Source organism: Desmodus rotundus, chromosome 1 (genome assembly GCF_022682495.2).
Source record: "Desmodus rotundus isolate HL8 chromosome 1, HLdesRot8A.1, whole genome shotgun sequence".
NCBI classification, from domain to species: Eukaryota; Metazoa; Chordata; class Mammalia; order Chiroptera; family Phyllostomidae; genus Desmodus; species Desmodus rotundus.
The window spans coordinates 128,302,593-128,446,771 of record NC_071387.1 but is presented as its reverse complement, the minus strand read 5'-3'; the positions used below and the strand labels follow the sequence as shown (position 1 = coordinate 128,446,771).

The following is a 144,179-nucleotide window of genomic DNA, read 5'->3' as shown; positions in this document are numbered from 1 at the left end:
CCAGCCAGCAGTTCACTCATCTGCTTCCCAGGCTCCAGGCTATCATTCAGAGGAGCTAACCCCCAGCTCACTTAAAAGGTCCATTTTGGGGGAAATTCACTAAAAACTCCTGTGCTAAGTCAGCCCTTGTCCCAGAACCTCCACAAGCCCAGTCGTTTCCTGCCCACAGGATCCAGTCAGCCCCATGTAGTTTCAGACAAGGTGGGGCGCGTTCAGGATGCTGTGGCTGTAGAGCCCCATGTAATTACAAAGGTGGTGTCATATTACTTAGAGCTGCTGGGATCCAGTGGGGGCGAGGCACACTCCGGTAGTATGGATATGGTAGGGGCAGCAGGTATAATACAGCTCCTGCAACACACATCTTACTACATAACAAAGGACATGCCGATGAGCACAGGGAGGAGTACATCACTCATTCTGACTTGTGGGGATCAGAGAAGGCTTCAAGGAGAACAGGGCATTTGAATTAGGTCTGTAACTTATGGGAGATTTTGGTGGGCAAAGCAGGGTGGGATGGGCACTGCAAACTTTGGGATGGGTGCTGGAATAGTTGGGGGAAATGAAGAATTTATGGGTCAGGACATGATGTAATTCTTTCTCATATAGAGCCTATTTCATTTACTTCAAAAAGCCTTGCCTCTGTATGTGGGAGGCAGGATTGGGACATATCCCACATAGGGTGAGGAGCCAGCCATTTTCCTTCTTCCTGCAGCTCCTGCTGCCCCTCTGTTCCATCTGGGAGGCACCCCGCCCCGGGAGCTCAGCCATGACAACCCAGGCATGCTCACAACCTGAACTGCAGCGGCGCTAGGTGAACAAAGGCTCCTGGGATTACTTGGAAATTCAAGTCATCCAGCCGTCCCTGCCATTCTACATCACAGTCAGAGGACCAAAAACAAGGCATTCTCACACACTGTTAAACGCGTGTGATCATTTTCTCCCATCCTAGGAGTCAATGAAAAGGCCTCTGGGGGATTCTGTCTGCCAGGTTTTGGGCGGTGGCATTGGCAGGGAAAGATGCCCATGTGAGTCTCAGAGTTTGGAGGGCTCTGGCACTTCAGTGGGTGACTTAGTCCAGAGAGCACAGAAGTCATAAAGCCGAGACAGTTTTTCTTACTCAAAGAGATACAGTTCAGACATGGATGTGTCTAGCCTGATACTGGATGCTTCCCTTTCTTGAGCCTCCCCTACCACAGGTTATCCCCCTTTTACTCTGCACAGTGATTGGCCACACACTCAGGAGGCACCTGCCTGTTCTCCCACTGCACTTTGCCATAATCATCACGGAAAAGAATGGCCTCAACCAAGGGTCATCTTTCCGGAAGAGGAAGGATCTGCTTTGCTCCAAATTCCTATTAAGTTACATCCTACAATTTCCTCTGCCCGTGGTGAGCACAACAATCATAGATACATGTTTTCACCAAAAGTAAGCTATTATCTCTCTCTTTTTCTAAAGAAAAAGGCAAATGATGCCTCAGTCCAAAGGATTTCATAACTTTGCATACAAAGCCAGCCAAGTTTGAAAGAAAACATTTCAGCTACATAAAGTGAGACGTCTAACATGTGAGCAGCCAAGTTCAGAAAGGACTCACTCTTTATGTGGGTGAGTTACTCGAGGTTCTCCCTGAGTTTGCTGGAAGTCTGCAGTCTTCAATATGACTCACAATTCCTTTTTAATGTGGTCACTTATTACAACCAAGTATGTCCTGCTTCTATAATGTGGTAACAGCACATTGGGATTACATTTATAAAAAACTGGATAGTGTTATTATAAATGAAATTCTTCTGGAAGCCTGATAAGCTGTGTACTGTGATTTCATCTTTCTGCCTACAAAATGGAAACAGTTTCAAAGACTTTGTGACATTCAGTGATGCGTCGCACAGAAATTGCTTGGAAATTATCTGGTTAAGAATAAGCAGCATGTAGAGATTTCTTACTATTATTGCTATGATTTTTATTGTAATTATTCTGGCCGAACTTGTTTCTTTAATCCATAAGTTAAAATCCAGATGGGAAGTTCTCCGTCAGTGAATGTGCATTTCAGACCCATTACCCCAGATTTAAACCACCAATAAGGTTTTTCTTCTTTTGAAAAAATAAATGGGTATGTATTATTTCATCCAGGACAGCAGTCACAGAAATGGGTCTCTCATCATTTTTATATTATTAACTTTTACTTGTTAACTTTGTAACTGAGTAACAGTCTCTGGCCGATGAGTAGTAAAACCCATCCATGTAAGTTACTCGAACCGTCAAGCATCTGCACTAGAGGAGTGAAAGAAAAAAGCTAAGATGAATCTTCGTTGAAAAAGTAAATTTCCTTCCTCGTCAATGTTGCACACTTACTATAGGAAAGTATTAGGACAAAGCAGCCCTAGTTCACTCACCCAAAGAGCAACAGGTTACAATGTCAGTAAGTACATGTCTGCTCTCTTCTCTATTTCATGGTAACTGGTTGTGAAAGTTTACAGTCACCCTGTACTTCAAATTTTACCTTATGATTTAACATTACATGACAACTTTCTGTGCCTTTATCAATTCTTTGTACATCTTATTTAAAGGCACACTATTGTATTAAGCAAATAATACAATTATTTACTTAAAGGCATTAGATCGTTTCCTCTTTTAAAAATGACACTGGACATCTTTGTGCAGAAAGCCTTCTCCATCTTTAGGATTAATTTGCATTGGAAAAAATTTTCAGAAGTGAGAGTAAAATACTGGTGTGTTTTTTCATCTTTATTTACAAGACTGTTTAAAGTCCATAATTATTTTTCTTAAGTGGAATCTTTTCCCTGCCATAGGGAGCACTGACTCATTTGCCATAAGAGAAAAAATGATCTCCAGGTTGCAATGTATAACTTCATAGTTGCAGAGGATTCTTTCTTCACAATGTCCCTACTTTTAGGGAAGTCACATATTAATATGATTGCAGTGTCCTGTTTCAAATTCGGGATTCCAATGTTCTGTTTTAGAAATATCTACAGCCTGATTCAGTTTCTAGTGTAAAGGAGGGAACTCATTAAAGACTGGGAGGGGGGAAAAGAAGAGAGACAGCTTCTCTTGGCGGTATTAGGGTATTATTTATGTGGCGGGACCAGAGTGACTTTACTTTGTTTTCACACCACTATGTTATACAGCTCCCTGGAAGGGTGTGACACCGGGGTATGGGAATGTCTGCGCGCACACATCTCACATCTGCTTGGCCATGTGAACAGAACTGCGCCAGCGGCCCGGGACGGCGTTGGCTGCAGAAAGCACGCTGTCGAGGTTTAGTTCCTGAGCAACTGTAACCCAGATTCCAGAGGGACAAATTCAAGAACAACTTAGAAATTATAGACCAGATCACACAACTGTCATAAAGCTATCATCAGTTAATAAAAACGGGTTTTCTTTTCAATAAAAAAAAGTTGGCTTTTTTTCCCCTCTCTAAAAAAATATTGATGTTGGAGGCCTTTGGAACTTTGTCTGATCATCTTTCTGCTGACTTTTTCATTTCCCGTTTCTTTCCTTCCTTCTTCTTCTTTTTTGTTTTTGCAAATAGTGGAGATTTCTAAAAGAAGCTCCCAATGTGTTAAAGACAAATATACATTCCCTAAAAATAGCTGAGCTCCAGTGTCCTCCCCACCAGGGCCCTGCCTCTGTGAACAAAATGAAGTTGCCCTCCTCTTTCTTCCCTTGCCCCCGCTCTTGCTCCCACAGAAACTAGGCAGTGGAGATATTTGTAGGAAGAAGTCCAAGAATTTACATGAGAATATTCTGAATGAAAGGCAAATCTGTAGTAAGGATGAATACAACAGCGTCTGTAAAATGCTTCATAGATGAGCTTGGTTTAAATGCAAATCCTTATTTATAGCTCCATGGGTGGGGGTGAGGGGTGAGGACCAGGACACAGATAAGCCAGAATAGAAAATCTGTCCGTCTGTCTCTCTCTCTCACACACACACTCCAGCTTTTCTGTGCGCCACGCCACCTAGTATAAGATGGCACTCCGGGGCCTTACCTGAGGCACTGAGAAAGTGCTATTAAGTAGCCAGGCCCCACGCCACCCACCATCAGCACCGCCAGCGCTCTTAAGGAACTTTCAGACATCAAACGAGCACACAACACGGTGCTCTGTGCTTGACAGGCGAGGTACAGGTGCTGCTGTGAGACCCCAGAACAAGATCACACCTTGTCAGAGCCAGGGCAGCCTCCCAAGGCATGTATATTTTTAACCCAGACCCGGACCTTGCGAGCAGTGAGCCAGACGGGGAGCGGGTAGAAGAAGAGCAGTCCAGGCCCAGGACCAGTGTATCTGAAGACTCCAGGCCTGGTTCACTGGGGCAGGGAGGCCTGTGCAGGGTGTCTGAGACCGAGGGAGAAGAGTATGACAGGAGCTGCAGAGGTCGGCAGGGATGCTGTCAGGCAAAGGTCCCTGAGACCATGAGAGACATCTGAACTTGATCGGGACACAATTAGGTCCAGGGCACAAGCGGGTTTGCCCACAGAGCCTGAGCAGATGTTGAGGTAGTAGTTTGGTTTTTTTCTTCCTAGCATTTTCTTCTCTATCTCTTAATTTCCCAAACAGGTATCTGACGGTGCTTTCCATGATTTTAGGGGAGCCGTGTTACCTGCAGGGCAGTAAGAAGATACACTCTGAAAGAATTTCTGGTTTGTATTCACAGAAGCTTAAACACTTAGGAGAACTTGGAGATTTGTGAAGAAAGTAAAAAGAGGTTGTGGGGAGAAGGAGGATAGAGATAATGGCTTCCCTCCAGGTTAGAAAAATAGATACCTTTGGCGATGGGGAAGAGAAGAAGTGTTAGTAAGCCCTGGAAGGGTGGGTATATGGGGACAGAGTTCCAGCAGCGAGACCCTGGAGAGTTCCTACAAGAGAAATAGAGATGTGGGCAATGGCCAACCCAGAGAAGGTCTGTTCTCCAAAACCTTGACCACACAAGACCCTGGAAGCTTGGCAATTCCAGGAAGTCCTAAAAATCTCGAGAATACTTGAGGATAAAGTTTCTATCAGCCTGGAAAGAAAGACCCTCAAAAACCAAGAGAAAGGTGATCCGGGAGAAACAAAGTGCTGTGATGTTTCTCGCACTGCTGGTGCTGTGGGCCATGACCCATACCGTGGGTACATATTGAAAGGCTTAGTCTGGCTCCCGTGTGGAAAACGGATGGGAGGAAGGCTGGTGAAAGATAACAGTTGTCTGTACCGGAGTGATAGGAGCGAGAATGAAAAGAAGTGGACAGATCTGCAAAATATTTAGAAAATAGAAGAGCAAGTACTTGGTGATGGATCAGACGTGGGGGTGAGTGAGATGGAGCATTCAGGGATGACATCCAGGTTTCAGGCCTGAACCACTGGGTGGGTGGGAGGTGGTATAACATGTGAGTCCATTTCCTGGAGTGTCTAACTGTGCAGTGGTGCCGAAGAAGCGCACTTGGAGATCTTCCCTGGAGGCTGGGTGGCAGTCATACAGAGGGGACGGAACATTTTACCAATAGCATATGAACAAACAGGTACTAAATGCTCCCACAGGCAGATACTGTAGTTATTAATTAATGATAGATAATCTCAGATGTCAACACCTTGCTCGAGGTATCACCAATCAAAGTCCTTTCTGTCTGCTATCTCAAACGCAGGACTGAAATATCAGTGTTGAAAGAGGCCTCAGGAATCCTATGGCTGGAAGAGTTCTCTAAAGCAGGAATCTTCTCTCAGAGGGATGTGGCATCAGCTTCTGCTTTTGCATGCCCAGCACCCCAGCACTTGTGATCTTTAAAACGAGGCTACATGTGGGATTCATTCCTAATGGTAAGAAAGTTCTCCTTACCTTACATGGAAGCTGCCTCCTGCACGCGCTGCTCCCAGTTTTGCCCTCTGGAAAAGAGCCACGCAGAACAAGTCCAAGTCCTCTTTCACATTAAGTCAGAGAGCTTTTACATGTTTTCTCTAAGCTTCTTTACCCAGGCTAAAACTCTTCATTCCCTTCATCTATTCTTTTCAACAGACAAGTAGCAACAGAAACAGCAACTGGTACGTACTGGGTGTTGCGAGTGCCGTCATCGTGTCTGCCTTCTGCCTGCTGAATGAAGAGGATGCTGAAGACCAAGCGGTGGGTGGAGGCAAAAAAGACACTTGGAGCCTGGGCCCCTGAACAGGGACGGCCACCCCACTACTACACTTGCATTAGACTGTGATGTGAGTAAGAAATAACTTTCTTGTCTTAAGTCATTGAGAATTGGAAGTTTACCTGTTACAGCAACCTGTGTTGCCTTCACTATTACAGAAATTAGTGGTAGAAGTCAGATGCGGCCACAACGAAAACCTAAAATATGTGGCAAGTGTTTAGCAGCCAGTTCTGGGAGTTCGAGAAGTGGTAGGAGGGGTCAGAGTGATGCTACATGGTGGTGAGTAGCTGGCTTTAGCAAGGTATGACAAGGAAGAGATGAGCTCAGGAAAGAGCTGGGCAATTGTCAAGCAAGGTTGAAAGGCTGGAGGAATGGCAAAAGGTTGGAGGGGTTGGAGAAAGTCAAGGGAACTCTTCATTCCCAAGGGTATTACAAAGTTGGAAAGGTTAATTGCCCCTTGACCACAAACAGCAAGAGATGAAATCGAATGCTTTGGTGATAATGGTCCAATAAGACTTCCCAGTTGAAAAAGGAGATTCAGTCCTAGAGCAAAATCCAGATTATCAAGACCTGAGCAAAGCTGCCATTTAATTGGGAGAGAGGGATGGAGAAAAGAAAGCAAAAAAGGTGAAGGCTGGAGAATATCTAAGAAAGAACTCAGTGTGGTTACTAGCACAAGTACCTGACTAGGGCAAATAGTTTAGGTGCCTCCTAGATTTCTGAGAACATTCTATTGACAAAGAAACCCCGAGTCTGGACCAAGAAACAAAAACTCTTTTGACTCTTTAAACTTTAAAACATCCTGCACGCTCCTGAACTTATACTATCAGGAAGTGAAAGAGCCAGCAAAGGAGAGACTCCTCAATGCCGCATTTACGTGAGTTCGTCAAGGATAATGGACAAGGAAAGTTTCTCAGAAGGTGGGGCCAGCGTGCTCAGGTGGAAAACGACTGACAGAGGGCTTCTCATCGAGAGGAACACCATGAGGAGCCTCTTCTGGACCTGGTAGAAAGGCTTATATATCACCCAGAGGTCCTGGGCTTCGAGCCAGGTGCAGTAACTGGATGGACTCGGAGTCACCTCCTTGGGAAGGAGGTGAGTGTGGAGGAAGAAGGAAGTGGGTAAACTGGTGATCGGAATGCTGGATGGTGGCAGAGACTGCTGCATGTTCTCTAAAACTTGTTTCCTTTCCTCCTGTGCACAGAGTGTATTTCCCAGAATCCTTGCATTTAGGCATAGCCGCAGGATTGAATTCTTGACAATGGAATGTGAGTGGAAATGATTTATGCCACTTCCTTACTAAAGAGGTTAAGAAGAAAGTAGTCTCCCTCTTCATCTTCAGGTACAGCCATAAGACAGAAGGATCCTGGGGCCCCGAATGACTTTCCAGAAGGCCATCTGATGGCAGTACCTACAGGCAAGATAGAAAATTTAATTGCATCAGGTCCCTGAGAAATTAGTAGGTCTTCCCCCAGTAAACCTCCTTGAACAGCAAACAGATCCTACTTAACAAACACAATGCATGATCTCACATAATATCCATTTTATAGATAAGGGAATTAGTGAAAGTAAATAGCTTGTTCAGGGTGACTCATTAAGTATGAGGGACATCTAATGCTAGAAGCTAGGTCTAGCTGGTTCCAAAGCCTGTGCCTTTAATCAATGTGCTATTGTTCCCCAGAAGAGCTGGCTTCTAGATGCTGCACCTCCTGGCTCACCCTCCTCAGGATGTTCTTAGTCTGTCCACATGTTTTTCAGAACTGAGCACAAGAATTTATGTAATAATTTAGGGGGTGATGTGACCTGAATTACTCCTCCCTCTGAAACCATCCGCTATGAAAGCAGCCCAGTTACAATAGCGGCCAAGCCTCATCCAGGACCATTGACTTCAATCAATCAGTACTTCCAGGCCTTCTCACCATAGCAAAGCTCCTTCCACTAACTGCCACTTGAATAATTACTTTTAGTCTGAGGGCAGATTTTACAATTGGGCCTATTTAATTTCCTCCTCGGTAATTTCAGCCAAGTGTTCTAGCCTGTCCACATTTTTCCTGAATCCTCCCATGACCACCCCGTCTGGGACTATCCCACGCTGGGATGGGGTCAGCCTGGTGGGAGAAGCTTCTTTGGATTCTTGTGATGACCTGTCGCTGTGCTAAGGACTTCATTGCTCTCTCCATTTAAGCTTTTCCTCAGGCCCCCTTTACAGATGAGGAAAGTCGGCTTTAGGGAGGTTAGGACTGCAGCTAGTGAGTGGGGCCCATCATCAACCCTAATCACTGACTGATCTGAACGGCAGTTAATATAATATGACCACTTTTTTCCCTTAGAGTAGAACTAATATTTAGTAAGCACATACTTTGTGCAAGGTGCTTTACTCACCCCATTTCACCTTACCCTCAAAACCACCCACTGGCATGATGGAACTTGGAGGGAATAATGTTAAGAGATTTTAAACATGAAATAGTATTATTTCGGGTGGGTGTCTATGTAACAAATAGTGGAAGCAGAAGGAAGTGATTAATGAGATACCTTGGGCCCAAACTAGGTAGACTGGGAGTCTATAAAAGCAAAGAGCCTTTCCCCTATGGACTCTACCTGGGACAGAGTAAGTGTTTAATACTCCTTGTTAAATTGAGTAAAGGAATGTAGACCTTAGTGAGCAGATACACAATTTTATGTGAGACAAAAGCTTTACCGATACCGATATTTATCAGGTGGCTACCATATATGAGACACTTTGGGGGGGGGGTGGCATGGCTTAGAGAAAGGATAAATAATTCAAACAAACACACATACCAGCAGCACATAGGTTGACTGTCCCTCTAATTTCTGTGGGCGTTGTGGAGCTGAGATATCCCTGGGCCAGCAGCATCATGAAGTAGATGTACAGATTACAGTTCTAGAAGCCCTGCATCTAAACCTAGTACAAATATCCAGACTTAGCACAGTGATGGGTATCGATCCTCTTAAATCAACATTGGCAGGGGTTCCATTGGACTGGAGTGATTTCAGCATAACTATACTGGGGGATGGGGAGTGGGGTAGAAAGGTAATTCAGTCAGCCTTCCTCAATTCCATGGAATCTGGGGGCTTTCCAGTGTTCCCCTGAAATAGGCACTAGGTAATGGATGCCACAGACACCAGGTACAGGTGATGGATGCCACGTATCCTGTTGACTTTCTTAAGGGGCAGCCCTTGTCCATACAGGTTTTCCTCATTGCTGTTCCTATCAAAGTCCTTTTCTGTTCCTCCCCAGTCACCTCCCTCCTCTGTCTCCTGCTTTCGTCTATTTCCTTCTTTCTAAGTCTCTCTTTCTCCTTCCTACCTCGCTCCTTTCCTCCTTCCTTTTGTATATCTTCTTTTCAGTCTCTATTCTGTCATGCTACTTTTTATTAGTCTCTCTCTAGAAGACAGTGGAATTTAGAGGCTCCAAAGAGGAGTTAAGTACCTCCTAGTCTTTACTTTGGAGGCTGAGATTAAAGCTGGCAGGGAACAATTAGAATGCAATTTTCGGAGCAGCCATTCATAGCCTACACATATTTCCTGCTCACAAATCTACCAGCTGAGCTATTCACATGCTGTCATTTCAGGCAAAATTGTTTATACATCACATAATGCTAGTCTATGTTGTGTCTGTTAGAGCCCTGGCGAGGACTCCGTCCTGGATTGGACAGTTGGACCCATGCACATGGTCAACACAAAACACAAGAGATCCATATTTGGGCATGAGTATGCCTTAAACACTAATGGGGTTTGGCACAATTGTGGCTCTGGAAATCCAGCCCACAGATCAAGTCACACATCAGGGAAAATCAAAACAGAATTAAGTTGGCCACTTTCTCTTTGCATAGACACAGGAGGCATTTTGAGCTAAGTCTGTGAAACCTTGTTTTTCGTGTTCACATCAGCATTTGGGCATGGCCAAATGTTATCAGTGCTCTGTTTTACACAACTTTTTCCCATGCTCAGATGGAGGCCCATGTACAAACCCAAGCATGGGAGCGCATGACCAAATGATGCTTTTTTTTCCTTGAGAACTTTGAGATCACTGGATAAACACCCATCTGCCTAGGACAGTTTGCATATGTTCCCGCTCTGTGGATGGGGAATAAACAGGGTCGGGCCTATGATCCTCAGAAGCAAAAGGACAAAGCACTGAGTCTCAGGAGAGAATGCAGATTACTGGCTTCCCATTACCCTTGGCCTGACCTTCTCTGGACCCCCAAACTTGAACCTTCTCAGATGCACCACCCTCCATATTTCTTTTTATGAAGTCAACATCTCAATCACCTTGGTTAACCCTTTGTTCACCTAATTCTCTTTCCTTCTGGTCTTAGCTAGTGTGACCCTTTCTCTTTCACTTTCAGCATTTCCAAACTGTAACCATCCTTCAACTTCTGGGTTGCATGCTACTTCGAAATGGAATCCCTCAATCTTTGTAGCACCTTATGCCTCCTTAAAGATGCTTGTCATCTTTCCTGTGTGTCTACCTGTAACCTAAGAAAATTCTGGTATCACTAGAGGGAGTGCTACACAAAAAGAATGGCAAGTTTCCAGACCTGCTGGTGACTCTGATTCCAGAGATAAAGAGTTTGTGTTTCTTGGTGCTCCTGATGCTCCCTCCCCACTACAGCATCTACCCTGCACCACCTCTTTCTAAAACATCTACTTTTTTTTGAAAGGTAGAGGGGAGAGATACTGATCTGAACTGGAAAAAAAAAGGAGAAACCAGGAATAAAGCTGCAAATTTTCTCCCTGCCATCCACTCAGCCTAAGGGCTTGCCTAGTGGCCAATTTAGGAAATTAAATGATCAAGGCCACCCAGAAGGGGAGAGAGTAGAGATCTCAGGTGAGACCAGCACTGAGCCTTTGCACTCCAGGCAACCTAAAAACCTGGGACCTTGGCTACCCAACCATGAGCTGTAGTAAATACATCAGAGGTCTTGAATGAGAACCCTGGATGGGATGACCCCTCACCCCTTTCCCTCCGCAGGGATGGGGAATAACGCTGATGGACACAAAGTTTGAGATCTCTGGCTTCCCATGTACTTCAAAGACTTGCTACCTACCTATACTTACACATACATCCTGTCTGTTAAACTCACTTCTTTATCTAGTGCTAAAATATACTTAGGAGGGGAGGGCCTGGTGAAGGGAAGGAATGGTACTTAAGCAGGCCCAAGGTCATAAGGAATTTGGCTGGCCTTTGTCTCTGGTTCCTGGGAGTGAGGCTCTAAATCCTTGGAATTTCCCGAGTGACAGGAGTGTCTTTGTTATTCATGGTGGGGTCCCCCAGAACACACCCAAGTGTATGCCAATGAGATGACTCCTGAAAGACCAATCATGTAGTTAAAGGCTTGGGGCTTTGAGCCATGTGATATCAGCCCCATCGATGAGGACAGGGACTAGAAATTGAGCCATGTGGGTAATGATTTATTTACTCAGTCATGCCTGCATAATGCAACACCAGTAAAAGCTCTAGACATGGAAGCTGGGGTGAGCTTTCCTGGTGTCATACCTCCATGTACCAGTGGGTGAGGCTCACTGAGAACACAGCAGAGTCTGGTGTCATACCTCCATGTACCAGTGGGTGAGGCTCACTGAGAACACAGCAGAGTCTGGTGTCATACCTCCACGTACCAGTGGGTGAGGCTCACTGAGAACACAGCAGATTTGCATTGGGGAACCTCCCAGACCTCACCCTGTGCATCTTTCCATTTGGCTGGTTCTGATTTATACCCTTGTACTCTCTAAACCTGTAACATAAGTAAAGCACTTTCCCAAAATGATCCTATCTGAGGGGGTAGTGGGAACCCTCTAACTTGTAGGCAGTTGATCAGAAGTGCAGGTGACTGGGGGACCCCTGTATTAGCAGTGTCTAAAGTGAGGGTGGTCTCCCAGAGGCCTGCGCCCTCAGCTGTGAAGTCTAACTCCAGGGAGTCGGTGTCAGAAGTCATTGCAGCAGGACAGTAGATATACACAGGACAAGATCCGGAGTAGAATGAAACTATTCCTAAATTGAGAGACCTGAGTTTCCCATCAAACAGTCAGGACCCAAATAACAACGCCATGCTGCTATCTGCTAGAGGCAGAGCTGTGTCCGAAACAGCGTTATGGCTCCCTATCTAACCGCTGGACAGTCTGAAACTCTGTTGAATAAAGTAAAGAAGTCATATTACTGTCACTAATTTTAATGTAATCAAAGTTTTGTAAAATGCCATATGCCTTCTAAGCCTAAGTAAAAAGAAAGAGTGAAAATATATGCATCAAAATATTAATAGTAATTGACTTCCGGCCAAGATGGAGGCATAGGTAGACACACTGTACCTCCTCGCATAACCAAAAGAAGGACAACAGCAACTTAAAAACAAAAAACAACCAGAACTGACAGAAAATCAAACTGTATGGAAGTCTTACAACCAAGGAGTTAAAGAAGACACATTCATCCAGACCAGTAGGAGGGGTGGAGACAGGCAGCCAGGAGGAGAGGACTCAAGGTGGTGGCTGGAGGACTAGGGTGGGCAAGACCATGGCTGGTGGACTCGGTGACAGACCATGCAACCCAGGGCTCCAGGATGGGAAAATAAAGCCTGAAACCACTGATTGAAAACACCTGTGGGGGTTGAGGCAGCAGGAGAAACTCCCAGCCTCACAGGCGAGCTCATTGGAGAGACCCACAGTGTTCTAGAACACACACAAACCCACCCACCTGGGAATCAGCACCAGAAGGGCCCCATTTGCTTGTGGGTAGCGGGGGGAAGTGACTGAAATCTGGCAGAGACCAGAGCAAGTGCCAACGTTCCCTCTCGGCCCCTCCCCCACGTAGAGCGTCACAGCGCAGCGACCAGGGTTACCCCACCCTGGTGAACACCTAAGGCTCCGCCCCTTACTACAAAACAGGCGCGTCAAGACAAAAAAAAAAAAAAAAAACGGCCCAAATGAAAGAACAGATCAAAGCTCCAGAAAAAATACAACTAAGCAATGATGAGATAGCCAACCTATCAGATGCACAGTTCAAAACACTGATAATCAGGAAGCTCACAGAATTGGTTGAATTTGGTCGCAAATTAGATGAAAAAATGAAAGCTATGCTAAGTGAAATAAAGGAAAATGTACAGGGAACCAATAGTGATGGGAAGGAAACTGGAACTCAGATCAATGGTGTGGGCCAGAAGGAAGAAAGAAACATCCAACCAGAAAAGAATGAAGAAACAAGAATTCGGGAAAATGAGGAGAGGCTTAGGAACATCTAGGACATCTTTAAACATTCCCACATCCGAATTATAGGGGTACCAGAAGGAGAAGAGGAAGAGCAAAAAATTGAAAACTTATTTGAACAAATAATGAAGGAGAACTTCCCCAATCTAGCAAAGGAAATAGACTTCCAGGAAGTCCAAGAAGCTCAGAGAGTCCCAAAGAAGTTGAACCCAAGGAGGAACACACCAACGCACATCATAATTACATTACCCAAGATTAAAAATAAGGAGAGAATCTTAGAAGCAGCAAGAGGAAAGGAGACAGTTAACCTACAAAGGAGTTCCCATAACACTGTCGGCTGATTTCTCAAAAGAGACCTTACAGGCAAGAAGGGGCTGGAAAGAAGTATTCCAAGTCATGAAAGGCAAGGACCTACATCCAAGATTACTCTATCCAGCAAAGCTTTCATTTAGAGTGGAAGGTCAGATAAAGTGCTTCCCAGATAAGGCCAAATTAAAGGAGTTCATCATCACCAAGCTCTTATTATATGAAATGTTAAAGGGATTTATCTAAGAAAAAGAAGATAAAAAATATGAACAGTAAAAATGACAGCAAACTCACAGTTATTAACAACCAAACCTAAAACAAAAACAAATGCAAACTAAAACAACTAGAACAGGAACAGAACCACAGGAATGGAGATCACATGGAGGGTTATCAACAGGGGAGTAGGAAGGGGAGAGAGGGGGAAAAGGTACAGAGAATAAGTAGCATAAATGGTAGGTAGAAAATAGACAGGGGAAGAGTAAGAATAGTTTAGGAAATGTAGAAGCCAAAGAACTTATATGTATGACTCATGGACATGAACTAAAGGGGGGGAATGTGGGTGGGAGGGTGTGTGCAGGGTGGAGGGGAGTGAAGGGGGGAAAATGGGACAACTGTAATAGCATCATCAATAAAATATATTTGAAAAATAAAAATAAAAGCAAATACTTTTACTAATATAAAAAAATTAACAGTAATTATTTCTAAGAGTTGGAATTTTCCAAAGGACATATTACTTTTTGGTTGCTGGTGTGTTTACATTGTTTTGCTTTAATTACCTATCAAATAAGGTTAGTTGTGGCAGGGGGTGGGGAGTAGTGGCAAATGTCTGGGAATAGAAGGATGTTTTCCAAAGGCTACATAAGGCACTGAGCTCTTTCTAACACTTCTTATGCATAACGTACATAATAACCATTTTCTCCTTTTGGTGTCATTTTGGCTCTGTGATCTTGGACAAGTCATTTCACCTCAATTTCACCATATGTTAAATTGGAGCTTAACCAAGACGACTACTAATATTTCCTTCCACTCTAAAATTCTAGGTGCATAGCTAAAGACTTAGGTTTATGTGTCCATATCTCCCAAACATCCACAGATGTTGGAGGTGATGCAGAGGAGTTCTTAAATAGGTGAGCCCCTGTAGGGGAATATTTGCATAAAGCTGATTTAGCAGGTGAAAAATGGACTGTGACAGATTAATGCTGGGAGACTTGATCTGCTCAGTATCTGGCCCACACAGCCTGGTCTGATCAGATCTTCAAAGTCATATGGTCCCTATTTGGTTTTACAATAAATAACTCAGACTTATGAGTTAGACATCAATTAATGAAATCATCTAGCCCAGGGGAGAGCAAGCCTTCTGGGCAGTCATTTTGGAAGCACAGACCATCCACTAGGTTTGCCAAACCTGGGGCTTGTATGGCCCTGCCGGTGATAGAAGTGGCAGGATTCCTCCCAATCCCAGATAACCTTTGCTCTGCAATATACCAACAGTTGCCGTGGAGGTCAGGGAGGCATTGGCTCCCAGACTTTACTGATAATAACAGGCCATTCTGACACTAGTCAGAGGTTGGACTCAGTACTGGGAAGTATTGTATGGGGTCCATAGGTAAAGGACAAGAAACTGCTGGTAAAACTAGGCTTACTTAATTTGTTGTTCAGATCCATCTTGGAAGGATATAGGAAGGACTCCAGGTAGAATAGTTTTGGAAACATTAAAGAGCATCTTGAAGCATCATGTTTCTGGTTGAGAAGGAAAATATTGACGTGTTCAGATATATTGAGAACCAAACCCACCACGAGTCCTCAATAAATATCAAGCAATCAATCAATTCTCCAGCCACAGAGAAGCTTCCTGTTCCAAACATGTAGTCATGGAAGGAAGCTTGGCCCAAGACCTATCTCTCTTTTCCAAATGATGTGACTCCAAACTCCAGGAAAAGTTCTGGGCAGTTTTTTCCTGCATCCCACAAGAACTGACAGTACAGTCCTTGGCAGCCGAGGTGGCAGTGTCTCCAGATGGAGACACCACAGCCGTGACGTTCTGCTGTGCGCTGGTCACCTGCATGGCTCGTGCACAGAGGGCCTCAAATCATCACCGGGAGCTGACTGGAAGTGGCTGTGCTTGTTTTCAGAGATGCTCTCAGTAAAAATTGATGTGATTTTGAAAGTGGAAATCTATTGTATGGAACTCTTTAGCAGTGAAACTACTTGCTAGAAGATAGCCATCAACTGCATTTATCTGAGTTGATTTTACATCATTCAGGATGCTTCAAAAGCGACATTCTGCATTTTTTTCTTCAGTGATACATATATTGTACATTTCACCTCTAAGTGTTGGGAAAGAGAACATAAAAAATCCACCATAATGGTTGACAAGCTACCGACAATTTTCAAACACGGCTATTGCAAAAATGACTACCACTGAAGCTTGAACATTTGGAGTTACCCACTTTTCAACTTATAATACTGAGGTTCCACCAAATGTGGAATCACTTCTGAGGGTTCCACTTTTTACACTGCCCTTTAAAATGATGCATGTTTTAATGGTACCTTGGGCACATGATTTGCAAGACTGTTTCAGTTGTAACTTTATAGACCTTTTGATGGACCATTCATCTTTGGCTTTTGGAAAAGGGAACTAAAGTTATGTGATCATATATGTTTTCTATTTAATAGCCATGTATCAAATCTCTATACACTTCTTAGCGTGGTGGGTAATAATTTGATATATTAACTATGTGAGTTTTTTTTCCCCCTTTGCATTCTGTAGCCCTGTGATCCCGTGAGCATCTCCCATTAGGACCATTAGCCATATGGCCTCCACTGGAGGGCAATTTTAGAGGAGACGGGTGAACAGAGGGGCAACTTATGAGTTTAATTTCAAAAGCTACTTATGTTTGACTGTGACAGAAGAAGTGATGGCAATCAAACTGAACGAATCTCTCTAGGGTTCTATCCCTCTCCCCAACCTAAAACAGTGCTTCTAGAGCTGGTGAGGGAGAGAGCTGAGAGGTTCGTGAGTGGCCATAAGGTGGGGCTAGATACTTTGCCAGGCTGGAGGATGAGTAATCAGGTATAGAGAATTGGGCCTATTTTCCATTGTAGGTACTGAGAGGTGGCCAACCCCCACAGCATTCTTTTCGTCACCATGCGTCTGGAAAGCAAGCTCGAAGGGATGCAGCAGTCGGTGGGGTGGGATAGAGAGAGGGAAAGGAAAGCGATTGTTCAGGAAGTCTTGAGACCAGGGCAAGCAGACACTGCAGCAAGAGCTATTTCCTGGGCCCTGGCCGGGTAGCTCAGTTGATTGAAGTGTCATCCCGATCAGCCAAGGTTTTGGGTCTGATCCCCGGTCAGGGCACATGCAAGCATCAGCAAATGAATGCACGAATAAGTGAAACAACAGATCAATGCCCCTCTCTCCCTCTCTCTCTCAAATCAATTGAGAAAAAAAAGAAAATGTAGGTCCTAGGGTTTCCACAGGTCTGACGACGCATAGTTCATTGTAGTAGATGCCGACTTGAAGGGGTGAAGACAAGCCAACACCCAAAATACATGGCATATCTTAGCAGGAGCCAGAAAATATATATAAAAAGAGGCCCAAGCACTTCCCATCTCCTCAATATTTCATCCCCTAAACCCACCCCAGAAACCATGCTAAGGAAGACTCTCAAATCAACCCAAATGCGTACCGCTAAGAAAACTCCCCTCAAGCCACCCCAGATACCTTGTTGCTAAAAAACTCCCCCATCCCCCGAGTCCATAAGCCTCACAGGAAAAGTGGGTAGTGGGTATCCTCAAATTTGTAGTCAGTTGGTCAGAAATGCAAGTGGCCTGGGGACCCAAGTTTGCAGCTGGTCTAACCTTAAAGTTACTGACCAAATGTTAGAATCGACTAGATTGTGTTTTGGCCGTCACATAAAGACAGAAATAAAATCTAGGGAATCGAGCCAAGATTCTTACAAATTTGTAGCCTGATTAACATACCTCCTCTACCAGTGTAGCGTGAAACAAATATTTTCCTTATTGTCTACACAAATATAAACACCATAGTGAGCAAAAAAAAGAGACAAAGTAAACCTTGACTTAGTTAAGGTCAAAAGTTAAAGGTTTTCCCGGTGAGCAGAAAGTCACTAGCAGGCTGGGGCTCCAGTCCCAGGCCCACCATTCACTGGCCATGTAAACTTAGGTGAGTCGCCTGGGTTTTCTGAGACTTTGGTTTCTAAAGCAAAGTAAAGTGGGGGTAATGCTACTCGACTTCACAGTGATTTGCACAGGGTCATAGTGAAGGTCAAATAAGAAAAAGTATTTGGATGTTCCTCTTGGATGTTTTAACTTTTCTTTCTTTCTTTTTTTCTTTCTTTCTTTGAGCAACAGAAATATGGAGACGTCAGTTCCAAGAGCCAACAAGAATACTGGGTGGCAAGTACCTTGGTCATTCAAACCGTCTGTCCTCAAGATTTAAGATGCAAAAGCTCACCCAAGATTTCAAATAATTCTTCTTAACTGGTGTATTAGGAGAACAATTGGTAGTCTATTTTCAGCATTATGATTTTAATCACTCCTAAATCCAGTAAGTGTGGAAGGCATGTCTCCCCACCCCACCTTCCTCCAAAATGTAGGGGAAAGCCCCTCAAAATTGGTATTAATCTAGTTGTAATTTTGTGCAAATGTGTTCATTTTTATTTCACAAGGCTGATTTTCAGTCTTTTTCTCCTTTTTTCAACTAATCCTTCATGTCAGAAGAATGTATTAAAAAATGATGACTAACCTAAATAAAGGATGTCAATCCTCTAACTTTCATCCCACAGAAAATAAATTAGAGGCCAAGAAGCAACAAGATACAGCAAAGAAATAGCAACATAAGAACTAGGACTGGTGATGGATAAACAAACTCTGGGCGGGGTGGTAGGTGAAGACGGAATTACTCAGGACTGGCTGCAAGGCCGGTGTGGCCCCTGCAGAGGCGTGCCTGGGACAGGAAACCGCTTAGATTCAGACAGAGTCCATCGTTCTGTAAACTTGGAGACATTATAAAATTGTTTCTTGCATATGTAATCTTTATAATATATTGTGTTTCACTATACGACAAAATTTTGACACATACATAGTACTATACTTTATATGCATGACAAGGGGTTCTCAAAGATGATTGGACCGCATACACTTCCTGTCCTAAATAGTGACTTTGGAATCAAATCTCCATATTAAATGGAATTTCATTACATATCTTAATTGTCAATTCTTGCTAAGTTGAGCAAAATTTAAATATAAAAGAACCATGCTACTCTCTAAGGCAGAGTCATCTTATCCATGCTGATCTACCTTTGGAGAGGTATACGGTTCCAAACGTATTTGGAAGTGGGTATCCATACTAGATTCATAGACCTTTTGATGATATTTATACCCCTTTGCTAACCTGTTTATTTCATTTACAGGTAATCCAATTCCAGGGCTAACAATGTATTTTCAAAATCCCCAGGAACTTGGCTTCCGGAGGTGCTGGCTTCGCAAATGGAACAGAAGGTAAAGTGAGTAAGGCATCACACACACAACCAAGGCCTGACATGGGACGCAGGTATCTGATTTGAAACCAATTCGTTTTAATCACATCCCAAATTAGGAAGTTAGACACCCACGCCATCCTCAGCAAGGACTAACACATGTAGGAAGTCAAAAGATAATCTTAAATGTCTTCTTTGGTTTTGCTAATAGTCTCTGGAGACCCAAATTAAATTTTGATGAGAATAATTTTGCAAGCACACTGAAAAAATTATTAACATTTTCAATATGCAAAATTGTGATGAGATCCATTTTTCTGATACCTTTCAGACCGCTAACTCCTCAATAGCAAATTCTGGAATACAGAGTGGCTGTAACAGGTATTCCCAGCCCAGGAGAGAATTGAGGAAATGGAATCTTCACATTTTTCGTTCTATTGGGGTGTTGGTGCACAGGGTAACTTTCCTATTAGAAGGGAGGCAAGTAGAAAATGATGGCAACTGGTAGCATTTAATTTTGTTCCTAAAGTCATCATTCACGGCAAAACCAAGCCCAGAGCCCCATCACTAAAAATACTGAGACTATAATTGTCACCAGTTATGTCCCCTTCGAAACAAGTTTATTGAGGATACCTGGTCCAATGCATCCATACCGGTTAGGTTTTAAAAATAGTTACTTCAGCCCTGCCCAGTGTGGCTCAGTTGTTTGGGTGCCATCCTATAGAGGAAGAGTTGCCAGTTCGATTCCCAGTCAGGGCACATGCAAGAGGGAACTGATAGATGTATTTCTCTTACACATGGATGTTTCCCCCTCTCTCTTTCTCCCTACCTTCCTCTCTCTCTAAAAATAAATTTTAAAAATCTTTTTAAAATCTAGTTACTTAAAACACTAATTTTCACACTCTTTTCTATGGAGCCACGTGTGTTTCAAGGGGCACAGAGGAGGCCAATGGGTCCCTCTCTACCAAAACATTCCACTTTTATCTGTTTTATATAGTGTAATTTTTGTTTAAGATTTCATGTTTCAAAAGTTCCACCATTTTAAGAAGTTTGAAAATTACTGATCTAAACTGCAGTCCTGTTAATTGTTTTTAACTTAGGCCTAAATAATACCCCAGGCGATGAGTTTCAGAGGTTGATGATGCCTAAACTTAGAGTGTGTCCTTGAGTCAATTTTCAGTGGAAGCCTTTCCACTTAATTGAATGCTGTCTGGGCCTTGAATGATGTGAGAATAAACCAGAAACACCTGTGTGACCAGGCATTCCTTCAATGTCTGTCATTTCTCCCCTTCCACGTCTCATTCTGTCCAAATACTAAAAACCGGTGACTTCCAATTGGACTTCTGCAACCTTTTCCTATCTTTATGTTTGAGTTCCCTTCTAATAAGATAAGTCTTGGTAAAATGAAAAGTTAGCCTCCTTCTGCTTTTCAGTCCAAGAACCTCTAGCCTTCCCTTCTTGCTGGTCAGCCTTGCTGACTGGAAACTTCTTTTGCAGCCCATTTCGGGTGCTGAATTAGAGATATGAGAGCAATCATCACAATTTTTCTAGCCCAGCGTAAAATTAAAATGTCCCTCTGAGTCAGAGTAAAGCTCCGTGGTTTTACATTGTCCCTGCAGCAGAGAACGATGAGGGCCTTCTGTGCACGAACTCATCACTGTGATAGCTGGGTGGCAGGGCCCATCCATTACTGGCCAGTGTTTACGTCTTTTGGCCTTCAGCTTCTAACACATAGCTTGGGCACATGAGGAGTCGTGTTCAATGTTAAGACTTACTGTTCCACTGAGTGACCCCGTCAGAAGCAGAAAACATGTACTGGTTTTCAGAGAAGAGCTTATTTGGAGGAGACCAGTTCTCATTAAGGAAAAGCTCTCTGGCTTTAGTGAGGGGCATCTGCATTGATCCTGGAGCTAAGTCACTTGCAGGACCCACACACCAGTCTCACTAAAGAATGCCCCGTTCCAGCTACCCGGCACCTGGGAATAGAGGCGGGCATATGTGACTTTCACAGCAGGTCATTCCGAAGAGGGAAATGCGGTCAGGCAGAGAAGGAGGAGTGCTGTCTTATCACAAAGGCTCCTTTGATAGAATCAAGCACACTTGACTGGCTGATGAACCCCAGACCTCCCAGGGCCACCCTCAGCACAAACAGGCACTGATTCCTGCTCTCTGAGGAGCGCTGTCTGAGAAAGCCTTACAGAGCTGGAACTTAACAACATCCCAACAGGGCATTCCTCGAGGACGCCACCAGCTACAGCATTGCTGAGGGCCCCAGGCTCTGCAAGGGCCACGGAAGACGAGCCTCTACTATAGTGAAGCCCACAAGACCCGGGCTCCTGACCCTGGTAGAGATGGAGCTGACCACGCTGTTTCCATCCACCACACCAAACCCGGAAAAAGTGCTTGGCTGGACATGGTATTGAGTTTTTCTGTTGGCCTCTCAGGTTGACCCACTGACCAAATACGATACCCCACCACTGCTTGGGATTTTGCAAGTTTATAATCCATACAGAAGAAACATTGTTATATAAACCTTGCCAAGACTATAGGCCTTTTAAATTCCCAACTAAGAAGCCGAAGAAATTTATGGCTGTGTTGCTAGATGGGGAGGCCAAGTAAACTCACAATGTTGATCTTAGGTCTGTTTAAGTTTCTCTTGCCTTCTGGCACTTTAAGCAGTAGTGGAAAGAAATCATTTACTCATAGGTGCATTAAGCATTTGGAAACACAAGGGTACCAGGGAAGAGCATTAGAAACATGATTGATGGGACACGTGTGGTCCTGGCCTGTGGAGGGCGGGATTTCACGCCAGCACTGCAGCCACTCCTGTCACGGGTGGCACGGAAACCTAACAGTAACTCTGAGCAATAAATAGAGTGAATTATATGAAGGCTCAGTTTTCCTACCAGGGAAGTCTTGGTAACTAACCAGCCCTCCCCCCGCACCCCCATAGAAGGACACACAGCTTGGAAATGGAGCTAGTCATCACATAAGGGAGATCCAGTTAGCCCCAAAGTGCAAGGACATGGCTTCTTAATGCAGGTTCTCTCTGCTCCTCTGTAATTAGTTCTGGGTGTCCTGCGTTCGTGTCTGCAACGACTGCAGGATTAGCAACAGGAGTCACTCAAGTTCAGATCCGTTCAGGACTGTGGCTGTTCAACAATCAGTATTTAGCATATGATTCGGCCTTCATTTGCTCGTTGCATGTCTTTGGGAGAATCTGAGATTCACCCAACAAGGAATACTTTCTGCGAAGGGTTGCAGTTGTCTGGGCTTCCTGGAGGAGTGTGAGGCAAAATGCTGTGGGAATCTCCACTCTTGCCCAGAGTTAGAAGTGACATGAAGGAGCCTATTTTTACACGCCAGATTACCTTGATTTAATACAAGATGAAATGCAATCTGATATGAGAACTGGTAATGGACTAACAAATGACTCAAGTAAAAAGTCATTTTAATGTAAAGTCCTGGACATGATGTATAACCTTCCTGGGAAGGCTGCTAATTGCGCGCCCCTAAGGTTCATGGCTATAGGAATTTTCTGGATGTGACGCAGAACCCTTATCTACCCTCCTCCAGCCGTCTCCATGTTAGTGCTCACTTGTGTGTAATCTGAGCATTTTACATAAGAAAAACTTGCTGGAGTTGAGACGGGAGAAAAATATGCCTTAATAGAACTTATAATTTAACAACTGAGTACATCAGACTAGAATTTATTGGAATAACATCTCCTAAGAATCTTCCATATCCCAACTACCACAGCGCCTGAGATCTTTGAAAGAAAAGGATGCCTTAGAAATTTTCTCAAGCTGAAGAAAGCTGAACTTATTTAAAGTGTATAGAGTTTTTAAAGATATAAGGAATAGTGGGAGGGAGGGAGGGAAAGAAAGAGAAAGAGAGAAATGAAGGCCTTGGTTTCTAATTTCCCTGTAGCAGAAATGACTTTCTTCTGCTTTCTATTCCTTTAGTCTCCACCCTACTCCCATTAAGTTTCTTGGATTTGTGTATCTTTAAATACAGACACTTTCTTCACTCAGGAAGTTATTCTACTCACGCCTTGTGAGGTCTTGGAACAGAAATTAGTTGAGAAAGAAACAACCGCTGCTTCTTTGCCCAGAAAAAAAAAAAAATCACATTGCATCATGTAACTCAAAAAAATTTTGTTTGGGGGTGGAGATAGTGTTGTGGGGGGGGGGAGTTGAGGGGGGAGGAAGGCAGAGGGGAGGAGAATCTCATTTCCTACATGTGTAATTTTTACATGAGCCAACAGTCACTGTCTGCAAAAGTTGTTTGTAGGGAACAAAATGAACACAGCATTTGACGGGTCCAACCTCATAAGTCAGGATGGTGTTTGTGCCTGTGAGGATTTGAGTCTCGATTTTTTAAATTTCTTCATATTATCCCTCATTCTCAGTCCCAGTAACCCCCACCCTCACCCAAAATACTAACTAAGGCTTGTCTCAATAGTCCACACAAAACATTTTTACAAAAAGTAGCTTCTACTCTCAGAAAGTTCACCACTTGCTCCACTGAAGGCAAGGAAACGTGGTTTGGCAAGGCCCTGTTTATTGGTCTATAAATCATGGTCACTGTGTCTGACCCAGCCGCTGGGGTTCCTGGGGTCAAGGGACCCTTTCTGAGCTTAGAGGCTCTGAAGCTTCTCTCTTTGCTGGGTTCTTAATCAACCCTCCAAAGGCAGAAAGAACATCAAACAACTAAGATGTCGGAGAAAGATGGGTGGCTTAAATGACACTGCCTCTGCTTGAGAGAAAGAATTTCTTAAGAGATTCTGCTCTATAGCAAGTGATTTTTCTAATTACTTGGAGGCAGAGGAGGGACTGACAAGGGAGAAAGATCATTCCAAATAATACAAATGATTTAAAACCAAGAGCAAAGACATACCGGTAAATAACAACTCTTCTGAGTTCTCTCCTCTTAAAAACAAAGGCAGTAATGACTGCTCCCTGGGGTCCTGGAGGACTCAGGGGCAGCAGCCTAGCATGCTGTAGGGTGCTCCGTCTCCCGGCCAGCCTGCCCAGTCAGATCCTGGCTCTTTGTGCTTCAATATTGCTCATAGTAAAATGGCCATTACAGAGAAAACACATGCAATGTGTTTTCAATAGCCAGGTATGTACTGAGCGCTTGGGAAAAGTTAGCTCTTATTATAACACATGTCAAGTGGCTAGTATGATACCTAGGCACTCAATGAAGGCTGGCTTCCCTACCCACAATTCTGAATCTGAAACAAAGCAGCATGAAATGATTATAAGAATATGACTTTGGATGCTAATCCGGTCTGGGTTCAAATGAATTCTAGCTTCTCCACTCACTAGCTATATGGTTTTGGAGGAATTATTTTCTGTATGCCTTGGTTTTCTTATCTCTAAGCAAGATAATTCCTATCTCACAAGGTAGCTATGAGGACAAAATCAGCAACTCCACAGGAAAATGTTGCCTTGGAAGGTGATGTCTGGCTTAGAAGCTGTCAGAAACCAAAGATACAAGCTCAGTGTTCATTGGTCTTATAAAAATAACATGAACTGACCTCCCACTGCAGGCAGGTGCTCCAGTGCTAGGTCCTGGATGTACAAGGGGGAATACCGCACAGGACTGCCTCAAGGAATTTCAGATCGAGGGAAGGAGACTTACAGGAAACATCATTTTAATTCTCTGTGGTTCCTGGTATTGTCAAAGCATATTCAGAAGACCAGAAAAGACTTGAAAACATACTGTTCTCTTGCCTGATACATCCTTCTCCACATCGTCACCAAAGTAACTCCTATTGTCCATCAGCTTTCAGACTAGACTTCACTTGGTCAAGGAAGGTTCTCTGAATTCCACCTCTTACACACTATGAAAGCACCACATGTTTCCCACTTCCTAGCACTCATCAATATTTAATGGCCTGTTCACTACCCTCCCTCCTACCTCAGCCCACTAGCATTTTAGGGATGTGTTAACCCATTCACTTGGCAAGTACAGTGTAAATCTTTTATACAGGAAGGACTATCATGCCCCCCAAAGCTGCTCATGGGTAAATGAACTGATTGTGAGGTGACTCAAGAATTCTAGGCATCCCAGGGGCCTCAGTGTGTAGCCTCTGGTCTGAAGGAGCAGGAGGCAATTCTGTGATCACCAACTCAAATTAACGAGCCAAGAATTACTTTAAGAGCCCAGAAATAAACATTCCCATATAAAATCAAGTGATTTTCAGCAAAGGAACTATGAGCATCAATGGAAAATGGGCAGTTTTTTCAACAAACGGAGCTGGGGAAACTGGAGAGCCACATGCAAAAGAGTGAACTTGAACCCTTATAGCCATAGGGAAACATTAACTCAAAATGGATCAAAGACCTAAACATAAGAACTGAAACTATAAAACTCTTAGAAGAAAACATAAGAAAAAGCTTCATGATTGGATTTGGCAATGATTTCTTGGATATGACACCAAAGGCACAGGCAACAAAAGGAAAAAATAGGTAAATTAGACTTCATGAAAATTTTAAAGTTTGTGCATCAGAGGCTACCATCAATAGAATGAAGAGGCAAGCCAAGGAATGGGAGAAAATATTTGCAAGTCATGCATCTGATAAAGGATTAATATTGAGAATATATCATACTCTTATAACTCAACAACAAAGCAACTAACCTGATTTGAAAATGGGAAAAGGACTTAAACAGACATGTCTCCAAAGAAGATATAAGAAATGGCTGATAAGCGCATGCAAAGGTACTGGACACCACTGATCGTCAGGGACGTAAACGCAGGTCAGAATCACAGTGAGATCCCACTTCGCACCATTCAGATGACTACTTAAAAAAAAACCCCAGAAAATAGTAAGTTTCAGAAAAGATGTGAAAAATTGTAACCTTTATGTGCTGCCAGTGAGAGTGTAAAAGGATGCAGCCACTATGGAAAACAGCATGATCATTTTCCTCGAAAAATTAAAAATAGAATTGTATTATCTGGCAATTCTGCTTCTAGGTATCTCAAAGGGATGTTTGTATACCTACATTCATATCAGCACTCTTCACCAGAGTCAAAAGGCAGAAGCAACCCAAGTGTCCATCAGTGTGTGAATGGTGAAGAAAGTGTAGTATGTACACACAATGGAATATTATTCAGCCTTAAAGAGGAAAAAAATTCTGACACATGCGACAACATGAATGAGATTGGAAGGTATTATGCTGAGTGAAATAAGCCAGTCACAAAGGACCAATGCCGTATGATTCCAGTCATTTGAGTAGTCAAATTCTTAGAGACGGAAAGTTGAATGGTCATTGCTGGGGATTAGGGGGAGGGGAGTGAGGAATTATGGGTTAATGGGTGCAGAGTTTCTGTCTGAGAAGATAGAAAGAGTTCTAGAGACGGAAGGTAGTGATGGTTGCACAAGAATGTGAATCTAGTTAATGCTGGACACTCAAAATTCATTAAAATGGTAAATATTACATTATGTCTATGTTGCCACAATTTAACAAATAAAATTAAAGATCGGCTCTGAACTGAAAGCATTTTGGTAATGAAAAGAGTCTGAGGATCCCACCCAGGTTTGAAGTGTGAGGTTATCCCAGATGGGTTAAGTCAGGCTCCTTTGAAGGCTGAATGTCAGTGTAAGTGTGAGTAGGCAGGTGAGGAGGGAAGGCAGGATACAGCTTGATGGTGTTTGGAATGAGGCTGGAGTTTGGCAAACCCAAAGACATTGGTCTGCAAGAGTTTGGCTTCCTGCTTCTTGTCTTTTTCAGGGAAATGCACTCCATCTGGACTGAGTCAATATCACTTTTTGAAATACTGCTTTGAAGATCTTGTCGATGTGCAAGAAAACTTTAGCCTATTCTTATCTCCTTTGTGATTGTCCAGGAGACTGCAAAGCCAGTAAGACTCAAATTCACATCCAAAGCTCAGGCCTGTGGAGTTTGAACACTTTCAATTCTTGGTCCAAAGGTAAGAGCTGTAAGGAAATGCTGCTGAATGAAAGTCTCAGAACTCTGGGTACTGGAAAAGCAAGCTGTGATGAGCTCTAACTCCTTAAGGCTGCTCCTACCAAAAGCAGGGGGATGGCAGGAGGCCAGGATCCAAGCCTTGCCTCTTGGTTGCCTGGCTTGTGTTCACAGAGACACAGCCTATGGAAGAGTAAGGTGCCCTACTGGGCTAGTGCACAGCATGCACATGGAAATGACTCACTCCAGGAAAGCATCTTAAAGGAAAACAAGGTACAAAGTGGGAGAAAGACCAGGATGGTGGATGGATGATCTTAACTGTAGGAAATGGACTTTTACTCACAAACACAGTTTGGTGGCTACCAGAGGGGAGGGGGATGGGAGAGTAGTAAAGGATAAAGGGAACCAAATGTATGGTGATTGGAGATGACTTTATTATGGGTGGTGGGCACACAATGCAATATACAGATCATGTATCATAGAAACATACACGGGCGTTGCTGTCAATGACCCAAGAAACTTCGCAGAATTCTCGACACTTTCAAAGTTTTAGCTGACTTCCAAGTTCTCTTTGTTCTGATCCTCGGCTATTTGTATTTTGAAAAGCCCAGGATACATCTCTGTCAATTGCTCAAAGGTTAAAACAGTAGACCTTTAGGAAAAAAAGAAAAGAACCTGGGATTGAGTGATTTAGACACACACACTGCAGAGGAATGTTTCTGCTGTTCTTGGGCCATTACTGGAATTCTATCAAGCAGTCTGTGGTGGTTTAAAAACATGGCTGGCCCCCAAATTCTTTGACATTCCTTCCACTGAGAAGTCAAGGGTCCATGTCCTCTCCCTTGAATCTGGGCAGGTTTGTAACAACTTCAATTTACAGAATATGGTGGAAGTGATGCTATGTAACTTCCAAGGCTGGTCCTTTTGGGATGTTCACTCTGGGGGAAGCCAGCCACCATGTAATAATGTCAAACTCCCCTAAGACTGCCATGCTAGAGAGGCCATGTCCAGGCATTCTAGTCAACAGCCCCAGCTGAACTCACAGGTGACAGCCAGCACTCACTGCCAGCCACCCCAAGAGCCACCTTGAATGTGCAGCCCAGTCACGCCTCAGATGATCCAGCCCCATCCAAGGGCTGCCTGCAACTTCTTCAGAGAGAGCAAACAAGAACCGTATAGCTGAGCCCTTCCCAAATCCCTTATCCACAAAATTGTGAGCAAAGTAAAAAGGTCGTTTTAAGCCACTAAGTTTTGGGGTAATTGGTTGTGGAGAAACAGTAGCCTGGCGGTGGTCCCTTGGTAGTTTGGTGATTTCAGCAGAAAAGGTGAGGAGACGACTCTGTTTATATACATGTCGCAAATTTGCAATGTAAGGTTGGTGATTATGGTTTTTAAGAAAAATCCAATTCCGTTCTTTATAAACATTATACTCTTAAAAGTTACATGTGCACAATTAAAATTACATATAGTCAGTTAACAAAGTATAATTCTTCTTTACATTTGTACGTTAATATTTACAGTAAATCTGTATTTCATCTTTGTTATTCATATATTTTTACTTGCTAGATGGCAAATATTCACCAAGCACTTCTTATATGGCACATACTGCTTCAAGTGAAGACATTTAATCTTCAGACTGATCCCAAGAGGTAGGTATTATTATTACTATCCCCATCCTAGAAATGAGGAAACCGAGTCACAGAGAGATTAAATATATAGCTCATGGTCACATAATTCTTAAGTGCTGGATGTGAAATTTGAACCCAGGGAATCTGGCTTGAATCCATGAACTTTTTGACCTTCTGCTCTCCCTCAAACACGCATCATTTTATTCCCACTTGACACATGCGCGCACCCACACATACTCCGGTGTAGCACACTGAAGTACAAAAGAAGTAATACAAATATACAATGTGGGATAACATCGTGCATGTTAATGATCACCACAATGTAACTACCAATATAAAGTATGTCCTATATGGGCTGGGATGAGTCAGACCTGAGTATGCGATATCTGAAAATTAGATTGTATAAGACCATCCGTCCATTTATCCCTTGTCTCTAGTCATGAAACATTATTTTACAAAACTTTATCATGTAGGGTTATGAAGCAACTCAAGCCTTACCCTTATTTTTAAACTCAGCGCAACAACCTTCCTGGGAAGCCAACAAAGGTTTTCTAGAACAACTGCAAAATAATACTTTCCATTAAGAAATTGCCAACTGTGCTAAGGCATAGGAGAGACCAAACGGACAGAGACATCATTTAAAGTGCCACTCTCTACAGTAAAACAAGTCACACTATTGCCAATGAGCCAGCTATGGAAAGCCAGCTATGTATACTAGTCGATATCATGTTTGGCAAGAAAGCAGAACAAGCTATTGGCGAAGGTCCCTTTGCAAACGGCACTATGGGGGTCACAGGCTAACAATGACACAAAGTGTGGAGAAACAATTACTACCATGTGTAGTGATTAAAAACATGGCCTCTAGAGCCAGGAGGCTTAAATCTATGTCCCAACTTTGCTACTTGCTAGCAGGGTGACATTGGGAATGGTATCAACCCTCCCCGTGCCTCACTTTCCTCACAAACAAAACAGCGATAATAGCACCGCTCAGAACTGCTAAGAGGATTAAGTAAATCAGTAACCTGAAGCACTTAGGACAGCGCCTGGCACAGGGCACCTGCTATATAAATGGGTGTCAAGTAAGTAAATTAAAATGTGTGCTAACAGGTATTTCACCCTGCAGTTGGCGAAAATCTCCGGTGTACAATGCAATATATGTATGCACACATACATGGGAGAAATGTGTGATGATTTTTGTTCTAATTAACACTGAAAGTTAATACTGCAGAAGAACAGACATTTTTGGTTAATAATTATTTGATGAGCGAAGACAGAAATAGAAAAGGCAAGTTGTGTGAGTGTTGATGAGGAGCTAAACTATGTGTGCATCAAGAATACAAGAGTAACATAACTGTCAGTTAGTCAGTGAGTGTCAATCCACAACCCAGCATTATTCACCAAGAACAGCAGTGGCCAAAAATATGCCTCCAAATCTTAATTAAATGTTGAAGGAAATAATGAAAGTTATAAATACTCATATAATTGACTCACAGCCCCTGAATGTCTTTTTGGTGCACGGAGTGAAAAGGCAGTGAAATTAGCAGCATTCCAGTTCTACCCTGAGCTATCTATCCACCCAGTTATTCCACGTAACAAAGAATTGTGAAAATCTCTGTGGCACGCGACAACGCTCGTGCTGCTCGTGGAGGGGAATCACGTGGGGATTAGCTTGGCAGCACTGCGCAAGTTGGCCGAGCTCACGCACACACCTTGGCGTTGGCTGGCTGTCAGCTAAAGCTACTGGGGCAACTTGGCTCAGTTCCGAGTGTCTCTCACCCTCCCCAGGCCCATTCTCCTGGCAATGAAAGAGGGACAAGACAGCGAGCAGAAACACACAAAACCTCTGGACGGCTGAGCTCAGAACTGGCACGGTCACTTGACACACTCTGTTGACCAGCAAGTTCAATGCCAACCTATATTTGAGGTGTGGAGAAAACAGACTCCACGTCTTGTGGCCAAAACGACAGGCTTACATGGCCGAGAGAATGAAAACAAAAAGAAGTAAAGTAAAACACTATTTAATCATTCAAAATGTTCCCCCCAATATTTATTCTCTGAGGAATGCCTTTTTTTCAATGTACCTAAAACTGGTGGGCTGTATTTTTATGAACTGTTCATAGTGCACTCTGATTCTACAATACGCCCTACAATATCATGAATTGTAGGTTAAAACCATAATTTCTTAATAAGACAAAGCTGGAATGCACATGTTTAACTGCCAAGAGCTTTTCTGATCCTTGAATATTTTTGTCATTTGTTGGAGGAAAAAAACAATGATGTAATATTGGACAAATTTTAAAGCCATAAACAAATACTACAGCAGAACAGGAAAAAATACCTTTCACAGCCACAAGCAATCAGAGTGGATTAGGAAACCAGCCTTTAACTCTCAAGCTGAAATTTCAAATTTCCAATTTTAAAACAGTATATGTTTTTTAGTTTAGATTTTGACAAAATGTCCAAGGAAATTTTCAGTGAAAAAATTCACAATTGCTGGATTTGGGTCTAACCTGAACACTGAAGACTCTGACAAAGCCATCCGCTATGTGCTGCCATTGCCAATGACTTACAATTGGAAGTTAAGTGTTTCTAAATCAAAAGAAATCGTGAAAACGGAAAGAAACTGATGAGATGTGGAAACAGACCTATGACTCGAGCTATTCATCGTGGAGCCAAATGACGAGATCACCTTTCAGGAGAATAATTTGGGGAAAGATTATAGACACTATCATTCCTATAGTTTACATGAAAATAATTATGGTGAATTCTTTAATGTTCTACTTATTATTTAAAACTTATGACAACTCTTTTAAAATATACCTAAAATTGGCAGGCTGCACATATGCTCCTTGCCATTATATTGTCTGCATACAATGAAAGTTGGAAAAACAAGTAATAGCTAGCAAATGTCTGAAGAGGAGCTCGCCAGCCCTGAGAGTCAGCAGAACACAGATTTTGTACAGTCCAGGCATGTAACTGACTCCAGAACAGTTACTAGGAATATAGTCACTTTGCATTGCAAAAGCCACATACGAAGCCTTATTAACCAATGAGGCTAAGAGCAAATGAAATGATCTCAGTGGGGAGAATTTCCCCAAAGTAAATTTCATTGTCCACTCACTGTTTGCAAGATGCTGGGTCACAACCTACGTGGTGTGTTAGTTTCCTACAACTGCTGTCACAAATTACCACAAACTCGGTGTCTTCAAACAATAGAAATTTCTTACTTCCCAGATCTGGAGGCTCCAACATTGTGAAGTCAAGGTGTCAGCAGCTGGGCCATGCTCCCTCCAAAGGCTCTGGGGGAGAATCTTTCTTGCTTCTTTTAGTTGCCGGTGGCTGCAATTCTTTGGCTTGGGGCTACAGCCCTCCGATCCCTGCCTCTGTCTTCAGATGGCCATCTCCCTGTGTGTCTTACCCTCTTCTGTCTAAGGACACGTCATTGGATTTGGAAGCTACCTGGATAATCCAGGATGACCTTGAGAGCCTTAATTATATCCGCAAAGACCCTCTTCCAAAATAAGGTCACATTCACCGGTTCTGGGTGAACACATTTTTGGGGGGTACCATTCAACCCATTACAAAGGGGAAAGAGGATGGGAAAACCTCAGAAGAGAATACAAACGGAAGCTTGAAATTTTAAAATTAAGTATATCAAAGATAAAACAGATTATCTCGTGTAAAATGTGTGTGTGCCCGTGTGCGCATGGGTACTGACCACCTGAAGGCAGACAGGAAAGGCCTTATAAGAGCAGCCCCCCTCCCCCAGTACGTGGTGAGTTGGTGACTAAAAGTTCTGTTTTACTTGCTCTGATAGATACTAAATAATTGATTTTGGTTGTGCCTGGGACCCCAAATAATTAGTGTTCCCTTTCATGTGCATGCATGTTGTTCATAAACTCTATACATACACATCTGCTTTTAATCTGGGGGTGGGGAAAAGGGTTAATCTGGAATAACAGGTGGAAAACATTGTTGCCTGGCTGCGTTGCCCTTTTAAATGATGACAAAAATCACCTCTCTAACTTGTTGATTTGGCCTGGCCTTCTTTCTAGATCTCTGTGGGCCTCATACTGAGTCATAAACAGGAAGAGAAGCACCTGTTACCCACCATGTCCCACTCACTTTTGTATATAAGCATCTTAGCACGTAGACTTTTAAAAGTATTTGCTATGAGTGGATAAACAATGAACACGAGTTGTAGTCGCACTAGAGCTACTTAGAACTGTCCCAACCATGAGGCTGAAAACCAGAACAACCCCCTTGCCAGGCCCTGCCCTCTCCCCACCAAGAGGCCCTGAACTGAGCCTGCATTCCGACCAGAGAAACTAGTGACACAGGCAACCGGTGCCATGCGTATTCCCGGAGCACCCTTTCCTTAAAGAATCTGCAGAATGAGACTCGTACGTCCCACGGCTGCAGAGTCCCACTAATTTTGAAGGCAGATCCTCGCTTCTGATGTAATCTTTCCTCAAGAAACATTTGCACGTCACTCCTGGGCAATGAGTGACCCATGTGGTGCGCTGAGGAGGCAGGATAACATTCAGCTCCTTGCTCTCAGACTGGGGCTGGCTGCTGAGCCCGGCCACGCTGGGGAGCCAGCGTCCTCGTCAGATAGCTGCCACGGTGCAGTCATTTTCTCATGTGTTACCCTGGATTGACCCTGATGTTTACAGAAAGGATGAGCAACCTAAAAATGGAGTATAAACCTCCAAATCGAAAAATTCCATCTCTACCTGCGAAAGCTGAAAAAACCTTGGAGTCTTGACCCCTCTCTTTGTCTAAATTCCACAGCAAATTCATCAGTGAACCCTGTCTCTCTTCAAAATACACCCACTTCCTGCCTCCCACACCACTACCATCCTGGCAGAAGACACGATCATCCCCCACCGGTATGGAGATGCCCTCCTAACCATCTTCCATCTTCAGCCCACATTTCCCTACAGTCTATTCTGAACAAAACAGCTAGAATGATCCTTTTCAGTCAGAGCAAGCCCCACCTCTGCTCAAGCCAATTTTTCCTACCTCACTCAGAGGAAACAGCCAAGTTCTCACAGTGGCCTTCAAGGCTCTAATGGCCCAGCCCGCTTAACCTCTCTGACCTTACTTCCTACAACTTCCCCTGTCTCATCCACTCCACCCTCAGGGTCCTTCCTGCTATTCCTCCAAGCTCAAATACTTTTTCTCAGCGTAAAGTGGAATGCTGTTTTCTACAGAACAAGAGATCAATCCAACAGCTGACTTTGGCTTTCTGACTGAGAGTCGTATGGCCCTGAACATTCAGAAGGATCACAGACCCAGGCCACTTTTAGAGCAAGAGCTATCTGCTCTCCTCCAAGTGCTACGGGGGCCAGAGATCAAATATCAAGTCCACCCTGCCACAGAACTGTGACTGGGCCTGTGCATGTAAGTGTCCTTGAGAATGGACGCGAGTCAGCTGAGCAAATGAGCACGCAAGCACGCCAATGAGGAAGAAAGTGGTTGCAAACATACCTGAATAAACCATGGGACTGAATGTTAACAATTACTCTGTTAGCTGGTGCTACAAGCATTCTGTTTTCCAAGCTGTGCTTTCTCAGGAAGAGTTTGTTGACATCCTACTACCTAAGCTGCAAACTGGAATCAAGCAGTTGAAAAAGCAACCAACATGGGACTGAAAAGACAGATAACCATCAGCAGATCAAGTCAGCACAGGAATGTTTTATTAATCAAATATATTTACATTTCTGGGTCAATTATCTCTAAAAGTGTGCCTGTTTTTCATTTAAACATAATGTAATCCCAGTCGATTCTATCATAAGAGTACAGCTGCATGCATGATCTCATTGGTCCTTTGTAGTTTTTTTTTTAAAGATGTGCATTCAATAAAGCTAAAAAACATAAGCAAATTGTTTACCGTTCTAACTGCAGGATAATCATTCTTGTTGTATCAGGGGCCCTTACAGCCAATGCTCCTCTCCACCCACAGGGAGCTTCTCCTCATTCTCTTGACTGGCTGGTTTAAACTTTCCAAACCTCAAAAAACGGAAATTGAGCACTAACCCTAACCATTTTAATTGGCAGGAAGATAGAGAAAGACATTTTTCTATTCCAATGGGGATCATTTAAATTTAAAATTAGCCTATTAAGGAAATTTACACAATGCCTTGATAGCATCTAAATATCGTATTTCTATTAGCATACCATTACAAAGCTAGATGCCTTCCCCTTAATATAACAAAATAAATCAACTCGGTGACATCAGGTTTACAGTCATTTGCTTGTCTGAGCCCAAGTTTTCCTTAGTGTCTGAGTCACCACCTTGGCCTTTGCATTTGTATTATGAGGAGGAAGCCTCTTTCATAGAGTACTTACGCCTTCCCAGGAAAAGAATTATGCCTCCAGTTTTGCTATTTCATCCTCTCCGAGTTGGGAGAAACTTGAGCATGTGTACGAGACTGTTCAGAGAAAGTAAGTCTACAGAGGCTACATTTTCACATTAGATAATGCTTGAAAGAGGACCAAGAGGGACGATGAGTCGGCGGACATTTGGTCTGAAATTGCTGCTCTCACCGACATGTGGTGATCACCTGCTGTGACAGGATTTTTTTTTTTTTTAACTCCAAAGAGTTCTGCTGTGGAAATAGATCTCCAACTTGTTGAAGTTTATAGAGAGATTGTTTTCAGTTGGGAGTGATGTGCCAAGCTTTGGGAGAGGAAGGCAGCAGCGGGGATGTTTCTCAAGGCAGGAAACAGGAAATACCAACCGGAGCCTACCATGTTTGACTGACGGGGAAGGCGTGTTCACCATTTTCGTAAAGAAATGTGCCTGTTAGGGTCTGAATTGGGGAGAAAGTAGCATAGATTGCGGTTTGCATACCATGGTAAAGCACTGCCTTGTAATAAAGTCAGTTCGTTAGGAAATTTTGTAAACTGACTTTGTAAACACAGCTTCTAAATAGTCTCATCCAGATTGTGCCTGAGACCTTGAACTGGTTCGTGGAAAGGCAGTGTTTGTGCCTTTGACAAACCTAACCTGACTCCAGCCTTCCTAGCTCACTGCTTTAAACCAACGGGCTAACCACGTAAGCTCATATTCTTAATGGACACAACTGCATGATTACTCCACTGGTGCCCGAAACGTAACTCCCTCAGCATTCGGTGAGAACGAAGAAAGCAAGCTGGATTTCGCATAGGAGGGGTTTCATTTGTCAGTGGTGTTCGAGATGAGTTCTTCATTTTCGGCCGCTGCCCAACGTCACCTGCCTTCCTGCCCAGTCCCATTCGTCCTAACGTGCGCCACATACTTGAGCAGGTTTTTTTCTTAGAATGTGGAATTTTAGTTGCATATTTAAAAAAATAAAAACAATGGGGTATTTGAAACTCTCCCGTCCAGCAGCACAGATTCAGGGGTTACAAGGTCAGCAACTACGATGACGTATATCTTAAGAGTATTTTAGCATTAATGATGGCATTGTTTCCACAAACACATTTCATAAATAAATTATACTTGTGTTTGTTTTCAAAAGCTCTTGTTCTCAGAAAAAAAAAAAATCTTGGAATAAGGAAGTATTTTCCCTTTAAAAAAAGTGACTGCCATGTGGTTTTGGAGGAGGAAAAAGTAAAGCAGCAGCGAAGACCAAGCACATGTGAGACAGGGATAATAGTGCCTCTGTCGCAGAGTAGCCGAGGGTGGAATAATCCACGCGACACAGCTGAAACAGTGCCGGACAGTAACTGCACAGCGTAAGTTGCTGCCATTGTCACCATTCCCATCTGCACCTCAGGGAATCAGCTCAGACTGTAGTTTCCCACTAAAATCTACTCAACAGTCTCTTTCATAATTCCAAATACAATAGTAGCTTCTCAATATATTGGGAAGACAGTCCAATAGTTTTATGTCTTTGCTCTGTTTTCTGACATTTTTAATCATTCTTCATATTAGTCTGATGAAACAGCTGATATTCATTACTTAAAAGACAAAACAAAATAAATATTTTAAATGTTAAACACATTCGTGGAGTACGAGCTAAACATCTGTGGCAAAGCTTCCACAGATAAAGCAAAATTTTCAGTTCGGCCCCCTGTGCTCAGTTGTACTTGACAGCCGATCGCTAGCTTTGTAGAATTTCATCTTTGTGAAGGTCTGAAACGCACGACCCTTCCCAGGCCTCCACCTGGTGTTCGTGGCAGTTCAGGTAAGTGCCAGTGGCGGGCAAACTGCAGACTCGTGGGTGGGGAAGTACCCAAACATCCAATCACTTCGTAAAATGCCTCCAAACCTCTTCACCTTGAAAGGATCCTGACAAACGACTTTTCTGGACCCTACTGGTATCACTGAAAGAAGCCTGTCTCTCAGTATCTTTCCAGCTTGGTGTCAGGAATTAGTAAAGACTGTGGGAAATGAAATGAAATGTACAGGAAGAAAAGAAAGTAGAAACTACCTTTTCTGAAAACGTGCTTCTTCGGTTTGTTATTCCTGGCCCGGTTTCGGCAGGCACACGCAGTCCTGCTGCGAGAACGATGGATCTGCTGCTCCTAACACCAGGCTGCCGGGCCGGCTCGGGGCAACCCACTGACCACCCCCGGCTGCTCCCTGCTTTGTGCCATGCTCCCCATTTTAAACAATGAAACAGACACTTGCATTTCAGTTTTTAAATTCATGCACAACAAATATAGTAATAAAGCTACTTCTAACATGAAAAGCAATTAAATATCAGTTTTTTACATGAGCAACTCTTATAACCAGTGACCAGCAATTAGCTTTGCAAGGATGTACCAGAGACCTGGTGCCTCGGAGGGTGATGTTCCTTCCACGAGCAGCTCTAGCCCTGTCCCCATTTGTTGCCTTATCACTGGAAGAGGGTCATAAACCCTCGCAGCCCTGGCGGAGATCCCTGATTCTGGGATCTTGATATTGTTGCTAAGAACCAAAAGCCCAGTGGGTCAACCAAAAACAATCAAGTTGTGCGTATTCATTTGTTCTGAAATATGCTCCCTTCTGGTCCTCAGCTGAGTTTACAGCCCTCTGCTCATCCCCAATATGGCAATCTCTGTAACTTCACTAAGACGATGGTCTTAGGACTAAAATACCCATGCTACTAGCCTGCCCCTGGTGAGGAGAATATTATTTTCTCACCAATAGCCATGTAAGTAATGCTGCCTCATAGCAAACACCCACAGTGGGATCTTACACACGCAAGAGTTCAACAAATGCTTCTTGAGTAAATTATTAGACAATGAACCAACTGATGAAAAAAATGGGATGAGTTGGTACATGTTTGTAAATCTTTGCATGTCTGGACTAGATTGAAATTTTTCCAAGTTATAATCCAATCAATTGTAAGGCCCGTAAGGACAGGAGTGGTATCCCAATCTTTTTATGTGATTAAAAAAAGTCTCCCCATATAAGGCTACACGTGAATGGACATTCAGTAAATATTTACTAATTGGATCAAATTATATAAATTACACAAGATTCAGTTTTACAGCTTCAATTACCCACAGTAACTCTATAAAAGCATAGGTATCCCCCCCCCCAAAAAAAAGTCATTTTCAACAATAAAGACAATCAAAACGAAAAGCTTAAGAAATCATGTGCATTTCCTGGGGAAAGTCTTCAGGTCTGCATAAAGTACTGAGCTAGTTTAGAAATGTGATGTCTGCCGCCCGAACCCTAATCCTCTGCACCTCGACTTCTAAGTGGCATTAGCCTTTGGTTTAGACTCACAGCCAGCCCAACAAACGTGTACTGGGATGGTTAGTCTTATTCTGGGGGGGAAATCTGCCTCCATTGACAGAAGGGCAGAGAGAGATGGCTTCACAAGCCAAACGCTGACTCAGCTCTGACAGTCTCCCTGCCTCATCTTGGCTCTCTTCTGTCCTCTGCTCAATGATTCAGAGCTTTCACTCTCTTTAATTATGATTCCTTGGAAGTTGCTAGTAAGGGAAACTGTTAAATCTTTAGAACAGCAGTTTCTACAACCACTTACAGTGTTCCAAGAGAATACCTGTTGATTTTACACAGTGAGGGCAAAAGCAATTTGGGGGAGGTTTTAAAGAAAACCCCCTCCCTGGCACATACTTCAAGTAAAAGGGTTTGGGACTCAAATGATCTCAGCGCCTGCTTCAAGGCTCCAAGTCAGTTTGCAAGTGTAGGCCTGTCTTGTGGGCAGATGGCCTAGGCTGGGCTGCTAGAATCTGGCAATAGCTCAGCAATGTGAAAATCGTGCATGTACCCAATTTTCTATTTGTTAAGGAGAAAATATTTTTTAACCAAATTTGGTGAATAATCCATGCCAAAAATTTCTCTCTCTAATAAAGGAGAGAAAGAAACTTAAATGGACCAGATGTTAAAAGAATCTTTTGGTACAAAGGTTACTGCCCTATTAAGCGGAAGATTGGGGTCAGCTGGCAAAGCCATGAGAGCGGCAGAGACCTTCGTTATGAAACCTCCCCCATGCCAGATACCAAGAGCAGAGTGAAGGCTTCCCTTTCTTGCACGTGGCGAAACTAGTGAAAACTGAGTGGGGTGCACTGTATTCAATTATGAAGTGAGGCAAATGACGGAAGTAGTTTTTCTTACAGAAAACAATGTATTAGAAACATGCAGGTAAGTCCCTTTTTATTTTAAAAAAGTACAACCAAGTGTTTCAGCCTTAGTAAATGGAACATCTTGCTCCTCTGTGTAGCCGATCTGTCACTGTCTTGCAGGTTTGGGGTTGATGTGGCTACATATTCTTTCCACTCTTCCCACTGCCACACATTGTTGGCAAATGTCTCTATTACCTGCGGCAAGGAGTGGTAACATCAGAACGCATCCCTGTCTACCAGAAAGAATACTTTCAATCAGCAACATTAAACAGCAGTATAAATAGCTTACTACTTGCATGACAAGCAGCCAACAAGAATTGGGAGAAAGTTCTAGGTGAATGACTTGAGATTGGACACTGGACATCAGAATTAGCCAAGCTCCTCTTTGGGGCCTATAGTCACATATAGAGATATAAATTACAAACACAATTAGTGAAGCCCTGTTTCACTCCATTTTGAATGTGGCAGTGATGGGGATGAGGAAGTAAGGGATGAGGAAGCAAAATTAAAAGCTGGGCAGGAAGATTTTCTGAGAACCAAACACATGATCCATTAAACTGAACCAGGCAGTCTCCTTCCTTTCCGTGGTTAGTTCAGTGAAGCATCTCATAGTTTTGTTGAGGGAAGACCAGGGGAGGGCTAAAGGATAAGGAGCTCCTTAAAAGGCAATGCTCGGTAACCAGGTGACCACAAGAATCTACAGAGAGAGATTTGCTGCTGTTAAGCAGGCATTCTAGATAAAAGTTTTATCTACACTGGCCATCAAGGTAGACTCAGTCTCTGATGTGCTGCTGTGAGCTAAGGGACAAGAGTGCAGAAGCCGCTGTTTCTTCCTGAAGTTGAACCATTTCATGTACTGTGACCCACTTTCATTGAGCATCATTGCTGAATGACCAAAAGGCTCATGAAGTTAAACTCACTTTCCTAGCAGTCGATCAACAGACAGCGCAATTGTGTACATAATTCTTCCTTTCAATGGGTCAGGACTGAGAGAAGAATATTATCAAAGGCCACAGGAGACGAAAAGGGAATTCCTATTGATCAAATTAGCTGTTCCTGGGCAGCCTGTTCTACCCACAACCCTCTCCATGGTCCGCTTCTCCATGTTTCCTTGTCTGGGTTACTTTCACCCATTTCTGCAGAAATGCTCCTGCATACTCAGGAGGGCCTCCCAGGCTTCACCTAGATGAAGGAGGAGAATGAAACTGCTTAAAAGGAACCTGACAGTGGGACTGGGCACTATTTTTGCTCACATAGTCAACACTTTCACAGACACATCAAAAACAAAATTACTTGAAGCTTAATACCTTATATTTAGCCTCATACCGAAGAACTTTTATTTTGGGGGGGGGGAGGGGATTAAGCTAAAATGTTATTGAAAACAAAATTTTCTCAACTAGCTGCTTCGGAACAATATACTGTATTATGAAGCTCCGTACATTGTAAATGTTTTTGAAACAGGACAAAGTCAGTCCCCCATTTTTTTCCTTGAATTTTGCAACTGAAACCATTGTCTTCCACTTCCATGCTCTTCTGCATCACGACCAGGTTGGACGGAAGGAGCCACGTGAAAAGTACACAAGGAGTGAGTGTGGAAAACAGAAATGGAATGCCCGTGGGGCTGAGGACGGCACCGGCTGAGCGAAGGCTCTCGCTTCTGCTTCCGCGGTCCCGCCGGGGCAGCCCACGCCAGGCCAGGCCGAACCGAAACAGCAGGAGGAAGGGCTGTACAATGGGTCCCCTTGAATCATGCTACTCAAAAAAAGGTGCGATGAGAAACAAGTCCCTGTGCATTCTTGGTCACAGCTGTGGGCAGAAGAACCCATATGATTCCTCCCTTTGGTATTAAATAACCGTTTTAAAAAAGCTTTTTAGAAACAAAGCAAATACATGGTGGTACTGGAAATGTTGGCCATCCCAGGTTAGGTGTCCAGTGAAATAAGTCTAATCCCTAGTCATAAATAAATAATCTTTTTCCTGGTCTGACTTCCATGCCAGGATCAATATCTCTTAACATCTTACTTATTTTATTACTGCTTTTGGTTTTCTGGGACTGATTGAAAGTTGCTCAGAGGAAATCTTTGGTTTTGCTTAAGTGTCCGTGACATTTAATCATGACTTTCCTTGCAGTTTAATTCCAACCAGTCAATCAGTTAATCCACTTCGATTGATTCTGGGCTCTCGGTTATTGGCTTGCACTCATTGGGCATCCGCTGGTGTCGGCTCAGCTGGGTGGCCTGCGTGAAGCTCCTCTCACACCTCTCGCACCTGGTGGAGGCAAGAGAGAAAATTGAGACCAGGGAGAGGGGCCTGCAGGGTGATGGGCGTCCTCTCATCCTGCCTAATCAGAATAGACACTCCAAAGCGGCTTCAGATTTTCCCGGCTCAAGTGGTTTAATTGGTGGCTCCTTCCAAGGCCTGCATGCCTGTGATGGGACAAAGCCCGTCTGATGCAGAACAGAGGGATCTGTCAATAGGCAGGGGGAAGGTGATTTCTCCAGAGAGCCCTGTCCTGCTGCAGCTCTGATCACTGTCAGTTCAAATAGATAAAGAACAAAAAGAGATTTTTAGGAGTGAGCCATCAAAGCAGCAGCTTGTCTGCAGTTTTCTGCTCCCTAACCCGAAAGAGAAATTGATGACAAATAGAATTTCACCTGCTGCTAATTTAAAATCAGGAATCCTGCTCCCCTCAAAACAGCAGCCAAGGAGCGATCAGCTCGGAATTTGGAAACCAGAGGAAGCAATACATTAGTTTGCGGTGACTATGCAGGGTGGGTGCGGGTAGTTGCTTTTATGCAAAAGTTTCGTTATGGCATCGCAGCCCAACCGAACTCAGGATTGAAACAATGTTTGTGGTTGGGTAGGCGGTCAAAAAATCTGAAAGAAACCAATGTTTGTGTGGTTCAGGAAGTGCACCCTTTCAGAAAGTACAGTGAAAAACCGTCCTTGTGGGCCATAATTAACGGACAGTGTCTGAGGAGGACAAAACTCGTTTCACACTTTAAGACGGTCTCCTCTCCTTAACTTTAAAAAAAAAAAAAGATTGTAATCTAGAAACACTGGCAGACCTATCTCCCAAGCAACACACATTTACTAACTTGGTGGCTACTCAGTGTACCCCCCCCCCCCCACACACACACACACAGAGGGCAGCAAGCGCCGTGGGGCTTCCCCGTCACCACCCTGCAGTCTGGGCTGCCCGCAGCACTGGCCAAGCACCGTGAGGGCGCTGTGACCACTGCAGCCATCCCCTTAACGTCCTCTCTGCAAACCTTTGGAGGGAAAGATATCAGGAGAGCTGCAGACCAGAGTCTGTTTTAAATAACACGACCTTTGGTCCCGGGTCCCCGCACTAGTGGGCGTGTAGCAAAAATCGTCATGAGAAATCCCATACTGCCTTATCATGTGCTCGTGTCCTGTTATCTAGTGAGCAGTCCTCTCCTTTTTAGTAAATTACACAAAGTCCCTTGCACAGAAATAATTACCTATCAAAATAGAACACACCCACTCACTCTGAAGATCCGTGCACATTTCTGAATGTTGGGAGGCCGATGCGTGACTACCGGCCTTGGATTTCTCAGGGCTCTGTGCCAGCTGAGCGTGTCAGGGTGAAGAAGTTGTGTTTCTTTGATTGTCTTTCAGGGAATATTTTTAGCAGCCTGTTCCACTGTTAAAAACTGCACTGTGATCTTGACAAATGTATAATGTCAGCTTTAATGTATCAGACCTATCAGCTCAATGAAAATAACTCAGAAGTATTGATCAGCTAATGATTTTTGGTGTATTCATTAACGTCCATGGGCAGCTCATCCCCTCTCCAGAGCTCCTGAGGTGCTGATGACATGTTAGTGAATTGCTGATTGTTTATTCGAAAACTGATTAGTTACTGGATTAGTGTGTCAAAATATACTACCTTTCACTGCTTGACAAACTTTCAAATTATTATATTCCCCCCCCTTTTTTTTTTTTATTTTGAAGCCCTGGAATCAATTTCAATGAAAGCAGAACAGTTGGAATACTTATGAGGAATGACAATTTACCTGGAAAATGCAGGTCACATTTTTGCACTTCTAACCTGTGACTTAGAATATAAAGAATTCGAAAGTAGGAAGTTTCGTGCTTCATTGAAGGCAACATGTATGTGTATATGTAATATTTAAACATCCAGATTGCACAGAGACATTAAAAAGAGGGTTACATTTCTTTTCAAGTGTTCGCCTAAATGCCTCACAGCTATTTACTCATGGAAAAATTTGTTGTAATCGTTAGAAATTACTAAGTCAGATCTAACCATGGCATGAGATCATTACTGAAAGCTCATCTTTAGTGCCATCTGCCCACAAGTGTGAGTAAAACCACATGCAGAACGAGGCTACTAGAAACATCTACGTGGTCTGGGAATTAGAAGAACACAATCTGTATTAATGAGGAAGTAAAGAGAGCTAGATATAAAAACACTTTTTAAATAAAGAAAGGACCTCAGTTTTATGTATATCATCTTTAATTGTAGAAAAATTTCCTTCACAAGTTATTTCCACAGCTTAATAACACTCATCAGAAGGACAGACTCAATGCGAATACCTAGGTGCTAGCAGGTTGGGTCTGGACGTCAGCTGGGTTGGCATTTAACCCTGAACTATGATCCCAGATGAAGGACTGTGCATGGGCACCGCTAAGCTTGGACTTCACGCAGGGGAGCAGAATGAGGAGGAGAGAGAGATGCAGGTAATGAGCCGGGAGCAAAGAAATGCTCTCCCACACAGGGTCCTCTTCCTGGTGATCACGTCACAGCCTTGAAGGGAACATTGCAGGAACAGTGAAGTGGAAAGTCGGAGAAATATTTCAGCAAAGAGGAAGTCCCCAACTTTCTACCAGTATGGGTGTTTTAATGAGACTTGATTTCCTTTTAGATTTGAGATCATTCTTTACTTACTGTGATGGTTGACTGGATTATAGGACAGGGAGTTTAACAATTACCATCTGAAATTGACAGAGATGCAAAATAAGGTCAAGTTCTGTTACTTTCTGTGCCTCTACAAGCTGTCAAAAAACACTGGGATTGAACTACACTGCATAGGGCTTCACTGCATGAACATTTCCTGATGTGCATTTTTAATTTACTTTGACTTTGCCTAGATCTTATTACAGTTTAGGTGTTCTCTGGAATACCCTTTGATTTTTCTTTATACTGAGCCAAACTGGCTTTACTTAATGTAAAACACAATGATGAGCATTCTCCCTGCCTCTAACAGATGCCGAGAGCCTCTGCGGTGGCAAGTCCTGCTCTCCCCACGCACAGGAGCCAGGCATGAAGCAGCACAAACGGGTCCTCCCAGGCAGAGCACCCGCCCTGAAAATCTTCAAAGATTCCATTTAGTAATAGAGGGGAAAGGATTTCTCATTGCAAAGAATACGTTTTAGACTGCCAATTTCATTCTTTATTTCCTTCCCTTCCTCCTTCCCTCACTCCTGTCCTTCCTTCCTTCCTTCCTTCTCTTAATAAAGTGCTTGGCAATTGCTGTTACATGAAATGGCGTCTTGTTTTTGTTCCATGACATCCAGCCTCACAGTACAACTGAAAGCCGAGACCTTAAGTACGATCCTTGATGTGCATTTTTCCTACGTGCTCCTTTACCTTGCAAACACTATGTCTACAGCCAAGTTAGTTACTGACAGGCCCAGGATCTACCTAAAGCTCGGGGGATGGAGCTATTCAGTGGGAATTCAGCCCATCAGACTATAAGGCAAAGCCTAGAATGTAACTGATCTCTTAATGCCAAATCTTCTCCAGCCTTCTCTGGATGGGAACAATCTTGGTCTGCCTTGAAAAACCGTGTCTCAGCAGAAGGTTTCAGAGGCCGGAAAGATGTGGCAGGCTCAGCCTCGATGGGCGCATGAGAACTTGAGGACTGAACCAGTTGGGGCATCTATTTGGAAGTGGCCCAAGGCTGATAGTTTAGGGCTGTACATCTTTTACAAGATTCTTTTCCTTCTTTGCGACATTGTTTAAGCCAATAGCCATTAGTTGAAGCAGTAAAGTTAACTGTTGTGGTGAAACCCATTTTACTGACTAATCTGCAACAAAAGTTTTTTTGAATGTTTGTCTTATAATCTTGTAAAAGGGTATCTTCATAATATTTACAAATGTCCACGGGATGTAAATATATCCATGAGCTACGGTTGGAAGATGCCCAAACTCCCTTGGGACAGTTCAGTCCTGACCACTCTGTTTGTATACACTGAAGGTTTGGCTTTCCGTCTCCTAGAAGATGGTAAAATCTTGCACTTACAAAAAAAAGCGTACACTCAGTTCTACCCCAGGAATATATATATATTTGATACGTTAAAAACAAATCCCGACAGCATGTGGCTAGCCTTAACAAAAGTGGGCCCAGAAGGAACTAAGACATGCACAGAGCATCTAATCCAAGCAACTCTGGTTGTTTGCTCATTTCCTCCCCACGCGTAATTAGATTATGGTCACAAAAGCATCCTTGTACAAAGGAGAAAGATAAAATTGCTGAAGCCCTTCAAAATAGTAATCTGATGAATTAAAAGTAAGTTAAACTGGCAACTCTATTGGAAACATGACAAAAACAGGGTGTTAAAGAAAAAAAACTGAGTGGAGTCAACGAGGTTACACATAAGTAACACCTTAACATTAATAGAAATCTATTTCCCATTTTGACCCTGAAACCTCTTCAATTAATTACTAAAATCTATTTACACAGCAACAAGGTAAAAATCAATCGGATCCCTGGCACTGTGTCTGGCTGGCTGCCCTCTCTAATACAAGGGCCAAAGGACTGTCAGTCTGCACCTCTGTAAGAAGCGCTCTTGCTCACACGCTCCCAGGAAAGGTGCCACTGTCGGCCTCCACACCAGAGTGGTGTTCACACCTGCGAACCCCCTGAGAATCAGGCCTGAGGGCAAGGACGGAGGGCACCTTGCAGGACACAAACAGCTGCGATAGGGAACTCTGGGGCTGTGCTAACCCATCTGGCCCGTAGGGTGAGTTAAAAACAGTGCCCCTTTGGGCTATCTCAGACCCAGAGGTCACAGCTGGCCGGTGTTAGCACAGGCTCAATTTTAGAACCCACCTGGTCCCCTTAGCCAGATGGCTTTATGCAGTGAACAAGCTGCATGCATGTACAAAGACGAAAATGAAAACTATTTTTATTATTTGCATCATAAATTAAATCACAATGAAAAGCAGTTATGAAAAATGAATAAAGGTAACTAACTCATTGGGAGATGAGTGAAGAAGACAGACTTCCATAAGCTCCCTGCTCTGTTGGAAGAACAGAGGTGGCAGGACCCAGACCAGCAGGACTCAGCTACCCCAGGCTGAGCCTGGCTCAGCCTGAGCACTGCGGCACCAGCCACGCCTGGAGGTCCGAAGGGAAACTCATGGGTAATGAGAGTCTGGGAAGACTCGGCGTATATTGAGCAAGGGGATTTGTCTCCTACGGCCTGAATCATTTCCTTTCTTGCTTGATCCCGCCCTATAGAAGGTACGGCAAACAGGCTATGTATCTATGCCCTTTTTATTTTCCTTCTGAACTAGGAGGAAGCCAGTACGGTAATGAGTGAAGAGAGATGTAAGAGGCCTGAGCAGAAAAGAGCCCATTTCACAGACAGAAAAAAACAGTTTTGAGATGACTGTCACACACACTACTTCACATACGCTGCCTGGGCTACCAGAATGGTCTCCTTTCTTTGTATGCCTGGAAAACTCCTGCTTATCCTTGAAAACACATCTCAGAAACAAAATATAACAAAACAGAAACAGACTCGTAGACAAAGAGAACAAACTGATGGCTGTCAGAGGGGATGGGTTGGGGAGCTGGGTAAAAATGGTGAAGGGATTAGGAAGTGCACATTGGTAGTTACATAGTAGTCATGGGGATGTAAAGTACAGCATAGGGAATAGAGTTAATAATATTGTAACAACTATGTATGATGCCAGGTGGGTACTAGAAATAAAGCGATGAAACATTTTGTAAAGTATGTGACTATCTAACCACTATGCTGTACACCTGAAACTAAAACAAAATCATACTGAATATAAACTGTAATTGAAAAAAATATAGAGAAAAAAAAAACCCACAGACATCATCTGCCCCAGATGGCACTGATTACTCCACGTCTGTGATACTCTGAGACACTGTACATACATGTCTTATTGTGTTTTACCTTTCACCCTATGTGGCAATACTTGTTTATCAATTGGGCTTCCCCATAAACTATGAGGCCTTCAAAGACTAGGGGGCATAGTACAAAAGAAGGTGCTCAGTAAATATGTGCTGAATGAATGGAGACACACATGAACAAATGACTGAATGAGTGAGTGAATAGGCCATCCTGCATGGTTCAGATGTCCAATCTTTTCACGATTATGCTATATCTAGAAACGTTCTCTCTCGCTCAGCCAAAGCCCTCGGAATTCAGTTCCACCTCTTCCCACATTCTCTGAATCTTCAACAACTTAGACAAGCCCTGTGTTTGTTTTGTTATTTTTTCACCAACCTGGTAATTCTGAGATTCAAAAGGCACACAGAAAGGTTGCAAGTTGGCTGCTGTAATAGATTCAAACCTCTTTAATACACACGAAAGAAAAAGGAAACAGTTCACCAGAATCCTCCAGGGTTCAAGTTCCTCAAGAGATGTCCTAAGCTGTGGCCATCCTACTGCTGGTCATAAGATGGTACTCTGAGACTGAGCTCCTAGCTCCAATTCTAGAAGCACAGATCCTTAGGAACTAGAAAGAATCTTAAAATGATTTACTCCTACTTTATTTTACTGATGCGTAAACAGACCCAGAAAGATTGTCTCATGTCCAAGGTTGAAGAGCTCAAGAGATAATCAATGTATAGGTTTCCTGCCCTCACTTTCCAAATGCCAGCCACTAAACAAGCAGGTCCTTTTACAGCCTGGACATCGACCTTCCTAGCTGAGCTGGGCAGCACCAATCTGCCCCGTCTGCAGGCTCGTGGAAAAAGCTAGGAGAAAGACGGGGTGAAAGGTTAGCCACTACTTACTTGAAGGGCTTTTCTCCAGTGTGCGTTCGGATGTGGTTGTTGAGAGTGGTGGCCCCAGCAAAGGCACGGCCACAGTAGCCGCACTTGAAAGGCCGGTCACTGGAGTGAGTGACCACGTGGTTCCTCAGTTCTGAAGGTTGGGAAAAGGACTGGGAGCAGTGACCGCATTGGTAGGGTCTGAAACAAACAAGGAGACTGCCTGGTTAGTCAGTGGAAGTCAGCATTGTGAGGCAAAGGTCACCACTTTTTGTTGACATTTTCTGTGTTGCATAGTATTTCGGCCACTGGGTTCCCATTATCTTACTTCTTGCCACAGGAACAAAATTCACATAACTGCTGAGACATTAATTCCCAAACAATTATTTTTTCCTGGTATTAACTTTAGCATTTTAAGAGCTCCTGCTTTCTTGTTTCTGTTGCCGCCCCCAGGCAAGTATTTATGTATTTGGGGGAACGTGGAGAGTACAGACTTGACTACCTAGAATGTCACAAGTCAATATACAATTAACTCTTATAATTCCATAGCACTTTTAACTTTTCAAAGGAGCTTAAAATCACTTATCTAGTGTAATCATTACAAAAATCCTCTGGGGCAGGCAAAGCAGTCCTTATTATTTATGTTATTTCAGAAAACTGAGGATAAACTTTCCTCGCAGGAAATAAGTTCTTGATGCCAGGGTGGGGGCGGCCAACCTGCAGCCTGCAGGCCGCATGTGACCCAGGATGGCTATGAATGCGGCCCAACACAAAACTGCAAATTTACTTAAAACATTATGAGATTTTTATTTCTGTTAGTGTTTGTGTATTTAACGTGTGGCCCAAGGCAACTCTTCTTCTTCCAGTGTGGCCCAGAGACACCAAAAGATTGGACACCCCTGCACATCTGGATCTTCTTCTAGGTGCCAGGTAAACAGGCAGAGGGGACAGCACGCTGCATGTGTGTATCAGTAAACACTAAACTCTCTCGGGACCTGTCTATAGCACAGCCTCCACTTGGAGTTGTCGGATATTGCACAGATGAACACGGGTATGCACCAGATTTATTTCTTGTAAAATATATCCTGACTTCTATTTACTCCCCCCACCGAATAATATGTATCCATTGGATAAATTGGGCCTTCTTCCTGAACTTCAGCTCCGTGGAATCCGGCAGAAAGCAGTGACTTACAGCAGTACAGAAATGACGGGATGCCGTGCGCTAGCAGAAGGGGGACTGCGATGCAAAAACAAGTGGAAGGAAGTTGTGACAAATACCTGGTAATTAGCAAGATTATCAGAGAACATTCTTCTCATCGCATGAGAATTAAATCAATTTTCAGTTTTCATAAAATAGATTAAAACTCTACCTCCTCTCCAGAAGTTCTTCAGCTTACTTATGCAGAGTCTGCTGAGGGACAGAAAACCTGGGAGCTTTCCCTATTGGAAACTATTTCAGGGAGAACCAAGATGGCGGCGTAGGTAGACACACTGCGCCTCCTCGCACAACCAGAACTGACAGAGAATTGAACAGCAAGGGGGACCAACACCAAGGAAATAGAAAATAAACATTCATCCAGACTGGTAGGAGGGGCGGAGACAGGCACCGGGGTGGAGAGGACTCGCGTGGCTGTGGCGGGACTGAGACTGGCAGAGTGTGGGACAAATGGCGCAGGCAGTCCGAGCACTAGCAGACCCTGCAGTCCCACATTTGCACAGATAAACCTAGAGGGCCGGACTCAGAGTGGCGGAGAACGGGGCAGGCAGAGCAGCCGGTAGCACCCCGCGGCACCACATTCGCCCACAGATAAACTGGACGAAGGGCGGGGAGCGAAGCAGACCGCGTAACCCAGGGCTCCAGCTCAGGGAAATAAAGCTTCAAACCTCTGATTGAAAACTCCCGTGGGGGTTGGGGCGGCAGCAGGAGAGACTCCCAGCCTCACAGGAGAGGTTGTTGGAGAGACCCACAGGGGCCTAGAGTGTGCACAGGCCCACTTACTCGGGAACCAGCACCAGAGTGGCCCAGTTTGATTGTGGGTAGCGGAGTGAAAGATTGAAAGCCGGAGGACAGTGAGGCCGGCGCCATTGCTCCCGCTCGGCCCCTCCCCCACGTACAGCGTCACAGCGCTGCGACCAGCATTACCCCGCCCTGGTGAACACCTAAGGCTCCGCCCCTTAAAGTAACAGAGGCACCAAGACAAAAAAAAAAAAAAATGGCCCAAATGACAGAACACTTCAAAGCTCCAGAAAAAATACAACTAAGCGACGAAGAGATAGCCAACCTATCAGATGCACAGTTCAAAGCACTGGTTATCAATATGCTCACAGACTTGGTTGAATCTATCCGAAAAACAGATGAAAAAATGAAGCCTATGCTAAGAGAAACAAAGGAAAATGTACAGGGAACCAATAGTGATGAGAAGGAAACTGGGACTCAAATCAATGGTGTGGACCAGAAGGAAGAAACAAACATCCAACCAGAAAAGAATGAAGAAACAAGAACTTGGAAAAATGAGGAGAGGCTTAGGAACCTCCCGGACGCCTTGAAACGTTCCAACATCCGAATTATAGGGGTGCCAGAAGGAGAAGAGGAAGAACAAAAAATTGAAAACTTATTTGAACAAATAATGAAGGAGAACTTCCCTAATCTGGCAAAGGAAATAGACTTCCGGGAAGTCCAGGAAGCTCAGAGAGTCCCAAAGAAGCTGGACCCAAGGAGGAACACGCCAAGGCACATCATAATTACATTACCCAAGATTAAACGCAAGGACCTACATCCAAGATCACTGTATCCAGCAAAGCTATCACTTAGAATGGAAGGGAAGATAAAGTGCTTCTCAGATAAGGTCAAGTTAAAGAAGCTCATCATCACCAAGCCCTTATTATATGAAATGTTAAAGGGAGTTACCTAAGAAAAAGAAGATCAAAAATAGGAACAGTAAAAATGACAGCAAACTCACAGTTATTAATGGCCACACATAAAACAAAAACGAGAGCAAACTAGGCAAACAACTAGAACATGAGGGTTGTCATTAAGGGAGTGGGAGGGGGAGAGGGGGGGAAAGGTACAGAGAATAAGTAGCATAGATGATAGGTGGAAAATAGACAGGGGGAGGGTAAAAATAGTGTAGGAAATGTAGAAGCCAAAGAACTTATAAGTATGACCTATGGACATGAACTATAGGGGGGGAATGTGGGAGGGAGGGGGGTGGGCAGGATGGAGTGGAGTGGGGGGGGAAATGGGATAACTGTAATAGCATAATCAAAAAAAAAAAAAGAGTAGTTTTGTCTTAAAGTAAAATGAATAAAAATGTATAAAAAATGTAAAAAAAAAAAAAATCAAATTTGCAAACCTTTAAGAAAAAAAAAAAAAAAAAAAAACTATTTCATATCTTTCCTTGACAGGGCTCTAATTTGTTTATCAAAATTTTTGTTAGGAAATTTGAGAATCTGTCATGAGGGATATTAACAGCACTCACGAAGCCCTGGTTTGTGGCCCAGATGTTTCTGGCTGCATTTAGAAAGCCAACAGTGAACGCAGACTTAATTGTTCTCCCTTCAACAAATACATAAGCTCCAATGACCAGAAACCAAACTGTAGGGCTAGGAGACAATGGTGACCGAGCATGCACAACAATTCAATTAAGTACAAAATAAAGTGGACCCTCTCATTTGTCAAGTGAAGTGCTTAATTGTGGCTACTTGCCTCACTGAACACAAATACTATTATTTTACCAGACTTCAGCACACTGAGCACTGATTGTAGAATTTTTTAGCTTGATTAATAGTCCAGGATTGATCAATAACTCAATACTATACAATTTTAATTACTTACATTTAGAAATCTATTTAACTGCCCTCAAACAGGTTTCAAAGAAATATATAAGAGTCCTTGATAAGGAGTTTATCAGTCTTGACAAATTACACATGCATTTTATTATAATTATAAAATAATGCTTTGAAAGTCATTAAAATTATATGTAGATGAAGGAAAATGTCCTCCTGCCAAATCTGTTCTTTGTTATAACCATTAACCTTAAAGAGTTTCTCAAGAAATCACTCTCCTAGGTGTGAATTTTTTAAATGTTATTGAAGATTATAAATAAAATAATACATTAGTACATGCTATGTCCACTGACAATAGATTTTTCTAATAGTGAAGGGACCATTAACATTTATTAGCCTCTGGTTATCTATTTTTAATACCTATCACAATAAACAATAAGCCACTAAATAAAACCAATTAATCTTTTCTTTTTTTTTCTAACTCTGCTGTCAAAAGTTGGAGTGATTTATTTCCCATAGTCAGAAGCCAACCCATCCTTTTTATGCTCACAGTCACAAAGATTTACACACAGAAGAGCAGAAATGACCACAGAGAAGCTCAGGTTGAATTCTTATATTAAAATAATACCAATGAAAGGCAAATCGGATTGTAATACATCACCCTTACCCCACACTGGCCTGAGAGGTGTTTGCTAAGTATCCAGTGACCCATTATGGCACAGCTTTTAAACATTGCAGAATTTAGCTTAACTGAATGAAAAGGTCTAGGACAGGGAAAACAGGAGAGGTGAGTCCTACTTCAGCCTCTGACCCCACTCGGCTGTGGGACTTGGACAAGTCACTCAACTTCACCGAGTCTACTCTTTCACCTCTCATCTCTCTGCTAAGGGGTATGGCCTGAACTAAATGCTCTGTTGCATCCTGTCATGCTCTGTTCCTGCTTTCAACTGTGTGCTGCCTGAGATCTGTCCAAGACACGGCCTTACAAGAAAGAGCACCAATAATATAATACATTATTTCCACCTTCCGTCACATGTGCTAGCCAGCACATAGAGCTTTCTATGGTTGTGTGAGTGTGGGAAATACTTAAACTCATTAGGCACACAGTTGTGAATCAGAGCAGCAAGAAAACCTAGTACCAAAATGTAGGACCAAATCTTATCATGGTTGATCTCAAAAAATAAAGTGGTAGCCCTTTCTTCTTAGGTACCTTGAAGAATAAGATTTTAGACCATAAGGTCACATTCATCTTTAAAGAAGCTGACTTTATGTAGAATTTAGAACTAAAATGTGCCCTCCACTTGCCACTATAAAACAGATTGTGTTTCTCAGCCTAGAAATTTATAGAAATTAGCCCTAAAAAACCACAGAAGTTACACAGTGAGTAGACAAGATTCCTTCTTTTCCTGGATTGTCAATATTCCTTCAAGAATGAATAGAAGCAAATGATCAAAAAGCCTTTTTAGCCCTGACCAGTATGGCTCAGTTGGTTGGGCATTGTCCTGCAAACAGAAGGTCTCTGGTTCAATCCCAGGTCAGGGCACATGCCTAGGTTGTGGGTTCGATCCCCCGTCAGGGCATGTACAAGAGGCAATGGATTGATGTTTCTCTCCCTCTTTTTTTTCCTCCCTCTCTCTAAAAATAAGTAAATAAAATCTTTTTTTAAGTAATTTTAACATTGATTATGTCCTAGAGTTTCTTCTAAGGATACAGGAATGCATTCAAAACAGAATGAAATCCTCAAGCCCAGGAGCAAGGCCTAGAAAACATCATCACTACTTTGGAATCTCAAACATCACAACTTCTTTTGGGACCACTGGCCACAGGAGTTAAGACCCTGTATGCGTGTTGAATTAGTATACCCTGACACCTCACCTCTTGGTTTACTGCTCGGGGGTTGCTGGGGACACAGGACTAATTGCCATTACTCACTTATTCTGATGACTAACATTCTCACTAACTTTTCAAAGGTCTAGCCAAAAGGTAAGACTTTTGGATACCATCGAGTTGACCTCCAAAGTCCTGTCTCCCATTGGCCAGCCATACCAGAAGAAGCAGGGGAGGACTGACTGACATCGCCAAGTGCTGTGTTCAGCTTCACTCCTTCCAGGGCCTTGTGTCAGTGAATAACTAAATGGGAATCGCCTTCCTAATGCATTTTGATTCTCCCCAAGCCGTCATACACAGACAGCACTTTATTATTCTCAAAACAAATCCAATGAGTGTTCCCCACAAAGGGATCCCATCTCACAACCAGAGGGAGCGCGTGGCTCTTTTACTACTTGAGATGTCTGGCAGTGTTGTCCAATGGTGTAAATGGTCTGTATCTATGTTGTCCAATATGGAAGCCACTTGCCACTCGAAATGTGTCTAGGGTGACTGAGAAACTAAAGTCCTTATTTTACTTAATTTTGATTAATTTTAATTTAAACAGCCTCACGTGGCTTAGTTCCCACATAAACATCAGGCTTCATGGAAAACTACAAGCTGCTCCATACTCAATACTGAAATAACTAAACCCTGGGTGAGAGACAAAGCCTGGTATATTTAGTTAGCGCACATCCACGCGGTAAGATTTTAAGCAGAAAGCAGTGAGACAATTTTGTACATGTCCTGGCAATTTCTGTAACTGGCAGCTCCTCTGCCAAGGATTAGTCCAGTAAAATGTGTGATTCATTTACTTTGAGTCTGTATTTGGTTTGGTGTACACAGAGGGTAAGAATGAAACATTTAACAAAATTATTAACAAAATTAAGTGGGGTTTGATGTAAAATATTATTAATACATCTTTGATTTTTCTCATGGCATGAAAGCCTCCAGGACAAAAGTTGATGAGTTGGGGCCACATTCTCTCCTTAGGTCACTGTTGGCTGTGTGGAGCGAGGAGTGACCTTAGTTCTATGTAAGGAGAAAAAGATTTCACAAACGCAGCAAAAGTGCAGAGCCAAAGGACCTGGAAAACCTGGAATGCTAGGAAGAAGATAACCTTCACACTTGGGGCAGGGAGGGGAAGTGGGCCACAGGAGCACTGACACATTCCAAAGAAACTATTATGGTGATGGATTATCTCCAGGCTCCTCCCGCCAAACAGCACCTTCCAAAATCATCTTCCCCTCCGGCACCAATGCACCCACATACAAACAACGATGCTCAAAACACAGATGAGAGCAGCTGAGGTGCATCCAGCAGGCCAAAGGCAACCTGCCCCACGTGGCACAACCAACCAAAACAGAGAAAAGAAAAGGAAAAGGATGCAAGATGAAGATAATAAGCATTATAAAGACACTTTCCACAAAAAATAAAAGAGAAGGAATTCATTAGGAAATAATTCACTGTGATTGAAGGCTTTGCTTACAGTTTTCTGGAGGCCCTCCCCCCCACCCCCTCAAGGGACTGTTGAGAGTTTCTGCAGCAGAAAAACAGAAGACAAAAAGGATTTCTAACTCCTGGTTCAAGCAATAGTGAGTCAAGCTGCCTGGGTTAGTTAGGTCATAAGCTTATGCAAAACCCCAAATGTTTATGAAGTTCCTAAATAAAATCTTGGTTGATCTAGATTCCAACAGCTTCTTCCCTTTGAATTCACTTAGGGGGAAAAAAAGTCAGTTGACTGGGGAAAAGGAAGAAGAGATTTGGGGGTTTGTTTGTTTAATAAAACATAACAAAATCAAGAAATAGCAATTCTGTGGCTCTTTGGACCCTTGTGGGTGTATTTTTATCTTCCACATTAACTCCTACCTTACTAGGTCGAGTGGAATCGTTTTTCTGTGTTCATTGTAAACAACCTGATAGTTTTGGGTTTTTTTAAGGTGATGCTGGCAACCCTGGATTCCCTTGGATCTCTTTTCTTTATATCAAGGCTTAGAGTTTTTGATGGTCCCTCACACAAAAAAGCTCACAAATGTAGACACACAAAGTCTCTTTGATGAAGGTTCAAATGTCTTAGGTTTCATGGCCAAATATTCAGTCTGTTGAGTGAAAAATCTTTTGGACCCAAGATTCAGGGGGCTGTTTCAAATTTGGATCTGTTTGAAACTCTAATCTGTTTACCTTCTGACTTTGTCTTCTGTGTCTCCCTTTCTTGCCTCTGGTTCTAGCAAGATTTTCCTATCAAAATAAAAGTGTTTGAGTTTTTCACAATCAAAGGGAAATGGTTTCGGACTGTGAGTTCTAAGCTCGTTCACTGTATGTGCCTGAATAGGCTCAAACTGCCAGAGACTGAAAGCCACGCGATTTACGCTCCCTCATAAAGAAAACACGTACATTCAGCGGTTGTGATTCTCATATGGGTAAGAAAAGGCTCCAAATTTCGCAACCATCATGCACAAATTTGATGTTCCATTTTAGTTTGTATATTTCTCTTATTTAGCACCCGCATGGTTAAGAATTATGGAGAGGATCTTTTACTTCCAAACTTGCTGGTACAAAGAGAACATTCTAGGTTCTGGAACTGAAAAGAATTATTCCAGTCCTATATGCTAAAGCAAACCACGTCTCTAGAATGAAGCAGGTGGGTCAAAGTGACTGGGCATCTCCTGTTTTCCCTTCGTCTCCACTAATCATCTCCGAAGGAATGGAGTAATTCAAGCATCTCCTCATCATTACTAAGAAACACTGTACTTTTTCACTTGGCCTGTAAAGGTACTAATTTTTTCGGAGTCTTATTTTTAACTTACTTACGAGTGACAATGACCACCTCTCATGTCACCAACAAAGCACAGGAAACGGAGAAGCAGTAACCCACGCTTGAGTAATTGGATCCCTCTCTGACTTGTCTGCATAGAAGTCAAGCCCCGACTATTCCCTCACCCGGAAAGGGAGGCCTGGCCACACTGGACTTGGACCTCTGAGGAGAAGCCCATCAGCATCTGGCACAGGACAGGAGTCTCACACCACTTGGATTTTTGCCAAGAACTCTACATTACCTTGGAATGAGCATGGGCCTACCAGTCCCTCGTGCAAGTGTATTTTGTGCACAGAAGTTTCCTAGTTTGTCACGTACTTCTCTGACAGTTTATGTAGATGGGTTACAAGTTAGGACACTATTATGATACACGTATGGTTTTCTAAGTGTGACTGGGGTCAGTCTGATCAGTCTGTTTGGGTATCTTCCTCTTTGCCATGATGTATTTTCATTGCTTTATGTGACATTCAGCGTGGAATTATACTCAAAGCTAAGCTTTGAAATCCAGAAACTTTCAACTATCATTTCATTTTACCTTGCCCGTTCAGTTACTATGACAACAACAAATCTGTGCAAGTAACAAATCTATCCACTTGAACTCACTCAATTTAAAAAGTAAGTTTATAATAACAGGATTTAGTACATCTTGTTACTGCTAAACTACTAAAATGCTTTGCAAACCTTGAATAAATATATCTTGTGGCTACATGTATACTTGCAAGGACGGCAAACTTTCAGGAAAAAGTCCTTTCTGTGTGAAGGAAGTATCTTCAGAACTTTTGTGGCCCCTCTAAGGCCAGCAGTACTGATTTTCACTGGGGTGTGGGTGGGGGCTCTCCTACTGAAAGTAAAAGATTGTAAAGACACAGCTGCCTTAGCAGCCCTAAAGCCAATGTTTACACATTAATTAGTTACAGCAATGCTCCTCGAATGGCACAAACACAGACACGTACACAGGTAAACGTGCACATGGTCCCTAAAATAGGTTATTATTATTTTAGGAAACATCCATCCACGCCCTGTCTACCACACCCCCACTCCCCGTGCTGGGTTCCTAGCATACTATCGCAGCCTGCACAGCTGGGAGGGCAGACATTACAAAGGCAAGGGCAACCAATTGGCTTAAGGTAAATCCAGTGGCCAAATTAAGAAAATAATTCAGGTCTTGCTTCCTACTCTTTTTTCCTGCTTCTGAAAAGTATTTTCTGCTTTTCTATTCAAAGTGCATTTTCAATGCTATTCTTAGATATTTGGGGTTTAATCAAATTTTCACACGCTGTGAAGAAGAGATAAAACACAACCCTTTCTTTTTGAATTAATTTGATTTTTGTCTTTGGCGCTCCCAGCTATCAAGACTGTCCAATAAACCAGTTTTGATTCATAAATAATAGTTCCATTATATCTACTATGGCACTCGTCAGAGTACCTGAAATTTTAATTCACTTGTTCAGCTAAATTTCATCCTCAGTTCACGGCCATAAAATTCTTTATTGACAAACTTTCAAACCAACTTTGACTCTGAGGTATCTAGTCAACATTTTTCTTCTGTGTGGATATTAGTTTATTGAATAAGTGGCATCTGTTTTCCTCCACATCACTAGCAGAGTAGGTATTTCCTTTTGACAGCTTTGCAGGATTTATGGGTTCGCATGCTCTGAAGAAAAATAGTACTAAGCAAAAAATTCCAATTCATTACCTCTTAGTACTTAATTAAGTTCATCCCACGGCACACCGGAGGTGAACCCTGGAACGACTGTGACAGCAGCAGAGCAGCCGGCTATATTATCTTCGGAAGACAGAGAGGATTCTAATGATCCTGACCTCATTTTCTCATCTATGAGATTCACAACTATTCCTTCTACTTGCTCCCCGTTCGGCTTGGACAGAACTGTCTGGAAAGCAAGAGCAGATCCCTCTTGATAACCACTGTTCGTGCAGCCCTTCTAAACAAGAAAGGCACGACTACGACCTTCCAGAATGCAGACACCTCTGATCACAGGGCGTGCCGCAGGGGGTGGCTGGAGGAGGTGATGGAACCTGTCGGGAAGGCAACAGTGGGTCTCACTAAGCAAACATACCGCGAGCAGGAAGAGCTGGGGTTACCTGTCGGGGTTCTGTGTGCACACGTGCATCTGTAACAGGATCCTCTGCGTGAAAGTCTTAAAGCACTGCCCGCATTTCCAAAGATGCCAGTCACTGAACTCCGAGTGCAGCTGGCTCGTGGAAGTCGGGCTCGCAAGGACTCGCTGGTTTTTCACGCTGATTTGGTTATATCCCGATTCCATGGGCCCAGATTTATCCAGCAGAGAGAAGTTCCTGCTGCACGGAGTCTGTGGGAAAACGACGGAGCGCTGCTGAGTGGCTGGGGAGAGTTTGCTGCTCTTGCTGAAGGGCTGCAGGGCGTCCTGTCTACACATGGCTTCCATTACCGTGGAGGGGACATTTACTGGGAGAACAACAGAGTTTCAGAAGATCAGTTTTATTGGCCCTTAAAATAAACACAATAACATGCACATTAAAAAAATTTCTTCTAAATCAACATTTTGAAACTTTGTTTTTCTGGACTCAGAATGAACATAATAGCAGACAATTTGATTTGAGGGGGAAGCACTGTTATTACAACTTACAACTACTAAATGCTCAGGATTGCTCATACATGGTCTTGGCCCTCACAGAGTTCCCTTTTGACTTGAGACATTAGGACTCCGTAAGGAGGCTGCACCCTGGGTTTGGAGGGAGTTCAGATGGGAGGCACAGCAAGAGACGGGAAGGGAACACAGGGTCTGCCCAGAGAGGGTGGCCTTGAGCAGTGCAGGGAAGATAGATTCAGGCCTTCCACCAGACCTTGCCAGCACAGCACAGGTATTTGAGAAAAACTGGCTGAAAAGATGAAGGAAACTAAAGAAGACATCTGCAGACAGAAGTCTGGCACGCTGGTGAGAGTGAGCGAGACAGGCCGGCCGAGCAGGGCCACGGGTTCTCGACACTGTGGGAATAAGGCAGGGGGTGGGGAGGGCAAGACCTCGAAGGACCTTTAAAGTCCAAAGGAATAAATAAACAAAAGACTTCAGGCCTAGCGAATAGATGCAGACTGTTTCTGAGCAGAAATAGCAAGAAAAAAAAATCAATGTTCAGGGAAGGCTTGAGTGAGGCATGACTTAGACAGGGTGCCATGGATAGAGTCAGAATGGGAGGCAATGAGCTAAGGTGCTTAGAACTTGGACTTTGCAATCGGAAAGACCTAGGTTCAAATCCCAACTCTGCCTTTTATTAACTGGGTGATCTCAGGCAAGTTAGTTAGTCTCTCTGTGCCTTACTTTCCCCATCTGTAAAATGAAGACAGGGATAGTAATAATCCTAAAAGTAATAGCATCATGGTGTTTTGGTTGAATTGGCCTAGGTTTTAACTCCACTATTTGCTGGCTGTGTAACTGTGCACAAGTATAGAACACTGACATCTACATTTAGTCCTTGGTAAAATGTAAAACAGTCACCCAAAAGGTTGAGTGAGATAATGCATAGGGAATATTTAGTAAATGCCATGGTTACCACTCATAAATGTTGAGCTCTGTGAGCCCTGGCTTCCTAGACTCCCTTTTATGAGGTTCAAATGAGATGATGAAAATATTCTTCACAGGGCCTATGATTAACAATAGCCAAATCTTATTATTATAGAAGGAACCAAATATACTTGAAATTCATTTTTCTTTTTTTATATGTTACTATGTTGTTCCTATGTTAATAATACATATCATGTATTCACTGATCAATCCACAGGTTCAGAAGTGATGAGAACCTAATATTCTTAAAAACTATTATTCTCATTTTTACAGTACCTACTGTGTCAATAAGTATGTTTATTGGTTATTTCAGGGATCAAAAAGATTAAAGACTTTATGGTGGTCAAAAGGAGGAAATTAGAGACCCAAAAATTTGAAAACATTGATTGGCAAAGAGATTGGTGATGGGAAGTAACCCATGGCTGTTGGCCGTTATTAGTTCAAGGCCACATGGAAGGAAACACATGAACTGGGGGCTCTTATCCTTTTCAGCCACAGACAACTGCTGAGGTCCCTACACAGCATGAAGACTCAACATGGTCAACTAGGAGAGAGAATGGTAGAGGCCCATGACTGCGAGGAGGCTCTGTGCCTGAGCGGACAAGGAGACACCAAGTGTGGGGACACAGAGGGGTGATGTGCTGCCACTGAGGACTCTTCAACTCAGAGCATTCTGTCCATCACATGTAAGCAGACAAACCCAACCAAAGAAATAGCTCAGTCTATAATATACTCTGTGGGCATGTTCCATCTCATCCTGAGAAGAAAAAATAAATCAAGAGACTCAGAGGCCTGGAAAGAGCCTAGAGTTTTCCTGTTGGCAGTTCTTGACCCTGACTGCACCTGAGACTCACAAGAGAGATTTTTAAAAAATTATATCAGGCCCTGGCCAGGTGGCTCAGTTGGTTGGAGCACTGTCCCATGCACCAGAAGTTGCAGTTCAATTCCAGGTCAGGGCACACACCTGAGTTGCGGGTTCAATCCACAGTCAGGGCGTAAAAGGGAGGCAACCAATCGATATTTCTCTCACATCGATGTTTCTCACTCTTTCTCCCTCCCCCTTTCTCTTTCTCTCTAAAATAAATGAACATGTTCTCAGGTGAGGATTAAAAAAATTTAATCAGAATCACTTGGTAGATTCTAGGCATCCTCATTTCTTTAAAGTTCCCCAAGTGCTTCTAATGTATAATTGGGGTTGAGAATCAGTGATATAATCCTACTCTCTCTTATTATTATAAATAAAAACAACTTAAGCCTAAGAAGGTCCAATTACTTGCCAAGGGTCACGCATTCAGTTAAGGGCACACACTGCCGAGCTAGAAGCTTCAGCTTTTTGACTCCCAGAGATTCTTTCCTGACCACACTCATAGATGGTCTCGGCTCACAGCTGCATTTCAAACACTAAAAGGACATTTTACAGCTAGTACATCTCACATGAACATATATATCATATATACATATATACACTGATACACATACATATATACAGGTTTATGTACATATGTATTTTTATATATAAATATTTATATATAATTTCAATTTCTGGGGCAAAAGTATAGAATGAAGATGAAATTTGTCTACACATTTTAGACTTTCAAACTCAGCACACTTCCATGGAACTCCAGGTCTGCAAAATATCATTTTTCCAAAAAAATCTTTGATTTCACACAGACTATTTATTGAAAGATAAGGAGGAATGTCTTATTATATTTTGGCACTTTTTTAATAAAAAATAAAAATGGTAGGATTGTCAGAGATCAGGGTGAAACTCATCTTGTTTAGCCCATTCATAACTAATCCGGAACAGACAAAGCACAGGGAAACCCGCAAGTTTTCAGGCAACGCTAAGCTCGTGCAGACAGGGAAATGCCGCATTAGCAGGAAGGCAGGCACGGGGGAGGACCGTGGACTGAAGATGTCATCAACATGCATGAGAGCAGGAAATCCAGCCAGAAGCTCCACTGTGGGGAAGAGGGCTAGGATGCTTCTTGGGGCGGGGGGGGGGGGGGGGGGGGGGAATAATACTCTAAGTATAGATTATAAATTCTGGCATCTTACTTATGCTCCTGGAAAGTGACCTAATAAGTTAATTCTCAAAAATTTTATGGCCACGAAACCTTTATATTAAACTAAAGAATTTGTGGGCCAGTGAATTTTTGTTAGGTTTAATAATTAATGTCAAAATGGTAATAAAGAAAAACTGAGGCCACTTTTTATAATAATCTAGGATATGTGGGAGCTGAGTTAGTGGTAGTAACGGTAGTATTTAGGCAGTAAGAGTTGGGACGGTTGGAATGAGATTATTTTCTGTCTTACTACTTCTTCTCTGGGACACCTCAATACTAACGTAACTTTTATTTTTTGAGATACAGGTAGCAAGGCCTGCTCTCTGCATTCTACTCTGGCATGATTCTTTATTATAGTTGTAAATAAATTCAATCCCACTGAATAAAATGAGCATATAATTTACAGAGAAAAAAAAGGATAGGAATAAGTAATTTTTTTGCTCTCTAAACTGTCCTGCAGAGCTCCAGCACACTTCCATGAAACTCCAGAGGTCTACAAAGTATAATTTTTTAAAGCAGGACCTAAAGGATTCAGAAGATTATTCTTTCTAAATACCAGCCTGAGTTATAACAACGATCAAAAGCATTACCAAAATACAGGGAATTATCAGAAAGAAAATAGGAACTCAATTCAGAAAACACAATCTCATCCCAATTCAAGACAGTCCAGATAACTCAAAGGCCCAGAGATGACTAAATGATCAAAGAGATGAAGTGGTTTCTACCTGAAGACATACTGAGCTAGTAAAATCTCTTCAGTCTACAAAACAAAGATTAAGGGAAGTGGGCAAGCTCTTAAAGCCCTAAAAGATACAGTAAGGATGAACATAAACTCATCAAATCCTGGGAAATTAAAACATGGAGAGGCAAACTCAGGATCTACAAAACAAAGTTCTGCTCCACTCCCCTGTCCCTTCATTCAACCCACAAGTAGTTTCTGAGCGCCCCTTACGTGCCTGCCGTCTGCAGGGCCGCGGGTGCAGAGGGAACAAGAAAGCCACGGCCCTGCCCTTGTGCCCCTTAAACTCTAGTGAGAGAGGCGGACAGCAAACAACGGTTTTTACAAGTCAATATTTACTCGGCTTCATCAACTCTAAAATTCCAGTAATGGCAAGTCGTATCATTAATTGTAAGTCACCATTCATGGTAAGGTTTCTTCCAGGATCAGAAAGTGTGAATGTAGAAAATATATGAATTTTAGATTGACAACCCAACAGTTGATACAAGTGCGAAATGTGCCATGAGCGAGAAGGGGTGCAGGGACACATGTGTCCAGGATAGCTAAACGAGGGTGTGAGGGATGGCTTCCCTCAGGCAGCGGCCTTGAGTGTGAGTCCTGAAGGGTACACGGGTCAGACAGGGGTGTGGAGAGAGGAGAAGGCAATGCAAGGAGAGGAAACACTGGCAGCTATGCTGTAGAGTCTGTGAGTCGTGCTGAGGTGAGGAGGTGCTCAGAGCTCTGAAGAAGCCGAGAGGAAGCTACTGTGGTCAGAAAAAGAAGGGGAGAGGGGCTGCAGCCGGAGCTGGAAAAGAAGGCAGCACCATCGCCAGTGCCTATGGGAGCAGGGCAGACAACAGAAATAGGGGGTGGGAGGCAAGTCCCTAAAATAGAGCATGTATGTGCAGACACATACAGTCTGCGGCAAATAGAACAGGGCACGGGCAGTTGAATGCTGTTTGGTTCCGATTTTGTAAAACATTATTTGAGCCTTGCAAAATATTTCTAAAGACTGTATGTGGCCCAAAGGCTATCATATTAAAGAACTGGAGATTTATTATGAGAGTAATTGCAAGCCAGAAAAAGAATTTAAGCTAAGGTGTGAGAAGAGTCATGTTTTAAATGTAGCATCATTCTCTATTGTTAAATGAAAAAGCCAGGTGCAAAACAATGCATATAGTACGCTGCTATTTGTATAACACGGGGAGGAGATGCCGTGGGAGCTAGAGAAAGAATGGGAGAATACGCTTGGTGCTTAAATGGTCAAAAAAATATGTCTGAAGGACGTCTAAGAATCTGTCAGCTGACTACCTCTTGGAAGGAGAATTATGTAACTCAGTAGTCCTTTCTGGGCTTTGATCTGTGGAACCAAACTACCTATTAACAAAACAAGTGAGTAAGCTGAAACAACAAAAGTAGCAAATCAATGAAACTGCACTTGGCTGCTCTGATGCTAACGGAGGGAAAATGTGACATTCAGGAGGCTACTGCAGAGGTCCGGGCCGAGCTGTGGCAATGCTGACCAGGCCGGTAGGAGCAGATGTGGGAAAAAAATGCATTTAAGAATATACACCCAGCAGGACTTGATCACTGATGGGGCAGAAGGGTGGGGAAGAGCAAGGTGCCGTGGTTTCTAGAAAAAGCAGCTGGATGAATGGGAGTGAGAGTTACTGAACTGGGGGAGAGGCTGGCGGTGCGAGTGCGCAGAATGGTTTCAGTTTTACACGTTTGAGACGCCTGTAACACATGCAAGTGAAGATGTGTAGACAGATGGATAGGAGTCTGGGGCTCAGTGGAGAGGCCTGGACTGGAAATAGAAGCCTGAGAGCGCCCCTTTTAAGTCAGGGTCCCTAGGAAGCCGACTCTGAAATGGAGATCGGGAGTTTTGTGTGTAGGAGGTTTGCTGGGAAGTGCTCCTGAATCCACACCTGGGGAGTGAGGCGAGAGGATCAGTTGAGAAGGAGATTAATAGGTCTGGGGCTGAGAAGGTCCTCCAGAGCTGCCCTGCTCTGGGGCAAGGGAGCCAGTCCGCAACACCTGCTACACTGACCATCAGTAGACACAGGCTCCAGGGGAAGAGCGCATGAGCAAGTTAAAGAGGCTCTTAAGCTAAAGGTAATTTCTGGAGACAATCTCACCTGAGAGCTGTCAACACCTACACTACCAGGAACTTGGAACCGTGTGCCAAGGTTGAGACCTAGGCAGCACAACGCAGAACCCAGAGGTCAAATCTCTCATGACAGCAGTGTCCCTGTGTCTTTGTCCTTTCTCTCTGCGAACACATTATCAGTGAGTGAGCTTCTGTTGGAGTCCCACACAGACCCAGAGAGACCCCAATGGGTGATTTCTCCTTTGCTTCTTCCAGGATCTTACAGGTTCCTCCACTTCTGGACCAATTTTTATATTAGTTCCCAGGCCCAGGGTTTCCATACCTGGTAGGTAGAACAAAATCAAGCCCACACCATTCCATAGAGAGGGCTGCTTCATAGAGTGTAACATTCTGTTTTCATCGAATGGCTCAAGCAGGACAGTTCCTTCTTGAGGTTAGCATTTTCCTAGTTCTCATTCAGGGACAAAATGTAACTTCCAGTTCCTGGATTCATGTAAGGAGTCCAATCCCAGCATCCCAGTGTACACAGGGGCTTGGAACCCTGACTGCTGCTGACTGCATCGATCCTCAGCTTCACAGCCTCGCCCCAGCTCAGGCTCACTGCTAGGGCATTGCACCTGGCACAGGCACGGGGTGCTGCATTGTAGTTGTGGGCTTATGTGCCTTCTCCTAGGCTGAGTTCCTGGAGGACAGGGCCTGTGTGTCTGTACCTCATCGCAATGCTTCCCATAGAGCCCTGCACGCAGATGTTCTTGTTGGAATGTACATGTAATCCCCTCAATGTTCATGGATATAAGGCTCAAGTAGGGCCTTCTTTACCCCTGGGCTGAGTTTTTCATTACTGAATGGATAGTGCACTACACAGAGGTGCCCCTTTTTACTTTCTGCTCTTTAAAATCAAAAGAAAAAGGCAGGCCTCCCGGAGGCAGAGGTCACTCCCGCTCAGAAACTCCTGCTCGGCCCTCAAGTTTCACATTCTGCTACCTCAGCTTCACAGGCCAAGGCAGAACACGCAGCAGGAAGACTTGTTTGACATTTACTCCCAGGTTTTTTAAAAACATTTCCTCTGAAATGAATATGAATACACCATGGTCTTTACACTCTGCAGGAGCTAATCCCCCACTGAAGCTTTGGGGAGCCTGCTCCTTCTTGGGGATGCAATCTGTTGACAAGGGGAACCCTTTGGCTCTTCTGAAAGGCCCACAGTGGATGGAGTGGCTCTCTCTTTGGAGCTCTATTACAGTGAAAATGATGGCTTTTTAAAAGAAAATAGGAATTCAGGAATTGGTTCCAGAACCCAAATGCCTGTGTGAAACGCTGCCTTCTCTTTGAGGCCAGGCAGCTTCCAGTGGCGTGTCCAGCAGGGCAGAGCGGGCACAGTGTGTGCCCCAAGGCTCTTCGGCCACTGCCAGAGGGGGGCGGTCACTGGAGCCTGAACCCACCGCACACACTCAACAGGAAATGTGTACTTCTGATGTTGCAAGAATCATGGGAAGAAAATGATATTTGTATAAATGAAAGTGTTTAATAAGTAAAATCATTCACTGAGTAAAATATTCACTAAGTAAAATCATGTTTTCCTTTAACATCTTTGGCCAAGTATCAATTTCATCAACAAAGAAAAATCTGGCTAAAACCCCCCAATATTTAATGGCAATAAGATTCTCAATATTTATCCAGCGAGCATTTATTAATTGTTTACTGTGTGCACTGAACTATACAGAGGCTCTGTGGAGGCATTTTGTCAAGTAAATCTTTGATCTCAAGAAGCTTTTTTTTACGGTTCCTAATTTATTTTGTGGCTAGCTCAGTAGGATAAAAATTGTCTTAGAATTGCTAATCCAGTTGAGATGATTTAAATTACTCAAGCCTGTGGAAGGTTTTCTGTTAAATTATCTGTCCATGCCCTTTCACACATTTGTGCTTTTAAACCACACAGAGTATTTTCTCAGTACAAAATAAGGGATCCTCATTATAAGCATCCCCAGGTCTCTCCGTGAATCACACAGAATGAGAATGCATCTCAGAGTTAGAGTCAAAGTCATATATCTATTTCCCCCACACTATCTGATGAAGCTTTCTGCTGGTTTCTTGGGTGGCCAGTCACATGACAGATATATGACTTTGAGACAGGAACTGAAATAAAATTCCCATAATACCCTTAGAGGGGAGGCAGATTGTCACTGTTGAGCATTTTAGTCAGTAACTTAATTCTTTTAAACTTCCCTCCATCCTCAGAACTCTGAACTCAACCCAAAAGGGCTGCTTAGTTTACCTACCGAATCCACAATACTTTAAGATGCTGTGGCTTTGTGAATTTTCTTCCAAGGATTTCAGGTGCTAAATGATATAACATATACCCCAGTAGAGTTCATTCAATACTCTAATCAGCTACACTTTATGTGGGCTGGACTCTACGAGAAGGACTGAAAAGCAAAGCATATGGTGTATCCAAAAAGCACACTTTTTGATGGCATTCTGGCACTGAATTTGAAGACCAGGTGGTACACTCTTAGACATCCACTTTCAGGTGGCTGTGAACAGCACCCAGGAATCCCCCAGCCCAGCCCTACATCCTTGTCACCCTGTAACAATGCCATGAAGCAGAATGCCATAGATGTGTGACTCTGCCCCAAAGATCCGTGTCAACAGTGAGAGCTGCATTCTCTAAGTTGTCATTTCACGGCAGTTTCTCTTTCTGACTCATAACTCAGTAAACAGCCATTGCATCCTTCCAGTCGCTCAGACCAAAGGCGTGGAGATACCTTTGACTCCCTTCTCTGTCACTCAGCATCCAGTGTGTCAGCAAGTGCTGTTGACTTTACTTAGAAAATATACCCAGAATCCAACCACTTCTCACCACCTCTACCACATCTACACTGGTCCAAACTATCATCATCTCTCTCCTGGATTCCTGCAAGAGCCTCTACCTGGGTTCCCTGCTCTACCCTCACCCCTTACTGTCTCTGCTCAGGAGCCAGCGCCATCCTGCTACAACTATAGCCAGATCATGTCACTCTTCTGCTCAAAACTCAACACTAGCCCCCTTGTACCCAGCCCACACAGAGTAAAAGACAGGGTCCTGACAGCGGCCTCCTGGGCCCTATAAGACCCTCCCCGCCCCCATATCTAAGTTAATGTCTTCCCATCTCACTCATTCCCAAACACCTGTGCCAGGCTCTGTGATGCGCTTCCAAAGAGCCAGGAACATTCCTTTCTCAGGACCTCTGCACTTCTAGACAGCCTGCCTGGAACATTCTTCTCCCAAATAACTTTCTCCTCTTTACATCTTATCCCAAAGGTCACACATCTAGTAGCAACTACCCTGATCACTCTCTAAAACTGTGATTCCCAGCTCCTGGCATGCCTTACGTCTTCTCTGTTTTGTTATCTCTGCAACTTACCACCACCTGACAAGCTATTTATTTACTCACGTATTTGTTGATAATCTGTATCCCTCCACAGGAAGGTAAGCTCCATGAAGCAAAAAATTTTTGTCTGTTTTGTTCTCTGCTGTATTTGTAGCACCTAGGAAAACCACTGGCGTGTAGTAGGTGTTCAATATATATCTGAGCAGTGAATAAATGAATGAGCGAATGAATGAGCGAATGAATGGCTTGTTGGACTCTGTGCTATGTACTTCAGAACTCTAGGCTTTGCTATGTTTATTCCCTGATAATCCTCAACACACACACTGTAACGACATCTTCAGAGTTTGTAGCAGCTTTTATTAAAAGACTTCCGGCATCCTTTTGGATGGAGTTCCGTATTTCAGAAGGTGAGCTTATGTCAAGGTTCTATGGACAGACAGGCCCATGTCAGCAGATTGGGGGTGGGGTGCGGGCTGATAGTGTGATGTTTTTCCATCCGTGGACCTAGAGCTAGTTTTAGGGAAGCTGGGGCATGGAGCATTCGGGGAAGAGAGAGCACACTGCCCCATGTCCGCATCTGCCTCTAAAAACTTTCTGATGGAAACTTGGGAAGTCAGAGGAATGTGCAGTATGTCCAAAGATTCATGTTTTGATTTGAGATTGGTTTGGGGTTAGAGTAAAGTAAAAAAGGAAAGTCGATAGTAACAGGTCTTTTGAGGATTCTATTTTTCACGAAGAAAATAAAAGCAATGTGGAAAACAAATACCTGATCATCAGCATTTTGTTCAGTAGTAATATGAACATTTTTTATTGGAGTTTGTGTGTGTGACAGAGAAATTTAAGTAGAGAAGGATAAAGTAACATAAAACCTTTTTTTTTCAAAATAAGGTTTCTTAAATAGATCTGTTCCCTCAGCTTCCTTTTCTGGAGCATAATCCCAAATGGTCAGTTCACAGAGTAGTCAACTTTATGACAAGAAAAAACGGCACCGTTGAAACCAGTGTCTCTCACCGAAGCACATCAGAATTACCTAATTCTCTTCCAAATACTGAAAATCCCCTGAAAATACTCTCCGAAGAACTGATAGAACAAAAGTATAAAGTTTAAGTGAAAACTGCTGCAAGTCTGCGTTTGCCTAGATGTTAGATTATTTTTTAGAAGACACTGGCTGCCCTGGTAAGAGAGACAGATTAAAATTACAGGATTTATTCAGGCTAAGAAATTTAGAGAGACACGAGTTCCTCAGTGACACGTCCACTGTTTTTACTACCGTTTCTCGGGGCAGCGGCTACTTGGGAGGAAGCAGGCCCTGTGGACTGCAGGGGTTGCTCCCAATGAAAGGGCACTGTTTTCTCACCCTCTCACTTCTGCACGTAGTAGGGCTGCAGTGGAAGTGCACGGCCCTTCAGAGCAGAAGTCCTATCTTACACTGCCCTCGCACCCTTGTAAGGTGGCAAGCACAGAACCAGACACACAACAGCCACACAGTAAACACCAGCTGCCTTAACGTTGCCGCTGGTGATTATTTAAAACTCTGATAGAGGTTTTGGCACTGTCAACAGGTGAGGAAGGATTGCCCCGTACAAGTCAAGATACCCTGTGAAAAAGTAAAGGACATACAGGGAAAATAAAATGATGGAACAGACTTGAGCGCATGTGTGTTATATGGCAGAGGGAACGCATTTCAGGAGGTTCAAACAACATGCTTAAAAAAGTGAGCTTTAAAATAGGGCTTTTGAGATATAAATGCAGAGCTAAAATAAATTCTTACAGTTTTCATCCTGGGCAATGCATTGTAAGGGGATCCCAAAGAAAGACGTATAGCTGTCATTGTACCACACCAGAAGCTCGGTGCCCCTGGGAATATCTATACAGGCTCGGTAGAATATATTCGACCTATTCAAAACAAAAGAAAACCCAGCTTAGTAACACGTAGGACTCAAGCGCCCCATCCACATTTTTATTGCCCCCCAAAAGTTCTGCCCAGCTCCGCCTATACAATTTCTGTTTGTAATAAAATCGACACCCACCTTATCGTTCCCAGAAACCCATTACAGCCTGGGACCCAGCAGGATAAAGAGTTCACAGTTTATTTCCACAGTGTCCCTTCCTAGCGTGTCTTGGCTGCAGAGAGAGATATTTGGCCCAGGAGACAGCAGAACGGAAGAGTTCATTAAAAAAAAAAAATCCCACCTCACACTGATGAGAAAATTCTCCCTCTTGGCAAACTGCAGACACTGATGCCTCATCCTTGTATATAAATTAATACTATGGATTTCTCACTTGAAGGAAAAGTATTACGTATCTTCTTGCACCTTGGCATTGGGAATTCTCAAATTTGTAATAAAATTAAACAGCTCTGTGATATAAGAATTGAGAACAATAAAAATCTTCCCCATTGTCTTCCTTCTAAAGTTTGGTACAGGAGAAGGGAAACCCCTCATGTGAACTGGATGGCAATTCGGTTAACTACAAGAGGAACACTTGACTGTGGCTAAAAGATTACACTCTGCGATGACAGAGCGAAAGTACCCAGAAATAAACCTTCTTTCATAACAGCTTTGGTACTGTAAAGAAAAATCTACAGATTAAAAAAAAATGAGACCGCAACTAGTTTTCTCAATGAAGAATGGCTACAAATATTAGCCTCAAGTCCAAGATAAAAGTGTTTAGGGTTGGTGGGCCTTAAATTTCGCCTTTCTGTAAGGAACTGGCTGTAGCAAGGCAATTTGTTCCTCCTACAACACTGCAGACAGGAGGCGAATCCTTCACCACATTTTTCATGGCAGTGAGACATGCACTTGTCAACATATTTTGTCACCACAAAGTGGCTCTTGGCAATAGGATCATAAAGATCAATAAAAAAGTGCAGATTCTCAATATTTTACTTGCAGCTGCAAAAATTTCATTTATCTTGTTATTTTCCTTACTTGCTGCCATTCTGTCTCACGAGGGCACTGCTAGCTAAGCAGAATGTTTTTTCCCAACATTCTATGAATATCTGACAAAAACTCCAGCCAGTCGTCCGGACCCCACTACCCTTCCTCCCTCTGCATCCCTGAGAGCTGCGCATTTTATTAATTCTTTCCACTGCTACATAAAAAAAAAAAATCAAAATTGGAGTCGAGCTATAAATCACTGGCATCTCCTAACTTGAGAAAAATTGAGTCTACTTTGTACTTCACCCTTGTAACATTTCATCTCTCGGTTTGGCTTCCCTTAATATAAACACAGCGCCCGGCAAATGAATGTGCTAAAACCAAATGACACACTTTGCCGCTGAAAGAGCAGAACTGTTTTCAAGCAATGGGTGGTCTTCTGAGGCACGGAGTAGGCCGAAAGGGGGAAAAAAAAAGTGTAAGCGTACACCGTTCCTTACAAGCGGGCAGAGCTTCCAAAACTCGCAGAAATCTCTGCATGTTGAAGCACATCAAAGGGATTTTTCCCTTTTCAGATAATATTTCCTTTGCTGACATGTATTTAGTATTGTGGTTGGATGACTCATAAAGATAGCTTCATGGCGTCCCAACACAGTTGAAGCAGAGCACATGCCAACAAACATTATTGTCAGCCTCAAAATAAAAACAAAACGTTCAGCTAAGGGTCAATCAATCAAGGGCGCTTTGAAGAAAATTCCATTTAGATATTACAAATCATAACAGAATGAATCTAAACCAGCTGACTTTTTGTGAAGAGGACATTCATGTACAATAAAAATTAGGCTGGCTCTTCAGGGTCCAACTTTTCTATTTTCTTACTCTTGGACGTAGTCACTGGTGATGGATGCCAGTTTTTTAAATTGTGTTTTCGTAGTTCATTTTATAAAGATCTGAACTAATCAAAAACAGATCGGCAGAGAGAACTTGAAGTTTAAGCCCCATCATGAAAGGAGAGCTATAAAATTCACTTAATATTGACAGATAGGTAAGGGCTTACTCGTGCCCACCTTCCTCTTAGGGGTTTCTCGTTTGCCCAGATTCAGACTTGGCCTCAAGAGCTCCCTGGGTGCCAGAACCAGCCCAACTGTCTCTTGCTGAATGCACAAGCACAATCTTTACTAATTCTCTAGCTCCAAGTTTCATAAAAAACTTATTGGCGGACACGCGGCTGCAATAAAGGTGAGTACAGGCCTGTACACAGCAGTGTAACCAAACACCGTCGTGCACACGTTCATTTGAACCTTGATTTCATGACATATAACTGCATCGGAAACCAAGGCAGTGAAGCCCCATGCTGCCCAAGTAAGTTCCTCTGGAGCTGGAGACCTTCAGAGAGCAAGCCAGATTTGTGCAGCCTTTAACCTATAAGGGGAATAAAGCTCATTCTCTTTTTTTGTAAGGCTTCGTTTAAAAAAAAAAAAAAAAAAGAGGAAAGGAAAATAAATAGCCACAGGCAGGACTCCAAGTTGCCGAGCACAGGGCCTCCTGCTTTGATGTGTCAATGGTGCCTAATAAAGCTAAACAGTTGCTTCTGATTCTAAAGGGAGCATGGCTGTTTATAACTGAGGTCATATATTTATATGGCACATGTTTTCGAGGGATTTTTGAGAAAAGAAGGCTTAGTGGTAGGGCTTTTCTCCCTATGTGATCTGTTTCTGCCCTCTTGCCTCCACTCCAGCCTTCTTTAGCACTAAATGGAAAAGCTTGACCAACAGGTGCACTGAGCAGATGTGGCCGAGCACCTGCTTCTCAGCCCCCAGAGGCCTCCCTATGGGACTCTGAGAAATGGGGGTGGCTCCACCTTGTCTTTGGGCTTTGCTCCAGCCTCTCAGGAAACCGGAGGCTTCCCCAGGCTCTGGAACCACCTCATCTCCTGAATCATTCTGAATCGTCCAAGGACCAAAGCCCAGTGCGCTGGCACCTTTCTAGGGATCATGAGAGGTTACTCTGGCTCAGATCTTGCTGCGGAGCATAACGGTTTTGGAAAAGTAGCCCTGAGAAGGCTGAGAGTCTTTGGTTTCCCAGGCCTTTGTGCAAAGGAGCTGTTCCTCCTGGGAGAAGGCCTGGATGGCCTGGGCTGAATCTGGGGTGTGCACACTTCTGCCGGGGCACTCGGCCCAAGACAGTGGGCTTGCTGGGCTCATTCTGGTGAGGATGTAGAAATAACTTTACCGTATGCACTGAGGGAAAGAGGCCTTCTACTAGGGTCTTTATTGCTGAATTCTCATGAAATTATGGTTGCAAGAACGAAGGAGATTTCAGAAACCTAGCAAAACAATTTCTGCCAGTCCTTGCAGAGCTCCTGCAAAAATTCCTCAGAACTGTTTCAAAGCTAGCAGAAAGCTGGAATTGGCGCACGCAGGCCCAAGGGCTTCAGCTTCGTAAATGGTAAATTGAGATATACTTTACCTGTACTGAACTACTGTTAGATTCTGTTCTCCGCAGTGCCTTGCACATCGGATATACCTCATCCAGCTTGACTTACTAGGTTCCCCACCATCAATAAAGTGCTGTAGTGTCCCATCTTGGTCATATATCTAGAGAAGAGGTCAGAAGGTCAAGTAGTTAGAATGAATCATCAGCAATCATTTTCCCTGCTTCCCTTGGTGTCTCTATGTGTCGGCTGCAAAAATTTATTGTCCTTAGGTTTTCTAGCGCTCATTGATGCTTGTGGAAACTCAACCAGAATAACAGGAAAATATTTTTTGGTGACGCAAGTCAATCACACTTTTCTTATCAAGCCAATCTTCCCTGTATTAAACATATTTGTGGTATCTCAAGGATGTGAGTGATCATGTTTCCCAAAGAATATTTAACCTACTTTGACAAGCTACTCTTAAGTAATGAGCTGCTGGATAAACAAAGCAAGCTGAAAGGAGAGGCCACGCTGACATGGCTGCATATCCACATTAAAGGCCCCCAGGCTTGAACACGTAACTGTCTGAAGGCATTCGGAGGCCGTAACCGTCTGTTCAACGGGCTGGGCGACACCTGGCAGAAGGCAGTTGGAGAGTTATGGAGCTGTAGAGAACCGGTAAAAGAGACTGTGATTTGGATGAAATAAATGGACTCTCACCTCGCCAAAGATGTAGGACTTCCGCTGTCCGGACCTGAAACTATTAGGAGAGGAGTCATCAAAAAAGACAGACCCTCAAAAAACAAAAGAAAAAAAAATGTTTTCTATGGATTTAAATGGCTTAACTGAGGTTGGTCTGTTAACTACTGCCTTGGGTCATCTCAAACAGATTTTCTTTCAAGCTGGCATTCAAAGAAGTGAAATCTGCTTCAAACCAGGCAATAAGCATGGGACAAAGTGTCATGGAAAACAACTAGCCAGCTGGGCACAAGTGGAGGCTGTGCCAACAGCAGAGGCAATCAGCTCCCACTTCTACAAACCAGGTCAGCCCTGGGCCCCTGGGGGGTGTGGTGCCCAGAGGAGGGGGAGGTCAGGGGTCACACATGTACAGCAATTCTAGGACATTCCCTGTCCAAGGGGCATCCAAGAAGCAAGTGGTACAGTTCTCAGAAGGACCACTGACATTGGACCTTTGCAAATAAAATCAGCATTGGGACCTGACACCTGCTGAGGTGTTTCCGAGAGCATCCTGAGAAATCATGTCTTACTGTTGCTAGTCAGCGTTTCCACTTCTTTATAAACAGTCACGGAGAATAACTCTTACAGAGAGTCTCATTGGTTACATTTGGAACCTAAAGTTAGTGTGGCCATTCACATTAATTTAGCTCAGTATTTCTTCTGCCTGGAGGGCCAAAGGACTTGGCGATGACAATCTCTCTCTCTCTTTCTTTTTTCTTTATCACCATTTACAACAGCTGATTTTTTTTTTGTTTTTTTGCTTTTCTTGAGCTCATTTGTCTCCACCCCAAACCTGTCCACTAACCCACACAAATAAAAGATAGGCATCAATCTAATAAGTACAACTGTTTGGGAAGCTATGGCTGTAGAGCATGCCACAGTGTTCACAGCTGATAATCGATGTAGCCTGAGAAGAATGAATACATTCCTAAATTACATTATATTTCAGGTTAGTGACTTCTTTAAATTCCCAGCGTGGGGATAATGGCAGAGAATGGAAACACTTCACGTGATCGGTACATCTGCTACATGAGCAATCTAATGACAGACTTGGTATTTAGGTTAGATTACACTGCAGTTATTTTATTGTTGTTTTTGTTTTTGTTTTAAGAAGCTGTTTCAAAGATGGAAGGTCTCAACCCTGAGCCTGCGTTGACAGCCCATGCAACAGTGAACAAGGCCACCCGTTCCTTAAATGCCACTGTTTATCTATAATGGAGCCAAAAATGTTGATGGTCCAGCCCTCTGCCCTGTCCTCTCCCCATGTACAAACAAACCTTCCATGAGGACTGCTGGTGAAAAGCATTATGAAGCATTTTGAGAAGTTCAATTCGCCTTTGTGCTTCTAGCCAATGTCACCAACAGCCAGGAAAACTCTAACATTTATATGGAGTGGGTGCTACCTTCAGTGTTAGCTCATTTGAACACCAGACACTAGCCAGTCAGTCTTGCAAATTAGTAGAGTATAAAAAGTGTTTCCTCCTACACTGTTGTTTCAGCAATAATTTCCTTAAACTAAGCATATTGTGCCTACAGGGATCCTGGGATTTTTACCTAACTAATGAAACTGCTCCGTGCCTTAAAGAAAAGTAGATGGCTGTCAGTTTTTTTCCAAATATCACACAATGTAGAACATGGCATGAGGCTGAGTCTCCCTGGCTTCAGCTAATACTGATATTAAACTATTTCATGTGAAGCCGTGATGAAAACCCCTTGCCCATAATGGTGCACCGATCAGAACTGAGGAAACCCATTCAGTCATGACCAATCCCCTTCTTTCCCTCAGGCCCTGGAGCCCAGCTATCACCAAATCCAGTTGAATTCTCCTCCCAAAGTTTTCACGTGCGTCCATCTCTCCTTCTCCAGTTACTTTCCTAGCCCAAATCAGCCTCCTTTCTCACTGGAAGTATTGCAATGGTCTCTTAACTGATCTCCAACAGCTTTTCCAGGCCTCCTCCAACCAATTCTCTAAATGTAGCCAGAGTGATCTTCCAAAACACAATCTGATTACCTCCACATCACCCAACTCTCCCCCAATAGAAAGCTTCATGTGTGCCATGGAATGTCAAGTCATAACAACATATGTACACAGCATGTAGAGAGATCACCGTGCTCGGATGGCCAGGGAGGCCAGACGCGAGTGCCTTTGCATTTGGCGCAAGATAAAGCTGGGCCCTTTCTGTTAAGAGCTCACATTTAAACTCAGTGTTTCTTAAAAGAGAAGTGATGGAACAGCAGGCACTGATAACTATTTCTGTTCATTCCTCTAGTATTAGAAAAGGATGAAACTGGGAAAACACCCAAATGTGAGTGCTAAATAGAAATTAAGGATGACTTCTCAAAAAGGCTCTGGGTAACTGGGGCCCTGTCGTGACTGCCTGTCAGTAGCTCGACTTTGTTTCCATTTAAGAGCTCAGTTTAAAAAAAGCAAGGGGGTCAAACTTCACATGTAACTACGCCATACAAGGACACCGGGCCTGTCTGCATCCACCGACTGTACCAGAAAGGGGCTGATGTTCTGCCTTCTAGGTGAGAGGGAACTACAAGTGGAACTGTTTCAACAGGTTTCAGTCTAGGGTAGCAGCAACAATTTCAAGTTCAGGAAGTTGTCCCTGGAGACTGCTTTTACAATCTATATTTGTGTGGCACTAGAGGTAAATTTTAAGTTAAATTCTAAGAGGTCTAAAAAATTTAAGGAATTTAAGGAGACAAGTCGATGCCAAGAGCAAATGTTATTTTGTTTTCTTTACCTTTCAAAAGATTTAAAATAAGCAGAAAAATATTGAAAATCTTGCACAAAGTGGCTAGACAGTCTCCTCAGAATCTATGAAAATGTTGAAAAGGTGAGAAATTTTATTTAGTCAAATAGTAGGAATAAAGACAAGAGAGTCAAATTTAGGTTAGGGAAAGATTCGTTTGAAAGAACACTTGATAACAGCACAGTTTTCCTGAAAATTGTGGGATTTTGTCCTAAATGAACGTGAAACAACCTAAGTTTTAATATTTGTTCTGTTCTTTCTAAGGAAGCCAAGAAACTGACCCTCTGCAGGTAAACAAACACAAAGGACAGTTGGTGGGAAAAGGGTTAAGTTCTGAGATGGAAAACCCTCAAAACTGTACAGAGTATATTTGGCATGTTTGTGTTAGAAAGCTAGTTCCATCATTGCTGAAAGGGAATAAAAAATGTCACAGTCACAGTGGAGAACAGTTAGGCAATATGAAATAAAGGTGACAATGCATACCCTGTAACTCAACAGTTGTATGTCTAGGAAGTTACTCCAATGAAACTCTGATACACGTGCCTAAGGAAACAAGTTCAAGGGCATTCCTTGTGGCATTGTTCATAATAATTAGAATCATTAGATGAATAAACAAGTCATGGTTTGTTTATTCAATAGAATAGTATAAAGCACTTAAAATGACTGAACTGGTTCTGTTTGTATTAAGATCCAGTTCACATAAATATGAAATATATATGTTGACTGAGAAAATTAGGTTGCAGATTGATGCATAGGATACCATTTGTTAACATTTCAAAACCTATAAAATAACACTCTTAATGGTCTATTTTATAATAGTGTATATTGTGATATACATATAGCAATCTATCTATCTATATACATCGTAAAATCCTGAAAGGCCACAGTGGAAGGATTCCTGGAAACTTCCTCATAGTACTGGCCTTGGGAAAGAAGAGAATGGAAGAAAACGAAGGGAACAGCTCTGGCTGGGGAGCTCAGTTAATTAGAACTGGTTAAAGCATTGTCCTGATACATCAAGGTTGTGGGTTCAATCCCTGGTCAGGGCACATACAAGAATCAACCAATGAATGCATAAATAAGTGGGACAACAAATCAGTGTCTCTTTCTACTCCCCCCTTTCCTCTCTCTCTCAAAAATCAATAAATATGAATTTTTTAAAAAGAGAGAGGGCTTTAACCAGAGTGGCTCAGTGAAAGTTTGCCAGTTTGATTCCAGGTCAGGGCACATGCCTGGGTTGTGGGTTCGGTCCCCAGGCGGGGCGCCTATGACAGGCAACTGATTGATATTTCTCTCCCTCTTCCTCCCTCCCTTCCTCGTCCTCTCTCCAAAAATAAATAAATAAATACATAATTAAATTAAAAAGGGGGGATTAACACTTTATCTGGAATGCTTGATTTTTTTCTAAAAAAATTCTGAAGCAAATATGGCATAGTGTTCACACTTACTTTTTTTGGTAGCCTGTACATTGGCATTTATATATTATACAATACTTGATGCTTTTCTGACTTTTTCCCAAAAGAATCAAAGAGAAAAAAATAAATAAAAAGAAAACCTAGCCATTCTTTCTTTGTAGTTTAGTTTTCGCATGCGTGATTGAAATAATGAAGCTGACCATTTCACCCAAGGTTAGAAACTACACCTGCGTCAGCCTCCTAGGGACAACAGTTGTAATATGTACCACTGCGTTATCGACCACTGATTCTGTTTGCGATTGCTGCTGCTGCTATTTCAAAACCACTGTTTTAGAGCTGTACTTTCTCTTTCATAACAATAGGAGCAGAGACATAAGTAAGGGGAAGAGCTCATTTTTTATGGGATTTTTTACAGTTTTCAACCCAGTAACACTTGTTGGGATGCAACATATGTGATCAAAACAATAATCACAAATTCTGCTTCCTTATAATCCATGCATGTCAATACCTGAAACCACCATGCCAAGGGCAGGTTTTATTGCAATCCTGGATGTTAGGAAGCATCGCTCACTCTCATTATCTTATTTTCCTAGAACAAGAATCTACTTTAAGTGAGAACAGCGTGAGGAAAGATGCACCAGCATCATATGTTATAAACCCTGGCCATGAGTGGCTTGTCTACAGCTTTGTCATTCACGAATGCTGCCAACGTACATTAACAATAATAATAATCAGAGAAATAATGTTCGCCAGAGCCTGACTTGCGCCCGTTTTAACCAAACACAAGCAAACCATATTGGTGGTTCAGAGCAACCTGTTTCCCTAAAGTCGGATTTCAGACTAGTGGCTCTCAGGCTGAATTCAGGCAACTGACCGACATTGTTTTTCCTCCACAGTGCTTTTAAAATTTGAAAATTTTACTTATTTTCTCATTTTTCTTGAAAAAAATCAAACTAGAGGTCCCCATTCTCTAGCACTCATCCACTGAGGCTGAGAAATAGAAGGCGGCCCCTCTAGATCGGCCATGTGCTTTCCTATTGGGTCGGCCAAAAAGTCGATGTGGTTTTTTCCATAAAATAAAAGACACATATTTCATTTTCACCAATAACTTTATTGATTTGGATATTTTAAGTATGTTGGCTATCTCCTGCGTGGCAGAACACTAACTGTTGTCAACTAATGTCTCAATTTGATCGCTATCAACTTCAGCTGGTGTGCCCGGCCACGGAGCATTGTCCAGAGAGAAATCTCTAGCACAAACGTTCACAAACCACTTCTGACATGTTTGATCAGTCACAGCACCTTCTGCATAAACTGCACAAACCTTTTTTGTGTGTGTTTCAGTGGTGTTTTTACCTTTCTTGAAATGACAAAAGTATAATATGCTGAAAATGTTGCATATTTTCTTCCATCTTCAGTATTAAAATGGCTACCCCAAAATTCACCAATTCTGATAAGTTTTTTTTTAAATGCACATTGATATGACAGCTGTCACAAATCAATCTAACAAAAATGTTTCAAATAAAGTTAAAGACAACTAAGTGCTACTACAGCCATCTTATGGAAAAAACCAAATGAACTTTATGGCCAACCCAATAGTTCTCCATAGTTGCTACCACTCCCTATTGTCTTACAGGCTTCTTCACTAATTTACCTACCTGCCTGGCCTCTTTAGGCATCTACGCGTGTAATCCCAACTGTAAAGGAATTACTGCTATTCCTTTACAACATGAGGCTGTTACAGTTGGGGCCACTTTCAAGGAATCCCGTTTGAACGGATAGCCTGGAAACACTGCAAACATTCATCTCTCCTGTGCTGCCCAGAATCGTCATCTGACTGAGAGCCCAGCTTCTGTGCTGTAGTTTTCCAGGGCATGGCGGAGCAGAGAAAAGCATTCATTTCTTTCATTTTTACCAACAGAGGCTTTAAATGATCTTTCTAAGCAAGGATTCCCCTTCAAAGAAATCTTAAATGTAATAGACAGATACTATAAAAACAGATAAAAACTTGTCCCCACCCACTATAACAACCAGATGAAAAGAAAGTTTCATGGTCCACTATAAAAATGGATAAAAAGTCCATCAGGAACACCCCACCAGCTCAACAAGCCTCACCTTGCTCTCCTAGGCGGTTCCTGGGATGTCACCAAGGGCCTGCAGTGAACCAAGGGACCCTGTTTGAAAAACCACAGGCGGTGCACTGCCTGTAGTGGGTAGACCGCCATGAAAAGGTCAGTCACCAATTCGTCTGCTAGAACACGGAGTACCCTAGCCCAGGAATTTAGAGGCTAGGAAAATCAGATTTGGAAGGGACCTCAGGCACCATCTGTTCCAGTCTGATTGGTTTATACAAAAGGAAATGAGGCCTCCAAAAGTTGGTGACTTAGACAACGTAAGATGACTACTAGTCAGTAGCAGAAGGAAGCCTTGTCTCCAGGAATTCTCACACTGCACCCCCCACGGCCCCCATCCCTCCACCTTCCTATGAGAAGTGTGCTGAGGTCTCCCCGGTCTCATTTAATCCTGCAAATACCCAGAAGAGAGTCAATCATCTTAACAACTGAGCAGCTGACATGAGGGAGCACATTTTATGCCCAAACATCTAAAACAGGGCCCAGCCTGTAAGTGGAACTCAAAACACACTGGAGTAAATTGAACTGAATTTTCGCAATAATTCTTCAGCTTCTTAAGAGATCTGAGATTTTATTCAAAGCTTGAGAAGGAACCCCACTAAATGCAATTAAAACTTAATTCTAATCCCTAACAGCTAGGGCTTTTTAAGGAAAATATGACATCCTCCTTGGACCTGACTTCTTTCAATTCTATGACATGCAAGGATGAATTTCATAGGATGATTGAAATGTATTAAACAATTACCACCATAACAGGCTGAGGAGAGAGAAGTCTTTGGGAGTTTCTGATTTAGACCTCAGATCCTGGCACTGTTTCAGTTCCTCGCACAGCACGTGGAGGACCCAGGGATGAACGAACGGCTACAAAGATGGCTTCTTAGATCTCCTCCAGCTTATCTCCACCCAGTGTAAAATACAGAAAATTTGGGTTTCAATAACCAAGTGTATTAGTAATTTGAGAAACTCAAATTAAAAAAACACACTACCTGCCAAGATGGATAAAAATGTTTTACTGTGATATTCCTCTGTGCCAGGAGGTGGAGGTGCAATATTTTGTAGACCGTGGATAGCTAGAGGCTACAGCATTGTTTTGACTATGTAAAGTTAAAACCAGAATACCTCTGTTGCTAAATAAAAGATTTTACTCTTAATAGCGTGGTTGTTAGTGGAGACGTTCTTAAGTATTACCAGTGAAAACATGCAATGGAAATGAATGGAGAGGACCGAGTGCAGAAGTTAAGAGCATGTACATGGGTATCAGCCCCAACACCTGTCAGTTATACCTGTGGCTCCACCTCAGGGGGCCACGTGACTTTGAGCAGTTTTGTAACTTCTTGAGGAAGCTGAGACTGTCTTTGAAAAAAGTGGTGCTAATGATGGGCCCTGTGTCAAAGGACCGATAGGAACATCAAATGAGCTACAGTGTATGTAAAGGACTCAAATGGGGACTGGGCACACAGTAAGAGTCCAAAGAGTATTAGCTGTCCTCTGGGCCAACACTGTAATTGTATGGGGAGTGCCAGCCCAGGCATAATCACTAGCCTGTGCAGGACACTGGCCATGAGATAACACAAGCAGCACACGCAAACTCATCACTGCCAAAGCCAGCAGACCATAAGCTCGGTGAGGGCAGTAATGCTTTCCAAACATTTTTTTAATTTACCCATAGCTTCCTTATACCAGGCTTTGTACATACCAGGAAATCAACTTCTGTTGAGAGAAGGAGAGGGAGAAGGAAAGAGAGAGGAAAAAAACTCGGGATGACATAAGGGAAGTGTAAAAGTAAACCAGTCATTCCAATTTATGTTTTTATTTCCCAGATGGGTCTATCAAAAAATAAATAAAACAAAATATTTAAAATGCTGGATGAATGTGAATACTACCTAGAAAATAATAAAGAAGCATTTCTTCAGTCCTATATTCTCCGTTTCCTAAATTTAATCAGTCATCAGTTTAATTCAGTGTTGTAAAAATGTCATCAGAAAGACACACCCACCGCACCTTGAAAAGAATTCCTGGAGCATATCTGTAACTAACAGGTAGTTATTACAAGTGTTTCAATTAATTATGGCTTGAGGACCCCAACAGACCTCTCCCTGAACATCACCTATCATGTAGGAATGCTTGACCTCTGTGGCCACCGACATTTCCGGCCAGAGGAGGGCCCAACTTACAGTGCCTCATTTCCACGTGAACGATGGACATGCTCAAGGCAGGTGAGCTCTCCACCTCATCCAAAGAGCATGGGTGAGAAGCAGGGGACACTTGTGCATGGCAGCCTGGAGCATCAGGCCGACAGAGATCCCTGTTTGCCAGGGTTTCTGGGCACTGCTGCCCAAGCCAGAGAGGAAGACAGCGCGAACACCACTGGGGTCTCCCAACCTCTTTAAACTTTCCCGTCAAGCTAAGTCAAGGCTTCAGAAGACAGACGCCCAAAACAATGTTTTAACAACGAGTGAATCCGTTTGTCTCCACCCTGACACAAAGAAAGAAGAGCAGGTCATACACATCTGTAAGGATTTTAGTTTATATATTACTTCCACAAGCTTATTTGAGCCTTCTAACTGGCCTCGAAGGTAGGCTGGAACATTGCTCTGTTTTATAGGCAAGAAACTTTAGGCTGCTGAGGTTAAATGCCTTGCCCACAGTTAGGCAGTTGGTGAGTGTGACAAGGATGAAACCCTCCTGAATCACAGGCTGTCTTATTGCTTTTTGCTTCACATCCCATTTGTCCTATCGAAATAGTAGACCTTTTTCTTTAAAAGCATCTGAAATTTTCCAAATGAGAGCCATGAAAATGTTCACGATGATTAATAATGTCATTTATAAAACAAATCCCTATTTTCAGAATAAATGTCAACTCAGTGAGAACTATTTAATCTGTTAGTAAAATTTACACAAAGCAACCACGTAATGGATACAGACAACTCCCCAACACTGCATTAAACCACTCTCCCTCGCTGGCAATGTGCCATAATGACTGGGAACACCAACAACCGGGTGAGGCATATGTTTGTGGGTGAAGAGGCGTATTTTACAATGAAAGCTTCTTCATTAAAGCAAATATTAGCTACTGTGGCCATATTTGTTTGTGTTCAGTTTTTCAACTTTTTTCTCAAGTATATAATACCATAGGTTTTTCTTCTTCATTTCAATCATTTCTTCCTCTTCCCTTCATTAGAATTAACTATTTTTTGTTGTTATTTCTCTTACAAAAACTTTTCCTCTCACTTTGGTTTGCAATATTTTGAAATGTTTGGAATGGCAAGATTCTGAGACGAGGCTTCAAAGGCCAAGTAATAAACGCCCCATAAAATAAATGAGTAATGGTTATATACACCATTGCTGTATTTTCAGTAATGCTGATATAAAGCTATATACTGTACTTTGTCAATTCACATTCATCAAGTCTCAGAAATATTAGAAAATCATTAGAGGTTTATGTTGAGCTTGCAGATAATACTAACATATAAGTCAAGGCTGAAATATGGTAATCAGAAAAACCGTTGAAAAGCGTCAATAAACTGTAAAGCACCCGTGGCGGGGTCTCGGGTGAAGCCTCCGCCAGAGAGCCGGCCGTGTGAAGAAATGGAAATGGGTATTTTGGTCACACTGTGGGCCAGCTGCTACTGTTGTTTGTCAGGCTAGCAGGAGAGACTGGGTAGCTCAGAATCCAGCACAGGGATCCGGGAGCTCCTGAGAGCCTCCCGAGCGTTTGGAGAGTCCCTCGCACTTATCTCCCAGGACGCCAGCGGCCATCAATACGAAGCCTGCCATCCATCAATCCGGAGTCCTCTTCAGACATCCTCTGTCTGTTGATCAGAGGAAGACTTTGGGGAATTAGGCCTCCATTATCAGGATTTTGTCTGTGATCTGAACAAGCCACTGAACCTTTAACTTTTCACTTGGCAGACGCATATATGCTGGAAAAGTCCTGACAGTTCATTCATTTTACTGCGTCCTGGAGCCGGTTGGTGTCTGACTGGTGAGACCCGCCCTCTTTGATGTTGTACTCTTTTGAGAGTGCCCTGCTGTGAAAAAAATTTTATCCATCCAAATTAAAGAGAAATATTTCTGCATCCAGCTGTTAGCTGTGACATGCTTGCCATTTTTCAGGGCACTGGCTCGGTGCCATCCACAGGCTCTGCTGCGAACCTGTCCTCCCTGTCCTCCGCTGCAGCAATAACATCCACAGTGCACGGCCGTCTCCAGGGGCCACACAACATCAACACTAAAAAGGAAAATACTGCTAATCCCGACTGCTTAGAACAGCCTCAGAAATATTTTCATGTGGCCGTTTCTTTTTTTCATTTTTCGTTCTTTTTTTAGTATCTTCATTAATGTGTCTCACAAACTGTAAAATTCTCTGATATAATTTGCCCATTTAAAAATTGCTTCCATTCAGTTTTCCAAAAATCTAGTTTTTAATTAAAGTAGGCAACAAGAAGTCCTGACTTCTATTAAATATGTTTACAAATGAAGTGAATTTGGTGCCTGTGAAAACTTGTTTCATATGGAGAGAAATCTGCGTAAATGAAGAAAAACTCTCATGAAAGCTTGTATAAACATTTAGATCTAAGTAATCAAAAAAGCCTGTGTCTTCTCATATTTATTAAGTGTCATTGGGGGCTTATAAAGATTGCTGCCATGAACTGGGAGTATGATAAACAAAGAGCAGCTCACATCATTACCACGTTTTTCTCCATACACTAAGACGAATGAGCAAAACGCCACAGTTCCCCGCGAGCCTCCCACTTCTGGCCCTTCGCACTCCTCTCTCTCATTTTCACTTCTGCTGAGGGGGAAAGGGATCGGCAGAACTAGATCTCAGCACTTCGTGCCAGACAGTCCTGCCTTGAGAATAATCTCAGACCGACGGGCACAAATGCAGTTACTCAGCACCCTTCCTCACACCAGTAAAGGTGGGTTGTAATACGATAAACAACAAAAACATACTATATGCGAGAAAGAATCAATTTCAGAAAATAAACCATAGGGAAATCTGAGTTAACACACTCCTCCACTTGAAAAAACAAAACGTTTGTTCTCCACCAAACCGAGGAGGAGACCATTATTTTGCTAAAAAAAAAATTCTAGAACTCTTACCAGTGTGAGTTGATGGGGTCTGCACATTATTCATAACAGCACACCATATAGCTCCTCACCAGAGAACTATGAAATAGCACCTTAAGGTTACGGCAGACACTCTGGCACACACTTGCGTTCTCCATGTGGCTCACGCAATACATCTTATGGAGCACTACTTAACCCTTACTGTACTGGAAATTTCTGGTTTATAAATTCTAGTGGCTGTAACAGTATACAGACCTTGGTGAAAACTATTACGGATTTGATACTTCAGCATGGTCGCTAATGAAAAATACGATTTCTAAACGGCTTGAAGCAAAGCCTAGGCGCAAACTGCTCTGTTAAACAACAGTCATATTAAACAGTTACAAGGCAGTCGTAGGGAATATCCCTTAAAAATCAGGCAGGGGCTACTTCTATGGCTGTGCGGACACACACGCCATGCCCTAGAACTCACCCATTTTTTTAAGAACTTTCTGAAGACACAAAATATTTGTCCCAATGAAGTCATGGTTTCCTATGGTTTTACTTTCTTTTCAGAGCAGTCTGCAGCTTTATTTCTTCGCTGAAAGGTGTCACTCTTTAAATTATTATGTTTTCCTAAGTCTACGACATTCTTTTCCTAACCACACCAATAAAGTGTGATTGTCAGACACACTTTATTAGAGGGAAGTGACCATCTGTCCGGGGTACAAAACGTATTTTCAGACCTTAAATAATTTAGGAGACATTCCTTACGTCAAGTCGAGACAGTACTGAGCATGCACGCACTTTCCGATTTGCACCGTCCTGCCCTGGATCACAGGACAATGGCAGAGACACCTACGACCCTCAGATTCGGTGCTCCGAAAGCGAGAGCGTGAGGGTCACAGCTGTCCGACCAGGCCTGGCCCCGAGGGAAAGCCCCGTCAAGTCACTCTCCTCCCAAGATAACTGCTTACAGGGAAAACCTAGTGAGATTCCAAGTTTGTCCTAGAACAAGAGATGTGGGAGAAGGATGGGTTTTGGCTTTTCTGAATCATTTTCCTGAAGGAAGGTCTGCACCGCTGCACAGAGGACTAAACAAGCACACTTGTTTGCCGCAGGTCTCCTCCCCATCAAGACCCAGAAGATAAGAGGGTAGAAGATGAGGGCAGTAATGGTGAGCTTTGAAGGCAGACTGCTGACCTTCTGGCAGCATTCTCTCAACAAACATTTAGTGAGCAGCTAAATGTCAGCCACTAGGCTTAATGCTGGGCATTAAAAACTTAAGACCCAGTCCCTACCCTCAAATAATTCACAGTTCAATAGGAGAGATACACACATAAACAAATCAGAAGACATTTATTCTGACACCACAATCTGTAGACTTTTCCCATCTAAACTTTGGATATTTGATGTCTGGAATGGGTTTACTAAGTGTGGGAAGGGTCGGCTGTGAGGCAGTGTTAAAGAAATGCTGGATTAAAATCTGCCAGTCTATAACCTCAATGAGGGTAAAGATAAAATCTGTCTTGTTTACCATAGTAACCTTTACCATAGTAACCCGAGTAATTAACATAGCTTAGCTTACTGTGGTACAGGGTTCAATAAATGTCTGTGGGTTGGCTGGCTGGCTGGCTGGCTGGATGGGAGGATGGATGGAAGGATGGATGGAAGGATGGATGGATAGGCTGATAAAAGGATGGGCAGCCACAAGGTACAGATGAAAGGATATGATCACTTCCAGGCACCCAAGCACGAAGGGCTGGACCGTGTCTCTCTGTCCTGTGGACAGGGCGACACAGCTAGGGCAGAGCTGAAAATCCAACTGGGAGAATTTCAAGTGATGTGACGTTACCTGAAAAAGTGTGGGGGTTTTTTTTTGGGGGGGGGGGGGGTTTGAAGATTTTATTTATATATTTTTAGAGAAAGGGGAACGGAGGGAAAAACAGAGGGAGAAAAACATCAATGTGTGGTTGCCTCTCACACACCCCCTACTGGGGACCTGGCCTGTAACCCAGGCATGTGTCCTGACTGGAGATTGAACTGGTGACCCTTTGGTTCACAGGCTGGTGTTCAATCCACTGAGTAACACCAGCAAGGGCTGGAAAAGTGTGCTTTGCCTCACTGGCTAAAATGAACACTTCTTTATTATTTCCCAACCCCACCCCCTTAGTTCTTCGGGGGTTTTTTCCAGCTTTATTGAGGTATAATTGACAAATAGAATTACAAGATATTTGAAGGATACATTGTGGTGATTTGATATGCATACATACTATGAAAGGACCATATCCCCACTGTTAATTAATACATCCCTCACCTTCACGTATTTATTTATTTTTTTAGGAGAACATTTAAGTTCCTTTAAAAATGCCCCACAGTTCTCTGCAGAGTTAAAGCTGTTGCAAAGCAGTTGGATGGAGACTTCAGTCGATGGTGAGGCCAGAGACTACTATCAGACAAGCACTTAGCTGCCTCTCTGCTAGTGTTGGTAGCTCCTCCCACCTCAACCCCTCAGAGTGTCCCCTGTGAGCCTTATTGTTACTACCCCTCACAGAGTCTTCCCTAAGGTGACTCTTTTTCTACTCTCGATCATGCTTCGGTCCCTCTCTGCTGGGCCCAATGCTCCCTCTCATCGGGATCCTGGAGCTGAGCCTTACTCCTTGCTGTAAACCCAGATCAAGCTACTACTCCTGAAAAGAATATTTGCATTTTGAGCTTTACATTCAAGTGAGGCTTGAATGGGGACACACTGCTCTTTGAACGAAATTCAAAGTACTATAGCAAGTGCTGACGTCATCCAGGGACAGATGACCATTCCTGGGACTCTTCCTATTGCATAGATGGCCCATTTTGGTCCCTGTAGAGACCCAGGGTGAGGCTCTGAGTGTGTTCCTGCGGTGCCAGGGCAAGAGCACGTGCTTCCTCAGCAGGGTGGAGCTCAGGGGAAAAGGTGAGGGGTTCTGGTGACAGGGCAACCCCAGCTCCTCCGGCAGAGGATTTTTTGGGGGATCCTTCCCAGGGGGTGTCAGCAAGCCCTCCAAGTTTAGAGCCTCAAGTTTATACCTTTGCAGTCACTTTCAAGTGAGGTTATAATACAATCACACAGATGGACTGACAGGACTAAAAGGAAGCCTTCTTTGCACGCTCTTAAACTTGGGTCCTTTGACTGGACCACAGTGCCTGGAGTGAGCCATAAATTAACATTTTTATAAATCCTGTAATTAACTTATGAATAGCACAATTATATGTTCCTGGTATTAAAAGCATTAAGTTGTTAAAGGTAAACATTTCAAGTATACCCCTGTTATTTGTAACCCTGTTTTAGCTTCTTCTTTTTTTCTTCTTTTCTGTATATCAAGGGCCTCAGAAAATGGAAGTGGCCCAGGCCCCTAAACAGCTCTAGGATAGGCTTGAGGACAAAGCTCATTTCACACAGTGGGGCCAGAGGGCTGGCAAGTGTGCTGCCCACACTGGAACACGGCGCTTTCTCACAGAGAGACAGTCCTGTGTTCCTGTGTTCCTGGACAGGCAGTCAAGTCCACAAGGCATGATTCCCCGGAAATCCAACCAAGAGATCCTGTAAACCTGAACGTCTGGGGCAGAGAGTTTGCAGATCCTCTGGTGAGCAGAGGTATGACTGTCAACACCAAAGAAAAGCAATCACCTAATTACCACATTGTCATAACCTGTATGCTTCCTCACTCCTAAGTAGGATTCACTTCTTTCCACAGGAAACACTATGAGTTGAAAGAACAGACAGATATCTTACACTGGGGTCCACAGAAAGGTTTCAGACAAGGCTACAAACACCCTGAAAACTCAAGAAAATAATGTATGTACATCTAAGTAATCTTCTGGTAAGATGGTCCATAGATTTTAGTAAATTCTGAAAGGGGTGTCTACACACACACACACACATACACACACACACACACTGCTGCAAAATCCACACATTCAGATAGGACAGCATTGAATGAAGAAAAGGAGATAAGAACATTTATGGACGAGCTAGAATTCTTGGAGTGTTTTATGTACTTTCGAGAAGATGCTCTCTAAAGATTGATAGGTTTATTTGGTCTCTGAGTTACTTGATCTCATTTCATTTCCTCCTCTCTGGAGCTAAAGACCCTGAGATTCCCATGTTCCTTTTACCATATTTTCATTTGCATTTGATTGCAATTGTTTTGATGTATTGGCTTTGCCTAAATCTCTGACCAAATTTCCAGGACCACTAGAAAAGTAAACTGTAACAGAGTCCTTTGGTTGGTTTATTTCATAAGACAGATATTTTTAGGTTAGAAGTCATGTGAGTGGGCCAGATGACATCGTGCGCCTCAGTGTTTCAGCCTTGTGGACATTAACCACGGCCTATTCTGGATTTAGTGAGGCAATGGTTATTAATACTCGAAAGCATCCCCTCTCAGCTTTGATCAAATCCTTCGATGGCACCATTTTTTTTCCTACTAAAAAGAAAGTATATAATCACATCAAATCAGCCCATCCAACAGAACCACCTCCTTTGTAAGATATAAGTGTTTTATATTCTAAAACAGTTTATCTGTCTCTGGCTTATGCCTTTATGTTTCTTCATTTATTCATTGGCAGATGAGCTACAAATTAGGAATCCTGAGTTCTAACTCTGACTCGGGCAGTGCTAACTTTGTGACTCACTTTACCTGACTCTGCATGCCCTACAATGTAAAGTATGGACATTAACTATGATGATCTTTGAGATCCTCCAGCCAAACTTTCATGATCCTATGAATTAATGACTATATAAATGTGTCTTAAAGGTAAGTACGTGGCTGCTAAAACCCAGAAGGATAAAAGTCCTAACACAACCATTTGGGGCAATAAATAAAAATATTCCAATGCCCAACAGGGGAGGAAAATAACATAAATCACATACTTTTCATTAGACCTGTGCAAATTTAATTATAATTTACACCTTCCAAGCTGTGGAGTATAACTAAGTCAAGAATAAACTGTTAAACGGGTTTTTTTTTTTTAATTTCATGTAATTGAAAGTGAACTCAATTAAACAAATGTGTAATGTATACACTTTGATTTCAGTGAAATGGAAACACAATAATGGAGCAGAATTAGACAGCACGGGTCTCAATCTTGGATTCGGCAATTAGGACCTGTGTCATCCCAGGCAAAACACTTATCTCATTTGTAAGATCAAAGAGATGTTAATGCAACTTCAAAGCGTTTTTGTGAGGACGAAATGAGATAATCCACATAAGTGTCTGACGCGTAGTAAGTGTTCAATAGCAGCACCATTAATGTTGCTTTTTACATCCACCATTAATGGTGGATGTGGGTTTTCCTTTCCAAGACGAATTTCCTTCTACTTAAATATTTCTGAAAAACTAAGTACAGAAGAACATGACAAAGAACTTTCAATCCTTGGATGTTGTGTGTTAAGTAGAACTGGACAGAGCAGGAGTCAAATCTCAGCTGTATGACTTTAAGCACATTACTTAATATCTCCAGTTTGTTTTCTTATGTGTAAAAAGAGATTAACAACCCCAGAGGGTGTGCAAGGATTTACATAAATAATGGCTATAAAGGGCAGAGAACAGTGACTAAGACGCAGCTACAAAAGAGAATTGCTAGAAAATAAATTTTTTTTCTGTAGTTCAGTGATCCCTACAGTATCTAGTTATCTTAAATCCTAAAAGTATCAAATAACAATTCTAAAATACCTCAGTACAGTTGTTTTGAATTAAAAATATTTAAATACCAAGGTATTCGATAATACTTAAAAGATCAATTGAGGTACATTCAAACCTGCAAATAAAATTCTAAATCATCTCAGTTTTATTTCACTGTAGCACACTGGATTTCACTGTAAGTTAAAATAATAGTTTGAAGGGAAAAATATTACTCCTATATCCTCAAAACAGTCAGAACTTCATAAAATATATAAGTATATATTTTTACAAAATAATTCTGATCTTGGGATATAGTTACTCAAAACTGGACTACAAAACCAAGAAAATAAGATCCTGAGAAGCCTCACAGAATTTATACTCTTCTCTATCTCAACGGAAATATTTAGTTTCTATAATCACCCTTGTAATAACTGGCAGAAGTAATCCTAAAAAAGATAACTGACTCTATTTTTCCAAAAATATTTGACTTAGAATTTGAGGTTCAATTTAAAAGGCAGGGGACATGTCTGATGAAAGATCAGGCCATAAACAACTTCAGAAACAGTAATACCTATAACTATAATCTATTTAAGAAATAACAACTTGCCTTCTCTTGATTAGTAAACCATTTCGGACCAAAGTCCCAGCGAGAGTAAACACAGGACATTTCTCTGCCACTAAAGGGAGGACTGAACACAAAGTTTCCATCTCGTTCACAAAACCCATTTCTCAGGCCTTTGCTTTCATTACAAAACAAAATTACGTAGCCTTACGAAGACATGCCATTTCTTATTAGGTAAGAGTTTATTTCCTATAAACCATCTTTGCAATTTTTTGCCATAAATTAAATACACATCAAATTCTAAATGGCATAATTAAAACCCAGCAAATATCTTTTTATTTAAATTGAAAAATTTTGTCTTGCTTAGAACTTGCATGAATCTTGGCTAGTTCGTACATTTTTGCTTTCAAGGATGTAATGTAACCATAGAAGATGTTACATCATGTAAATAAATTTCAAAGATGGTATTAATATAAAAACTATATCACATAACCCTAAAATGTTAAGATAGCTGCCAGGTTAATAACCAGATCATTTTTCCAAACAAATATATATTTCATCATGTCATTTTGAACTTTTTCTGAACTTTTTTTTTAAAGAAAGAAAACTACAATTGAGACCAAATGTTTTGTAAAAGAAAATACAGGCAAGCCGATTTGGCCAAACATAGATAATTTTAGGTTAAAGATGTTACTATATCTTATAACTTAAATTTTTTTATAAGCCACAGTAATTATGATATGATTTATGATTGTGTCTTGAGCAGGCAATAATGCTTAGAATATTTTTAATGGTTTGATATCAACTATGACTACCAATTACACAGTTCTTTTTTTTTTTTTTTAATTAAATGCAGGGTTTAAGTGCAATTTGCAGTAAGAGCTACAATTATGTCAGCACCTTTTCACAAACAAATTGTAAAAATGAAGTCAATTCTTTTTCAGTATTAATTCTGGTAATTGTTACAAGGGTAATAATAGAAATTAAATATTGCTATGGAGCATCAGAGATGCTTCTCACAGTTTTACTTCCTTGGTTTTATAGCCCAGTTGTGAGTAATTTATAGCAAATGAAGACCTTTCCTGCAGCATCCTTTCTGCCACCAATCCTTCCTCCTTTTAGGTCAGCTGAACCCTCGTGCTCCTCTCTCTCCTATTTAGTTCAGCTCATGTTGGCTCTAGAATCTCATCTTCTTTGAATTCAACTCTGTGCCTATAATAACTGAAAGCCGGGAAATACCCACGGTTGGATTAGTCCATACAATCATAACAGGAGATGCAGTGGCTTTACGGACTTAAGTCCCCAGGGTCTGCCCAGCGGGCACACCCTTAGTGAAGCCTTGTATCGCCAAAGATGGGTTCAGCACATGCCAATAAAGAATCAATTCTCCAAAGACCTTCCAAGAATAGCAAAGACCCTATGGCCTACACCGTCCACCTCCTCCTCTCTCTCAAACTTACCATGCAGAAAACAAATTACAGGGGAGGAAGGGATGCTGATTTAATAACACAATGGCAAGACCTAGCTTTCACTAAAAATTATCTGTAAATTATGAGCTGTACTCCTTCTGGATTGTCCCTGTGAGGCGATCAGATCAGAGACCACCTAAAAAAAAGAGGTAGCTTTTAGAATCTACCAAGAGATTCCATGTTATACTTCAAAACTGATTTGGGCCAGGCTCGATCCCTAGTTTGAGGGATTAAAAACTTCTCCTTTTTCTTATTTGTCAAAGAACTGCAAATTTAATTAGAATTTTTGTTCATTTAAAAAATGACCTAGTACACTTTAAAAAGCAGGAGGAGGGGACACAGTGCTTAACAAGGGTCAGTAAGAGGACATTTGCAATGGCTTCCCTCCATGCGTCCACTAACAACCAACCAACGGCACAAACAACCGAAACAAAACTAAACTCTTGTCTAATATGCCCAAATCTTGAACATTGTGATTATGTCTGCTTTGCTTTAAGAAAACATGAGATATAGAAATCCATATTTACAAGAACTAAAGCCGCGGTTTTGCTTGACAAAAAGCTTTATCATAGTTTTCCTTAAAGCAGCCAACTTCCCCAGAGCCCTGAAGTATGACTTGAATAAAACACATTCAAAGGATTTGTAACATTTCAAAAACACAGCTACTGTGTGCAGTAGGCTTTACCTGTGTGTACACACAGATAAAGAGAAGGGATGATACAGGCGCTTAACAGTCTGGGCGGAAAGGCAATGAGTAAATGTTCATATGCATGTGATAAGATAACCCACCCGCTATCAGAACCATGCCTGACATTTGGGTTTTCATATCTGCCTTTTCCTTCTAAAGTGCGCTTCACACTTCCCTCAGCTTGGTGCAGTTGCCAACAACTACTGCTTCTTTCTGCACTTAGGGTTCCAGAACAGCCCATCAGATGCTTAACCAATATTCATTTGTGCTCTGAGTTTTTAGTTACTAGACTAGGAAAAACTCAGATCTACAGAGTTTTTTAATCTTTGAACATATAATCATGAATGGAAAAAAAAATTTAAACTAGAGGAAACCACGTGGGCTGCCATGGAGTTCTGGCCTCTATCAGTCTTTGAAAGGGACAGGGTGGACCTGGAGTAGACAGGATTCCCCTTACCCCAGCACTGCATAAATGGTTTTTGCTTTATCTTTATACTATCTATGCCATTACATATTGAGTATTCTTCTTTAAATGATTTTAAATCAATTTTTCATGTTAGCCTCATCATAAGCAATAATATTTATAAAATTGTGAGCTTGGTCTACTAAATACAAGTAACTTCAAGACCTGTGGATCTCCTCCTTTGCTCATATATAAGTAAAATGCCAGGGTAATGTGAAAAGTCTCTTCCAAATTCAAAAATTTGATGATCCCAGGATTCCTAAAGTGATTTGCCCAGTCACCTTACACAGCAAACCACAGCAGAACCAGATCCAGACCTCGGGTTTGTGGACTCCCGATTTAGTCCTCCCTGTCCTCATCCTACTATGCACACCGGTGTGCGAGTGATTGGGAAAGGAGCGCACTGGGAAGTGACGGCGAGTGAGTACCTAGTGATGACCTTCTGCCAGGAGCGGGTCCAAGGTTGCACTGTATGTTATATTCCTTAATCCCCACAGCCCTCCCTTCACGCATTTCACAGACAGGAAACTGTGGCTTGAAGAAAAGTAGCATGCACGAGATTATAGGGTTATTTAGAAAGTGATGTAGCTGGAATCAGAGCCCCAGGCGCCTGGACGCAGCGTGTGGGCATTTGTCACAACAACATACTACGAATCTGGGGTGCCTCTCCGCTGCTCAAGTTCCCATGCACACTTGGCTGGCAGAACTCTGAGCATGTGGGGAGAGCAGTGGGGATGGACAGAGAGAGAACACTGAAAAATCATATCAAAGAGAATGACGGCTAGAAAATGGTACGGACAGTGAACAAAGAAATACACTGCATCATACAGGCTTTTACTTAAGCATAAAATAAGATCAGCGATATTAAACTTTTTAATAGCACCACAAATAGCTGAAAAAATCAAAATACATTATATTCCCAGCCTCTCCCCCCACCACACACAAAATTAAAATTAAAAAGAAAAAACGTGGCCAAAATGTCCCCAGAGTCAAATACACTAAAAATATATATATATTTATAATCTGTTACACTTACTAACTACTTAAATAGTTTCTAACTAGGTTTTTTTTTTTATTAACACTTTCATTCTTTCTGCAAAAGTACAGAAAATAATAACAATTAAAAACACTTTGGCCTCCCAGGTATCTACTTTGTAAACAGTGTACTGGATTGGGCGAACAGCACGGTGTATCTCACTGCCCTTGTAGGCCAACAAGAACTCTATAAACACATTAAAACAGAGCAGAAATCAAGTAGAAGTGGTGTGGTTTGCTTCGGGCCTACAGAGTTCACGTCACCCTATACGACGTGCCAAAAAATACACTCCAAGTTGCAGTCTGATGATCGCAGTCTTAAACTTGTAAATGGAACGAGTTACAAATGGAGATAACAGTCTGAGTTCAGAGTGGGATGGGACTGGAAATAGGGCTTCATGGTTGAAGTCTTCCCTGCAACTCTTGCAAGAAACCTAGTCCATCTCACTTCACAGGGACCTCTGCAAACCCCGGCACGTCTGGCAGCACAGAGAGACTTGGCTGAACAAGAAAGTTTCATTTTTGTTGCAAGATCTTAGATCATCTGAAATATAATTTTAATACTTCAATTTCCTTTACTTAGGGAGAGTGAAAAGTAATAAATTTTTTTTTTTAAAAATCCCAAGGCAGTATGACAGTTAACAAAGCAAACAAATGAAACTCTAAAATAATTACGTTGAGCTCTGCTGTCCAAATAGATTGGTCTAGTTATTTTAATATTTGTGTAACATGGATAAATATGTATGTGTTGGGGGGCATAAATGTTCATGAATAGAGTCTTAGGAATTTAAAAATTCATCCAAAATTCAGCAGTTTGAGATGACTTAATGAGTTTGATAATGGGACACAGAAACTTTAATTCTTAAATCATTTGTTTTATTTCAAAGCAGTCATGGGTGATTAATCAGCATTAGTAATAGTTTAGTGGCTTTAGAAATAGTTTCTGTGGCTCTGGACTCGGGTATTAAAGGTGGTTTGGGGTAATGTTGCATTACCAACATCCCATCTATAGCAACCAGTAATGGGCACACCCTGAAGTATTACTAAATCCACAGATCTTTAATATAAAGCTGAACTGCAACCCTTGGACAAGCGTGCACAGTGGAGCCTCTTCAAGGGAGAAACTCCTGCGTTCTCTCTTGCAGCCAGGGATGCCTCTGTTTTGTTTTGTTTTGTTTTTGTTTGGGGAAACAGCCTTAGCTTTTGCAAGATGATGAGTTTCACAACCCTATAAAGACATTCCACTTTTATCTAACACTAACACTTTTATCTCAGTTAATGATTTCTAAGCCTTCACTGGAGGAGAAAAACATTTTACATGCACACAGGCAAAGGTAGCTTCATCCATGTTCATACGATGACGCTTTGCACTTGTGTAGGACTTTATTGTTCTCAAAATACTTTCATATCTACCTGCCTCACTGTGGTTCCCAGGCTATGTGAGTTACTTAACACCGGCTGACTCTGGGAGACCATGATTCTTCAGATGAAGACGACCATCGAGATTTGTTTTCAGCGAAAGTTTTTAACTACTCAAGGAGAACAGGGATTTGGATTTTTTTTTTCTTAAAGAATATTTTTGCCCCTTTTATGGATTTATTTTGATAAGATCTGGTCATTCTTATTGCCTGCAGAAGTTGAATGTGTCAATCACTGAAGGTTAAATGGCCCTGCAAAGTGATTGTCTTTCTAGAACCCTGTTTTACATAATGTTCTACCACACATCTCTGCACGCTGAGTAGTAACTGGAGATGAACCAATAACTGAAATATACTCAAATAATTAATTCCTGGAAGCTAAACCACATAATAGTTAGCAAGCAATCCTGTACTAGGAATGATCGGTGGGGAGGTGAAGTTAATATTTTTATGGCTGTTTACAGTCATTCGGACTTAATTTCATTTAATGAATCTATTTTATGACAAACACGTGAAAACGTTCAGTTCTTTTTAAAGCTAAATTCAAAATGCCCATAAATTAGCTTCCTGTGCATGCTACTGTAATTTAGAATATATAAAAATTAGATTGTGGGGATATAACATCTCAATCCATCTACTTACACCAATTCATGTGTTGTTAACTGACCATACCAACCCTCTTCATTAAAGTAAGCTTAATCTATTATCTTCAAATTAACATGGACAATTTTTATTCCATTTCTTCCAGATGTTAATTTGAGTACTAAAATAAAGATCTTGACTGAAAAACATGTATCCACATTCTTTTAGAGCAAAAGTCCCCAATCATTAAAGCCAGTAAGATCATTTAGAGAACAAGGAACCAAAATGCAGTGGTAAAATCAGGCTAGGAAAAATATTATGTAAACCCCACATTTCTTTTAGATACATTTCGCGTTTTTACAAGGCGAGAGAACTACATCCTGGCTGACAATTTGAGAAAGATATCTGGTAACAGGACAGAGTGACTTCGAGTTGTTGGAACTATTTATACAGAAGTAACCCAAAAGTTTGTAAAGCAATCCTTAACTGGTTTGATTAAAAGAGGGTAATTAATAAATGACAAGAGAAAATGAAAAGTTCATTGTGGCATTTGATAAACCACCCAAGAAGTTTAATCAATGTTTTTCTGCTTAATTTCACTATTTGTTTTTCCATAAGAGCTGCCAATTTTTTTTCACATGCCATAGAAGGAAGAGAAACTTTTTTTTTTATTGATACACATCACAAATTTTTGTTTCAAATCAACTGAACTTTTTCACGATGATCCACGCATTTGCTGTCACACTTGTGGCGAAGCCATTATTCCATCAAAACTCTGTAAATAGCCTCCCCCTCCCCTTTTTTTTAAACTACTTTGACAAGAACACCATAAACAGTTCACATCACCCCTGACCTTCAGGGTGTATATCATCTTGTCAACGTATAAACAAACACACTATTGGTTGTATTTTAATAGATTTTGTAAATATCAAGATCCAATTTATCAAAAGGTTCACCCTAAGTGACAGCTCTGAAATTCTGGGTTGAATTTGCAATGCTAATTCTGACTTTTAATGAAAAAGGATATTTTGGTTGTGTTTTGTCCTTTTGTCTTTTTTTCTCCCAAGAAAATGTAATAAACTACCAGAACTATTTTTTTTCTTTTTTGCCCTTTTCTATGACCAAAGCTTTGACTCTGATTCCATTTCAAAAGGAGAAACTACTAACACTATCAAAGATGGTTATTTCTCTTGGTTAGAAGAGAAATACACGTTTGCATGGGAAAAATTTATATAAAATGCCTACTGCTCTCTCCTTAGTTTGGCAAAATTCATAACCTATGATAATAAGAATACTTGGTTTTAAATGGAAAAGGAGATCAGGACAAGAGAGATAAACACTATTTCTCCAATCAAGTCATTTTCTTTTTAAGTCCATATTCGCAGCCGTCGCACACTAGGGGTCACTGACTTTGTATCTTCTTTTCAAAACACAGAATGTATCATCAATATTAATGTGTCCTCTCTCCTTACAAGGCCCTTTATTAGGGCGACAATTATAGGAACCTTACACACTTCATGGACTAGGAAAATTACATGGACAAATATCCTGTTCGTCACAGATGGTCTTCTAGACAACATTTGTTAAAGCTAACGTGTAAGAGTTTATCAAACTTCCACTGTAAAAGATATTGAATCTCTATCTTAACAAAAGAGAAAAATAACAGAAAGCCAATACTATATCTGGAAGCACAATTTTGAAATAAATAATTAAAACCTCTAAGATAATAGAATGGCAAGGGCCTATAAGAGACACTGACCTACGTAGGCACACATGTGTGTACAACTACACTTCTACCATTAGAAATCATCCTTGGATACTATCTTGAGCAGCCACATTTCTCTGAGTCTGGGCCAGCCACTCAGCCAAAAACTCGGATGCATTTAGAAACATTCAAAGCTTCCTGAAATGTCAACACACTTTGAGAGTGCTCAACCAGAGATACGGGGATGATATACCTACTCTTGTGAAAAACTAAACAAGGAAACCCATTAGAAGGTACTTACAGAACATCCAAGATTTGGAAACTTCTCTTTGATATAAGTTAGGAAGAGGAAACAAACAAATTAAAAAAAAAACCCACATAACTCATTGTTACTTGGTCAGAGGAATTTGTTTAGCTTTATGTGGCTGAGCCAGAACTAATTCGAATTCTGAAAGGCCGGAGGTATTTCTCCACATTCATGCACCCCATGTGTGAAGAAATGGGATTTTTAGTGTTGAAAAGACCTCAGTGTAGGAAGTTAGCTGGAGTAGTAAATGAAGGAAATTCGGATTTCTCTACGTGAACACTTTAAAGTAAGACATCAAGGAAGCTAATGTGCCCAGACCAGGACCACTAAACGCACACCGTACGGGACACCAGGCACGGGCTGAGAGAGCAGACCGTCTGCTCACCGCACATAAAGCAGTGGCGGCTGCAAGGACATGTGTACGTTAGTTCGACTATGGTGATCATTTCACTACATATATGTATGTCACATTATCATGTACGTATTAAATATGCAATTTTATTTTTAAATATGCAAATACATTTTTAAAAAGAAAGATAGGGGCCATAAAAGGAGCACGCACTCTAGAATGAGACACGCCCAGGTTAAAAATAATAATGACAGTTAATATTTATAGGCTGCGTGCTCTGCGCCAGGCACTGCCCTAAGTGTTTTCTCTGTATTAACCCATTTAATCATCAAAAAGTATAGTATGATTATGCCCATTTTGCCTTTGAGGCATCTGAGACCCCGAAGGGCTAAGCAACTCACTCGAGGACGCACTTCAATCAGGGAACAAGGCTGAGATGCAAACCTGAGTCGCCCCAGGTGCACAGCACCGGGTACTGTACCAGGCATATAAGAAGCACTCGGTATCAACAAATAACTCCTATCATCATTGTTCCTCCAACAAATTTTTATCAAAACTTGAGAGAGACATTTGAGACAGACATGACCTTTGATCTCAAGTTGCTTTTACTCAATCTACTGAGAAAGATAGATATTAAAATTTATGACTATAATGCATCATGGTGTTTAACAGATTTCGCCTCTCAGGGCCTCAGGTTTTGATGTACAAAATGGAAGTAATTAAACTACCCTCGAATGGATGACTCCAGGATTCAGATGGATAATGTGTGCAAAGTGTACTACAGAACAATGCCTGGCACACGGTAAATGCTGTTAATGTTGATAACAATAGTTTTTTAACACAATGGACAGAGTACAGTAGCAGGAAATGCTCCATGTTATTAAGAATGGAAAAATACAAGTGCAACTTCACAGCTGTAAAACTTCCCAGGCGATCTCTTGAGAGAATTAGTAACTGCTTATTGACTATCATTTGGCTCAAATGCAATTTTTAATCTCTTAATACTATAAACACTTCAATGGAACACATGGACTTTATAGTTTCAAAAAATCCCTAAATGAATGAGAATTTAAGTAAAGCCATTACAAAAAGAGACCCTCTGTGCCTGATTCTAATCCAACAACATTTGCACACTGCCACTTGTATTAAGAAATTAGTTATTCCCCATGCTTGATGGTTTCCCGATTCTTCAAGATGTGTTTCAGGGCTAAGTATTGGTGAGAAAGAGATAGAGAAGTTGGGGTGGGGGGGATGGAATGAGAGAGGGAGGGAGAATTGTGAGCCAGTTCAGATGCTATTTTTATAAACTAGAATTGCTTAGGTTTGAAATACTGGATTTTCTGATTCTCTCTGGCTTAGATCCTGAGTGAAGCAGACCTTCATACTCTAATAAGTTTTAAGGCAATAAAGGGAAGGATATATTTACAGAGAACCTACTATTACAATCAATGTGCTATGAAATTTACATAACTTAGTTTACTTTAATTCTTACCAAAGTTAGGTAAGGTTGGTATTCCTCACTTTACAAGGGAGAAAATCGAAGCTACGAAAAGTTAAAAGTGACTTGCACAAGGTCTCACAAAGTGCAGTGAGGACCTGAAGCAACCTCCAGGAGTGCTAAGGTCGTAGTCATTACATTATCCCACGTAGCCCCTTCCACATAATGGCTCACACTTAACATAGCACTAGAAGAAAGAAAGAGGCGTGGGAGTCCACACAATACCCTTTATTTGATGTCTTCAAACACTGTTGTCCCTGTTTGCAATACGAGGTGTTTTCCACACACCTTGGCGCAGTGGCTTCAGAGTAGACCTACAGCGTCAATGATCACCTCAGCAGATTCTTACTGCACTTGGGATCCAAAGACACTGTTTGTTAATGATAATCTACACACCAGGTCCTGGATTCGATATGATCCTCATTTGCTTCATAGTAACATATTATCCGAAAGAAATATTATCTAAGATAAAACTCTTAGAATAGCATTTATCTAAAAGTTTTAGGATCAAAATCTTTTGCTTTATTTTCATCCATAGATCTTTCCAGGCATAGATTTAAAAGTTAACAAACCTCGAAAAGTATTAAGTCTCATAACCAATGAAGTTTTCATTTTTTCAACCCCAAATAAGTAGTCACTTCTCCATTTACTCTCAATGATGCTGCAGACAAGATATTTTACTCTCAAACTTACAGTTCGAAAAATTAGACATGAGAACTTTTTCTCAACCTCTCAATTTTTTCCTTCCACCTCAACTGTAAGATTTTTCCAGTGTTTCCAGTGAAAAGAGTAAAGGAAAGTAAGCTTTGAAAGGAGGGTGAGGTCTTTGTGTAAATTTTCAAAGTCTGAGTTTTCAGTTAAAGTTACTAAATCATTTGTACCAAAACACCAAAAACAATAATCATTTGTCAACTTTCCTTACACCAACAGAAGAAACCACGTTGTGTCACATTATAAAACATAAAAAGCTTATTAGTGATTATGATCAATATAATAACGCTTGGGAGGCTAGGAGCGGGTGAGTTGCTAAAAGATTTCTTTCCTGGCAACAAAGGTAGGTACAGATACAAACCCTTTAGAAATTTTTGTTATTGGCTAGAAACAGTTCTCCTTAAAATTAATCTTATTTCCTACATTCTAAGAAAAATGCAGGGATATGTATCATCTGTCGTCCAGGAAGTACATCTCACTTAAACAGACAAAACTTGGTTAACATGAAATCCAAGAACTGGTGAGATCTTAACAGAACTGGGCTGCCTTTTGAGAGTGTATCAAAACCCAGGGATGCTGGTGGCTAACATGAGGACATTTCCATAACTAGTTGGCTCAGCCCAGAGAAAAATGCTCTTCCAGACCGTACTGGCCCACTGGACCACTGCAGGGTTCTCAGCCCTTCATAATTACAGAGATGCCACCTATGAAACGTCACCAGAAAAATCATGATCGATAAGGGTCAGCAACTCCCTGCTTTCAGACTTTCACGCAGTCACCCACCTCCTTTGACATGTTATGCCAAGCTAGAGATACAGTGATTGCCACAAATGTGACCTAACTCAAAGAATACTGGTCCCTCTTTCTGCCTTTATTGATACTACCCTACGTTCTCTCAGATTAATGAAGAAGACTGGGTCTAGTTATGCAAGAAGAAGAGTAAAAAGCTGAAATGAATTTGTAAGAATCCCTTGAAGTTGGTTCCTCATTCCCAGAACTTGTCTGCTGTGCCAACTGGGTCCCTACTTCCTCACTATGGAAATGTAAGTAGTTACAACCTTAAAGTACTATCTGGTCAGCTGTAAATGACCTACTACATCTCCTATTCCTACCATCCCCACCTCCCCCCCACACACACATAAGAACAACAGGATAAACATACAGGGATAGGGACGAGAACGCTACGGTCCTAAAAATGAGCACATGTATGTTGTTCTCCAAGGTCTCTGACGCAGGACATTCAGTCTCTCCCTGGACCCTGCGCCTTGGGTGTCGATGTCCTCACAGCAAGCTACCCCTCTCCCTTCAATAAGACCATTGGGGGAATCTGCCTCTTTTTCAAATGTCTGAAACCAAAAAGATATTTTTTTCTAACTTGCAAGTCTTTCCTACTGAAAATCATAAGAAAGGCCAAAGAAATGGAGGAAGAAATGTTCCATTCTGAATATCAGGTAACTTATTTCCTAAGCCAAATTACAACTTCCTCCAACTGAGGGTATTCATGTACCTTACAATTTGCTTTAAATCTATTAAGCACATAGATGGAGTAAGATTGGAGGAGGGACCATGTCAAGTAGGCTTTGAATTTCTGGCAAATGGCTCACTGTGTATTTCATTTCAAAGCCCTAATTATGTCTGCATAAATAAACTGTGCTATGCGCTTGATGCATAGCCATTTATCATATTAAAACAATGGCATCCAAAATAAATCCCCATTAACATTGTTTAACTTTAATGCTTTGGGGTGTTTGCTACTCAAATGATTAAAAAGTGGAGTGATTTATGATACCACCATTTAAATGAGGCACTAAAACAAATAGACTGTGAGTCACCGAGACCTAAAACACACTACAAGCCCAGCTGGGTTAGCGGTGCAAAAGACACCCACAGCTGAAGAGTCCCTGGGTGTGTGTGTGTGTGTAACTGTAGGGGTTGAGAAGGATGCTGGGAGAGTCTTCAGGAAAATGCAATGCAAGGTTTAAAAAAAAAATGTTTTATAAGTTTCCCACACTCAGTCTCCAGGGAAATATTTGTAACGATGAGGTTCTGGCATCAAACCTTTGAGGTACACAACACAGGAATACAGAAAAAGTAATTTTTTTTTCCCAGATCTGGATGCAAAGGCATAGATTTTTTCTTTATTTTTACTTTTCTCTTTTAGAAAACTGTAAGTAGAACATCTTTATTTTATAGGAAGAAAAAATACAGAGCTTGAAGACGTATTCTTTCAGAGGTCATGGATCAGTCTTCAAAAGTAAAACATGGTGCACAGGCCAGGAAAGTAATAAGTGGCAGAGTTGCCTGACTGTCCAGACTTCCCTGGTCTTAACCATAAATTTTCCGGATCCAGCGATGTCTTGGTTTTCACTGCTGTCAGACCAGTCCACTCCCCCCCTGAGTAGAGCCATTTTACTCCCTGGTGCCTGCCCCACCTAACTCAAGGCAGAGTGATTGCCAAGAACAGCAGTTTCTGAATTAGACACTGTATCTGCGAAAGACCCAAACCATTGCATTCACTGGCACCTCTAAGTAGGGCTATTGTCTTCAAACGCAGATTTGGATAAATCCATTGACCAATCAAGTAATAATATTTTTGCCTTAGCCCTGGAGAAGCAAACTTCCTGTAAATACTTCTATAAAAATACTTGGAGGTCTTTTAAAACAAAGCACCATATGCAGTGTGTCTAAACAGCACCAGAGTAAACTGACATTTGGCAACATTCATTCTAACAATGTGAGTGGCTAAAGTGGACACTTTAAGATAAAATCATTTCCATTTAAGTCTGAATTATCCTGCTGGTCATCCACACTGAAATAACCAGATTGGCTCTTCCTATTGTGCTGCATGAACAGTCACAAACAAAAAGAATTTAGTGTGTTTGTGCACAATACTTGCAGCACGAAACAGAGATGCACAACCCAATTGGCCTTCAGCACAGAAGGAGCAGCCGCCCAGCCTGGCAGGTCAGTCTCCGGGGCTGGCCCACCCAGGGCCAGGTCGAAATTTGCCAGGGATCCTGTCTTTCCTGACCTTGCTCATTCCACTCTGGTGAGCTTTGCTTCATGGCTATAATCCACTCCATTTCTCCAGTTTTTCAAAATATTCAAGTGTCCCAGTTCTCCCTTTCCCCACCCAAACTTCAGCTGTCTCTCCCTCACTTTTCCATGTTTTTCCTTTTTCAGTTACCCTGTAATGAGAGCCCATCTGAGACAGGAGACCAGACTACAGGCAGCCAGGAAGCCAGAGAGAAGTCAGGGGCACATCCTGGAGCCTGTATCAAGTGGGCCTAAAGCTTCAAAGGTTAATTGTTAGAGCAGCATCAGAGCTTGCACGCGAGGAGAATGTGCACATACGCCTGCCACAGCATCAATATAAATATGGGAAGAGAATGAGGGCAATAAAAATGAAAATAACACACCGAATCGTAACATATTCTTTCTGCAAACTTGGACCCCAAGGATCTTAAAGATAACTGGCAAAGTTTATTTATTTTGGGTTCATTTTGCTTACCCATGAACTGCAACCACCTATAGAACTTGGACATTTCATTTTTCTCTGCCAAAAATGTAATATCTAAAATGCTCAAACTTGATGGAAAAAATATTCAATAGCCAGCTACATGATTCCAATCATCCTTTATCCCTGTAATAGGGGCTGAGAGATTCTGAACTGACCAGTGGTGGCTTCCCAAACCTCCACAGCATGTTTTCCTAAAACTCAAAGAGTCAAAAGGGCCAGATCGTGAATCATGAGGTGGGATGTGCCTCAGAAAGCATGACTGAAGTCCTATGTTCAAAACCACTAAATGAAAAAAGGAGCGACACATAAATGGCTTAAAACAGAAAAGACTGCAGCGTAGACAAGGGATCAGGGGAACTCTCGTGCACTCAGAGGAATGTAAACTGAGAAAATGAGTGTGAAGGCAAATTAGACAAAATAAAAGCAGTATGAACATTTTAACTAAGAAATATAAAGATTAAACCAGGAAAACAGTCATAGACATGCAAAAAACTACAGGGATTCTAATAGAGTATTATCCATACCAGGGAACCATTTAAACAAGACAAATATCAAAATTAGAGCTTACCCATGTGCTGAAGTGCTAGGCAACCACTAAACTTATAGTAGAGAATATTTAGCCATTAAAAAAATTACAATATATTATGTTCGAAAGTTACAAAAATGTTCATGGTAAGATTTTATGCTTTGTGTTTAAAAAAGCCAAAACACTAATTTAAAAGAACATAAGCACACCTATGTTCATTGCAGCATTATGTACAATCTCCAGGATATGGAAGCAGCCCAAGTGTCCGTCAGTAGATGAGTGGATAAAACAACTATAGTTCATTTACACGAAGGAATACTACTCAGTCATAAAAAAGAGGAAAAATTTACCCCTTACAATAGTATGGATGGACCTGGACAACATTATGCTATATGAAATAATAAGCCAGTCAGAGAAAGACAAATATCATGTGCTTTCACTCACATGTGGAATCTAATGAACAAACTGAACTAAGAAGCAAAATAGAGACAGACTCATAGATGGAGAGAAGATGACACCTAAGGTTGGATGGCAGGAGAGGGGAGGGAGTGGAGGGATTGAGCAAAAATAAAGAAGGACTCAGACATGGACAATAGTGTGGTGATTGCTGGGGGTAGGGGGTATAAAGGCACTAAATGGTAATGGGAAAAAATACAATGAAATATTTTTTAAAAATAAAAAAATCTACTGCCATATAAAGAGACCAGAATTTAATACAATGAAAATAATAACTGAATACCTATAAGCAGAGAGATTATAGGTGATTTCTTCCTACTTCCCTACACATTCTCAGTTTCAAAAAATGTTTTGGCCAAGAAAGATAACTACAGATATGATGCAAACAGAGAAGTTTTAATACAGAATTTTCAACAAGAAGCAGTGAAAACACCCATAAGAAATAATCATCAGGGGAAGAAGAATTGTAGAAAACAGCCTGATGCCATCTCAATCATTATCCATACAAGAAGTGAGTCCCATTTTGAGGAAATTCAATAAAAAAAGGGTTCACACTTATAAAACAAATAAACTAGGGAACTAGGGGGTGATTATTTACATTTCAAACACTTCTCTACTAAATATTCAATCAAAAGGTGTCAAGTATGCTCCTTGGCAAAGGGGTTCTCAGAGCTGTTTGTCCATCAGAATCAGCAACAGAGTGTTTATTAAATGCAAATCATGAGACCACACCCCTGATGACTCTGGTTTAGAAGGTTAGAGGTGAGGCTCCAGATTTCTCACTGGAAAAAAATATATAACACCCTCTCCAACTACTCAACTGTTATAGATTAAAAAAGACCTAAGAGATATTTAAAAAAAAAAAGCAATGTAAAGATTTTTTTTCTTATTGTTATTCAAACAAATCAATTGGAAAAACATTTGGAGGGGGGAGTCCAGGAGATATGGAAATTAGATGATATTACCATTATTAATATTTCTGGGTATGATAATGGTATTTTGGTTATGTGCCAATTTTTAATCTGTATCTTTTAATCCTAAGCATTTGTAGATAAAATGTTATAATATCAGGGAATTACTTTAAAATAGTCCACCAAAAAATATAAAATAAAACAAAAACAAAGCAAAAAAGGGAGTAAAGAACAGAGGAAGCAAGAATGAAAAAAAATTGTTCAAACAGTATACGGGATACAAGAGGATTTATTGTATTACTTCTCTGCTTATTTTACTCAGCTGCTTATATTTTAAATTCTATGAAAAGTTAGGGGGAAAAAGTACCCCAGTGATTTGGAAACTCCTGCCCTAGTAGTTTAAAGATATTCAGTTTGTAAAACTGGACCTGAATAACAACTTTTCAGAACCTCTCTCCTGTACAAAGTAAGGAATTTTGCATTTTTAGAATTTTCATTTTCAAACATCAGTGTATTACCATTTATAAACATCAACTTATAGATCCTTAAAACAGTCCTGTTAAGCCCAAAGGTTAAAAAGGGGAAGGGACATATTTAATAAGCACCTATTATTTGTCGTATATTAACTTATCCATTATTACCATAACCCTGTAGGAGATAAATAATTCCCAATACATAGAAGTCTAAGTTGTGGCTCCAAAAGATTAAATGACATGTATAAATATGCTCACTAAAATAATGAAAAAATATAACCGACATAAATGCTAAATGTCTAACAATAAGAAAAACAGTTAAGCAAAATCTTACTCATTCGTTTAGCGGGCAATACATTACAAAGAAGGATTACAAAAATATTAATGATACCAGGACATGTTTGGTAATACTTTTAAGTAAAAAATTTTTCAGCACAATATACACACATATATACCATATTTTGCCATGTATAATGTGCACTTTTTGCCCAAATTTTTGAGGGAAAAATAAGGGAGCACATTATACATGGGTAGTACTCATTCTGTATGTAGACAAATGTTTTTAATTCTTTTATTCATGCTTATGTGTTAAAAGTGTAACTCTAGAAAGCAATAACAATATCTGTATGCAAAAAGAAATACCCTGAAATGTAATAATGGGTTTTGTTTCTAAATATAAAAAAATAAATAATTGGATTAGAAAATTAAAATGAAAATTTTTTTTCCTGAAAGTTTGAGCCGAAAACATACGTGCTCATTATACACAGGAGCACATTACATGTGACATACATATATATAGTTTTTTAGAAAAAATGCATTTAAAGTTTTAGAGCTTGTCTCCAGGTAGTGGGCTATGAAATTTTTAAATTTTTTTCTATATTTCCTGAATTTTTCATAATAAACACCAATTACTTGTTCACTAAGAAAAAAATAACAATTTAATACAGGAACTCAGCATCGCACAACTAGTCAGCTACACCCCACAGTCCAAGAAGGGCCTGGCCAGCCCTGTCCCCGCACGGCACTGCCTCCAGGCACTGCAGCAAAACACCACTTCACCGTCACACCACATCCACTCGACAAAAAAGCGACAGAGCGTCGGTAACCGGGTCGAGGCAACGCTACTCGGACATGACATATTCTTCGTCAAGACAGTATGTAGGATATTTTTAAATAATGTACATTGGTTTCTATTTAGAATTTTCCATTTTCATCTTCTCAAAATATTTATCCATTTCTGAGACTTTCTAAGAGCTACTTTAAATATTTTTTTTTTTGGAGCAAAGTGAATTGTAAGTATATAAACCCCTTTACAAAGTGAAAGATATTCAAAACTAACTAATAACTCTTTACAGAGTATCTAACATATATTGGTAAGTAGAGGAAATGGTAAGGGGAAACCTTTAAAAATGATTAAGTTAAAATTTTCAAATTAAATTTTGAAATATAAATTAAAATATAATTTTTAATCTTGTATAAAGCTCTGAAATAAAACTGAGCTGACTTAACTTGGTTAGTGTAACCATAGATATATTTTAATATAAATGTCTTTACTTAGCTGGCTCCCTTGAATTCCTTTCTGTTGTTTAATTTCCAAACAAGAGATATTACTGCTAGTCTTAAATGGAAGAATCATCTGGGAAGAGTTTGACACCGCTGACAATGTAGTTCTAAAAACAGAAAATTATAGATTATCAGAGAAAGAAGTTTAGAAGTAGCAGTTCAGGGTCTGAAGCATGTCTTGGGAGGCCACCCAAGGACTCCAGCTTTCCTTGTAGTCCCCCATCCCCAAACTAATCTTCAACTCACAAACAGATACATTCCTCTAATTCCTAGAGGGGGCAGGGCTAGGCAACACTGCAGAAGCCTGTGGTCACTGTAGCAGGAGTGGAGAGGTTACAGCTGAGGAAGCAGCCTGATGGCCCTGTAGGTGGCAGGACTGTAAACCCCACCTGTAATGTGCACCAGAGCGCCAGCTGCTGCTCCAGCTGCTCCAGCTGCTCTGGGCGCCTCTCCCCCCCCCCCCCCCCCCCCGAAGTTCTTTCTTCACCTGATCATAGACGATCACCCTCTGCTCAGGTCTTCTCAACTTTCAACCTTTGGCATCCATTTTGTTCTCATTCCTTCATTTTTTAAACTCTCTTCTCTTGTTTTTCCTACACTAATGTGGACTCACTTAAAAATCTGCATTCCTTAGTATTCTTGTTCATTTGGAGGTTAGTTTAGGTTTTAGGTTGTTTTCTCTCTCCTATTTCTTGATGTGTGGGAAATAATAACAATTAATGCTACCCACTGCATAATAGCCACTCTGTATACTATCCAAATTTCTCTGGAAGTATCATATGAACACCCCCACACTCATCTTTCAACTCTGTGCTCCTAGGTAGCTGGGTTTTCTAGTGTTCTGTTTTCTCCCTCAGTATTTGCACAGCTCGGTATTGTTTGCTGAAGGACTACATAAGCGCAAAGATAATTAGAACCTGACTCTAACAAAATGCAATCATCTGTCACAAAGTAAGATACTCCTCTTTGTTCCAACAGAAGAACACACAACTGTGTGTGACCCTACCACAATCACCATCAGAAAAGAAACAAAAATTCCTAACACGGAGAATTGTTATCTACCTGAAGAGGTTCCTGTTCCCCTTTCGAGCATCACTCTGCTCCTACATGTCCCCTCTCTACTCCCTTGTCCATCTAATCAGATGCTACTCGGTGTTACACACCAAATCTAAGACATTGCAACATTCAAGTGTCCTGGAAGTGCTGTGCACCCTCACTGACAGCTCATGTGTAAGATGCTCTTAGTCACTGGCATTCTCTGGGGAGCAGGGACGTCTCCAGCTTTATCATAATCTTTATCAGTCTCAATGAAAGGTAGATCTCAGATGCTGGTCAAACGTCCATTACCAACGGTTACACCAGCTGAAATACTATACTATGTCCTCTTCATCTGTTGCCGGCTCTCAAGTCACCCTCCTAAAGATTTTGTTATGGCTTCCGGAATCTCAGCACCTCAACCCTCAACTTTCTAATCAGTTTTCAAGAAACTCACTGATGTGCTTTCCTGTTCTTCAGCCTCATTTCTTCATATCACCCCACTGAGAGAGACCCACAAAGCAAGCCAACCTTTTAAACAAATGACTTGCTTACTCCTCTTCTGGGCTGTTGCATTGCTATTCTTCCCATCTTAAATTCCAGCTCTCCTCTTGGTTACTATTCCACACACTCTCATCCCTGAAATACTTGAGTGCAAACCCACCTTGCAAGGCTTTTGATGACTCTCCTCCCCACTGCTCCTTCATTCACGCTACAGTTTAGCCCTCTGGATTTTCACCATCAGGGGCTCTATCATATTCACCTTGCCTTATTTGTGCCATTTCAATACCTTTCTCAGAGAGGTGATGTCTTCCTTATAGACTGTAAGCTTCTCGCAGGTACAAGCTGTCTTTCCAGCACAGCGCTATCCTCCAACGACCCAGTATAGTACCTGACACATAAGAGAAATTTATCAAATCTGTGTTGAATGAGTTGATGAAGGGCTCTCCTCGGTCACACTGCAAACACCTCCAGAACTGGGACACCTCCATTAATCTTACACACATCTCCACAAGTTCTGGTCCTTCTCTGTTTGACAGTCGCCATATATGCAAAGCAGTGCTGTTGGGACTTCACATTCATCCCTACGTGACCAGCTCCACAGTTGCTTTGAATGAAACTCCTTGCTCTGGCAACTTCAGCAAGATTTAAATAGACTCTATCGTTCAAGATTTTACATCAGCAGGGTGATTGAGAAAAATCCATTGCTGACTCTAGCCAAAAGGAAAGGTGATGGGACACCAAAAGGAAACTCATCGTATTTCCTACTACTTATCTACTCCTTTCCAATGTGGCCCTAAAACGTCCATTTTAAACTTTCCAGACACAAACTTGCTGCCATCTAAAGTCAAAAGCATGAGAACTTCCCTTGTGCCAGGCCACCAAAGAGAGTTTTCAGTAGTGGACACCACTGCTGCTCCTCTCCCTTGGCCAGGAAAAAAAAATGCCAAAAACCAGATACCTCAAATGACCCACTGCCTTCTAGGGCAGTCGCCAACCTTGGCTGTGACCGCTGTAGCCAGAGCACCCTAGCAGAGATTGCCTGGGTATGTTTACTGCTCTCTCCCAGTCCCCACCCTCCATACTAGGAGCCCTGGGTCTGTTAAGGATTGCATAACTTTAGTTACTCTGGACCTGGGTCCAAAATTAAATGAACTGTTGCCATGTTGGGCATCCAGAGCCCCAGGGGGAAAGTCATCAGAAAGCCCAAAGCCCTTTTGGGGATCCTGAGCTCCCTGGAGGGGTGGTGATAACCGGTTTGTGCATAAAAGCCAGAGGCAAAATAAGAGTATCACAACAGAACGTGGCAGCTGGGAAGCCAGTTTGCTTGAGGTACAAAACATAGGAATTTGCCAGCTCCACAGAAGTGAAATAAATTAGGAAGAACAAGGAAATTACTGGCTGGGAGACAGAGTTATTATGAAAAGCTGATTTCACTGTCCAAAAATGTTAGCCTGCATTTATTCTCAAAATTATCCAAATATCTCAGCAAATATCTATTTATATGCTTGTTTTCTAGACATTTCCTTACTGTTTTTCTCTCCAGTCTTTTATAAAGTGTGAAAGTGATTTGCTTTTGAAATCATTTCCTCAATTTCACCCCAACCTGCAAGGCCTAATCTTCCGGCCCCTCTAGATCCACAAAAGTCTGCCCTTGGAAAAGGGTTTCGGCTGGCCTGAAGCAAAGTGTCCTGGAATAGAAAAAAAATTGTTTTTCACTTTGCTACATAATTAAGTTTGATTTGCATATTTATCCTTTCCAACAGCCACTGTGGACAGTGGTCCAAATGTGCTTTTAAAAGATATTTCTTGTTTTCTTACAGAACTCCAGACCTGGGATACAAGATGTGCAAAGATATGAAACAACTTTCTCACTTGGAACCCAGTTCAATATTACCTTGGCTATGCACAGTTTGCAAACCAACTTCTCTGTTTTGTACCTTTTAGAAAACAAAACTCATAATAATGAGTGCATGAGTCATTCGCATGGAGGTGACTTATAATTCAACCTGAATTAACTGTAAATGCAAGCAATTGGAAAAAAATTAAGGCCTTATGTTCAGTGTTGTCACTACATTTGTTAGGGATTTCATCACTGTGTGGAGGCGTTTAGTTCCAGGCTAACATTTGGACGGATGGAAAGCTCCCCTGAAGCATACAGGTCAGAAGAGCCAGCTCCGGGCCTTCTGAGGAGGAGCACGCAGCCTCCCGGGTCCAGCTTCCCCATCTCACTCGCACCAGGCAGACAGAGCACTCCCTGCATGTGAGAGGCCACAGCTACAAAACTGGTGAGCTGGTTGTGAAACCTCTTATAAATTATAAAGTGATGAACAAATGTTTGCTGTTGTTTTTAGTATCACTGTTGCTAGTATAAAGGGAGTTTTTCTCTGTGTGTTTCTTCCTGCAGGTATTTTGGCAAGCGTGATCCAATACACTTAGGATGTCAAAGGATTAGTAATTTTTTCAAAGAAGAGAGAGAGAAAGGGAGAATTGACACAAATGTTCAAAAACTGAATTCAGCCCTGGCTGGTGTGGCTCAGTGGATTGAGTGCCAACCTACAAACCAAAGGGTCGCTGGTTCGATTCCCAGTCAGGGCTCATGCCTGGGTTGTGGGCCAAGTCCTCGGTAGGGGGCACGCAAGATGCAACCACACATTGATGTTTCTCTCCCTCTCTTTCTCCTTCCTTTCCCCTCTCTCTAAAAATAAATAAATAAAATATTTTTTAAAAATTGAATTCAACCATTTTAAGAGTATATAGTCAATATGTTTTTTATAGTACATAGCCAATCATTTTACTGGCTATATACTCAAAGAATTTTCAATATGGGGCAAGTGCTTATAATTTTATGGGGTAAGCAGCATATTTTCATCTATATATTAAGAGAAAATACTAACTACAGTAAGAATGACACCAAATTACAATAATTATAGCTCAACTTATTCTTTTTAAAATATCTTTCTGCATATTCCAAATTTCCTTCCATAAATATATTAAGCCTTTGTAATCATAAAAAAAATTAAGACTTCCTAAGAAGCACTGTGAAAAATGCAAGAGAACATGAGAAATGCCCCACTCTAAGTAGAAGAGATAAATAAGATTTTCTGAAGATGATTTAGGTGAGTCAGATTAAGCATCCCTCTCTTTGGGGAAGGATTCCAGTACAGACCTCAACTGGAACGTATAAGGACCTCATGATGAACAGATTCCAACACACTTAGGAGTGGTGACACCATTGTGAAGCACTATACTACTGCCTCACTGTCAACCATACAGGAGAAAGTGAGGAGTGTTCCCATCACTAGCAGAGGAGGGAAACGACTGAGCCACCCAAACCATTCCTAACTACAACTACAGGGTGAGGCAAAAGGAGGTTTACAGTTGTGAGCCCGTGAAACTCAGGAGTTTATTCTTGTGTTACTATTTACTAGTTACTGTATTATTTTCCATACAAATGACTGTAAACCTACTTCTGCTCCTCCCTGTATATGGTTCTTAATTTACATTTGCCCTACAGAGCCAATCACAGAGGTTTATGGAAATGGAGACATATTAGCCCTGCTCTAGTCAAAGCTCTGCCTACCCACACTCCCCAGCTGACCTCAAATGGTCCTACAGACTTAAATTACAGCTATAGGCTCACATCTCCTAACTTATTTCTCCAGCCACCTCCTGTCCTTTGAGTTCCTCCTAAGAGCACCCACCCTTGCCCCACCACAAACTGTTCCCCTCACAACACCCAGAGCGATCAGTGAGTGCTACTCCTCGCTTAAGATCTATTTCACTCAGAACAAAGGCAAAGTCTTTCCCACAGTCTAGTTTATCTGACTCCAGCTACCTCTGACCTTATCTCCCACCACATGGCTCTGAACGCACTTCTGGCACACTGGCCTCCATCACAGTCACAAGGTCCATTCCTTTTTCTGTCGGGTCTCTCCTCAATTGTCACCTTAATAAAACTGCCAAATTTAGCAAATAAAAATACCCACTTAAAACTGAATTACAGAGAAATACCAAATAAGTTTTAGTCTAAGTATGTCCCAAGAATGAGCTTACCAAATTAATCGAGGCTGCACCATCAGGTGATAAAACAAAACTTTCACAACTGTCGGAGGGGTGGTTAAAGGAAATGCGGACAGGGCAGTGAAAACCTGGGGTTAGCCCAAAGTGAATGACTGGGAGATGTGACTCTAAAAAGGTAAAAGATACAGGTTGCCTTCTGGGCAAAGAAACAGCTCAGGCTAACTCACAGTGGGAAGTAGCAAGACACTGGGGCAGAGCAGGAAGCGGTTCCCTTAGAGTGGAGGAGGAGGCAGGCATAAAGCTCGGCTTGGGAGGGCTGCGGGGCTCCACTGATGAGGGGCTGATCTTCCCCCAGGAGCACCTTTCCTCCCAATCCCGGACTCCTAGGGTACTAACCATTTATGTCCCCAGGTTAAATTCCTCCCCCTTCCCCGATCTTCCCAGTAAAAAGTCACCATTTTCTCCTGTGCACCGGAAAAAGAAATTTTTTGCAGTTGCCAAGTGGAGTTACTCACATTCCTACCACTCTACGGTCTCTGAGAGCAGAGCGGTCTTGGCCATCTCTGTGACCTGCAAGACGCCTCGTGTACCATGGCTTCTCGATCAGTGTGTGTGTGAGTGCTGGAGAGTTTACATTTTCTGGGATAATAAACACGGAGCCCACAGTTCTAGGACATAAGACAGATTAATCATGCCAAGGGCCTGAGCTATAGGTGTCTGTGAAGCTCTGGCTGGGCTGTCTGAGGAACTGAAGCAGTATCCACCAGGAAGGAGAGCTCACACGCAGGTCCAGAGGCCAGGCCAGCTGCATGGAGGAGTCTGTGGCAGAGATTGGGAGTATATAATGGGAGTTCAGATCTTGTATTGGAAGGGGGCATGCGGCAGAGCTACAGCCTCGTTAAGAGAAAGAACTCTGCAGCCCACAACACCTCCATGGAAATCCTACCTTTACTACATACAACCTTGGGCAAGTTAGTTAACTTCTCTGTGCCTCCCTCTTAAAAGTTTCTTCACCTGAAAAATCACTACAGTAGTCTTTACCTCATAGGGTTATTCTGAAGACGAAGTAGGACAACCCCTATAAAGCTCTTAGCAGAGTGCCTGGCACATTGGCTCAGCTCTCATTATTGGCATCAGATGGACAATGTTTATTAAATGCCTTTTGTGTACTAGACATTCTGTTAGTTGCCAGGATAAAATCATATTAAAAAGCTGTTACAGTAACTCCAAAATGTTGGGCTCATTGGCCAAGAAGGACTGTGAGAGCACCATAGGTTAAGGATAAAGAGACACCTATTCGAGGAGATGTGCAGTGGGGGCAGTCAGGAACGGAACTTGAAACACTGCCAGGATATCAAAGTGGAGATGTCCACAGACAACTGAGGATACAGAGTTTAAGAGAGATCAGTGCAGGAAATGGAGTCTGAGAGCCATCCCTCGCAGGGAGCCACTGAATCGGTGAGAACAGGGGAGCTGTCTGAGAGTGAGAAGGTAAGATCAGAAAACAGGCTGCAGCACGCTCACAGACTACCTCTGTCAACGGCAGAAATGGGAAGCCGACGAGGAAGACAGAAAAGATCAGCAAATTGGCAGGTAAAGTTGGCATGTGGAAAATTTATAGGCTGCAAATCACAAATGTCATCATGCAAGGAGCATAGACGGCCTTTCTATATGATATGGGACTGCAGAGAAGGGGCTGAAAGGGGAGGGCTCTGCAGTCGGATGCAGCGCTGGCAAGAACTGAGGGAGTTAAGGTGCCTGCTCAGGGTGACATAACGCACACACAGTGAGAGCAGAAACGCAGGCACTGTGAGCCCTGCCAAATGCTTTCCAGTTGGCCACCTCCTCCTGAAGCACACCTTGATTACGGAGGGCCTAATTATACATGCAGTTTACATTCACTGTAAAGTTTTCTGTCTTTCTGGCTGCTTCCTTACACCTGGCCAGGTGAACTTCTGAAAAACAGAAAAGACAAAAGTCACAGGAGTCAACTTTGCTCTCTGTTAGTAGTTCTTTAATACTCATATGTATGTATGTATATATGTATGTATGTATGTATGTACCTACCTATCTATCTACCTACCTACCTGTGGGGGTTGGGGGATGAGGGGTCGTATGGGAAGAAATTGGAAATGTCCACAGATTAGCCAAGGTGTAGCAGGAATAAAAGCAAGGTTGAGACTAACATATGAATAAAACTTGACCAGGTATGATACTAAAGCAGAAGAGAGGCCAGGCGAGCTCAAAGTAGCCAAGACAAGGAAGAGCTGGGAAGGGAAGCTGAGAACCACAGGAGTAAAGTAGGAAAAAGGCAGAACCTGGCATTTGCTTCTTAAAGTGTACGTCTGGGACCACAAGGGACATTTGCTAAGAAAATAGATTCCTGAGCCCATACACAGTTCGACTCATCAGAATCTTTTAGGGGCAGGCCCCCAGATTGAATTTGACTGACTTCCCTATGCCTATATGTTAGAGTTTAAGAATTACTAAGCTTGCCCTGGCTGGTGTGGCTCAGTGGATTAAGTGCCAGCCTGAGAACCAAAAGGTCACTGGTTCAACTCCCAGTCAGGGCACATGCCTGGGTTGCAGGCCAGGTCCATAGCTGGGGGTATGTGGGAGGCAACCAATTGATGTATCTTTCATGTATCAGATGTTTCTTTCCCTCTCTCTCTCCCTCTAAAAATAAATTAAAAAAAAAAAAGAATTACTGAGCTAGAGGAAAAAAAATCGCTAAAAACAATAAATTATTCTTTTGTTGAAAATGTGATACATATAAACTTTATCATTTGAATCATTTTATGTGTATCATTTAGTAGTGTTAAGTAAATTCACACTGTTGGGCAACCAATCTCCATAATGCTTTCATCTCGAAACACTGAAACTTTATACCAATTATAGGTTGTTATTATTATTATTATACCCATCATTCCTACTGTTTATTTGTTTAATAGCTTTGCTAAAGCTCAACTAGCTATCCTAGACTCGGACCTGATGTGTTACCTGTGGAGGGCAGATACGACTGCAGGTATCCAGGTTTATGGGGCAGGGTATAGGCGGAATTGTTTGTCAAATATTTTGACTATCATCCCTGCTTAGATTACCATCAAAGTAAAAACTCCAGATACCATAATAGAAATGCTTATAATATTAAATAAATAAGTACTAGGAAAAATATTAATTTTGTTCCAAATTTTCCTTGTTTATGACATGTTTTGGCATTTACATTTATTTTTCCATCTAGCATTTTCTATGCACAGACTGTCACTGGAACTCTTGCTTCGCGTGGGGCCGGCACTGACACACGCTCAGAATCTGTGTGCTCGCTGCACTGCTCCGTCTGCGCTCGCGGTGGGCACACACAGCACTCACCTTTCTTACAGACAGTGGCAAACGTGCCATTACATCCATTTCTTGTCAGTTAATAATGACAAGCTAGGGATGGAGATGTTTTTCTATCCACAATTCAATATCCAGTGTCAAACCTACCTAACGAATTGCTCCTGATTTGAGGTCCATGGTTGAAAGACCTTCAGGTTCAGGGTGTCCTCATGATTTTTCTTGATGTTCTTAAGTCATTCCCCTTACATTTTCATTGTGAAAGTCAGCTCTGTTGTGAGGGTTAAGTGCGACCTCACTTACTGAGATCGTGTATAGCAGCTAGGGCATGCTCTCTATGTGCCCAGTATGTGGTACTTGCCTTGTTGCCCTCCATTAGAGACACAGGTTTAGAACTTAAGAGTCATCCAATGATTTTTTTTTACATCCATGTTGTGTGGTACCCTTTAGTACGTAATTTTTTCTTACTTTTACACAGTGTTAAATAAATATGCATGTAAATATTATTTAAGCCTCATTTTGTGGTAAGTAAATCCAAAGTGGGTATCAAGGTCTACTGTGTATAATCTTTTGTTTTAACAGACAAACAATGAGGTTCTTCGTAAACTGTGTGCACAGTCCACTAAAAACTTAAAAATTACTATTAAAATCCCAATTGAAAAAGGGAAAGTCTCTTTTGTTATACAAAAGTCATAAATATTGTCTCTCTAATTTGCATAATCATCCAATATGGCTCTCTTTTACACACAGAGAAATATAGAGTACAAAGAAGTTAAGAAGTTTCACTTAAGTCTCACACACAGCTAGATAAATTAAGGGTCTTCCTATTAGAAAAGGATTTTTAAAAGATTTGATCCTCTTTTGCTAACACCTTCATGTGCAAAAAAGGGAAACAGACATTTTCTCCTTCCGCTTTGAGGACCATTAAAATCTCCCTATAGCCTCCAGAAAGACACTGGTCTTATTAAAGATTTGTGCTATAAAACTTACAAAAATACCCGCAGACGTGTTTCTACAATTTCAGTAGGCTCTGCAGACTGTTAATGAAATTTCCCGCCAGGAAAAGATACAGAGAGGGGAAGATGGGACTACACACAAAATCGAAATCTGTTCATGGGTGAGCCAAATTTAAACTTCTGCAGGAGATCCTATGAAAACCATCCCTTTGGTTGCTGCTTTTAAAATGGTTTGCAGTATCAAAGAGACAGTGCAAATATCTTTTACCAAACCGTGACTCAATGAAATAAATGTGTACTATGTTACTTAGTCATCTCTTTAAGGGCCATTATAAAAATCATCAACAATGGTACCACTGGTTTATACTTTTATACGGTTTGAATTTCTTACAATGAATATTAATTATTTTTAATAGAAAAGTTTATTTTCCACCACTTTAAAGCTGAATAATTAGATTTTCCACTTCACAGAGTATGCAGGTCAAAACTGAAATTGTAATTAATTGCAATAAATTGAAATTAAGTGCTTTCCTCAGTAGTACAAAATGTTCCAGGGTTCTCTTCCCAAGGAACTACTTGTTCGTTTTTTCTATGTCACAAATGAAGTTTAATATTAGTTTGGGACAAGCACAACCGGTTGTGGAAACTGTACTCTATCTACCCTAGAATTTATGGGTTATCTACCATTTTGGAGTTTACATGAATATCTGAGAATTTAATACTGTTATTGTTGTGATAAACACTAATATCCCCAAATGTGCTAAAAACACTTAGGTCTTGGTGCTTTACAAGACACTGAAAACATGACTTGATTACATTTCATTTGATTTCAATTAAAAAGCAGTTAAGAATTAGATTACACTGAATGTTTCTATAGAAAACACTTCATTATCTGAGGCAGCTTTAATTTAAAATGATCACAGAGAGGGAAAAACACTGTTCATTTTAATAAAATGGGCTTAATCCCATATCATTATTTCACAATTGCATGCAGTAGATTTTGGTTTATTAAATAAATGTACAAGGGCACTGGCAAAAACATCTATAATACTAAGTGCCTCATTCACAGTTCACCCAAGGCAAATCTAGTCACATGGCTTCTAAGTCTTAACAGAAACCAGAAATACCACAAAAAAAAAATCTTCATAAAAATGAGGAGATAATAGCAAGACAAATGAAAAACAATGCATTTTCACTGAATTTTTGAGCAGTGAAGTTTACAACTAACTAAAAATGAGAATGAACTTCTAAGCAACTATAATAAGCAACCATAGTCAAATACAAATGCAAGGTGCCATTGAGACACAGGACTTCCTGAAACATTTCCCCCTTTTAACCAAAAAGCTACTTTGAGATCAAATTATTATATATATACATATAAATTAGGACAAACTAAAAATTGTTGGCTTTCCCAAAAGTGTTAAGCAATTTTCTAAAGCGTTTGTATTTCTAAGCCCCGATATGTGTTAGAGATCTAAAAACAGAAAACTATGATTGAAAACAAAATGATTAAAAGTAAATGCCTCAAGTCAGTTATGTGGTACTAAGCATAAGCCGCATGGCTAGCTTTCATTGGCTAGTACTCTATGCACACATTTGGCATGCCCATCTCTGATGTGTCAGGGATAAAGGTAACTTTGTGGTTTGTGGTTAGTGATTAAGTACCAAGTGAACTTGTTGTGTGTGTTCTCGTATAGGAAAACCTGCAGCATTTTGTGCATTTCACATTTGTAACAATGTCTTCATTATGCCTTCCAGAATTAATTGACCTAAAATCCAGCAGCTCCAAGATATATCTATCGGATAATTAGAACTCTAAGGACCAACAAATAAAACACGTTATTGACTTTTAAATCTTCAATCAAACAAATATTTACAGCTGCAATTTGCAAAAATTATTTCCTTTTAAGTTGGCATCATCTCAAAATCTGTGCTACTGATCTGAAGCATATCAGTATTATCAAGACCCTCCTCCAAAATTAAAATTAAAATATAAAAACAGGGCTACAATGTTTAGAACAGCCTGCACCTACCCTCACAGCCTGGGTGGGTCTCCTCCAAAGACAAATGAAACATTATAATTATAAGCTTCTTTGAAAGTCTGCCTGACCTTGAGGCCAAGAACAGCAGGGGGGATGAGGAATAGTGACTTGGTTTAGTGACCAGCAGCTATAGACATCAGAGAATGTGCTTGTTGTCAATGATTGTTGCTGAAATCTGTCTATACCACACTGGAACAATCAATTTTGTAAATGATTGCAATAATCAAGGAAATTGCCTAATTTATAAATCCTTGCATACAGCATCTTAATGGATTCTTCCATTTTAATGCTGATGCCTTCAGAGCTAAATGAATTGTTGTCCAGGCTGTCATTACACAAAATGATAAAAACATTCCGTCTGGTGGGGAAACCACATCTCATGGATATTCAGACCCTCAACCCATAATCACTCATTAGTGACTTGCGTGAAATTTTCACACTGCTAAGCCTTAGGAAGAGCAAAAGAATGGCTCGTTTGTGTCTGTTCTTTCCCGTAAACCCCGGCTTTAGTTTTGGAATTTGAACAAATTATCTTTCACCGAACTGTAATGCACTGGATGTGTCTCCAGCTCTGACAGACCCATATTGTCATAGCTTTGCTTTTTTAACTTTCTGTCTAATCCTGGGCTGTTCTTTACCAGCAAGCCTCCAAGTCAGCAGGCCCGGCCACTCCCAACTTCCAGACCATGAAGTGCATCACCACGGATGATTCTGGAGGCACTGAAGCAAATGAGTGATGTTCCAACCCTACTAACAGGTACATCTACAGACTGTATGTGGAAACCGAGGCTGCACACTTAGCTCTTTCCCTGAGCCCCCCACACGTAGATTGCTCTTCTCAGTTAAACCTTGGCCAATTGATTTCAGCCAATAGTGTGCTGTCAGTACTTTACTTACTGCTCAATCTCACTAACCTGACATTTATGGTGCACTGATTGGCCTCTGTCAGTGGAGCTGGTTGTAAATTCACTTTGAAAAGCTTTGTGTTAACAGCCTTCAACCAGGCTCCAAGAAGAGTACGAACAGGCAGGCTGACAATTGCTCGACCTCCTGCCCTTATTACAGTGAGTAAATCAGGGTTTGAGCCATTAGGCTGGAGCCTGGGGCCTACACAAAAAGGATTGACATGACGAAAGGTCAACCTCTGTCACACATGTGTAACAATTTGGATAATGGAATTCTGTAACTTATCTGAGTGAGGTGGCAAATGCTTACAAGGAAAAGTATACTCTGGTCTGGCTTCTCTGGCTTTTATGCTAAGTAGTTATACCAGAGTCTGTATTTCTTATGTAAATACACAAGGAATGTCTAAACTCATGAAATCTTGGAGTATATACGATTCTTTAAAAGAAAGAAAGGAAGAGAGCAAGGCAGTATCAAAGTGGTGCTGTGCACGGCATTCTTTAAAGCGGCAAAACATTTTTCCCACACTATCAACGTATCACATCCATCCTTTCAGAAAAAAGAATTTTGATATCATGGACATGATGACCCAGCTAAATCATAGGCCGTTTTCATATTCAATTTTTAAAACCCATGGTACTATCCTACAACTATAAGTGATTTCTGGATTACACAATAAATTTACTCAAATAATTAAAACTGCCTTAATTGACACACTGAAATCTGAAGGCCCCCCGCAGGTTTCTCAGCCCCAGTGTTGGCATAATCACATTTCCATCAGCTTGCTTGCTGCCATCCAGTAACTGGGGGTGGAGGGGGGAATTTTATCTGTCCAGGAATCTCTGAGATTCTGATTTGAATTCCTCTACCCCACACTTTTAAGTCAGTGTGAAAAAAAGAAAAAAATTATATGATGTAAGAAAATATGCAGTTATGGGCCAAGAAATGCTTTGAATTATTTTCTTTACATGGACAAATGCTATCAATAAAAGAAGAAATCTGTAAACAATAGATAAACTGAACTGACTAATGAGAAAAATAGTCCTGCAGATACAGAAAACATCACTCTTTATAAAGTATTTGCAACTAAAGCATTGTAAAATCACATGCATATCTGGATTAAACCTCACTAACATGAGAATTTCCAAATGGCTATTATAATTTTTTTGAAGCAGAGTCATTTTTGGACTTAGAAAATCGAGGTGGCACTGTCCAGGGGGATGCATAACTCAAACGGACCAGGACTTTAAATGGATTTTTTCAAAGCCAATTCTAAGTAGTAAGTTTTTATTTTTAACACAATGCTGGAAACAATTCCGAGGGGTAGCAGATGGTTTTACAGTTTATGTAAAACTACAAAATGCTCACACTCTATCAAATGGGCACCACTATAAGACATCTTCAAATCAAATGAGGCAAAACCAAAGAGATACACCAGCTGTTACCCTGCATAACTTACAACATAATAGTAATGTTACTATGGTTTACTTTTTAGGAGAAATTATTTGGATTTCATGAAAATGACATATTCAAAACCAAGCTGACAAGCAGTCTACTATATTAAATGATAAATTACTAAGAAACACAATTTTTTACTTCAATATAACTGTGACAGCCATATAATTCTGTCCCCTGGTGTTTTGATGAGTCAAGCCAAAATGAGCCAAAATCTATAAAACAAAATATAAAGTATGTAATTAAAGTACTATCACTGGAACAATTTTTAAATGATTTTAACTTACTTTAAAAATTATTTTAATCTAAAATAATTAATTCTAAATGTTTTTCAACATGTAAGTATACACAAATGGGTACAGTACTATAAATGGAATTGGATCATTTATAGAGACATAAAAAATACATTTAAAATATAAAATCAATTCCTTTCCTTCTAGTACCAATTACCTATGATGTTTTGAAATATAAACATGTAGCAATGTGTAATATATTTTTAATATTGGTTTTCATTAATGTCTTTTGACCTAAGGTAAATGGTAATGATGAAAAATAGACTATTTGCTTAAAAGCAAAACTCTTATTCAATCTAAAATATTATGGCACAAAATCAAACCACAAAAAGAACCGTATTATGTTATTCCCCTTGAAAAATAATGAAAGTTTCCACATAGTACAAGTGAAAATGAGACACTCAAATTTACTCAGGCAAAGAGAAGACAGATTCTGTAAAATTAAATCCCTTTCTAGTACCTTGACTGTAACCCTAACAAGTCACTACATGATTTCAATTAGCAGAATAATTTTTTAGGGTGAAAATAAGTACAACTTATTTTGTCATTGCTGCTAAGATTTCTTGTCAAATCAGACTTTGAGTTGAAAGTCCTGAGTAGTTCTAGCCTATCCTAAACTGTAGCTTTCCTTAAACTTCCGTGTTTTATTCCAGTAGAATTTTAAGTACACACTGTGTACATTCCTCAGGTCCAGTCATATTAAATTCTGATGTTAAGCAGAAAGGGGAAACCATGTGCAACTAGATTAATTTATCTCGAGGGAAAAGAGCACATTAATAATTGAGATAATGTTTTCATAAATGTTGAAATCAAATGTGCCTTTTCACTTCTTTATTAGAAAACACATTAGGATAATATTATCTCACTCTCATCAATAAGACCTAATTGCTGAGAAAGACTATGTTTTCTTTGCAAAACATTCAGAAAGATTTTTCCCATTACATCCAAAGGGCTAGAAATATAACATGCATCCAGTCTTGTTGGAATAAAGGTATGTAAGCAAGGCAAATGATTATTTAGTCCACCCTGTAATCTTTTTGTTTTAAACTATCTAAACTCATTATTTTTTGTAGAACACATTAAAATTCTGATTCTAAAAGAATCTGACCAAAAAACAGACTAATAATTTCACTTTTATCTTATTAAATCTCCTTAAACAACAAAAAAAATTACCTTTCCTTATTGCTAAAAAAAACCCCAACTCTTAGAACTTTCCATAAACACTCAAAAAAGTCCAAAACACATTAAAGGTAATAGAATGATATTTAACTTTCTTTAAATTGCTGTATTTTTAAGAACCAGGATTATACACAAAGAAAATATTACTAAAACATAATAACACACTTATAAACCAATCAAACAAGCTCTTCATAGCTAATGTACGTTAAATATTAAAAAGTCATTTCCTACAAAGAAAACAGAGCTTTTAATTATTAAACAAAAGGAGTAACTAAGGTGAATCTGATTTTTTCTGTAATAAGCCTTCATGTGTATAATAAAGTACAACCATACTAAAAACAATGAACTGTAAACTGAAACAAAAATCCATCATCTACTTGGAAACAGTGACGGGAAAAGATTAGCAATCCATTTATTGTACTGAAATAAAGATAAGTAACCCTGGTAAGATCCATCAGGACTCGCGTATTGAACTCTAAATATAAAGACATTTCTTCATCAGCAAGTGAGTTGAAAAAAAAAATGTGAGGAAGAAAAACGATTCCAGTTGACTTTTAAAATAAAATACTCATGATTCAACTGCTTTTAATTTTTTTTAAAAGATCTGCTTTATGTCAATCTGATATTCTGGAAGATATCTAAAAGAGTAGGTTTTTAAAATGGATAATTTTTACATGAGTCATTAAATAATTATTGCCAAAAGTTTCCTATAGACCTACAGTGTATTCCAATTACTGATTCTTTCTAATATAAATAATAAAATGATTTAAAATTTTTTCACAATTGAATTTAAGTTTGAAAGAAAAGAATAAAATTTAAGGAACAATCCAACATTTAGAATCTTCCATTATAAATATAACTTAATTCAAATACATTTCATAAAAAGTAATCATAAAGCTTAAAAATAAACTCACATTTCGTATCTTAAAAAGAAGTATACTAATAAAAACTGAAACCTACTAAAGTAAGTGCTTTTACCTTATGAATGGACACCAACTTTAAGTTACCTGGCCCCAACCCAGTCAGTTACATTTTATATGATCTCTCAGGAGACTGATACATTTTGCATGGCTGCATTTTAATATCCTTTCAATCTCCTCAACGTATGTTATTCTAACTGTTCTTACAGGTGATAAAAAACAAACAGACTGTCTTGAATTAGGGGAAGGGACCTGCAGATCATTCAAGCATACTCCCAGCAACTTATTTTTTGTAACACAGAACCAATTCCATGTGCCACCACCCCCAACATACTCAACTCACACACACAAACAACAGGTAAAACTCACGTTATGTCTACTCAAGCATCAGCAACAGTAACAAAAACTGATCAAATTCCCCAGTCCCTTTACAACAGTCCCTACGACAGGACGTAAACTTCATCAAATACAAGTAAAGGTATAAAATAAAGGATCCACGTTTTTAGTATTAATACATATCAATCATATTCTATATGTAGAGTGGGCTCCTGACGATATCCCAGTCATCCAAAGCCATTTAGGAAAAAGAAAAAACAAAAAACGATAGGATTTTCTTCATGCTCTTGGCTTTGTCCCCTGGCACTCCATCTAACTCCAAGTCATCAAAGGGCGATAGTGTTCGGTTTTAACAGGTTCGAATAGAGCAGATCCGTCCCACTGAACAACTGCGTTAATATTTCCTCAGAAAAGCTTTGGCAGATCTTTAACTGTATGGTGTTAGAGTTAATAACACCAACAGAACAGGAAAACTGCCTAGAAGTGTTTTATAAACTTTAAACCACATTGGAGGTTACAACTAATTAGTCAGAAACAAAAACCAACTGGGAAATATTTCAAAACCAGACGCTTTGATTACTTCCCACTTGTCTCTCTCTCTCTTTTGTTTTATCCAAAAGCTCTAGCTTGTAACCTGCCTCTAGGCACCACGCCATTTTCTCCTGCCCTCTTTTCCTATAAAAATTTCTGTTAAAAAAGGGAAAAGCACTATTTGATAAAAATAAGTATGCCCAACTTTTATTTTCCTCTTTAAGGACCCTATCTAGAAAGACTAAGAAGGTATAATTTTCCAACAATAGTTTTGGAGTGAAATGGAATCTAGGAGCCGGGCACAGGGCCCCAGTGGTAACTCAGGACAGGCAGACCATACACATCCTGAAGAGTAAGTAGCCCACTTACCCCATGGCGTCACCTTGGGCTGCTCGGCTGTGAGCTCAGACACTTAGCTCCTCCCCCATCAAAGGAGGCTTTGCAGACACAGGCCTCAATACCCTCACTGTCAATAGTCATGTAAGGGCGCTGGAGACCTGGTTTGCTTTTCCAACACTGTACCTCCAGGGCCTAACAGAGTGCTGGGCAGAATGAGTGCTCAGCAAAAATATGAGTGGATTATTGAGTCCCATGAGTTTTAGTTAGTGAATATGAGGCAGCTCACAGTGAAAAGGATCGTCTTGACAGGCCACTGAGCCAAGTGTGAGGGGCAAGCTGCTGTAGAAATGACCCATTAATGGAGTCCTAAGGTCCATGCCAACTTGGCTGCTGACATTTTTGAAACTTTCTTGTCTGGCTATTCCCACTCCACTCTGTTGCCTGCCCTTGGTCAGATTTACATATTGTCCTTAAAGGTAAGACCTCTAGCATTTTGTATTTCATAAATAAGTCCATAGGTGGGAAGTGGCTAATTAGTGGGGGAATTACCTACAAGCCTAAAGGGCTGTCTTTTCTAGAGTAGATCTTACTAATTAACCAAGAAGCTTTGGGAGAAAGCTCAGGTTAACATTTTTCAAAGAGATTGTTTATTTTTAAATAATAGAGTCAGCTAAGATTGTGTTATTGAAGCATTTTCATCAACTGGGTGACACTAAAATGCTCAAAGTTTCCCCGTTTTGGTTTTCTACCTTCTTGAAGATTGCCTTGCTGTACTACAAAGTACAGCAGAGAAGAAACAGAATTTATGATTTATGGTTGCAACACTAAAATGTGCTTACTTCGGGAACTTTGAAAGTTATGAATGAAACATGTTGCAGTCTCTCAGATTCAGGGTTTACAAAATTGTTTTTATCTGACAAAATGAGCAGACTCTCTCTCCTCCTCTTTATGCTTATGCTCCTCCTTGCCCCGTGCACAAAAACGTATCGGGAGAGCTTAGAATGGGACACAAAGCCCACCTCGCTCACATCCCCCATGTCCAAACTCTCTGTTCCATCTCCTCAGCTGCTTTCTCTTTTTCTCAAGATCCCGGACATAAAAGATCAAATCCATCCCAGCTGGAACAGAGGCTCCTTAAGGTGATTTTGCCTTCAGAGACCTGCAGGCCCTATTTGCCTGGCTGGGTTGCTATTGTGTCAGGTGGGGCTCTGCCCCTCTTTAATGCAGGTGGTGCAGACACCGGTATTTGCAGGACACGAGAAATCTATTCTCCACTACTACTCCCTAGGAAACGATGGAAGCTCTCCCCGAAGTTGTCACCCTGTAAGGACCAGGCTCTTTGCCGGCCAAAGCTCTGGCTCTGGTGCAAGGTGCTGGGCGGCGGGCGACTTACCTCCCAGAGATGCTGCGTGTTTCTTACGGCGCCGGCCTGCACCTTCTCTGGGGGCAGCAGTACGCCCTGGAAGGGCCCAATCCAGGTGCCCTGCTGGATCCTCTGCGCCGCACAAATGCCGTAGGCCAGGCCGGGCACGGTGCTCGTGCACAGGCACACCTCCCGCGGCAGGTCTCGCAGCCACTCCGGCAGCTCCGGCGGGGGCGCAGCGGCCGCGGCGCTACCAGTGCTCACCAGCCGGCGCAGCGAGTGCAGCGGCCCGTGCATTGGGCACTCTCCGTGGCGGTTGTCCGCACACATATCGCAACCTGCCAGAGACACGCGGGAGGGAGGGGAGGAAAAGGTTAACTCCGCAACTCCGGTGGCCCATCCTCGGGCAAACCCCCATGACAGCAGCATCCCCGCCCCTGGTAAGCACCTGCAAAGGAGGTGACCCCGCGAGGGCGCTGAGGCTCCTGGGAGTAGGGGCAGAGGTGAACACGAACCACTCCCTTGGAAATCGCCGCACCCGAATCCGCCTGGTACACGGTCGCGACCCGGAGCCCCAAAAAGCCTACCGAGCTGGGTGGGAGGGGCGCTGTAGACTCCGCTGCACCGACGGCTTGCAGCTTCCCTTTCCCAGTTTCCCGCTCTCTCTCCCTCTTCCCTCTAGTTCCCTCTGATCTTCACCCCTGTTCCCGCGGGTGTTTCAGAGGGTGTTTGTCGTTGTACCACGAAGAAAGCCCGACAACGAAAGCCCGTCTCTTGCCGGTCTAATATTTTGGAGAGATTCTACATGGGTAGACTGAATATATTTGGGTTGCCTCTTTTTATAGTTATAGGAGTCACTTAAAAAATTACCAGGGGCGGTGGGCGATCTATCTGTTGGGGGGCGCCATTCACACTCCTCTGGACCCACGCGCCTGAGCGCCCCGGAGCGCCCCAACCGCAAGGCAGAGCCGGAGCGCCAGACATGCCGCCCAGGGCGCCCCGGGGGTCGCTCGAGCATCCTGCCAGTGCCTGCTCTAGGCAATTCAGCCAGGTGGGGATTAATGGGGAAGGGAGGCTGTTCTGGCGGTTTGGGGGTGTCTATGCTTTCCTGTCAGCTCTTCCCAGAAGACAAAAAGAAACGAATAGCAAATTTAATGATGGGGTAATGGTTCTTTAATGACCAGAATAATGGTTCAATGAGGAGGGCCCCAACTCCCGCCCAGGCCGTTGATTCTCCAGGCTACATGCTATCGTCTCGCGTTCCAAAGTGAGACGTTGCCTCTCTCCAATGTTCCCCCAGAGCATCCAGAGCTCGAAGGGACCCCACCCTGCCAGCGGGGCTGTAGACACCGACTGTCCCTCGACTCCAACTCGAGGTATCAGGCAAGGCGGCCGCGGGAAGCAGGGCCTGGGCGACTGCGCTGTCGGATCGCAGCGCCCTCCGGGTTATTAATGGGCCTGGCGGAGCCGCCGCGTCTGCGCCCGGGCCAGCAAACCTGCCGGGGAGAGACAGCCTCGGCGCCCGCCAGCGCAACCTGGCCTCCCTGGCCCGGCCTCCTGGAGAGCAGTGGCGCCCCGGAGCGACGGAGCTCTGTGGCGCTGGGCCTGATAGTGAGCGAGTCCCAACAGGGGGAGGTGGCCAAAGCTGGGCAGGAGAGGATACGCCGCTCCAGTGCTGGGTGGGGGTCGACCTCCTGCCTTCCTGTGCCCAGCCTTGGTCAAGCCAGTCCAGGTGGACCTCACAGGGTGTGCCCTCTTCGTGCTGAAACAGACAAAATGCCCAAGGAACTTGTGACAAAGTGAGTCACTGAAGAATCTTCAACGAAGGGACCCCTAATCAAAACCCAGCATGATGGGCAAACCCTCGTTTTGCCATTTGCTTCCAAGGGAGCTGAGGGTGGACTCTGTGAGCATCCTGTCTCAGGAAAGGGCTCAAGTCAGCAGCACCTCTCCTGGGTCAGCTAGTCCTCCACTCCTCCCAAGAGAGCTGAGGGAATCAGAGGACCTTCTGGCTACAGCTTCTTGGAGGTGTCCCCAGGCCTCTCAAGTGAAAAGCAGCAATCTGTTTCTGCAGATAGTGAAGTGTCTATGCTTCTGGGCCTCCATCACACAAAGGGCCCCTCTTCCAGAAACACAAACTAATGTAAAAATTGTGCCAGGTTCTGCCTTGACCTTAGGACATAGATAGAAGGTATTTTCATCCTTTTCCACATGTCAACCCTTCCAGAACACATACGCTTCACACACCCTCTCAAGCTTCTGATTGGGAAAAAAAACTTCAAGATAAAGGAGTAATGGAAAGAAAGACAAAAACTCTTAATTACCAAGTGCCAACTATATGCCAGGCATCTACCTTGACCCAATCACCGTATTACCTAAGTGTCGTGATTACCATTTTGCAGATGAGGTGATTGAGGCTTCATGAACAATGTTAACTTGACCATGAACCACACACCAGAAACTGGTAGAGAAAGACTTGCAGTAAGGCCTGCCTGGCTCCAAAGCCTCCAAATCTGGAGATCCAGGAAGACTTATAAGAGCTGGGAGAATTTTATATCCATCGTAACTCAGTCAATAGAATTGAAATATTTCACTTCAAATAATTGAAGTCACTATTTGGAGGCCACAAAAATTGCTGTAGCATGGCTGAATTACAGAGATTTCTCTTGCTCTTTCCCACACTCTTGATTGGGGGTTAAAGTAAAGGAATGAATTGGAAAATAATCAATGTCCATAATTTTGAATTATAGTGCCTTTCAGCACCTTAGCAAAAAAATAGCTTAAAACAAATGACAACAATCAAAGGCAATATGCCCCTAAAAATAAATCACCCCAGGTTTTTGATCAACTGACTGTCCCTTTCTGGTTGGCTCAATGAAACAGAGGGTGAGAAGCAAAAGCAGTTCAGTACTCACTCCCCTAACAGCACATACCAGAGATTCTGCCAAAGTTCAACATCTCCATAACATGGAACGTCACCCCAACAATATCAGTAACAAAATAAGGAACAAAAGTACCAACCTCAGCCACCACCCCCACAGCCAGGAAGCATGCTTTGGTATTTGTTTTTAATAATACCACTATGGTGAGGCCTTTCTCGAAGAAGTTCTCTAAAGTTCTCTCCAACCTAAGTTTCACTTGTCTCCATGAGATGTTGAAAAAAACTTAGCATTTTGCAGATTTTGCAGATGGAAAGGTTGATGCTCTCCCAATATTTAGAAGTCTGCATGCACATTAGGTCCACAGCAGAGCCAATCCACTTTAATTAGTCCACCCAACATGAGTTTTCCTAATTTATAAACTACTTTGTGCTATATCAAAATATTCTGTCAGAAGAGTTGACCAATTACATCAAAATACATGTTGTATCCTAACATTACTGTTTTTTAATACCCAAAGCTCTGCCACTGAAACCATTTGGCTTCTGACGCATGTCTTGGAGTCCCAAAGAAGCTTAAGGATATTTAAAACAAGTACCTGATTACTTGGGGTTGACAAATGTGGCACAAGTCGACAAACATTCTAGCAGAGTGTTTTCTAGACAGCGAGTCATAAACACCTACATGAAAAGGTTTGAGGGAGAGGTGGGCTACATGCCCAAACTATGCACATATATATATAATACATATTACACACAGCATTCCATGCCAAGCAATACATAATACGAGTCCATTTGTATTCATAAAGAAGAGGCAAATGAATGTTCCTGCTTTCCCTTAAAATCAGGGTAAGTTTTTAATACAAGTTCATAATTATTGTTCAAAAAGGGTTTTCTACGTCTGTGAGAAATAATATTATCCAAGCAAGATACTACAAGATGCCATTTTAGCACTAGGGAATATAAGAAATTTGGTCCCTTTTCTATCTTGAATAAATCTGCTGATGCTCCTGTTTATGGGTCCCTGAGTAAGGGAAGGGGGAATCATTAAGTTACAGACTCAGTCGCCTACTGACTTCAGCAGGCCAGGCCAAGCAGAGTGAAGAGCGGACCCTCACTCTTCACCTCACAGCCTTTTTACGGTGTGAATGTTTGTACAAGTGCATGTAATAATTTTGTAATTGAAAATAGATCTATTTTAAGATAAAGGGGGCAAAACAGGCCATGGGTTTTGGGTTTTTTTCTTCCTGGTATTTTCATCTGTCTGTCTAGGAAAGATGAAATATATAACGTTTCAGGGCGTTTTTGGTGTCTGAAGAGACCAACAGTTAAGTGTGAGCGCAGGCGGAGCTTGGACGCACAGAAAACACCAGGCTCCAGCACGCCAGGCCCTGGTTCCAGAATGACTCTCCCAGCCATCGCCAGCCCGCACTGTCCTTTGGAAAGGGAACCAAGGAGCAGCAGAAAAAAGACTCCCTCCCCGCCTAGGCAGAGGTAATCGTGGGGCTATAAATCCTCCCCAGCCACCCCTGAGGTCGCAGCCCTCAGTCTCGCAGGCAGAGCCGGCAAGGCTAGAGCCCATCGATCGCTGCCCGGTGATGCTGCCCCAGGAGTGCCGCCTGCTGGCAGCGCCTCTTGTGCTCTGTGCGTGGGCAACGGAGGTATGGGCTACTGCAGGGAAGGGGGTTGGCCAATGGGGCAGAGCGAAGACAGAGCTAGGTAGCTGGGAACTTCCGGCACTAGGGTTCACGGTCCCCACGCCCTCGCCCCCGCCCCCTCTCTTGCTTCAGCCAGCACTCTCCCCTAGCCCTCCCGGTGCAACTGGCTGTTTGGAGTGGCAAATCAGTGACCAAAAAGGCTGGCTGCCGGCTGGAGGCTCCCCAACCTAAGTCGGCATTGCGAAGGCCTCACCCGCTTCCTGCCAGCACCGGGCTTTCTTGCAAGGCCAGAAGCGGCCCCTGTTACAGAAATCCGAAGACTCCCACGACGCCCACCACCCACCAGGCCTTCTCCTGCCACCCGGCAGCAGTCTTCTAGGCTCCTTGGATAGGGTCTAGAAGCAGATCCAGACATGGATGAGTTAGCCCAGCCACTGCGAAAGGGAGCGGATTGTGGTCGGGGCCCAGGAGAGGCCCAGCTGGCGCAAAACCTTCTAGAGGGCTTTCCCTAGGCGAGTTTAAAGCTCCGAGATGATCTCAGAAGCGTGGCCTGTCCATGCTCGTCGTGGCTGCTGTGGCTGCCCGCTGGGCCCCGGGGCCCAGAGAGAGAGACAACAGAGGAAGGAAAAGAAGGAGGAAGGGAGGAAATGTGGATTTTATTTGCCTCTCGATGACTATATTAATAAGTTAAATGGGAGCGCCCGCGTGTGCGAGAGAGAGAATATCCTGGAGATAAACCCTGCTGGCCCTGCCCCTAGGAAGCCGCCATACACAATACAATGCGCAGATGATGAATAGGAGGCGCGCGAGAGATCGAAGCGGGTCTGGGCTGGCTCCACTCGCTCCTACAAAACTATAGGGCAATTAATTGTGGCTTGTCCCCTCATCCTTCATCTCCTGGTGGCACATATCGATGGAGATTACTGCTGATGGACCATTTTATCACCTTAAATAAACAGTCGCCACCTCTTCTAACCTCAATCTAATATATGGCTCTATGTTCAGTTTCAGGGCACTAGATAACGAATGATGTAAAATAACTAAATCATGTGTGTTATGGGATGGGGCTGGGCCTGCACACAGAAAGAGAGGAAAGAGAAAAGGAAAATAGAACAACAGAAAAGCCCACACACTGACACCCAGCCTCCCTCCCACCAGGGACCAGGCCTGAAGTCGAAGTCACTGGCTGGCCACTGACAGCCCTGACACTGGGCATGCAGGGAGTGCGCCTCCGCCGGCAGGAAGCCTGCTGGTGGGTGACTGGGCGCAGGAGGTTACCAAACAGGACCTTTGTTTTCCAGTTGTGTGGGAAGACAGCAGAGAATGTCAGAAAATACTCTCCTTTATCTTTTTCAAAACAGTGTTGGGCCCAGATTGTTTTCTCTCCCCTGGCCACTCTCCCCAAACTCTTGGAAAGGGTGGTGCTACCACCGGGAAAGCCTCCGGCCCTCGCAGTACCTAGTGCTGGGCACAGGGCTCCCCTAATCTGGGAGGACAGAGACACCTTCAGCCGGGAAAGTTGCAGAATGTCCGGACACTCGGCAGAGAGACTGGGTGAGGGCTTAGCTCTCACTTGCCTGCCAGGTACAGGAGAGGAAGAACTTCAGCAAAAGGTATGAAAAGCTAATTGGCTCCGTCCTTTGGGTACAATCACAAAAGCGAGGCATGTCAATGGCCCCTGCTTACTACCTTCCAAAAGTAATGACATGGTCTCAAACAACACACCAAAACCCATAAGGGGCCACTGCTACAGACCCTGAGGAATCAATGGTTTCACGCAACCCAGCAGCAATGAGGGCAGTAATACAAGAAGAGAAAGAAAGGGCCCCATCCCCCAATTATATTACACACTGCCCCACCCGATTTAAAAAAGATGAAAGAAAAGGCAGCTTAACATTCAGAGCTTCAGTGGAAAGTGTACTTTAATCATAGAATAAATTGAATACATGGAGTTAGATAACAGAAATACTGTACTGGAAACAGCTCACACAGCTAGCTTGTATGGTTTCTGCTGTTTTTCAATATTTTTGTGGGAAAGAGGGCTAAAAGGACTTTCGCTATGGCACTTGCCATAGCTGCCAATAAAGTTTCAAGGTGAGACTACTGTCACTGATTCACAAGTGTTACTGGGTTGCTGATTCCAGACAAAAAGTTACTCTTGTGTTAGGAAATAGAGAAGTGAGGAGGCCCCCATTCTTTGCCTTGTAGCAAAAAGAGAAAATGACTCAATACAAAGTAACAAAATGAAACAATGCTAAGTGGTCTCTTCACAGAGTTCTTTTAGAGGAAGATAGCAAAAGACTGAAAGAAGAACTAGGGAAATCTACATGTCAGAAATTAATAGGTGCTTCCCTTCTGCCTTGACTCTCACCTCCCTGCCCCCCAACCAAATACAACCTGGGAAGGGGGAGAGCTCTGCCTAGGGAAATAATTTCTCATCCTTTGCACTTCTGATTTCTTCTGAGCCCCTTGTTGGATTAAACTCAATCACTCCTCACTTCGTGTTTGTAAAACACACCCCAGAGTTTAAAATGCGTGCCTGTGCTTGCTCAGAGAAGTTCCTGAAAGAATGGGAGACCTGGTCCCTCCGCATTACACAGAACTAGCCCTGCTTTCTATTTTCCTTCCCAATCACCGTCTAATTAGAGAACAACTAAAGTGTAACTCTAATGGGACAATCTGATTTCCTTTCCCCCTGACTTCTCACCTGCACTTTGCATATTGAAGCAATCAGACTCAAAAAGAGACACCAAAAGACTAACATGATAGAAAAAATTTAAATAAATCATACTTCATTTCCTCTAGCCAGAGGAAAAAAGTTACCTAGGCGATAAACTGACTCAAAGAGCTATATATTAATTAGGAATCTATCCCAATTCTTTCTCTTATTAGTCTAGGTTTTTCTCTGGTGAGAATATATTGAATCTCAAGACTGCACTGTAAACAGCACAGGAAACTCAACACATAGCCAGGAGTCTGGGGTACACTGCTGGTGACTCCCCCCCCCCCCCACGGATTTCATTCAGAAGAGAAACTGCGAGCTTGATAAAGCACAGTCAGCCCACAGTGACTATACTTATACTCAAGTGTAAGAAAAGCCTTTTTTAAAGCATTTATCTTTTTATTTCACATTTTAAAGAACTGCTTTGAAAGCAACACATTCAAAAAAATTCAGTAGGAAATAACTATTTTTTGAAATCCATTAAGACAATATAATTCTTTCAACTTTTCTGAAATTCTGGAATACAAATGACTTCTCGATTGCAGAAGAAATTTGAGTGGAAACCCTCATTTTATAACAGTACTTTACCTTCAGATTCTAGAAAGGAAAAAATGTACACTTAACTGCTCTTTTTGTTAGTAATAATTACCTTCATTAGAACAATTATTCCCCACCATTATGAAAAGATTAATACAACTGAACCCCTAGGCTCATGTCCGGTGTTTTTTCGTCAAAGTAATGACTTCGGGGGTCCTTCAAATAACTCTAACCTGGAGGTATTTCGCTTTTACAACGAATCAAAAAGTTCACAGACTGGTAAACATTCTGCAAGAAGGGGCTTATTCAAAATAAAATAATAATAAATGTCTATGATCCTCACACGGAAACTAGATGAAGAAGGAGAGGAAGAAAATGGTGAGTGAGCGACCTTCCAGATCCTGTACTGCTTTCACCCTGGCCCTTCCAACCGGACTTAATGTTCTCTCCAGAGGTCTCTGGTCTCTGGAAGTGCAGTTAGCACGGAGCCCAGCACATGAAGCGTAAACATATCATAACTTTTGAAACTACCAAGAAGAATCGGATATAAGGCAGTGCACATTCTTGGTCTTCAAGAGTCTCACTTCAAACCCTTGTGATTGAGCCTATGAAATTATGAGTATGGAAACCAAAGCTGGATGAGACCCGATGTTTAATTAGGCATTTGCTATTTATTCGGGGGACAAGGAGAGTCAGACTTCTTAAACTAAATTACTGTCACCCCAATTTTACTAATAACTAAGCCGTCGAGCACGGCTACGGGCTGCGAACGTTTGCAGAGTCGAGGGTGCAAGGAGAAGGTGGGACCCGCGGGGAACAACCTATCCTGAGCATGGAAATTTTCTCACTAGGCAGCTGGCTTTCTCGCGCTCTCTTCTAAATAAGTGGTAGACCTAACAATAATGCCTGCCTGCAGGGAGAAACTGACCCAGTATCAACCACCAAAGCCCTTCTTCCCGCGAGGCCAGGCTCGCCAGCAGCTCCCGGCCGTCCCCTACTCAACCCCGCGGCCCGAAAACGAACTGCCGCAGTCAACTCCAGAAGTAAGGGGGAGAGAAGACACAAGCCCTGGAATCCACGCTCCCCAGAAATTCTGAGCCCCTGTCTTGTCCCCGTGGTGGCCAGGCCGGCCCGTTCTCGGGACCCCCCCCATCGCGCGCTGCTAAGTAGCCGACCTTCCCGGGGCGCTGTCCCGCGGAAGGGCGGACCTATGAAAGCCGGGCCCGCGGTTGATTCAAGTCCCACACACTCGGGGCTGCGAAGCAGAGGATGAGGGGAGGCTAAGAGGTAACCCCGAGGTGCCCCCCGCCCCCCGCCCCCATCCGCTCTCCTTCCTTCTCTAACGCCAGAAAACTTTTGCCGCGGTGTTCTGGGAGGCGCGGGGCCCGCTGTCCGGACCGGCGCTCCCCCCCGGGGGTCCCTCTCGCCCGACCCGCCTCCCAGACCGGCGCCCGCCCTGGACGGCGCCAGCGCCCCGGGAGAGAGCGCGCGGGCCGCGGCTACGTACGATTGTTGGGGTCGCTGGTGTGCTGGTTGAGGGGAATGATCTCCATGCGCTGCTGGCCGTACAGGTAATAATCCAGCTCCTCCGCGCTGCAGCGGAAGCGCGGGGCGCCGCGGCCGTCCCCAGCGCCGCCGCACTTGGAGGGCCCCGGGCCCGAGGCGGCGCCGAGGCACAGGTCCTTGGGGGGCAGCGGCTCCGCGGCGACGGCGGCGGCCAGAGGCGCGAACACCGGGAGCTGTGCCACGGGCAAGGCCGAGAGACCCGCCAGCGCGGCGGCAGCGGCGGCACAGGAGGAGGCGGAGGAGGCCGAGGTGGAGGAGGAAGCCGGGGTGGAGGAGGAGGAGGAGAGCGAGGCGGGCCGCGGGCGCAAGCTGTCCGGCGGAGGCTCAGAGCGCTCGGGGGGCGGCGGCGGCGGTTGGAGAGGCTGCGGCGCGCTCAGGGCACCCGCGGCACCGCCACCCTTGAGCGGGCCGCCGCCGCCGCCGTGCGGAAAGAGTTGCTGCCAGTGCTGCAAATAGGCTGGGTCCACTTTGAGGAAGGCCGAGCCGCCGGGGTCTCCGGGCTTCAGCATGTCCGACGCCTCGCGCTGGGGGCAGAGGGCAGAGAGGAGGGTGCGCGTGAGCCGGGCCCAGGGCCTGGTGCAAGAGGGCAAGACGGCCGCCGAAGGGCCGGAGCGGGAGCCCGGTTCGGCGGCTCCTTCCTTCCAACTCCTCTGGGGCACAAAGTTTACTCCGAAGCCGCCGTGCCGCACGGTAGAAGCTGTGTACGCGCTGCCAGGCCTCGCAGCCCGAAGCGCCCAGCTCCCGCCCGGCACCGTCGAAGTCCGGGCACAGGCGCTTCCCCCCAGAGCTCGGCTACACCGCGCAGCCCCCGCCCCGAACCAGCGCCCGGCGCCGACCCCGGCCGGAGTGGCGCTGCGCGGGAGTCGAGTCGGCCGCGGGCGCTAGGAGGCGGGTCAGTCTCGCCCCCCGCCCCCAGCCCCGGACCTCCAGCCTCCTATCCCGTGGGCCCCAGACGCTCAGCCCCGGAGGAGCCTCTCCTTACCTGCAAACTAGGAGCCGCCGCTGCGTACGCGTGTCTCCAAGAGCGCAGGGGAGCGTGGGCACCCCGGGTGCGCTACATGCCGACAGCCGCGCGGGAGGGGAGACCTAGTGATCCCGCAAGGGTTACGGAGGCCCACGGAGGGCGGGAAACCAGTGCGGCTGGAGCGCGGGAGCGCCGCAGGACCCCGGCACAGGACGGACCCCTCGCGGAACAGAGTCGCTGTCGGTTGTTGCGCCCGCTGGCCGCCGCGTCCCGGCTACTCGGCTCCACTCTCTGGCAGCCTCCCGGCTGGACACGTGGGTTTTACGACAGCACAAAATACAAGAGCGTGTGTGTGCGTGTGTGTGTGTGTGTGAGAGAGAGAGAGAGAGAGAGCGAGGGAGAGAGAGGGACAGAGAGAGAGAGGAGAGGAGATATGGGGCGGGGGTGGGGGGAGAGGCAGGCCTGAAGGACCAAGGGGAGGGGAGAGGGAAGAAGGAAGCTCTAACACGGCTGGATCCACGAACTGCCCGTGCGCCTCTCCCGCACGAATACCTCCTCCGCCGTCCCACCCCCTACTTTTATTTTGGCGTGACGTCTCCCGCGCGCCTGTTGTCTCTTTCTGCCCATTGCAAGTCTTTTCTTGGTACCATCTCACTGCCCTGACCGGCAAAGCAGTGGGAACGCGGAAACCGGACTGCATCTCCGCACAAGCCCGGGCGATCGCGTGCGGTCCAGCGCGTGCGGCGGGGCAAGAGGAACAAGTCCGAGACCGGGTTTGAGCTTTCGCCCGGCTCAATTTTGTTACCCGACCCCCAGGACTACTGCAGGGTGCCAGAGTCGAGTGGCCCGCCACGCAACTTCTGGCCCAAATCCTGGAGTGGGGGAGGTGGGCCGGGGGTGGGGGCGGGGCGGGTTGTGCCTGGAATTAAACTCAGTCCTCTCGGTCCGCAGCGGAGGAGGCAGGCTTTGTCGTGCTGCGAGACTTGAGACCGAGGGTCCCCGAAGGGCGGCAGGTCCTGGCAGGGCTGGAGCGGGGCTCTGGGCTAGAAAGCGGAAGCAAAGGAGTCACACCGCCCAGCACTTAGCTCACTCACTCTCCAGTTGTCTTCCTGGGGTGCTCGCTGCTGCTTGTTGGCATCCGAGGCAAGTGTCGAGAGTAAAGTCTAGTACTACAGCTGTTCCCGGACACGGGCGAGGCTTCTCCGCCTTTGCTGCCCCGGGGTGGGGGTTGGGTGGGGTCCTGTATAGGTCTTTTGCCCCAAAACCTAGCATCCGAGGAGAAGGGTGAGCCCACTGCCCACTACAGCGCCTTGGGCCACGCCCGCGCTTGCCTGCACTGTCTCACTTCCACAAATTAGGCGCCCGCCCCCCAGTTCTTCCAGGCAGTGGTGGTACTGGGGCGGGGGCACGGACCTCGTGTGTGCAACTGACCCTCTCAGGCGCGCCTCCCCCTCGTTGGAGCTCTCCACATTTCAAAGAGAAGAAATGGCATTTGTCTTTTCCCAAACAAACCACCTTACTTAGCGCCCGCTATTCTGAGCGATTACTAGCCACACTTTCCTGGTTTCTGCTTGTTCCTTTTTGTCTTCCCACCCCTCGTTTCTTCGGAGCCTGGGAAATACGCTATTCAGACTTTGTCCTGGTCTCACGCAAAATGCCTCGATGCTGTTTGGAACAGGGTTGGAGCGAAAATGTTTTGATCGCTTGTCGTTTGACAAGGTCATCATCAGTCATCCGCGGCCGGACTGAAAGTACCCGAGTTTAAGGCGGACCCCACGAGGGAAAACCCACGGCGCTGTGCACACCGAGGCGACCCAGGCAGGCTCCGCCGGCTTCGAACAGCTTCACCGCGAGGAGAGAGTGAAGTTCTGGGCCTGTTGCAGTGAACCTGCCCTGCTCGCGGAACTGCCCGGCTGTGGCTGCCGGGCCGGGAGGGAAGGGGCAGCGTCTCTCACCTCCAGTTCGACACTGAGAAGTGAAGAGACTCTTCTGTTCTCAGGGAAAGACCGTCAGCGCCGGGGATGCGAGCCCAGGCGCCCCAGCAGCTCCCTGCTTTCTTCTTTCTGACCGAGCCGGCTGCTTCCACCCACTCGGTCCCCAAGACTAGCCGTCCCCCAAACACTAGGAAATCTCAGGAATTTGAGACACTAGTGACAGCAACTGCTTCCACGGGCTTCATGCCCCCTGCCCCTGCCCGCCCCCCCTCTACACACACCCTGGGGAACCCTGAGGTCCTTCCTAATAAGATTAGCAGGACGGCTAGTGAGCGCTTTCCACATGCCAGGCGCGGGTAGGCGCTTCAAGTACATTTGGTCTGCCCAGCAAGCATGTGGAGAAGGCATTATCATTAACACCAATGCCACAGAGGGGGACACCGAAGCTCAGAAAGGTTAGTTACCTAAAGTCATACCACTAGTGAGTGATGGAGACAATGAGGCGCCAAGTGCATTTTCCTGCTCACCCTAGCCAAACCTCTACCCTCACCGCCTGCACGGACGCCAGCGGGGTGTGGGGCATCTTGGGAGGAGGTTTGGCTCCCCTTGCTGCCGGGGTGAGGGAGAGAAATGGATACTGTAGCGGAGCCTTCCTTCCCCACTGTGCCAGCGCTTGGTGTCCCAGACCCTCGGATTCGAGCACTCCCTAGCAGTCCTTGTCATAAGCGGGTCTCTAGCGACCAGTCTCTAGGGACCAAAAGCCTTAGGGAACTCGCGTGTAGGAGGTGGCCGAAAGTTCTATGGGGCACTCATAAGGGCCGGGAGTCCAGAAGCGCACGGATAAGGTCTCAACGGTAGGGTAGCGGGGGTCCAGGCATCCCCAGCACCTCACTAGTGGGCCCATGACTAGGGGAGGGGCCCCTGCTCTTCCTGTGCTCCCCAAGAGCAGGGCTCCACTGGAACAGAGGTCGGCTGGGTCCTCCCTCACCCGGCACTCCCGCGATCTGCCAAGGCTGCTTCTCATTCACCCAGCTGATCCTGGGCCTGCTTGGTCACCTCCGCCAGCTGCCCTGGCACCTCTCAGGTTTTTAGAAAGAGACCAGGGACCATCAGGATATGCGCCCCTCAAACCTGCTCCCCTCCTCTTCATTCCTTAGAAGGAGACCTCGGAAACAAATCACTTCGACCACTTAGGAAGCGATCAGACCTTTATAAAAATCCATCGCTCCCCAATCGATGAGTGAATATTTGCTGGGAATTTGCTCCAGAGAAATAAATAAGGAGCGTGGGTGTATTAAATGCAAACGGGGGGACACGGTGGTGTTTTTCTTCACTGATTAATGACCTCTAAAATAAAACAAGTGGGAAGCGTATCCAGGATCAATAAATTAACTACCCAAATTCATCCCTTTCTAGAGCAATTCTCCCCACCCCCGAAAATTATCCTTAGGAAGCCTATTGTACCCTTAGCTAGGAGGAAAGAAGGGAGTGGGAAGCCAGAGCAGAGAGGGAGTGACAGGAAGGGGCAGAAAAGCAAGAAAAGAATTCTGTCCAGGAGCCCCTCTATCTGATTTCGTTTGACATACAATTTTCACGTTTGCCTTTCATATTAATTATTTTTTCCTGATGGAGGAGGGGAACAAATGGTCTGTTGCCTTTGACAGGACTCCAATAAAGAATTCAACAGCTCTCCTCTCCGCCCTCAGCACTCTGCTTCTAGGTTTAAGGTCATGGGTGGCTGAGTTAATAATTCATTAATATAGACATTTATTCAGAAGGGTTCTCTGAGATCCACCCTCCCAGCCTCCTCCCAGAGATTTATTTTCCTGGGAAATGGATTGGGGGCAGCGGGGGGAGGGTGGGGGAGGACTGCAGGTGAAAGGAGGGAAGGAGTAAAGAGAAAATGAGGTGAGTCTGGATACAGCTAGGAGGAATCTTTGGTTGACAAAACCTGTTGAAAATGTGGCATCCAAACTGCACAGGAACCCTGGCCTCCAGTCCTCCTTTTCCCCATTTCTGTGCTCATTTACACTTACTCACAGAGCTCTGCTCCTCCATGCTGTAGGGTCTGGGAAGAGCCATCTCACTGAGGAGCTTGGAATGCAGGCAGAGGGGGAAATCTCTGGAAAGAGACTAACCACCCTCCCTCCCAATTCCCAAAGGAGGAACTTTGCAATTTGCCAGACCTGGGAGCTAAAGGAAGCGCCACTCCTAAGGGCACAGGCAGCGTCTGGTGGGCACTGTATCCCCTCAGAACGACTATGGGAATGTCAAAACCAAAAAGTCCACATCCTCATGAAGTGTACACTACAAGGGAGGTGGAAACAAAAAGTAAACAATAAACAAGTAATTGTCAGATGCTAATAAGTGTTGGGGAGAGCAATAAAGAATGGATAGAGGGAAAGAGTACTGTAGGGGGAGGCTGTTACTGTTCCAAATACAGTGGCCAAGGAAGGCTTCTCATATAAGGTGGCACTTAAATAGAAACTTGAAGAAAGAGAATTCCGCTTTGTGCATAGAGTGGGGCATTCTCTGCCCTAATCTATGGCCCAGGGGTGAACACAGTAGAAGGGACCTCTCCTAAAAGTCCCCAAAGGCCCTGAGTAAGGACTCTGCCTCATCAGATCAGCACCTGGCCAAACTTGGCTCCCTTTGCTCCTACCTCTTCCCATCTGATTCCCAGGAGATGCTGTAAAAAAAACTGCTCAACGTCATTTAAAATACATGTGTTCACAGTTCACATCATCTGAAGTCACTTGTATTGCTGGCGACTTAAAGCCTTACACAGTGACCTACCCCACACTGGGCCTCAGTGTCTTTGGCAGTCA

General features: G+C 42.9%; 1 protein-coding gene across 1 annotated transcript; it reads right to left on the bottom strand.

Annotated features, from left to right (window-relative positions):
* Positions 1-40,609: 40,609 nt before the first annotated feature.
* PRDM6 (PR/SET domain 6) lies at positions 40,610-139,697 on the bottom strand. Its single transcript, XM_053923449.1, has 8 exons — positions 139,436-139,697; positions 138,395-138,977; positions 129,123-129,430; positions 73,942-74,069; positions 70,365-70,489; positions 58,872-59,214; positions 48,326-48,502; positions 40,610-41,552 (listed from the first exon to the last, which is right to left on the bottom strand). Exons 2-8 carry the CDS (start codon positions 138,960-138,962, stop codon positions 41,438-41,440), a joined length of 1,764 nt encoding a protein of 587 aa, XP_053779424.1. The 5' UTR covers positions 138,963-138,977; positions 139,436-139,697; the 3' UTR covers positions 40,610-41,437.
* Between the last annotated feature and the right edge of the window lie 4,482 nt (positions 139,698-144,179).

Excerpts from the sequence above, each read along its gene's own strand:
- PRDM6 (XM_053923449.1), bottom strand. The coding sequence starts at position 138,962 with ATGCTGAAGCCCGGAGACCCCGGCGGCTCGGCCTTCCTCAAAGTGGAC. Across the intron at positions 74,070-129,122 it reads ACACGCAGCATCTCTGGGAG|ATATATGACCAAGATGGGAC; the intron begins GTAAGTCGCCCG and ends CCTCTTCTCTAG. Across the intron at positions 48,503-58,871 it reads TGCACACAGAACCCCGACAG|ACCCTACCAATGCGGTCACT; the intron begins GTAACCCCAGCT and ends TGTTTGTTTCAG.